A 144179-nucleotide genomic window follows, 5' to 3' on the forward strand; every position below is an offset into this window, starting at 1 on the left:
TTGATTATTTATCTGTGTCAATGCTTTCTTAATTGTTGAATTATTTTTGGAATTCTCTTCTCTTCTCTCACTTTCTCCCTCTTCTTCCACTTTTTCTCCCCTTTCCAACTTCTTCCTTCACTTCTGTTGTTTCTTCCATCTTCTTCCTTCAAGCAAATGAGGTTGGTCCACCTAAGAGAATAGTAATTGTGGTTCTTTTATCAACATTCCTGTCTATACCAGCCTTCATCTTTCTCCTCTGTGGGAATTCTCCTTTGGGCAAATCAATCAGAAATCTCTCTTGCTGTCTCTTGTCTTCTTATCTAGCTTCTTGTGGATTCTACATAGCTTTCAATTTTCTCCTTTGTCTAGCCCTGGCAACAATATTCATTCTTAATGGACTCTACCTAATAATGGATTGGATGAAATAACAATACTAATTTCTTCCTCCAACCTTGTTTCCCAAGCCAGCTTTGCCTGGAACATCTAAGACATGGTTGTCCAACCTTTTGGGTTGCCTGGGCGAACTAAAAGTGAAGAGGGAGAAAGTGAGTGAAGAGGAATTGTCTTGAGCCACATATAAAATATATCACATAAATATATTAAAAATTTATGATCTTTCAGGGCCCCATAACTAGCTGTTCAGGACTGCATGTAGCCCATGGGTCATGGATTGGACACAATTGCTCTAATGTTTTCAGACTGCTAGACTGCTGATTATATCTTCTTCACACTGGTCTCCTTATTTACATCCATACCTCCAGCAGCAATCTTCCTTCTCACAACTTCATTCTCTTTTTTTTTTTTTTGGGGGGGTGTCTTATGAGCATTTTTCTATTAGATTTATGATTTCTAGTCTTCTGCATTCGATCTACCTTTAATTTGCTCTTGTGATATTCTTACAACCAGCAGCCTCTTTTTTAAAACTAGCAAATCTACTAAACTGCTAGGTTTCAGCTTTCATTATTTCATATTCCTTAGCTGCTTCTCCTTTCTAGAAAGGTGCTTATCCATGGGCTACACGGCATCCACCCTTGGTAGGAAAGACCAAGAATAGTTAATGATTTTGTTGAGAGATGTGTAGAGGCTTACAGAACTCTATTTATAGTTAGATTATTTTATTTATTTTTTAAATTCACTTTGTGTTTACATGCTGTAAATATGAGTGAAGGAGTTACCAGGACCATTACTGCTTTCAAACAGTTTCTGGATGCTACTATCTTCAACAGATAGTATTATTTGATCTTATCCAACCAACACATTCCAAACTGGGGAAGTCACAAGGTTGCATCACAGATGCTTCATTGATATATAGTGGAAAACACTAATGTGCAAATTCAGGATAATCATGCAGAACACCTAGCCAAAGCATTGAAGCTTGAAATATAACATGTATGTTCTGTTCCACATTTAAAATAAAAGTTCAGTGCCATCATTTTGAGTATTTTGGATTGTTCTGAGCAGTGTCGCAGTATTTTTATTTCATATTTTCAGGTTTAGATTTTAAAATCTCTCTGTCTCTTTTTTCAATATTCTCAACTTAGATTATATAAACCAATGGTTAGTAAGGAGATGGTTAAGATCTGAAGACATGTTATATGTCCTGCTGTATTGCTGCTAGCTGTAGGCACAAATTCAGTGGCAAAATTTGGGTTAGGGTTAGGTCAGAATCTCAGAACATACAGACCAAGATGGCTGAAGATGGGGTGAATTAACTCTGTGTTCCTTTGTTATTTATCATTTTTATGATGTTTGTCTACAATATGGTTAATCTGAGACATGTTCTTCTTTCATGACCTATTCTTGTTCTCTCTTCCTGGTAGGCTAGCTACATGATAATCTTTCCCTAGCTCCATAAAACATTTCTTATAAATAACTATTCTTTCTGTCACAGTTGTATTGTTTGCTTTGTTAATCTTTGCTCCAATTCCAGCTCTCAGGGAGCATTGATATACACATATAGAATGCTTCAATATCAGCATTCAGTAAATGTACAAGAAGGTTTCATAAATAAAACAGTGGGACTCTCATGAGCAATGAAGAAAAACTTGGAGAAAAAAAGCAAACCAAAAAGGAATCAAGAAATTTTCAGCCTGTTTGGAAGGGGCAAGGATCAAAACCCTCCCTCTGGTCATTCAGAGTGAAAATACTCCTTTGACATTCAAAGTGAAAATACTTTCTAGGAATCACCATTGTGCTAGACAAGGAGAGACGCCCAATTTAGGAATAAAGAGCCTGGGTTGCTGGAAAACACAGAGCAGCTAAGATTATCTGGCAGCGAGTGAAGCCGTTCCTCTGAATTTAAAATATTTAGATCATGCCAAAGAAATTTGGAAAATTTTCTCAGACTTACAGAAAAAAGAATCCACAGTCTCCAAAATGCTTTTCAGAAAGCAATTTGAAACAAGTGTCTGGAGAATATCATTATGTACAATAAATCAAATAATAGATATTGCAAGTCAGCTTAAAAGGAACAAATGCCTCTAATGGGAGGACAGTTGGTTGTCTTCATTTTAAGTTCATTACCATTGCTATGGTACACGTAGTAGATGTGAAATATGAATGTGGGTATTATTTTCATCATAGTAAATCACTTGGAAAACTGTAATATGCATAACTATCATGGGCAAGATGCAGTTCTCAGTCAGGAATCTGGCTGTAAAGCCAAGAAAAAAAGAAAGAGATTAACTTTAGTCCCATGAAAATGGCCAAAGAAGTAGATAGAACAATAAGTATCAGAGCAAATAGACCTAACAAACAGCATCTGTTTTTATCCTGCAACAATTGTTAATTCTGTTAAAGAGAAAAAATGATCTATTGAATTCAGTGAGTGTACATCTTTTTATTTGGCACTCTGGGCAAACAATTACCACAACACAGAGAGGTCTATAACCAGGGGTCTCCAACCTTGGGCACTTTAAGCCTAAAGGACTTCAACTCCCAGAATTCCCCAGCCAGCAAAGCTGGCTGGGGAATTCTGGGAGTTGAAGTCCTTTAGGCTTAAAGTGCCCAAGGTTGGAGACCCCCGGACTATACAATTCCACTCTAGATTAGGCAAACCAGAAAGGGTGTAGTAACTATAATTTGTGTCACTTTTGTTCTGGATTTGGGTCTATCACACAAAAGGCAACAAAAATAGTAAAAAAAAAAAAAATAGCTTGCACTTGTTAAGAAGGTAGTTGGGAGTGGAAAACTCCATAAAGGATTAAAATATTTCTTTTGACTATTTTTAATGCAGGTTGAGTCGCAGTCAGTAGCCATCATAGACAACTTCACCATATCCTTTTGTGGCTTTTTGAAAATGAAAATAAAAGGATCAGGGGGCTTATTCTGAGTTTCAACTGATTCCCATACATGTAACATTTTATAACTTGTAACAAGTTGTTCAATTCTGTACACTGAATTAGCCTTGAGATATAGTCCACCTGGAACGTTCTGATGGGAAATTCCAGGAGGGGGTCTTTTGTTGCACTCTCCAAATAAAATGTTTCCCATTTCGTGGACTTCTAAGCTACAAAGTTTCTTATTTTTATTTTTTTCTTATTATTTTTTTCTTAAACAAGAATAAAACTATAAGAATCCCTTTGAGCAAAATAACTTAGCAAACAATTTGACTTAGTTCTGTAAACATAAAGAGAACGAAATATGAATCTACATAGGTAAACATCCTATTTAAAAGTATCCAATATCTTGACTGTCAATCTTTTAAAGTGTCATAATCAGAGGTGGTATTCAGCAGGTTCTAACCAGTTCTGGAGAACTGGTAGCAAAAATTTTGAGTAGTTCAGAGAACTGGCAAATACCACCTCTGACTGGCCCCGCCCCCATCTATTGTCTGCCTCTCGAGTCTCAGCTGATCAGTTGGGTTTTCTTTTGTTGCCCTGCACAGGAGAATGGAGCTGGAAAGCAGGTTAGTGGGGTGGGGAGGGAATGGGATTTTGCTCTAACCTTTCCCCAGGAGTGGGGAGGGAGTGGAGATTTCACAGTAACCTTTCCCTGCTATGCCCACCAGGCCACGCCCACAGAATCGGTAGTAAAAAAAATTGAATCCCACCACTGGTCATAATCTTTGTCAGCCATTCAGTTGTTTCAACCCTCAGCCACTCTATGGATCAGCACTCTCGTGCCCCTCTGTTTCACGTTGCCTCCTTCAGATCTTCCATAGTCATCCTAGCATCATCTTTTATAGCAGGGGTCCCCAACCGCCTGTCCGCGGACCGATACCGGTCCGCGGAACAACTCTTACCGGGCCGCTGGTTGCTGGCGCCGCCATCTTTTTGGTAAAAAGTGCTTCCGGTGAGCTTTTCCGGGTAGAAAGCTCACCGGAAGCACTTTTTCATCAAAAAGATGGCGGCGTTAGCGCTTCGGTGAGCTTTTCTGGGTAGAAAGCCATTTCTACCCGAAAAAGCTCACCGGAAGCGCTGCGCCGCCATCTTTTTGACGAAAAAGTGCTTCCGGTGAGGTCACCGGAAGCACTTTTCGTCAAAAAGATGGCGGCGCCCAGTTGATGCCGGTACCGGGCGCGCGCCCAGCTGATGCCGGTACCGGGCCGCGGCGTCAAAAAGGTTGGGGATCCCTGTTTTATAGTGTGCAGCCGGTGGGGACTAGGGTGGCACTTCTCTTTTTTCTGCTGATCACTCCCAACAGGATTGACTTTTTGAGTGAGTCAGTTCTCATGACATGACCAAAGTATGACAGCCTCTGTTGGTGATCTTGGTTTCAAATGGTATTTTTGGTGAAAGTCACTCTAGGGCTTATTTGTTATTTTGCAGTCTGTGGCATACTTAATAGTCACCTCTAGTACCACAGTTCAGATGCATCTGCCCTTCTCCTTTCTGTCTTTTCCAGAGCCCAAGTCACGCAGCCATAGGTAGCAATTGGAAAAATTATTGTGTTAACTAATTTGCATTTGGTTGTGAGGTTGATGTCTTTACTTTTCCAGAAGTTATTCATGCTAGAGATGAATCTTGAGGGTGTCAAGGGTGTTAAACTCAAGGCCCACAGACCAGAACCAGCCCACAGGGTGCTTAGATCTGGCCTACAGGGCCACTCTGGAAACAGTGAGGGACAGGCCCACAGTGTCTCTGCCAGTGAAAACAGAGCTTTGTGTTTGCTGGCAGAGGGCTCCAGAAGGCCATCACAGTCTAAAACGGAGCTCAGGAGGGCCACACACAGAGGACTGCAGCAGTGGTGGGATTCAATTTTTTAAACTACCGGTTCTGTGGGCGTGGCTTGGTGGACGTGGCAGGGGAAGGATACTGTAAAATCTCCAGTCAGAGGTGGTATTTGCCGGTTCTCCAAACTACCCAAAATTTCCACTACTGGTTGTCCAGAACCGGTCAGAACCTGCTGAATACCACCTCTGGACTGCAGGAGGGCCACAGCAAGGCCTCCTGCAGCTCTCTGCCAGTGAAGACAGAGCTGCGTGTTCACTGGAAGAGGCGTGCAGGAAGCAGTTGCCATCAAAAATGGAGCTCTCCCTGGTCTTGCCTTCCTCCAGTGGAGACAATGCATCCGTCCAGGCCATCATAGGTGTCCCTGACAAGAGTGATGTTGAGCTAGCCATGCCTACCCTGGCCACATCCACCTGGCCTCCAAGGTCAAACACAACTCTGATGCGGCCCTCAATTAAATTGAATTTGACAACCCTGTTCTACGTGATATATGCCTCCTGATCTCAGGGCTGCAGTCACCACTTTTGTTGATTTTAGAGACCAGAAGATGAATTCCTTCACTGTTTCAATGATCTCGTTGAAACAGCCAGGAGGTCACACTGCTTGGTACCATATCTTTGAACTGATCCATAAAGGTTTTTTTGGGAGGTAAAATGGAGTAGGTCCCAAGTCTTTCTCCAGGACAGAGCTGTGTTGGGCAGTATAATAAGGCTTATACTGTTTACCCACCACCACTACAATGAGGTTCAATTGGACTTTGTGGGGGGGGGGGGGAGCTTTACAATGTAGTCCTATGCATTTCTACTAAAAAGCAATAGGCTTATTCTCAGTTTATTGTGGCACAGGCACAATATTAGTCTCTCTCAGATGTTAAGGGGACAGACTGTACGAATGAAAAAATATCACTTTTCTATGCTGATGATGATCTGCACCTGTTTTCTTTCAAATGCTTGAAGGATAATAAGCATTTTCATGAGTCTGCTTTCCTGTTTTCTAGAACAAGAATGCAACCTTCATGTTCTGCTGAAGATTCCGGCTGCACCAGAGGAGAAAACATTTTTCCATTTCTTCTTCAGTTTCGTCTGAAGAAGAAGTAAACACATTGCTGTCTACGCAATCCAGGCAAGACAAAGGACACAATTTGTAAAAAGGAATTGGATACCAAGGCTTGTGGCCAACTCACTTTCTGCCCAACCCCTACTTTATTGAATAAACAATGTCCAGACTCAGTATTATAGCAGCATTCAAAGACCCAGAATCTTAGAAGCCACGAGTTTAATTGAATTTTTAATGGGGAGTAGGGAGGGGGCAAAAGTGAGGGGGGAGAGAAACAATCTCTTTAAAAGCTTGGGATGGAAAAATCACACCTGTCAAGTATGTCTCTTTTCCTATATGCCTACATATGTGTTTGACTCTTAAGCTCTGCTGATCACATGAACTGTAGCTGTTTTCTCCTCCCTCTGCTTCCACTCCACACTCCTATTTCATTAGCTGCAACTTTTGCAAACTATTCCCAAAGCAGAAGCTCTAATTGCAGACTTTGCTCTTCATCTTGGATTTTACTAGCAAATAACTTTTTCTTTCTTTCTTTCTTTCTTTCTTTCTTTCTTTCTTTCTTTCTTTCTTTCTTTCTTTCTTTCTTTCTTTCTTTCTTTCTTTCTTTCTTTCTTTCTTTCTTTCTTCTTTTTCCTTGCTCACTTGCTTTTATCTTTCTTTTTCACTCTACTTAAATTTAGTCTGGAAAACTGCTACATTGTTTTAGCACAACATAAACATGATGAAAAAGGTTCCCATTTTCAAGAAATCCTTTCTTCAGTTCTACCTTGTCTTTTGTTATTTTGATCTGATACTGCATGGCTTTATCACGTGGGCTCTCCCCATGGAGGACCAGGACTACTACCTACAAGAAATCCTCAATAGGAATCACTATTATTCTTATCCGGATCCCAATGAGGACTTGTCACCTTTCACGGAGCAACCAAGAGAAAAAGACTTGAAACCTTCTGCAGAAATAGAAGAATCTCCAAGATTCAAACCAGGCAAGAAAGAGTACAAATCAAAGAAAGCTATCAAACCAAAAAAGGATAAATCAACTCTGGAAACACCTCCAGGTAACTTTCTTCCTTTGTTTTCAAATTGTAACATTCTAGATGGGTCTCAAGGGAGCTCTGCTTTCCAATATAAACTCATACACAATACAGCCTCTATTGCAAGAAAATTAAACAATTTGCAATTAAAAACAGCTATTACGTTTACAAGGTAGTTTAATCTCAAAACCTAGTAATTCTCTCTACTATTTTAGGAAGACATAGCCTTGCTATCACTCTTTCTTTGGCATTTTCACTTAAATGTTTTCAAAAATGTTTTCTCTGTACCCAGCTTGCTTTTCTCAACTACAGATGACATCTACTTTTCTGTTTAATATAGAGATACATATGAATGAAGTTTTGTTGTTAAATTCATAGAGAAGGAAGGATATGCAATTTCTTTCTAGAACAACATATGGATTTTGTCTTGTCTCATATGAAAGCAGACTGCAATCCAGTTTGGACATTCATCTCTGATTTTAGCAAATATATTATCATCCTCACCATCCTCACTCTTTCTATATAAAGATGTTTAAGATTTTAAATCTTTATGTTGCTACAGAGTACTAAGACAACTGAAATACAATATTATGTTCTGATTTTTTTCAGATTCTGGTTTTATTTTTTTGAAAATATATTTTTATATTAATTTTGTTCTTTGTTTTATTTCTACGGTCCTGTAAATAAAGATGTTAAGTCTTTCTAATGACAAACAATACAATGTCTTTACAAGGCAGTAATAAGAATGTAACATTTGTACTTCATCATGAAAACTGTCATATACATCCACACATGTATCAAATATTAAAAATAATATATTTAAGAAAAATAATTGAATGAATTTCCTCCCATCAAAGTTCTTAAGGCCCCTTGCTTGTAGGCACTAACAATGTGAGTGCAAGTGTTTTACTCCCGTATTACTCCTTACACTTTTCTTTGATTTTGTTCCTGAACAACATGCTTAAATGCTGGACAGTTGGCACAATAGTCTAGCACTGTAGGACTCTTGGAATGTGTTGGCACAACAATTAGATCTTGAAATGGTGTATTGTTGGATTAGTCTCATCTCAGCAAGAGACTTTGCTGCTGGAAGTGGAATGACAAATTACACCTGCCTCCTCAGGTCCATCTCTTTAGATGAAAACCAGACACATTAATATGCTGTTTTAGATAGCAATGTAAAAAAGCATTTATGCTACCCTTAAATGGTACTTCTGTTGGCCTAACTATGCCAGGTAGCCATGAATCTTAGCATAAGCAATGGGAATGCTGCCATTTCTTACTGTACAGCATCTTCAGGAAATACTTACTTTGTGCACAAGTGATGTTTAGAAAAGCTCTTGCGTTGATTGTTTGAATAGATTCCTCTGGACAAAAAAAAATTCAGAACAAATCCAGGGATATTGTTTATATGAAGGCATAAAAGTGGAGAATTATGTAGTTAAGCAACAATTAATCTTAACTGATCCCTTTGGTTCCAGATGTAGAGTTAATGGTCCATTTCTGTAATAAGGTATTTAAGAAAAACAGTAGATTAAAGGCTAAAGAAGATAATTCAAGTGGCAAACATTAAAAATGCCCTCCACTTCTTTTTAGCTTTATGGGGCTAAATGCATGTTGAATTAATTAGGTGTTTGTTGCAGGCAATCAGTTGGGTCTATGCTGGAATGAACCAAAGCCAAGGAATAAGAATTAGGAACATGTGATTTGTCATTTTGTTGACAGCTGTTACTGATCATTAGTTTGCTTTGAATCAGAAGTGAACTAAAATTTATAATAGTCAGAAAGTTACAGTTTCTTCCATGCAATGCTCACTTATGATTAGTGTGTACTCCAATAAAGATGGAAATCTTGAATGCAGCTGTTACAGACATCATGCTCACAGGAAGTGGATAGGTTTTGCTTTAGTTTTATTTCTGTTGACTCGAACAAAAATGTATTGTGATGGGAAATTTAATTTACTCACATTCAAAACAAAGCCAAAAGAGCAGCTTTCTGCTTAACATAGTCACAAAGGGCTGTGATCAGAAATAGCAGCTTTCCCCAAAGTCTATCAACTGTACACTTATCAACTGTAATAAATTTGTTCTGCATCAGAATGGCAAGAAATCTGAACGACCAACTAGTTGGCTGCAGTAATTGGCTGAATATTGCTGAATATGGAATTTGAGGGTTGCCATATTGGTATGAGTGTCATGACCATGACTACCTTTCCAAGTCTTGGAAGCCTCATGACCACATAACTTTGGATACCCTGCCTCCTTTTAATATTTGTAGAAGTCTGAAATTTTTCTTTTTGGAGCCCCATGCTGATAATGGGCAAAGTTAAATAAGAGATCAGCTCTTCTTTCAGCCCTTTCTGTTTCTTTTTCCAAAGTAAGCTGCTAGGGGAGGAAAGTAACAGTCTTGCCAAAGGTTTGACTTGATTACTTTCAGAAGGCTTTTGAAAATAATTTCATGAACCACAGAATCTTTATCTGTGCGTTATGGGATGAGAATTAAAATGAAGATTTGGCAAGCATTTTTAGTGAAGGATATAAAAAGGTTGCAGAATGGAGAAGGGGAAACCTGGATTCTCTTAACACATGGCTGACCAACTTTCAAAAGATTAGGGGCCATTATGCAGTAAGGGTAGGGATAGTTGGTGAAGTTATAGCAAAGACATGATTTCCCATTGTCTTTTACTCTTTTTAATTATTTATTTGTTATGTTTCCCCCTTCTTCTTTGGTGCTGAGAGTTACAAGCAGGAATGCAAGCATCTGAATACAGAACAACAGACTTGGAAGGAATCTTGGAGGTCTTCTAGTCCAATCCTTTGTTCAAGCAGGTGATCCTATACCATTCAGGCCAAGTACCATTCTGGTCCAATCTCTTCTTAAAGCCTCCAGTGATAGAGTACCCACAATTTCTGGAGACAAGTCATTCTATTGATTAATTGTTATATCAGGAAATTTCTCCTTAGTTCTAGGTTGTATCTCTCCTTGATAAATTTCCTCTGTTCTTGTCTTGCCCTCAGGAGCTTTGAAGAGGTTGACCGCTTCTTCTCTATGAAAGGCTCTCAAATATTGAAAGACTGCTATCATGTCACCCCTAACCCAACTTTTCATCAAACTAGACATACCCAGTTCCTGCAACCATTCTTCATATGTTTTAGCCTACAGTCCCCTAATTATCTTTGCTGCTCTTCTCTGCACTCTTTCTAGAGACTCAACATCTTTTTTGTATTGTGGCAACAAAAATTAGGTGCAGTATTCCAAGTGTGGTGTTACAAAACAGTATAAAGTGGCACTAACACTTCATATTAGTGAAGTGTTACTGACACTTCATGTGACACTGATATTATCGCTCTGTTGATGCAGCCCTCTGTAGGACTGCATTGGCTATTTTGGCAGCTGTAACACACTGCTGGTTCTGGATGGATACCTTCTCCATTAACACGTTAAAGAAGCTTCCAACTTCACCAAATGGAGTCTGAATCAAACTGCTGAAATTTGGTGACAAAATGGTATAGTGATGGCACAATTCTAAGCCAATTTGAGGATGGGTGTGGGAGGTTAAGTGTGGAAATGGTAATGAGAGGCCAACATTTATATTTTCACCTGTACTTTTATCATTGTATTGCATGGAAATTTGAGAGTGCAAACTTGGGGTGTTGTGTTGCTGCATATTGGGTGCATCCTATGAGTGGTAGATTGTCCACCTGTCCTAACATATCTAAGGCCCATGAGAAGGACAACTGATGAATGAGATTTACACCAATATGATCCATCAGTATCATTTTTATATACTCCCATCCATACCAACCAGCTTGTACATTCTTTGTCTTTAATCCTCTCACACACGTGCATCCTTCCATGCCCTTAAAAAGAAAAGGTAAATCATTCCTTCTTTTCCTAACACCTTATAAAATAACTATTAGGTATCCCTTAAAAAAGAAAAATAAAGGACTTATTTCTTCCCTCTACTGCTCACCAGAGAACAAATACAATCTTCTTTTTTTAAAAAAAAAATAATTGTTCTCCATGCGTTTTCAACATTTGCTGAATCTGCTGGCTGCCTTCATTTAGGAGGTGGTGCTCCAGAAAGCTGTGAAATGTTTTGGAAAAAGATTTATTTCTTCCTGCTGACTGAAAAATGGAGCAGGGAGGAATGGAACAAGCAGGTTAAAAAATATTTTTCTGGTAGGTCACTAAGAGTGTAGGCCTGATTAACAACTTTGAAAAAACATTACCTGCTAATCAATTCTAGAGATTGAGTGATGTTTTAAAGTAAAATGGAAAAAAATAACTTCACATCTCTATCTTAGTGGCCTGATGCTCAATGTTGTCTTTTTTTTTTAAAAAAAAAAAATCAACTGCCTAAGAGCTAGGCTTTGTATCAAGTTATGAACATATGGAACATATGGTGAGAAATGTGTGCAATGTGTGCATGGATAAATGTCATTTATTGTCTACAAACATAGACCCAATAAGCTTTCAACTGGTGGGTCCATATTAGAAACTGTTCCCACATCCTTTATAAATCAGGCCTATATTTCATAAGTAGGCACACTGGTGCTTCCCAGATATGTTGAATTTCAATTCTCTTCTCATTTAGCATGAAAAGTGCTAGGCAACTGTGGAAGCCTGTAGACCCAAACATCTGGAGAACATCTGCTTGATATGCGTCATAGGATTATGGGAAGGATTATTGAGATGATGGTACATGAAAAGCTTTATACATATTTAGACAATATCTCCTAAATCCTAGTTGCCAGATGCTACATTGCTCAATGGGGAAGAAGTTGATGTTCAACACATCTGGAAACCACCAGGTTGCCTAGGTCTGAAATACATCATTTCTCAGTCTGATTTATACAGGATGTGGGAATAGCTGCTGAGATGGGACCACCAATTAAAAGGTTATTGGGTCTATGTTTACATATAATAAGTGACATACATCTACTGATACATACATTTCACATGATATATTCCTTAGATATACAGCTTAATAGAATGCCCTAGCTTATATTGTTGTGACCATTACCCTTGTTAGCAGAAGATGATGAGAAACATAGTTCAGCAGCTTCTCAAGACTGAAGTTTGTAAAATGTGGCAAGAGGTTTTCCTGTCCTCCATTCTTTACAGCGTTCTGATCAGAGAACTATCCAACCATAACATAATCTCTTTGCCTTTTTTGTAAAGATTTTCTTGGCAGAGAAAGATCGTATAGGATGAATACTATGTTTTCCATCCAAGTAAGCCTAGGACAAAAATATCTAGCTTGCATTGCCAGATGTATTTCATTTAAGGGAACATTCTTTATTCTACAATGCTTCCATGCCAAATGTTTCTTTTCCATACTATTACCTTCCGCGTCCACAAAAGGCATTTCAAATGATGTTCCTAATTTTTTCAGCCCCTTGAAAAGCCAAAAATGCAAATTTTTATAGAGAAATAAACAATAGTTCTTTATATTGTACACATGCCATTATCCCAATTAGGTTGGGTCAATTGGGAATTCTGACAGTTGTTATCTCATCTGCAGGCCACCTGAGAGAAGAAGGATGGTGAATGTCAAGAGACGGTCTTAGGGACTATATATGGAGATCAAATTTAATAGCAACCTTAGTTTTCTCTGTGTTGTGCTGCATGACAACAAAGCCTTTCTATTTCAGAGTTAAACAATGTACACTTTAAAGGACTTTAAATATAGGTAGTCCTTGACTTGCAACCACAGTTGGGACAGGGATTTCAGTCATTAGTTGTTGGGGTCATGGCACCCATATGATTGGATCTGATTTTTTTTTTTGCAGTTTTTCAGTAGTTGTTAAATGAATCACACAGCTCTCCAGAAAATCCATTCTTCTGAATGGGCCTTTTTTGCTGTAAACTGACAAAAAACACTATAAACATCTCAAATCATGTTAACATGACATTGGGATGCTGCAACCAACTATAAATGTGAGCTGATTGCCAAGTGTCTATAAGGCAGTTATGTGACTGTGGTGGGTGGGTGGCTGGGAACACACACAGCCATGGAGAAAATACTCTTTCTGAGGTCATGTAACTTTGAAGTATCATTAAACAACTGTTCACATGTTGAAGCCTCCATAGAAAGGAGCATTACTTAGTGTACAAGATATGCCTCATCCTACTTAGAAAATGCGATCTATTTTGTCTGCCTAGACCAGTAGTTTTCAACCATTTCTTTAGTCCAGACCCCCTTTAAATACCTTTTGTGGCCACGGACCATGGCCACGGACCATCAAGGCTTAACTCAAGATTTAAATCATAACATTTCTTCAAGCCTCTTCAGATCCTCAGTGTTCCACAGGTTGAGAACCACTGACCTAGATGATATTCCCTGGGGAATCTTTTCCACTAAAGGCCCCTTTTCCTCAGAAGGTAATCTGGAGAAAAGGCCAAAATCAGAAGAGATCAGGATACTGTAAGCCTTCTCTCCTGACACACGTTCTTTTGCTTTCTCATACAACATATTTATATAGCGATCCAAATACTAATAAAACCCTCAGTGTTTAAGAAAAGTTAATATATAATATATAAATCAATTAAAAACAATAAATTGAGGCTCTATGTAAAAAAAAACCCAGACCAACAAGATGTACCTACAAACCCAGGCTTTATTAACATTTCGGTTAACAAATCTCTGGAGGGAGGTTGAGATCCACAAGGGAAACATCACGATAGAGAAAGTATGCTTCCTACCATCCACCAGATGACATTACTTCATCGAAGAGAATGGGAGAAGGTCCACTTAGCTGTTAATAGTGGAACAGGTATGTAAAAACCACAGGGGTCAGGGTTATGAGCAGGGGTGGGTTTCTATTGGTTCTGTCCACCTCTGTAAAACCGGTAGCTCTGAAGAGCAGCAGACATAGAACCGGTTCTATGTCTGCTGCTGTTTTGGCGCACCCACCCACCCAGGCTCTTACCTGACCTTTATTTCCTGATTTTTTTTCAACTTCAGCTGCCGTGCAAGGCACAGCGGCAGATAAAAAAGCAGGAAAAAAGGGCTTTTTGAAAGGCTGCTTCTCTGCACGCAGCATGCTGATGACGATTTACAGGCGCGCACCACAGCGTGCAGGGACGCACATCATAAATCACCAAACCTCGTAAGTGACCGAACTGGTAGTTAACCCTATCAGATCCCACCCCTGGTTATGAGTCACAATTCAGATTCAGACTCTGAGTCCGATTCTGACAATGGTGTGCCAACTGAGTCTGTGGATTGTCAGCCTTTGGAAACGTCAAGCCATGATACATTTGAGGAAGCTGAAGAATCCCAAGCATCTCTCCTGATCAGCTGGAGCAGTCAGATGATGAGGCACAAATTCCAAGCCATAGATCTTGATGCATGCAGTGAAAAGCAGAGCTACGCCAGTTCATGAGGCTTCTCACTAGGCAAAGGTCGAGGCCTGAGTAATTGCAGCCAGCTGGCTGCAGTCACATTTATGTAGCTGTTTTGCCTTCAGTTTTTATTGAAAACAATCAATTGGAATTCTAGTTCATGACTCCAATTCTTGTGTTTACACATTCTCCTGGACCCTTGACTATTGGACTGGCTAGCTAACTGACTTGGCACTTTGAATCCTGCATTGAATTTGGACCGTTCTGAACCAACAAGCTTCTAAATACCATTCAAGAACAGCCCCACAGAGACTGCATTGCAATAGTTCATTGCTACCACCTTAGAGTCACTCATCCAGAAAAACGGCCTTAATCAGCAGCCGAGAAGGAAAAGATAAGTAGTTTTACAAACAGCTTAAATAAACTCTCACACAATGATTTTGTAATTAGATAAAAGCCTCTGTGAAATTAGGTTAACAAATGTATCAGATTCTAGGACTACAGGCTAACCATTTCTGTCATACATTTAGATCCAGATTTTTCTGCTCTTTGAAATTGCAAACTAACAACCTTGTTCAAGGTTTGCCTATTTCATGCATCAATTTCTTGCTACAAGTTCCTCCTATAAAAATATGTCCTCCATAGACATATACACTAAAAACAACAACCTGCAGGAACAGTACATGTCTGGAGAAAGAGAGAAATTGCTAATTAGTAAATTTCAAACGAAGAGGGTGCAATGGCTCAGGGATTAAACACACGGAACCTTGTTACCTGAAATGCCGGGTTCAAGACCTGAGCACTGTGCAATGGGATGAGCTCCTGTTACTTGCCCCAGCTCTTGCCCACCTAGTAGTTTGAAAGCGTGAAAATGCAAGTAGAGAAATAGGTACCACTTCAGTGGGAGAGGTAACAGCGTTTCGTGCGCCTTGGTGTACAGTCATGCTTGGCCATAAGATTGTGGAATGATCTTCAAATAATGCTTTCTCTCTTGGCTAAGAAACGGAGATGAGTCAGACACAGCTGGAATAGGGGAAACCTTTACATTTAAATTTAAAACTACAGAAAGGTGTGTATGAATAAAATAGGATTCTATAACTGGATGGATAGATTTCAAGACCTTTTTTAGGAATTCTCTTCATCCTATAATTAAAAATTATGGGAAGCAGCTCCATATATTGCATGGATGATGTCCTTTCACTCATTTGTATATGTCCTGAGTTGGTGGGTAGCAGTGATGGGATTCAATTTTTTTTACTACTGGTTAGGGGTGCGTGGCTTGGTGGGCGTGGTGTAGCTTGGTGGGCATGGCTTGGTGGGCGTGTCAAGGGAAAGATACTGTAAAATCTCCATTCCCACCCCACTCCAGGGGAAGGATACTGCAAAAATCTCAATTCCCCCCTACTCCTGGGGGAAGATTACTGCAAAATACCTATTCCCTCCCCACCCTGGTAACCTGCTTTCCAGATCCGTTCTCCTGTGCAGGGCAACAAAAGAAAACCCAGCCGGATCAACTGGGACTCGGGAGGCAGAAAATAGATGGGGGCAGGGCCAGTCAGAGGTGGTATTTGCTGGTTCTCCAAACTACTCAAAATTTCCACTACTGGTTCTCCAGAACTGATCAGAACCTGCTTAATACCACCTCTGTGGGTAGACATCTGAAAGTCTTTTGCTACGGTAGTTGTTAGAATAATTTATTTATTTATTTATTTGTCAAGTGATTATAAGATAAAAGGTATAAGTATAAACATAGTTATGAATACATGAAATGGATACATATCAGAAAAATAAAAAGAAACAATAGGACAGGGATGGTAGGCACATTGGTGCGCTTATGCACGCCCCCTACAGACCTCTTAGGAAAGGGCGAGGTCAATAGTAGACAGTCTAAGGTTAAAGTTTTTGGGGTTTGGGGAAGAAACCACAGAGTCAGGTAGAGTATTCTAGACATTGACCACTCTGTTGCTGAAATCGTATATACAAACCCACATACTTAAAATTTAATTATAAATTAATTAATAACATAATTAAAATTTAAAATCAACCTTTTAACATTCATGAGTAAACATTTGTCATCAGAAATATGGCTCCCAGTTATGAGGAACAAAAGACACACAACAGGAGGTTCACCTTTCAGTGTGATATTCCTCTCTTTCATGTAATGCAGATGAACATACCTGACAAAAACTCTATTGGCCAACAACATTCTGGAATATTGGGGCATTCCAGAAGACCATGCCAGTGTTGAAGTTACCTGGTCTCTAATTGTTTCTCTTCTATCTCTGTTATTTGCTTGATCAATGTTCCTCCTTCCCTCAAACCCTTTTCTTTATGTGAGAAAAAAAATAAAGATGAAAGTATGTTCAAATAATTTGAAGCCTGTCTGGTTTAAAATCTGGGCTACTTTCTGCCACAAGGAACTCTGCAAATTGGGACTTGTTGCAATGGAAAATGCTAAAACAAGGTAACAGCCACCTATTATGAAATTATGCTGAATAGGCTTTCATATATAGAGATATTATAATATGTTCTATTTGTTTGATTTTTTGTAAGTTTATTCCAGGTGGATGAAATAGAAGTGTTAAGCAAAATAGTAAAAATATTATCCTGAATTCATAAATGATAGAAAATTACTGGGAAGATTGAACTGTAATTATAAATTTATCTTCCCACAAGGTAATTAGCAGAGATGACAAATCTGTTTATTTCCGTCTATATCACATCCATGTATTTTCAGGCTCAAATCTGTTCCGTCTTATTTTCATGTATTTTTTATGTAAATGTGTATTTTTGAATCTTCTCTAGTATAAACATTTTGAATTAATTATTTCTGATATTCTTTCTGAACAACTTTTTCTCATGCAGGTATGATACAGATAATTGTGCTTAATATGCATTTTTGTACATGTTTTTACACACTTGAAAATTTATAGGAATGTGCAATCTGGAAAATTTCTCCCCAGCACCTGGTTTAAGAAATGCAAAATTAGTTCACTTAAAATGCAAGTAGAATGAATTCTCTGCAACAGCCTATCAATTGCTGTATTCCCAAAGGCTTACACCTCCCCACCCGGAATATACCAGTATGCATTTTCTTTTCCTTCTAAACATATCTAGCCCTCATGGGTTGTAATAAATATCTGATCAGAGATCATAAAGCAACATAATTTCCAAGTGCATTCTTGAAACACAGAATAACCATGACCATTCGAGGAAAAGGCTACCAGAAAAATTACTTTTGCTGCATTCCAAGCCATTTTACAAAATATCTTAAGAATGTGACTGGGAATATCCAGGCAGAGTTATTAATGGCAGTCCTTAAAAGGAAGATTAAGGGCCATAAATGAACAACAAAATCCAGAATGAGGGTTCAATATTTAGGATTTAACATGAAATGTCTCACTTTTGTAGCTCTCATGTTAGCCAGTTACTAACATATTTCAAAGAATAGTTCAGTGGTTTTTGGTTACCAGTAATGTATTCCTTGGTCCATCGCACATTTCTGTTTTGCTGTGCTGATGAATCACATGCTTGTTTTGATTCTGGAGATCACTGCCAGATAAATCAAAAGCTCCTATACTTTGTGCTGACTTCAGCAGCACATGTGCTAAAAGCCCATCTAAGTTGCAAAAAAAAAAAAAAATCTAAATTGGCATCTTAAGTACTCTATGTATATGTGAAAGAAACACAGTTTCTTTGTTTGTTGCCCAAAATGTATTTAAACTAAATCTACAGTTTATAGTTTCAAAGACAAATTAGGAGGCCTGCCATGTTGCAAAAGACCAATCCCAGCTTTCAGTTTGTTTGCTTTTGCAATCTTTATTATTGCTGTTACTCAAGACTTAAGTAATCAGTGCTTTCAGATTAAGTTTTGGGATACCCTTATGGGAATAATTTGTCTTATCAACCAGTAGTGGGATTCAATTTTTTTTACCACCAGTTCTGTGGGCATGGCTTGGTAGGCGTGGTCTGTTGGGCGTGGTAGGGAAAGGATGTTCTGCAAAATCCCCATTCCCTCCCCACTCCTGGAAGAAGCTTATTGCAAAATCTCCATTCCCTCCCTACTTTACTAACCTGCTTTCCAGCCCCATTTCCTGTGCAGGGCAACCAAAGAAGACCCAGCTGATCAGCTGGGACTCAATGGGAGGCAGAGAATAGATGGGGTTGGTGGGATTTATCGGTTGAGATTTACCGGTTCTCTGAACTACTCAAAATTTTGGCTACTGGTTCTCCAGAACTGGTCCAAACCAACTGAATACCACCTCTGTTATCAACCCATTAAGAAAAAATATTGTGTGTTGTGTTCAGATAAGTTGTCTCCTGCCAAAACACGTTTTATGTCACAAAACACAAAGCATATTATCACTTACAACAGTTTGTTTAGTGGCCACTCAAAGTTTCAGCAGCACTGAAAAATGTGACTTTTATAACATTCCCATGATCATGTGGTCAAAATTCAGATGCTTGATAGCAGGTTCACATTTATGACTTTTGCCATGTCCCAAGGTCATGTGATCTCACCTTTTGCAACCTTCTCACAAGCAAAGTCAATGGGGAAGTCAGATTCACTTAGCAACCGGGTTACAATGCAGTGGTGGGATTCAATTTTTTTTTACTACCGGTTCTGTGGGCGTGGCTTGGTGGACATGGCAGGGGAAGGATACTGCAAAATCTCCAGTCAGAGGTGGTATTTGCCGGTTCTCTAAACTACTCAAAATTTCTGCTACTAATTCTCCTGAACTGGTCAGAACCTGATGAATACCACCTCTGTTACAATGCAGTGATTCATTTAACAACTTTGGCAAGAAATGTCATAAAATGGGGCAACAAATGTTTCAAAGGTTAAAGACAGACATTTTGAGCTTAATTGAGGTCATAAGTCGAGGATTATCTGTATAAGATCATACCTACAGATGTGATACTGGCAAAATGATGCTTGTGAGGCATGCTTAGACATCTAGTGCTATGTCTGATTCAAGTCAAGAGCCAGATTCTGCAATTTATGGGTTAAGTCCAAGCAACCAAATTAAGAAGTGGTCTTCACTTAACAATCACTTGTTCAGCAACCATTTGGTGACAACAGGGTTGGATAAAGGGCATTTACAACTGGTCCCCAGTGTCATGTGATTGGCATTAGTAACCTTCTCTGCTGGCATCCTATCAGCAATGAATGCAACCAAATAAAGAATGCAAAGAAATTTCATTTTAATGTATGCCAATTAGTGTACATTCAAAGTGATAAGTCTAAGTCTTCTAAAGAAGCTAAGTTCAGATGGAAACAGGTAATGTTGTACTTTATGACCATGTTGCTTAATGATGGAAATTCAAGTCCCAATTGTTGTTATTGAGTGAGGGCCTCCTGTAAGTCTAGTTTATGAGGTAGGTTTTACATTTACTCCATCTGGTATAGACTTAGGTCTTGTACCTTTACTTGCCTGAGTAGTCCCATGTAGGATTATTCATCCAACTTCCTGCTGAAATAAGACATAGATGCACATCTATGCATCCCTTTAAACTTCATCTAAAGCAGGGTGTCCAACCTTGGCAACTTTAAGACTTGTGGACTTCAACTCCCAGCAAAGCTGGCTGAGGAACTCTGGGAGTTGAAGTCCACAAGTCTTAAAGTTGCCAAGGTTGGACACCCCTGATCTAAAGGTTGCCTACTTAACTGTTCTTCAGGGATACTTCTCTCAGAAGGAGCCTTTTGGAAGAGAGAAGGACAAGGGCATTGGCTTCCTTTTACTTAAAAGAACAACTTGTAGGAAATTAAATATTTTTTTAAAAACCCTCAAAAAGCTATTTTTTGCATGACACAACAATAGGATGCATAAATCACAAATTAATGGACCCTGAATAGAGAAGATATGTACTTATAATTTTATTTTGGGGTGCAGTTCTAGGCTTTTTTTTAATCTTAGAGCGCACATTTCTCTTCTCAGGCAAGTATTGCTCAGCATAGCTCCATAGCTATTTTGAGATTCTTCCATTCAAAAGGAAAACATCCTGCAGTTTGCAAGCTTTTTTTCTTGCTAAGATTGCTTTTCAGCTTCTTTATGGTGCTCAGATTTCAATTTTTGCAAAGTTTAATGTTCTGGAAGTTACAATTTACACTGGAAGTGCAAATTTATAAGAGTTATAGTTTCAAGATGAATAAAGGATGCTGCCTTATGGTCTGAATCAAGTTCTGACTCTGTGGCTGCCAGAGCATGGTTTCATCTCCTTAATTTGTTTTACCTAGTAGAAAATAAATATTTGTGATTATTAAATTAAAATGCTTTAATATTGCATTTTAACAATGTAGCAGGTTGATCTTGGTACCCCGTCAAGTATGTCTCTGCCTTTGAAGCACTTGAGACAAAGAAAATTCATATCTAAATAATTCTGACACAAAAATATTGTTTAAAATGTTGAAACTGAAACAAGGAGGGCAGAAGGGAAAAAAGGAAAAAAAGTATAAAAGACAATAAACTGTCTGGGAAGCTAAAATTTAATGGACTGTTTAGTATTATAAATGCATCTAGCATAACAAAAGGAAAGAAAGAAAGATATGATAAGAAGCTAAACCTGAAATCAAAAGAATTTCAACCAAAGCTCACAAAAATTATAACAGTGTATACCTAATTTTAATGACTACTGAACCTTGTGAAAAAAAGAGAGTTAATTGCTTCTCAAACTCAAATAAATGTTGATGAAAAAAAGATATTATACCCTTTAGCATCAGAAGATTCAACTATGGTCAATCCCAAATGCGGTAAACATTGGAACACCATCAAAATACTAAGTTGTTGATGTTAGATCTGGAGGTGTGGGCGCAATAATGGAGACGAGGCATCTATAGTGACTCAACTCAACACTTTAATAGTGACTTCAGAACCGAACAACAAAAAGGGCAGCAGCAGCTCTTTTATAGAGCAAGCTGCTGTCACAACAACCAATGAAATTGAAGTAACCGCTCTAAAAGCGTCCAATCGGCGACGGCCCGTTGTCAGCCAATCAGGTCAGCCAGAATCGGCCAATCACGATTCGCTTATCCGCGGGCCAATCAGAAGTGCAGGCTTACAAGCCAGCTGCTGAAGTAAGCTAGTATAGTTTTTGACGAATGAGTTTATTAGTTTGTAACACCCCTCCCCCCTAGGTTCCGTCTTAGGGGTGGGGTGACGTATTCTCATAAGTAGGCAGGCCGTTTCACTTGTCTATTCGATTTTCGCTGTTCCACCGGTCTCTGCTCTGGCGCTGGCTCTGGTGGGCTGTTTGTAGAACCGAGTGGTGAAAACGGTTCCACTATTCTGCTTGGGGACTCAGGGCTGTCCTCTCTGTTGTCATCCGGGTTCCCTGGACTTGCTTCTATGGCCGGGCTGCTTTGTGGCGAAACAATCACCCGGCTCGGTCCACCTCCGGAAGGTGAGTATTCCATGGTTGGCTGTGCAGACTGCTGGGCGTCAGTTAGTGGGTCGTCTGCTATTTCTATTTCGGCCCCCTCAATTTCCCTTCCCCCCTCAGCTTGCGATTCAGGGGTTGCGATAGGGTTAGGTGCCAATCGGGAACAAAGTTGGTCTATATGGTGCTACCATAATTTCCCATCGCTAGTTTGTAGACGGTAAGATCTGGGGCCCGTAAGTTGAGTTATCGTAGTGGGGACCCACAATGGATCACCCGCGAAGTTTTTCGCGAAGACTAAGTCGCCTACCTTGAGCGCACGACACTTGCTGCTGGAACCGCATGGTTTTTCTGGAGTGTACGTTGGGTGTAGGCGATCGAGGTGTGAGCGAAGTTTCCGGCCCATCAGAAGTTCGGCCGGGGTTCTGTTTGTGATGCTGTGCGGGGTGATGTGTTGGAGGAGAAGCATTTGGGTTACTTTGTCGTCAATGTCCCCATGTTCCATCTTGTGCAGGGTCTTTTTTATAAATTGGACCATGCGCTCAGCCCTGCCATTGGCCGCAGGGTGAGCCGGCGAAGTTAAGGCATGGCGGATGCCCCGGTCGGCTAGGTACTGTTCAAATGCTAGGGCAGTGAATTGGGGACCGTTATCCGAGACTAAAACGTCAGGCAAACCGTGCGTAGCGAATAGTCTATTTAATTTTTTAACAACGGCTTCTGTGGTGGTGCTTTTCATTTTGTGGACTTCGAGCCAGTTGGAATAGGCATCCACAGTTATGAGAAAAGTGTGTCCCTTGGTGGGTCCCGCAAAGTCAATGTGGATGCGGGACCAGGGACCACGAGGTGCGTCCCATTCAGTTGGAGGTGCCTTCGGTGGGGTAGCGCGGATTTCCTGGCATTTGTTGCATGTGGCTACCCAGGCTTCTATCTGTTTATCGATACCTGGCCACTACGCGTAACTTCTTGCCATCGTGCAACAGTTTTAGAACGGTGTGTTGTAATTTTTCTGGAATGACGACTCTGTCTCCCCACAAGATGCAGCCCTTCTGGGAAAACAGTTCCGTCTGTCGATGTTTGAAAGGTGCGAAGGTGTCGTTGGGTTCATTGTCAGGCCAACCTCGTTCCACCCAGCTGAGGACTCGAGCGAATACAGGATCCTTTTTTGTTTCCGCGGCGATGTCTCGTGCAGTCAGGGGTGGTGCAGGGACAGTTTCGATTTGGAGTGCAGTTAAAGTTGGAGCTGGATCGTCTATGGCTTCCGGTAGCGGAGAACGACTCAAGGCGTCAGCGTGGGGAATGGCTTTCCCCGGGCGGTGTTGCAGTTGATAATCGTATGCGGCTAGAAACTCTGACCAACGGGTCATTCTGGGTGATAAGATGTGGGGAGTTGGTTTGTCTCCCGCTAAAATGCCAAGCAATGGCTTGTGATTGGTTATTATGGTAAACGGTCTGCCATATACATATTCATGGAAGCGTTTAATAGTGGATACAATAGCAAGAGCCTCTTTATCGAGTTGGCTGTAGTTTCTTTCAGTCTTCGATAAAGTTCGTGAAAAGAAAGCAATAGGTGCTTCATTTCCGTTTGGTAGGACATGACTTAAGATAGCTCCTACCCCAAATGGTGAAGCGTCGCAGGTGACCGTTAACGGCAAAGTCTTGTTATACTGCATTAATACAGCGTCTGAGGTTAAGAGATCTTTTACTTGCTGGAATGCTCGTTCTTCCCGATGTCCCCAGACCCAGGAAGCCTTCTTGTCGAGTAGTCTATGTAGGGGCTCAGCTACAGTCGCCTTCTGGGGCAAGAAGATGTTATAAAAGTTAATGAGTCCCAGGAAGGCTTGGAGGTCTGTTTTATTCCTGGGTCTGGGGGCGTTTTTTATTGCCGTTACCTTTTTTTCAGTGGGATGGATTCCCTTTTTGTCAAGAAGGTTCCCCAGGAACTCAACCCTCTCCGTACAAAGTTGACACTTGTCCTTTTTTACTTTCAACCCGGCGTTTTTAAATTTCTGAAGAACCGTTCTGAGTCGTTTCTCTAATACGTCTTTAGTGGGGGCAGCTATCAATACGTCATCGAAATAAGGCATGACTCCTTTTATGCCTTGTAGCAGTCTCTCCATCAGGCTTTGGAAAATGCCTGGTGCTACACTCACTCCAAACTGGAGTCTATTACATTTAAATGCACCTCTGTGCGTGACTATAGTCTGGGCCTCAGCAGTTTCTGCATCTACGGGTAGTTGCTGGTATGCCTGGGCGAGGTCCAATTTTGCAAATATTTTTCTGCCACCCAGAGAGTGAAGAAGATGTTGGACCACAGGTATCGGGTAAGCGCTCTGCTGAAGTGCGTGATTTAGGGTGGCCCGGTAATCCCCACAAATTCTTATCGATCCATCAGGCTTTATGGGAGTTACAATCGGGGTTTCCCAACGGGCGTGATCGATCGGTTCTAACACCCCCTGAGCTATTAATTTGTCCAATTGTTCATCAATCTTTGGCTTGAGTGCGAAAGGCACTCAACGAGGCTTAAGGCGGATGGGTGCAACATCGGGGTTGAGGCTAAAGGATATGGGGGATCCCTTGTACTTGCCTAGTTTCTCGGTGAACACGTCCTGAAATTCCTGGACGAGGGCCACTTCCCAATCGCTGTTGCCGGTCTGGTGAATGCCCGCTAGTTCAATTCCCAGTGGAGCGAACCACTGTAACCCCAACAAGCTGGGTCGGTCTCGATCGACGATGGTAATAAGTAGAGTTGCGGTGCGGTCTCTGAAAGACACCTGGACGTGGCAGGAACCGGCAGCGGGAATCCTGTTTCCCTGGTAGTCCCGTAATATGATTTTTTGGGTGCTGAGGTCCTGGCGACGGATGTCAGGGATCAGCTGCTTGAAGGTTTTCCACGAGACCATCGATAGGGACGACCCCGAGTCTACTTCCATTACGCATGGACGATTCTCAATGGCGACCTTCACTCAGATCTTTCTTGCATCCAAGGATGATGCGTGACCAATGGTAATGGTTTGATGCGCCTCTTCTCGCCTAGCTGACGCAGCAGGCGCTCGATTTCTGTAGTGATAGTGGTTCCATTGGTGATTCAGACGGTTCTGATTTACAGGTGGGCTGCTCGTTGTTCTTCGGATTGGGCTTGACGCTCGCTTGCTTCTGCAAACCTTTGCGATGTGGCCCCTCTTTCGACAGGAACGGCAGAGTGTGTCGAAGAATTTGCAGTCCGATCGCAGGTGATTGGCCCCGCAACCGGCGCATTGATGTGCAGGTTTCTGGCTCTTCTGGTCTCGCTGGTCTCGCTCTGACCTGAGTCGGTTGACCTCTTCTTCCTCACTATCAGACGAGGATTCGAGGTATTCATGGTGAGCCGTTGTTGAGTGCCTCTCGGAAAAAGGCGTAGTGTCACTGGCGAGTTGGCGGAGCGGTGCGTTGGTGCAGCGCATTCGAGCGGCCAATTTCCTGGTTGCTTCTGCTGCAGTAGCGTCGGCGATGACATCTGCGAGGTCGATGTCCCCTTTAGCCATGATCTTGCTCTGCGCAGTGTGGTTATCTAATCCCAGAACTATGCGGTCTCTCATGGCTTCCTCGAGGTTTGCGAAACCACAGAGGCCTCCCAGGTTCCGGAGGTCAGCGATGAAGTCCCCAACGCTCTCATTTTTCCGTTGGTCCCTCTGGTAAAATTTGTGCCTTCGGATAAGCATTGGTACCGCGGGTGCATAATGGGCTCGGAGGATCGGTGCGAGAGTATCCCAATCCATTGTTTTAATTTCTGCTGGTTTAGCAAGTGCCTTAGCCATTTTTAAAATGGCAGGCCCGCAATGGGTCAGGAAGATCGCTTGTTTCTTGCCAGGCGCAGCGTCTTTCAGGTTGTTGGTCTCCAGGAACATCTGGAACCTGTCTATATACGAGTCCCAGTCTTCATTAGCCGGGTCAAATGGAGCGGGTGGTACGGCGCCGCTGGCCATCTTGCTGTTGTTGGCACTCTCTTAGCCACGTGCTCTGTTCGGTGCTCAGCGAGTGCTCAGTCAGCTCTATCGTCTCCGTATCCCATCCTCGTCGCCAGTGTTAGATCTGGAGGAGGGCGCAGCGGAGGGCGCATTGAACTCAGCTCAACTCTAATAGTGACTTGGAACCCAGCAACTTAGGGCAGCAGCAGTCTTTTATAGAGCTAGCTGCTGTCACAACAACCAATGAAATTGAAGTAACCGCTCTAAAAGCGCCCAATCGGCGATGGCCCGTTGTCAGCCAATCAGGTCAGCCAGAATCGGCCAATCACGATTCGCTTATCCGCGGGCCAATCAGAAGTGCAGGCTTACAAGCCTGCTGCTGAAGTAAGCTAGTATAGTTTTTGACGAATGAGTTTATTAGTTTGTAACAGTTGATATACCCTGAAACCAAAACTTGTGCCCAATAAATTTGGTTTTCACAAATTATCCCAAACAAAAGGGAATAGCATTTACTGGAACAGAAATTACATTGAGTTCAACTCTTTCAATATCTAATTCCATGAATTACTATAAATTTTGATTAGTAAGGTAGAGCAGATGTCCCCAATCTCTGGGTTGTGGCCCACTAGTGGGCTCTAAGCTATTTGTAACTGGCCACAGAAAAGGAAGGCGAGTACATGCAGTTGCACGCACATCCCCACTTGCACAAGTACTCCATTTGCATGAGAGGCATGCATGCATGCACACCACTCATGCAAATGGACCTTCTCCCACAGAACCAACTCCCCTGCCCCCTCCTCCCCACCGGGCTGGTCTGCAAAGCTGGAAAGGTTGAGGAACTCTGAGGTAGAGTACCTATTTTAAAATTATTTTAAGGCAAGAACAATTGTTAGATTCAAAACAGTGGAAGTGGTAGGTAGCATATTTGAATTCAAGAATTCTGTTTCTTAAAAAATTATGATAGTGTACTATTTGCAAAATATAACCAAGTGTACATCCATTCTCCTCCTCCTCCTCCTCCTCCTCCTCCTCCTCCTCCTCCTCCTCCTCCTCCTCCTCCTCCTCCTCCTCCTCCTCCTCCTCCTCCTCCTCCTCCTCTGCTTCAAACTAGCAACAAATGAGATACTTGGAGGCCAATAAAGTAGGTTGTAACATAGACAATCTACTGATCTTTACAAATGATCACAATGTTAGATCTGGAGGAGTGGGCGCAATAACGGAGACGAGGCATTGATAGGGACTCAGTTCAACTCTTTAATAGTGACTTCAGAACAGAGCAACAATTACGGCAGCAGCAGCTCTTTTATAGAGCTGGCTGCTGTCACAACAACCAATGAAATTGAACTAACCGCTCTAAGAGCGTCCAATCAGAGACGGCCCGTTGTCAGCCAATCAGATCAGCCAGAATTGGCCAATCACAATTCGCTTATCCGCGGGCCAATCCGAAGTGCAGGATTACAAGCCTGCTGCTGAAGTAAGCTAGTATAGTTATTGTCAAATGAGTTTGTTTAGTTCGTAATACACAAGTCCATCCAAAATTTGCAGATGAATAATTTTAGAAACTGAAATCACTGTATCATTTTTCATAAATAAATATTATTAAATCATATTTATGTTGAAGATTGATCATGTTTCCTGCAATATTACTGGTTGGTATAATGATATCTCTTTTACTCAATAGTTAAGTAATTTTTTATAATACTCAGTTAAGAAAACTGGGTGCCAATTATTTTCACTTTCATGTTTTATTGTTACTTTGATTTATTGTAAAGATATTTAGAACTTTCAAAATGGGCATAACATGACTGGTTTATTTGGGAAATTGTTAATATAAACAATAAATATTTTTTTACAAAAGACTGGAAACTATTTATAGATTTCTTTCGTTGAAAATGGACCAAAATCAACTGGTGATTTATGGATTTTCTAATTAAAAAGATTAAATATGGGAAGAAAGGAACTTTATAATGTAATTCTATAGGGGAAGAAATGATAAAATTTGTTCTGGCTGCAAAGAAGATTGAAAACTGAATCTTTTTATTCTTTTTTTTCTCTATTCTTTTTTTCTTTCTTTATGTATGCAATCTCCAGTAACTTTTGCTTTATATTTTTTATTTTCTTTATATAGTCTTTCATATTTCATAGACAGCTCTGCATGGGGCTGCCCTTGAAGAACATCCAGAAACTCCAGTTGGTCCAAATGCAGCAGTCCAAATGGTTTTGTGCAGACCTCAGTGTGCACATGTTTCACCTCTCCTGCAGGAGCTGCATTGGTTGTTGATTTGCTTCTAGGTGCAATTCAAGGTGCTGTGGTTGTCATCTATAATGCCCTTCATGGGTTGGGACCAGGTTATCTGAGGGAACATCTCTTGCTGGTCACATCTACCAGACTCATTAAAGCGGGGAGGCAGGGAATGCTGCGGGTCCCATCCCTGAGGGAGATACACCTGGTGAGATCCAGAAGAAGTGCCTTCTCTGTGGTGGCTCCCTCTCTCTAGAACATCATTTCTCCAGAGATAAGAATGACAAAAATATAAGATAAGAATAAGAATGGCCCCCTCTCTAATACTCTTCCAAGGCACTGAAAACTTGGTTCTGCCAGGGGGCCTGGGGAACCCAGAGTGGGATGGAGCCCATCAAATGGCTCGTGTGATCTGGTCTTATTGAGGTGGGGGTGGGAGTTGGGGGTGATTTATTTATTTTCCAGATTTTGTTCCATTGTACTTTATTAATTTATTTGATTCTTTTTATTAGTTTTTATTGTTTCTTTATTTTAAATATGGTTTTACATCCTGTAAGCCACCTCGAGTTGCCATGGGCGAATAGGCGGCAATATAAATTCAATAAATAAATAAATTATAAATATATAAATAAATAAAAATATTTATCTTATAATTATGCAACAACTTTCATTTAAAAATAATTATACAGTTCATGGGTTTTTCTCAAATGAACATATCCCGTTGTCTTATCTTGAGAGTCGTGGTGGCTTAGTAATTAGAAAGCAGTATTGCAGGCTAATTCTGCTGACTGCCAGCAGTTAAATTCCCACTGGTTCAAGCTTGACTCAGCCTTCCATCCTTCTGAGATTGGTAAGATAAGGACCCAGATTGTTGGGAGGAATATGCTGACTCTGTAAATTGCTTAGAGAAGGCTGTAAAGCAGGGGTGTCCAACCTTGGCAACTTTAAGACTTGTGGACTTCAACTCCCAGAATTCCTCAGCCAGCTTTGCTGGCTGAGGAATTCTGGGAGTTGAAGTCCACAAGTCTTAAAGTTGCCAAGGTTGGACACCCCTGCTGTAAAGCATTATGAAAAGATATATAAGTCTAAGTGCTATTGCTATCACTATCTTGCTTCCATTCTCATACTGAAATTTTGTCTGGATTTCACCTAGGCTAGTTTGGGTGCACCAACTTCTGCAGTCCTGTGGGAGTGATATAAAACATCCCTTTCAGCAGCACTTATGCCCAAATGGAGCTGCCTCTGTTGAATCCCTAGGCCACCTGCTCTTTGCTCTCCAAAAAGGGAATCTTGGAAAATATATATCTATCCAATTTTAAAAAACTACACTGTTGATAACACAGTGCTTAACTGTCACTTCAATCTGACAGGATCTTGACATATCTTTCCAGGTTGCCAGATTTTGTGTCATCTGTCTTATCTATGACTGAAATCACTACCAATTTTGGTGACTGTGATCTGTATTATTGTTACTTTATTAATATATATTTATGTGGTTTTATTGTATTTTATGTTTCCTTTTAGTTTAATTTGTCATTATAGGTGTATGTATTTTTATTGTCATGTTCTCTGGCCTAAAAGCTATAATCAAGGTTTTTGTTTAAAACACATGTCAATAGATCAGGTAAAATGGCCTCTCAAAATGCCAGTGTTAGCCAAAGCAAGAAAGTCTTGCTACATTAGCCAGCATTGTCCTCCCTCCCAACATGACAGGTAACATGGTACTTTGGCATGGCACATCATCAGTAGTTTTGGTTCACCACACTGAATTCTCCTGCTTCAAATAGCCCACCACCATTATTCTGCATGGTATTTACCAGTAGGTTGATCTGAAGTCAAATGTGTACCTACTAGCTAGCAAGTTTGGGGCAAATTATATTAAGCGGGAACTTCCCAGTATAGCTTTTCCTTACAGCAAGAGAGAAGTACTTTTCCTGATATATCCAAAATCTTGTAGTACTTGATTCACTGGGCTTTAGGTGGTGAATGAGAAGTACACTAGGTTCTTCCTGGTCAAGCAAGAGTACAAAGCCTCCTTAACCCACAGATTAAGATTTGATAGATTAATAACTTCCTGTCCTGTTAAAACTGCTCTCTCAGCCTCAACACAATTCTGTGTTAGAAAGAACAATAGGTGGATATTTTCCCATCAGCAGGGGAAACTGCCCTGCTGTCAACTATCAGGACAATCCTACTCACTGGCCTCATTAACAAGGCAGAATAGAACAGGGACTGACTTTGAAGACAGAGGAAATGTATGCTGGCCTCCTTTTTTATGTCATGGGTAGAAAGACAGTACATTAAACCAGCTGTCTGGATGTGTCTTTAGAATGCATACCTTGGAATTGTGGTATTAATATGGCTATTGGCTAACAATGCTTGGAAAATAAGCTATTTCCCCTAAAGCTTGGGAAACAGCTTGGCTTCTTCTGATGTTGGTTTTAATTTAAATCAGACTCAGCTATGCTCCAGATATCACTGAGAGCATAGTAAGCTTTGCGTTCTCTGCCAACACTGTCTCCAGTGAGTGTCTAGTTTCATTCTGTCCATCTTCTAATCCCCACCTGATTTATTGTTTTAGCAGAATACTGAGAGCCCTTAGTGCTGTTTTTGCCACTGGTTTGGCTGTACACCAGAAAAACAGAATAGCAAAAAGAACGTTTTATTTGAAGCACATATTGTGAATGGCCAAGATTTGTACTTCTGAGCTTGGAAATCTTGATCAATGTCATAATAATGACAGTAATAACAATGGTGATCTTTAAAAAAAAAACAGGAGTCTCCCACACATTTATCCGCTTAGCTTCCTCTTTAAAACTTGTGTTGACACAGTAATTCCAGCTTTTTCTCATGTTTCACTTGATTTCCCCATTTAACTGAGATATCTACTATAAATTCACTATCCCATAATTATTCTACATTGTAATAAAATAAAATAAAATAGCCTTTAAATGGAGGGGATAGGGAAGCCAGGAAATAATGATTATCAAATGCCAACTCTGTTGTCTTGCAGAAGATTATGATGGTTCCATCAGTATCCACAAAGAATCAGAGAAATTTCTAGTAAAAAATGGTGAATTGATACTCTACTACACTAATAGCAGGAGACATTACAGCTAAAAGGCAGCTGGATGCTGGATCCAGACTGCCAAAATTCTCTCTGCAGAAAGGAGAGATTTATTTGAGATTGCCCATAAGTACTCCATTCTTTTTTTCTTTTCTTTTTTGTCAGTAGATGTCAGGAACTGACATTTTTGGGCCTCTTGAAAACTGCTGGGAGTTGCGGGATAATCAAGCTCAGAGCCACTAATATAGCCTGCTATGGACTTAATGTTCAACCAAGCCTCACTTTTTTATTCAGCTTCATGTTTACTTTCTTAATATTATTACAGCTTGTTAAAGATTGAAAACTTTCAGAAGGTTCGGTTGTGTTTGTTTTGTGAGTTCTCATTTAGTCCTTTAAAGAAGAAAATTGCAAGCTTTATAGGATTTACAAATGAAACTAGATCATGATTTGATAATTAGAAAAGATGTACAAATATATATATGAAGATGCGATTTTATCCCCAGTGAGGTTTAATGGACTTTTTATTAGGATTGGATGACGATACTTCTAAAATTTTGTTTACCTGAAAATGTTATAAAAGTGTAAAAGGAAAGGTTCAAAGTGGGCTAATTAATGTAACTTGTATAATATATTGTTATTACAGATAATCATTAACATATTTTTACTGATTAAGATGGAGTGAAGTTTTAAAGATTTTATTATAGAGGATGAAATGAGATCTAGGATGAAGTGATTTTTAAGATTATGGTGATAAACTGTTAATGTTGACTATATTTGCTGGGGGGGGGAAAGAGAGTTTTCTTTTTTTTTCTTTTTCCATTTTTTCTTTTTCTGCACTTCTTTATTTTCATTTTTTATTTTCTCTTTCTTTTTTGCATATTTTTATTTAGTGTAGAGCAGGGGTGTCAAATTCATTTCATCATGTCATCGTCATGTGACGTTTTCCCTTTGCTAAACTGGCATGGGCATAGCCAGTGCATGACACATCTGGCCTGCGGGCTGCAAGTTTGACACCTCTGGTGTAGAGTGTTAATTGTATTTGAATAGCATCATCCTTGGTAAACTAATTACCAAAAATTCAGATAGAATCATGGAATAGAAAGGGGGCATTTTTCTAACAGTCAATCATAAAGCAATAGAATGTAATTGCTAAAAGAAAGTTCTACTTCAGTAATATGTTTTTAGTTCAGCCCCCTGTCCAGTGTGGAAAAATGCCAGACCTCTGAAATCAGCATCAACTTCCATTAATGAAGAACCCACCTCTTATTTCAGCCTTTGTTCCCTTCTTAAACTGTTCTTCCAATTAGGAATGTTTTCCTGATGTCCAGTCAAATCTACTTCCTCGTAAGTTAAACTCACCCTTTTTTGTCCTTTCCAACTCTGAACAATTTTGCTATTTTTCTATATTAGGGGTCTCCAATCTTGGCAAACTTGTGGACTTTAACACCTAGAATTGCTGCCTGAGGAATTCTGAGAGATGAAGTCCATAAGCCTTAAAGTTGCCAAGTTTGGAGACTCCTGTTCTATATCACTGTCCTCAGATAATTGAAGATAGCTATCATGTCTCTCTGCAGTTTTCTTTTCTTCAGGCAAACATATCAATCATCTCTCATCATTGTAACTCCTTCCAGGTCCCACAAAATATTGGTTGCTTTTCTCTGGACAGACACTCTCTGAACACCTAAATCCTTTTCGCATGAACTGTTGACTAATAAGGTCCTTTCCATCCCACACTCATGCTGTTTATTTTTCCTATCCAAGTGCAGAATGTTGTATTTTATTTCTGCAAAGATTCATTTTGCTGGTTTTTGAACAATGCTCCATCTTATCAAACCTCTCTAAATGTTGCCACTCTAAATCTAGAAAAGACTGTCCTTTAAAGTGCTGTTTTCTCTTATTCTTGTGCTGTCTGCAGATTTGATAATATTTATTCTAAGCCCTTATCAAAATCATTTATAAATATATTGAATAGCAAAGAGTCTAAAAAATCCCTGTGTTATATGTTGCCCAAATTTCAGTCTTGAAACAGAACCATTCACAAAACTCAATTCTTTACCTACTCTGTATCTGTCTAATAGAAACATAGCCCAGTACATTTTTCATGTTCCCCACTAGAATCTCAAGGTAGATTTCTTGACTGCTTTGCTGAAGAAAGCATTCACTATGCCTACCACATTCTCATGGTTACTTTTATCAAAAAATCAGGTTGGTTTGTTGTGATATGTTTTGTTAAAGTTATGCTGGCTCTTGCCAAGGGATGTAGTATACAATAACCTGAGTCATACGGCTCATCTCATTTGAAGATAGGGACACTTGTTCTTCTCTAGTTCTGTAGCACTAGGCTTATCCCTCAGGATTTTTCAAAAAATCATAGAAATAGGCTTCAAATGACATTGACAAATTCCTTCATGAGTCTCAAAAGTAATTATTCTAGTTCTGGAAATCTGAATCCAGGGGTGGGATTCTACCAGTTCGCACCTATTCGCTAGAACTGGTTGTTAACATTCTAAGTAGTTCGGAGAACCGGTTGTTAGAATAAATTACTGGCCTAATCCTGTAAGGAAGGCAGGAAGGAAACATTCGGGTGTTGCCTCTCCATTAACCCTTATCACATTCTTGGCAGGACTAGACTTCCTGTCTCAGGAACGTCTCTGGAGTTTTTTCCCCCTCCTTTGCTGATACTTTGCTTGTGTGGAGTGACCATTCAAAGTTACAATGGCACTGAAAAAAGTGACTTATGACCATTTTTCACACTTATGACTGTTGCAGCATGAGAGGCCAGACATGAGCCACAGTCATGAGAGGCCAGACGAGGAGATGCGTGCCTTGATGTGAGTGATATTGAGTTGGCCAGACCCAATAACATGACCACCAAGCCATGTCCACCCAGTCATATGACCATAAAGCCATGCCCACCACCTAAGCCACACCCACAGAACCGGTTGTTAAAAATTTGAATCCTACTCCTGTCTGAATCCATTTGTGGTCACCAGGTACTCTGGAATAAAGTCTGCATTTATTTTGGATTGTTTCAACTCCAAATGGTCTGTTCTACTTGGAAATCTGATTCCATTTAAATTCTTCTGGGAATCTACATTTTCATCTTTTTAGATACTAAAAGAGTGCTGTCGTATGATCCAACCCCCATCTAGTTATCTTGTAAACTGTAGATTTAATTTTATTGCTTCAAAAGTAACAAAAAAGTGACATATTTGGGAAATTATGAGATCCCGAAGTTCTTTCTATATGCTTTTAGATTCCATTTCTCCCTGTAGACCTGTGATTACATCCATAAACTATATCTTTCTATATGTGAACCAGATTCTAATATGCAAATCTTCCTTCAAGAAGAAAATATAACAAAGCAGCAGCAGCAACAATGACAACAACAACAACAACAGCAACAACTGGCATGCTTTCTTCACCTGGTGGATAGAACTTAATAACAATGTTATCAATATTTCATCTATTTATTTATGTATTCATTCATTCATTTATAGTCTGCCTTTATTAGTTTGTAAATAAGTCAAGGCAGCAAGCATACTTAATACTCTTTCTATTTTTCCCATAATAACAACCCTGTGAAGTCTGAGATAGAGGGCTGAGGGCTGAGATAGAGTGACTGGTCCAAAGTCACCCAGTCAGCTTTCATGACTAGATGGGACTATACCTCATGGTCTTTCAGTTTCTAACCTAGTAGGTGTCTCTCTCTACCAAACAACAATCTGTTAATGTTACTTGAAATTCCTAATTTCTCTTCAGTGTTGAAGTACCTGTAATACTCTTAAACTTAATAACTTGTTTGTAACAAGTAGAATTCTACAGCAGTGGGAGCAGGATTAAAGTTGGACAGCCTGAGTGGGAAACAACAAGGAGTGATTAGCACTGTAGGTGAATCTGAGAAGTTGAAAAGACTCCCCAAAAGAAGCCAGTGACACAAATATCTACATTGTTGCTAGAAAAATTTACTTTGGCTCAATGAAGTCCTTACCTTTCAGCAAGCTAATCAGTCCTGGAGGATGAAAGTCTATACAGGACCAAAATAATAATTAAAAAACCCCATGGAATTGGTACCACTTTCATTTGGGAAGGAGGGAGTTTTTGTCCTATTTTTCTTGTTTCATTTTGCTTGCTTGGAATGATGTTTTCCACCTCTGGCACTTACATAGTTTAGAGAGTAATTCTGATATACCGGGATAATACAAAAAGAAACTAACCTGAAGATTGTTGAGAAATCACAGAATCCCCAAGGATTCCCTTTGCCTTTTTCTGAAAAGTATCCAATGTTTATCTGTTTTTGAAAACTCAGGGAGACAAATGTGAACTCTTTACTTACTTTTTACTGGGAATTATGGTTCTTTTTTCATTGTGTTCCTTATGTTCCTCTTTCTGTTTGATACTTTATATTTGGGGAGGATTAATATCATGTGTTTCTTTTTTCTGCTGTCAGCTAAAAATGGTAACAAGAAAGGTGAGAAAAACAAGAAGAGCAATGAAAAAACACCAGATGGCGACTATGAAAGGCGAAACACTGATAAAGACAGCAGAGAAAGTAAGTGAGAATGATTAAAGATTTGTTTGCACTTCTTTTTGGGGTGAACCCTTTCTTGGGACAAATTTTAATGAAACGAGAAGCAATCCCAAAAATAAATATTTGATCTTGTGGAATATGGAGATGATTCATTACAGTGGTTCCTTTATAAATAAGAACTTATCAAATTTCTTTGTGAAGTGTAAGAAAAGCACTTTAAGGTTAAAATGGATAAATGTGGGAGAAAGTGAAGCTAACAAGCAAAGGACTTTGAGTGTTTTGCTCTAGATTTATATACTGATTAAATTTCAGAGGAATAAATCAGAATAAGACAGATCTCAAAGGCATCCAGATCAAAAGGAGTCAAAATTCAAACCTTCACAAATGATTGGGCAGTGTTTTTTTAAAAAAAATATATAGACACAGACAATGCTTTTTTAAAGTGGAAAGCTTCTATGGAACACAAAAAGCAGAGAAGATAAGCAGGTGGAGGAGGAAGGGGGAGTAATTTTGCAACTGACAGCTCTAGCTTTTAATTGCAGTATCTGGTTTAAAAGGATCTCCCGATTATAGTGATCTGTGTTGAAGAATGTTGACTGTTGAAGTAATATATTATATATCTACTGTATCAGTATTTCACAATCAGAAAATAGGAATGTGACTATTTCAACCCATCATATTTGGCACACTTATTTTTAGCTGTTCCTCTCTGCCTGTTCCAACATACATTCTATCCCCTAACCCCTAATTAAACAAGATGGTATTAACTGGATGCATTTCCAGGAATCAACCTTTCCTTGCAGAAGTTTCTGATTGCACAATTTAAGTTTAATCCCGGCCCTCCAGCAGGCTACTTGGGGGCGTGCATAAGCGCACCAACGTGCCTACCGTCCCTGTCCTATTGTTTCTCTTATTCTTCTTTTATTTTTCTTATATATACCCATTTCATGTATTCACAACTATGTATACACTTATACTTATTATCTTGTAAACAATTGGCAAATCAAATAAATAAATAAATAAATAAATAAATAAATAAGTTATCAGGACAGTACAGGAACCAGTGTTAAGTCCTGAGTCTGTTGTGCTTCTAGGAATACAGCTCTCAATTACAGCTTGCTGTTCCTTGTTGGTAGATGAGCACAAAGATGTTTCAGGCAATCAATATATGTGCCTTGAGGCTAGGAAGAAGTGCTTCTTCTATCTCTCAGTTTTACGTTGGGTTTAAAAACCCTCCATGTACTCATAATGATGGCAAGCCAACACACCATTTTGTACAGACTTCCTCAGCTAGTCGTATTGTATCATACTGGTTTATACAGGGATTGGGCAAAGATAGGAATAAGGAGTAGGCTCCAGTCCCCTGGTTAAAAACCCTATGCAAGAAAAATTAGCACTGTGCTACTGCCTTGGCCCCAACACTTTCTATTTCTATGCTGAAGAGTCCAATTTGCAGAAAACTTCCTTCCCCATTCTTGCAGCAGGTGGAAGATGGGTCAAGGCATAATAATCAGCATAATTCCCCATATGGAAAAGTGAGGAAAATTGGGGCAAGGAAAGCAAGGGAAGAAAAACTATGGATCTATTATAAATGAATAGAAATCCGGGTAAAACATGGTGAAGATGCACTCAATTTTGATTTATTTATTATTTTAAAATTAGATTTCTATGTCACATGTTGCTGCCAAACATTTTCATATTTGGCACAGTCAAGGGATTTATATGGCCATCCACAAAAGGAAACACATGTGAAAATTCAGTCTTTCATGGTGGGAATCAGAATATTAAAGTGCATTAGCTACTATCAAGTACAGGGAAAAAGGGGGACATAAAAAGAGATTAAAGTTAAAGCACAATAAGTTTTTGGTTAAATCCAGAAAACTGAGTGAGGAGCTAGTTCTCTACTCTTTAAAAAAAAACCTGTAGCATAAGTTGACCTTTACTGTGTATTGGCCTTTTCCATAAATTAGTAGATAGTATGCTTCCAGACAACTGCATATATGTAAACATTCTAAATATTAAGGGTGCTCTCAAGCATAACAGCCATTGCACCAGAAGAGAGAAAATATCTGCTTTTCAAAAACAACAATCACGGAATTTGGTGATTTAAAAAAAAGTTCTTTCTCTCCGTACAGTGGTAGCTTTATTAAGGATGACAGTTCTGCCCAATTCTTGTCACCTTTTGAAAATATTCAAAGTTTCATTATTTTCTGGACATGTGCACAGTAAACTATGCAGATGCTAACATTTTTGCAAAGGGTTGGGATTATTTTATAGTTTATTTGTGTATAATATTTAGGAAATTAATATCAAAACCTGCAGCAGAAGGAAACAAGCAGCTGGGATGACTGGACAGCCAATTATTCCTCCTTTAATCTCCTGGGAGATTAGACTTTATAGATACATTTTGAACTAACTTTGACCCTTGTCTAAAAAGCCAAAGCAACATAAGGCTATGCCAAACATTTATCCTCCTCTCACCTTTTGAGAAAGGAGAGAAAATAGTAAGGAGCAGGAGGAATCTCCTCCCTCCTCTGGTTTTTGAAGAAACCAGAGTAGCAGTGAAGACACTGCTACCAATAAACTGATTCTTGGTTGTATTGTGAGCCATGATGGAATAGTGGTTAGAATGCAGTATTGCCAGCTGACTCTGCTCACTGCCAGAAATTCGATTCTCACTAGCTCAAGGTTGACTCAGCCTTCCATCTTTCCAAGATTGATAAAATGAGGACCCAGATTGTTGGGGGCAATATGCTGACTCTGTAAACCATTTAGAGAGGGCTGTAAAACACTGTGAAGTGGAATATAAGTCTAAGTGTTATAGCTATTGCTATTGTGATAATGGTGTCAAAACATTATTATATCTTGTCTCCAGTTCACTCTATGTTTGTCTTATTGCAATATAAAAGAATGCTGGGTTTGTTTTGATATAGCACAGTATTTACATGCATGCTTTAATTAACAAGATAGCTCAGTCTAATTTTTATGATCTTGTATAAGTATATTTAGATCATAATATTGTATTTTGGAAAACCAGCAAGAAATAAAAATAAACTTATTACTATTCTATCAATTTATATCTATCTATCTATCTATCTATCTATCTATCTATCTATCTATCTATCTATCTATCTATCATCTACTTACCTTCCTACCTACCATATCTATCTAATCTACCTACCTACCTACCTACCTGTCTAGCTCTCTAACTATCTATCATCTATCAGTGTAGGACTAGTATTGGAGAGATTCAAGTTCTAGGACTCCCTTAGGTAAGGAAGTTGGCTGGGTGATAAGGACTCTCTCTCATCTCTAGACCTGGAAGTCCAAAACCATTTATTTACTACCCAACACTAAGCCAACATAGTAGATTATGGTCCATATCCTTAAATGAAGAGATCTTCAGTTTAGTTGATTGCTACAAGTTTTACTGCTCGCAGGAGAACCTCCTCCTTAACTTTTCTTTTACTGATAAAAATGAAAAGTAAATTATCTTTAGGGCTGAATTTCAGAACTGTGATCCACCTACCGTACATGCAACCAAGTTAGAGGCTGATTTAATAATTTGAGAAGTTTGGTGCATTCAGATTTTCATATTAACTTATTCAATGTATTCTTCCTGGATCATTATAGAATATGAAATTGGAAGTTTAGTATTTAAAGTAATCAGAATTCTGCAGTTCAGTTATCTAAATAAAAATACAATTTTTGGATTGCATTCATTTGTAATACAGGAAGGAAGTACAAAGAAGTCAGATACAACAAAGAATTTGAAAAATGAAAAACTACACAACCAGATTTGAAAATGTTAGAACCAACAGGAACCATTGTTTATGAGTAATAGAGTATCTTCGTATGCTAAACTATCCACTGGTTTTCTCCACTATTTTGCTGAAGGAAATTTCTTTTCTCTATAAGTGGAGATTAAAAGTTCACATAATCCTATGATTAGCTGCCTGTTTCTCTTTGAAATAAGAGCAGTGTTCATTAGTTACTAAGATAATAAAACATGGATTTAGACATAATTTATTAAAAGCTTTTTTATTGCATCCTTGAACCTTGGTTATAAGCCGTGGAATAGTCTAGCACCAAGAAAATTGAAAATGCAATCTTATGTATATGTGCCACAAATCTCACTAGATCCTTTGTCTTGACTACAAGTGGGTGTGAAAAAGACTTTGCACCATAATCATCACCATATTTTAAAATATACACAAATCCACTGTAGTTAAAGCTTATTTCACAATCCTATTCTTCCTTATATAATTAAGGTTTTTAATTAATATAGCTAGAAAAACTGAAAAGAACCAAAATAACTCGAGATATTTCAAGCTTGACATTTTAGAAGCTGAACAAAAAAAGATTTCTCTTTTCATCCAGTGTGTTAATAAAATTGAGGTCTGTCTGAACTGAATGTTTGAATATTCATTTTTTGACTTTCTGCTTTAGGAAAATTGTTTTGAAGACTTACTTATGAACATGCTGGCTTATTATCAGGCATAGCTGTTCTAGTAGCTGTGAATGCTTTAGTAATGCTTGACTTAATCCTGCCCAGAATGGCAATTAAAATTTGACTTGCCAATTGCCCAAGCATTTACTTTCCTGTTTTGTGAGATTAGTTATTTGCTAATAAGCTGCTACAGGATAAGTAAATTAAAAACTATATACCTATAGTAATTCCCTAATTCATATATTTATTATTTGTTGCATGCAATGTTGAATGGAGTTGCTGCCCTCCCTCAACTGTAGAGCTTAGATCTGTATAGAGAAAAGTGAAATTGGGGATAAGGAAATTGTGAAAGACACTATAAGAGAGAGAGGGTCATGTTTGCTGAATGAAAACACCTTATTTTTGAGATACACCTTGTTCTTAGTGACATAATGTTGAATCTGGGGCAGAAATCAGATGAACTGGACAAATTTCCTACATATTTGATCCAGTATGCTAGATTTCAATAACATATATGTACCAATAACACATCCCTAAATGCATACATCATCAAGGATAATGTTTAGCATTTCTGGTCTACTCTAAAGCTCTAGGCATTTTCAGTTAAGCTGCAGTAGCATATGTATGCCTTGCAGACATTTCTTTATGATAGGGATTTTAAATAATTTCTTATTGCTTTTAAAATAATAACAAAAAAGGAAAGAAGCAAAAGGAATAAAACACAAGAATACATACATTATCAAAATAATATGTAAGAAGTACTTAAAATAAATGAAAAAATATAACAGAAAAAAGATATAGAGTATAATATATTGTTAAAACAATAGCAGTTGCAATTCTGTATAATTATCTAATACTATATATATAGTGGATTTATTAAAAACAGAATCTTTTATATTCTGGTTAAGTGGTACAGAGAAAATATGGCTGAATTGCTTCCTTGAATTGCCACATATACTGCTGATGCATAGTTTTATAAATCCCCTTTAATTAACTTGTATACTTTATCATTCGTTAGTGTTCAATGAGAATGAGAATAAAATTTTATTCATCGTGCAAAGCTATATTAAGACAATAGGCAGAAATAAGGATTTGCTGGCAAAAAGCAAAGAAAAACAATTTGAAAGAGAGGAATAAACCTTTTTCCCCCAATTGATTTGGATGTAGACTACTATTATTTTCCTATCCATTGTGTATCTTTCTTTCTCCTTTCCCCCTCAGTATGGATTGTGTGTTAAAAATTTGTGACAGCTTCTTCCTTTTCATGAAGACTCTCTGTCACTCATGAAATAAATATCTAGCATTGGTGTGGAAAGGTTTTTTAGTCAGGTATGTTGAAAAGTTAATTGGCCAGAATATATTATGAATGGAATAACAGCTAAAAGCAGGGAAGTGAAAACAAAGTTTGTTTGGAGTATATGGAGCCACAAAGCTTTCTTAATTTTCTGTAATTTCTTAATTTTCTGTAATTCCTTACTCTGTATCACCAAATAAAATTAGATTACTAGCAATGTTAAATTAGGCCAACACTACTAAGTCCTGATCTATAGAGAAAAAAAACACAAAGTCCCCACCAAATCTTCCACCTTCTTGCTGACTATTTTATTTTCCCAAAGATTGTTTGTGACTGTCTACTCTTGATCTGATACTAACCAATACATAGAGAAGAGCTGGCTGAAGACAACACAAAGATAGGAATACAGCAAATATTTCAGAAGACAGTATCAAAGTTTAGGAGGTTCATACAAACTACAACAATATGCAGACACTGGGAAGATGAATTTCAACAAGGACAATTGCAAAGTTCTACAATTGGTTAGGAAAACTCAAAAATATGAATATAGGTTTAATAATGATACTGACTTGCAGGATATTCAAAATGGAACTAGGGTGTATAGTGGAACCCAACTACGTATAAGCCAATAATATGATGCAGCTTCAAAAATATCGATCTAGATCATTGTTCTAGTCCATTCTGCTCCTTGAATATGGCATTCAGATCTGGGCATCTCATTTCAGACAGTCCAGAGGAGAAAAGTCTATATTACATTATTGAGATGATCTCAAGGAGACTTCCAGATCTTTACATTCTATATTTATTATTTATTATTTTCTTAGCATAAAAATAATATTGCCGACAGAGTATGAAAAACATGACAAGTTCAAAAGTACCCAGTTCCTAGGTTATCTTGTTGTATAATATGTGGAGCTAAACTAAATCTCTTGAGCCTTAGTTTGGAAAATAAATCTCATGGAAAAAAGATTTACTGGAAATTCTTGCTTTCAAGTATCTTAGAATAACAGATGCCCAGCATCAATTAAGAAATAAATAAATAAAAGGATTGACTTCCACATTCAGCTGGAATCCAGAAAGCAAAGTGATGTGAACTCATTTGAAGCCCAATGAATAAAGCATTTTTTTTCTAAATATAGTAAACAACATTACTAATTATCTCACTGATGTTGTCATTATGGTTGTTTATAATTACATAAATGGTTGACATAAGCAGAAAGAATGAGTGATCATTTTCTCATATTTTGAAAAAGTACTCCACAAATACTTCCAATACATCAAAGTATTCATTTCTTATGTTATGGGAAACTGCACAATTCAACTCTACTCAAAGTACATAAAAACATAAGGAGTCCTTGCTTAACAATCCTAATTGGGATCAGCCACTCTTGAAAGAGACAAGACTCCTCAGTTTCATATCTTCAGATTTTATATCCTTCCCCCTCCTTTTGTAAAGCTCAAGTACCTGCTTATTGTCTTGTCATTTTGCAAGTAATGTGATCACAGCACAGCCTGAGGGTGAGAGACAGACTATGCAAACAACTTATTCTCTTGAAATCTCTTGAAATTTTTCCACTCTGTGATGGGAATGGAAGACAAAACAAAAAACCAAACCCAACAATTTCTCTGTCTCTTTTGCCTGACCCCCTCCCTGCAGCAGAGGGATCAGAGAGGGATTTCAAGAGAGTAAGCTGTTTGCTCTCTACATATCGAGAACAATGCAACTGCACCTGCAGTGGGAGTCAGGCAAAGGAGAAATTGCCTATAAAAATCTCTTGTGTTCTTTCTCTCCCCCACCTTCGCAGAATGGAGCAATTAGATAAGGGATTTCAAGAGCATATGTAAGCTGTTTGCACAATGTCCCTGCAGCTCTCAGCCCCAGGCTACAGGCATGGTCACATCGCTTTTGATGTGAAGAAGAACAAAATGGCTTACTTTCTTGAAATCTGAGGTCAGTCACAGCTCATTGTGTATTGTAATGATGACATATGACTGAGAAATGTCATGAAGGTCATAAATAGTCATAAGTGAGCCGTAAAGTTAATATTTCAGCTCCATTATAAATTTGAATTATTGATGAATAAATGGTCCATCAATGACGACAACCTGTGTAAAAGCTGTGCTTTTGTTAATAATATCAGCTACTCATAGCTGGTCAAGGTCAAGTAGGCATGAACTACAGAGATTTGGCATCTAATGTTTGGCTGGAAATTCTAAGAATAATGTTAAGCCCATGGTGTACTTAACTCAGGCCTGTGGGCCTGCCCTGGAAATAGCAAAGGACAAGCCTGCGGTGCCTCTGCCAGTGAAAATGTAGCTCAGGAGGGGCACGTGCAGCCCTCCCAAGTTCTGTTTTCACTGGCCGAGGGTTGCAAGAGGCCGTCACAGCCGAAAATGGAGCTCAGGAGCCTGTTTTCACTATCAGAGTACTCCGTCCGCCACAGGCATCCCTGACATGAGTGACATTGAGCTGGCCATGCCCACCCTGGCTATGCCTACCCCAGCCCCCTGAGGTCAAACACAACCTTGATGCAGCTTTCAATGAAATCAAGTTTGACACCCCTGCAGTAGAGATTTCATTAAAGCAGCCACTCTCAGTAACTTCCTTCCACCTTGGGATTAGATCTGCTTCTTTCTTCATTCTTCTTCCAGACTTCCTATAGTTTCTCACAAATAAGTAGCTGAAGATGACATGGAATTTCAGAGAAAGAACTTTCCAATCCTGGTATTTGAAATTAACATCCAGATGGCAGCTGGGAAATATCTGTACATATAGAAAAGACCGATAAATATATTTTTAAAAGAAAGCTTGGTTGATTATTATTTGTGATACATTAGACATTTCCTGAGCATCTTACTATATAAGAGGCTTATAACTATTTTCAATAATCTATATATAACAATTTGGTTCTGTGAGTGTGTATAGGCTTGTTTGAATTCATTTAATTAATTGAAATTGGTTTTCCCAAAGAATTACATCATCTAACATAGAAAAAGAGCATTTTTATAAAGCTTCTTCTCATCAGCTTATTCCAGTTTCCTTCATAAACACAGAGTGTGTGTTTGCTAATTACAGTTATACAGCTGAAAATATAATCGTCTAAAATGTGAGCCTATTTGTAGATTTTATTTAACTGAGCTGTCTTTGCAATTCTCTTTGTCTGCTTTTTTTGTCTTGCAAAAACAAGATAGCTGTCATATATGTACCAAACAATGCATCAGCTTCTTAGGTTGTAACTCTATCCACCTCTGCTAGATGACAGAAAAGTCTGTGGTTGTTTTTGGTAGCTATGATTTCAGTTAATTATGAAAACATAACATGAGTTCTAACACTGAATTTAACAACTCAAGTTGTCATTATGTAAATCGATGGTGAATTTTCCAACTTGTAATATCAGCCAAGGTGGGTTCTGCCTGACTGACTGGAAACTCAAATCACTTTTATGCTGGGAAAATAAGTGATGTACTTTTAAAAAAAGTTTTAGTTCAACCTTCTTGTGATATTTCCATGGGTATTTGTAAAGGAGAAGGCAGAACTGGGAACTTCAATTCAGATGTTCTGTGAAATACATTCTCCATCTGTTTCAACACAGAACATAACTATCATTCTCTTGTTTGTAGGACTGAAATTTTGGTTAAAGATACAGTTTTTCCCCTAAATAACCTTTATTGCCAGTAATATAGAAATGTTACATCATTTCAGCATTTCATCTCTTAAATGCTCCAGAGTCAACATTGCTTACAAGAAAAATTAATGCATCCTTATAAAATAAGGGGAATTGAAGACAGTCAGTAGTCAAAATAACTGGCTTATTATATCAGTCAATGACTGGATAAATCTTCCGTATATGACTGGACATGCCATCAAGATGGCTGATTGTAGCTGTAATTCCTCCTCATTTCCTCCACAATTCTATGCAATTAAAAATAAAACAAACTGCTTCCATTACATCAAATATGTTGTTCTATCTTATCCAACTTCCAGAAGGGCTGTCTGTGGAAATGTTTAACAACACCACAGACCATATTTTCAGCTAAAAAAAAAGTTTTCTGGCAGGAAATAAATTGATTATTGCCTGCTTTACAGACCAAGTCTGGTTAAAAGTATGACACATTTTAAATGGAGAAAGAAGAGCAAAAGGAGGAGATGTTGGTGGTGTACCTGAATACTTTTATGGCACCATCCTTCCTGCAAGCTAATGTCTAATCATCAAGTGAAAGGCCTAAAGGGACAGAACACCTATTATAGAGGATACCTACTCCTGAAGAATACCAGTAACGATTTAATCAGTCATGTATTGCCTCTGTTAGGAATAACAAGGTTACCTAACGTAGTTTGGGTAAAATAATATATATAAACTATGATAGTAAGATAGTAAGTGTGTCACTTTAAACTGCAAAGCATGTAATTTTGGGTGCGGTTGTAAAACCGCCATAAGAGGGAGCAAGAGAACCTGCTGGATTGCTGACTATGCTGGATTGATGGTTTGCTAACTGCGTGTTCCCTGCTGCTGAATTTTTGAACGTCGAAGGAAGAAAGGAGGTTTGACTTCTTTATATCTCTATGGCGAGGAGATATATTACTGGACTGATATTTGTAAGTTTACTAACCTCTTTTTCGACACTGGACTTTGCAATTGAATAATCCCCGAACGGACTGAACTAGTGAATGATATATGGACCGTTTGACTATGCTAAAACTCTTACTGAAATAAACTATTTAACTAGCACAGTGTATCTGTTTTACTGAGTGTAAGCTACAAAAACGTTTATCTCACATATTTGCCTGCCTGCCTGCCTGCCGTGCACATTCTGCTAGGGTGTATCCCTAACGCTGGTTATGGGCCCAGCTGCACAGTCAGACTAACCAGGATATAACAGGCTTATATAAAGTGAGAGTTAGTGTAGTTACACAATACTGTAAACAGACAGCTGTGTTTTATTAATTATAGTTTAATATCCAGAAAAAGATGGCACAAGTCAATTTACCAAGTTTGTCTCTAATATCCAAACTGGATGGAACAAACTATGTTTCATGGTCTATGAAATGCAGCCTACTTCTACGCAGAGAAGGTTTGTGGAGTATAATTCAAAACCCACCAGAGGTAGATGCTTGGGATCCAGAAGATGAGGATGATGCCCAGAAAATACAAGAATATAAACTGAAAAATGAGCAAGCTCTCTGTATAATAGGACTGACACTCTGTGACCAGCAGCTTGTCCATATTCGTGGAGAAGAAACAGCTGCGAAATGTTGGGAGAATTTAAAGAAGTTTTATGTTCGAGACAGTGTAGGAGCACATATAAATCTTACACGGAAGCTGTTCAGAACACATCTTCAAAAGAATAGAGACATGTTGACTCATATAAACACTATGAAGAGGATTTTTCAGGAACTGCATGAAAAAGAACTTATCTTCACAGAACTGCATCAGGTTTATATAATTTTGTCTTCGTTAGATGAGAACTATGATGACTATGTAACTTCACTGGAAGTACTGCCAAAAGATAACCTCACATTAACTGACATTACTGGCAGATTAATTGAAGAAGCCAGGAGAAGACTTGAAAGGGATCAACTGAGAAGGGAACAACCACAAGAAGAGAAAGAATCTCCGACAGCCTATACAATTAGAAAATGTTTTAATTGTGGAGGAAAAGGACATTTGGCTAGATTCTGCAAAAAAGAAAAACGCCACAATGCCAGCCAGAATGCTAAAAGGCATCAAAAGGATAAAAAATGCTTAGAGTTAGCCATGTATAGCAACGAAACTGTGAATAATAATTTATGGGTTGTAGATAGTGAAGCATCGCACTGCATAATGAAAGATAAGAAAAAAATTGTTAAGATGTCTACGAGTTCACAGCAGATATCATTAGCTAATGGCTGGAAAATGAAAGCAAAAGGTGAAGGTATTGCACATTGTTCTTGCATAAAAGAAAATGTAAAAATGTTATATGTACCACAACTTAAGTTTAATTTGCTTTCGGTTAGAGTTTTGGTTAAACTAGGTTATGTAGTTACCTTTAGGGGAGAAAACTGCATAATGGAAAAGGAAGGTAAAAAAGTGACTGCAACTTTAAAAGGTGAATTGTATGTGTTAAATGATAATCAATTAGAGGTGGCTAACACAGTGTATAATAACGTTAAACCTCATGATGAATGCATACATTTGTTACACAGACGTTTAGGGCATATAAATTTTAAAATGCTCAAGCAAACGGTTGAACGGTCTGAAGGTATAAAACTGAAGCCTTGCAGTAAGTATTTGCACTGCAATGCTTGCAGTCAAGAAAAAAGCAAGGTAATACCAGCAAATAGAATAAATGGATTTAAGACTAAGGAACCTCTAGAGGTCGTATTTGCTGATATTATAGGTCCTAAAAAACCAAGTGTGGGAGGTGCTCGTTATATATTAACCATAATGGATCATTATTCTAGATATGGTTTCTGTTATTTAATGAAGAGTAAAACGGAAACATATCATAATTTCTTTAATTGGTTGAAGTTTGCAGAAAGAAAAACTAAAAGGAAACTAGTAACTCTTGTAACTGATAATGGTATGGAATTTATAAATAATAAATTCCAAAATAGACTGAAGATGGCAGGTGTTGAACATAAAAAGTCTGCACCATATAGGCCACAACATAATTCTTTTATAGAAAGACGAGGCCAAACAATACAGGCAATGGCTCGTACTATGTTGTCGGATTCAGGATTACCTGAAACTTTGTGGGGAGAAGCAATAATGTGTGGTAATCATATATTGAATAATGTTGTTAACTCAACAACAGGTGAATTACCATTCACAAGGTGGCATGGTAGAAAACCTGACCTAAGCTACATGCACACATTTGGAGCACCAGCATGGGTGCATATTCCTACACAACTGAGACATAAGGGGCAGCATAGGGCTAAAAGGTTATTCTTTGTAGGTTATGAATCTAATCACAAATCATACAGATTCTGGGGAAAAGGTACATCTAGCGTTTACTGTAGTGCTAGTGCACAATTCCTTGAACATGTAGGATGGGAAAAACTGGAGCAAGATTCAAGTAAGGATGTAATCATAGAAACCTACAAAAGACCAAAACAACATATCAGTAATAAGAAGAGTACAATTAAAGAGGAAGTACAGGAAGAGCAAATAGGACCAGAACAGGAAGAAATAGATGAACAGGAAGAAATAGATAACCAGGAACAGGTAGTACATGAAAGTCCACCTGTAAGCCCTATAATACCTAGACGTTCAACACGTGAAACCAGACCACCTGACAGGTACCAAGCAAGTGTAGTTTGCCAAGTTAGTACCGTGTTTCTCCAACAATACGGCCTCCACCAATAGGAAGCCCCAGCATGATTTATTGGCATAAAATCAAATTAAGCCCCTCCCCCAAATTAAGGCCCATATTAAACATGTGAAATGGGGGAGGGAATGGCGGGGGCTTGCCGTAGGAAGTACTTTGTTGCATGCCCGGATATGGTGCTGCCTGCGTTGGTGGAGCACTTCATATCGGGAGACCTTCCGCCACTGTTAATTTCCCTTCCCCCTTGCTGCCCTAGCTGTTACAGCAATGCCGCGGCGTTTGGCGCAGCCACGTGCAGCCAGTCAGGGCTCCTCCTGCAACCGGAGCCCTGAGGAGACACTTGGCTTCAGGCGCTCCTGTGGTCGCTTCCCTTTGCCTTCGAAGGTAAAGTGAATTATTTTAAAACCTCCGCTCATCCCATCAGGGCCGCGCCGGAGCCGTCAGAGCAGAGCCGCAAAGCGAGCCGCGGGTGTTTCCTGGTTCTGCCCAGCCCGTACGGGCTCTGCCGCGGCCCTGGCGGGATGAGCGGAGGTTTTTAAAATAATTCACTTACCTTCGAAGGCAAAGGGAAGGCGGCCACAGGAGCGCCTGAAGCCAAGTATACCAACAACAAAAGGCAAATCCTCAAGGTGGGCTGGAGGGAGGTGGCTACGTGCCCCCGGCTGCTTCAATGCAAGGTCCTGACTTGCAGCATCCTGCCGTTGCCGCCGCGTCCCTTTCGCGCCGCCTCCTCTCCGACTGCGAAACTCGTGGTGCTTCGCCAACGCTCCGAGCGAGGCGAGCTCTTTCATACATAGAGAGAGAGGGAAAGACGCCGGCGTGCTCAGAGAGGCTGGCTCTTTTCTCTAGCCGAGGCTGACATCGGACTGAATCTCTATCCCGCTCCTTTATCCTCACGACGGGTCGGCAGTGACGCTCTCTGGTGCAGCCACCTCAGCTTGCCAGCCTTGCCCCGCTATGAGACGATACTGTGACAGCCGCTGCTGCCGCATTCCCTTCTCTTTCCTCGCCTCTCCTCCCTTTGCCGGGCAGGAGTGTGCGCGCTGCTGCCACTGCCGCCGCTCCTGAGGCCATCTGGGGCGGGCAGGTGGGAAAGGAAGCAAGGTGGCTGTGCTGTCTCTTCCCTCAGGGAAGCGCCGCCGCTTGCCACCGCCACCTGCGATGGGCGAGGAGGCGGTGGAGGCACCCGAAATGTCACCAAGGCAACGAGTGCCTCCCCGCCGGGCCCTCCGCTCATCCCGCCAGGGCCGTGGCAGAGCTGTGCGGACTGGGCAGAACCAGGAAACACCCGCGCTTGCCTGCCACGGCCCTGGAGGCACTTCCTGTCAGCCTCGGCTAGAGAAGAGCCAGCCTCTCGGAGCACGCCGGCGTCTTTCCCTCTCTCTCTATGTATGAAAGAGCTCGCCTCGCTCGGAGCGTTGGCGAAGCACACGAGTTTCGCAGTCGGAGAGGGAGGCGGCGGCGAAAGGACGCGGCGGCAACGGCAGGATGCTGCAAGTCAGGACCTTGCATTGAAGCAGCCCGGGGCACGTAGCCACCTCCCTCCAGCCCACCTTGAGGATTTGCCTTTGTTGTTAGTAGAGCTTGCTTAGGAGGCGCTCCTGGTTACCTTCCCTTGCCTTCGAAAGTGAATTATTTTAAAAACCTCCGCTCATCCCGCCAGGCCGCGGCAGAGCCGTACGGGCTGGGCAGAACCAGGAAACACCCGCGGCTCGCTTTGCGGCTCTGCTCGCATGGCTCGGCGTGGCCCTGATGGGATGAGCGGAGGTTTTTAAAATAATTCACTTTACCTTCGAAGGCAAAGGGAAGGCGGCCACAGGAGCGCCTGAAGCTGTGCGTCTCCTCAGGGCTCCGGTTGCAGGGAGGAGCCCTGACTGGCTGCACGTGGCTGCGCCAAACGCCACGGCGTTGCTGTAACGCCACGGCAGCAAGGGGGAAGGGAAATTAACGGTGGCGGAAGGTCTCCGAACATCCAAGCTGTCGCCGCCGCCCACCCGAGGATGCAAGGTGGGGGGAATTAAGTCACCCCCAAAAAGACGGCCTAGCCAGTTTTTCTGGGGTCAAAAAAATAAGGCCCGGCCTTATTATGTGAGAAACACGGTAAGTTCCAACTACTGTTGAAGAACTTAGAATGTATCCAGCAAAGGAACAAGAAAATTGGAATAGAGCAATGGAGAAAGAACTAAATTCACTGAAACAAATGGAAGTTTATGAAAATGTTAAATTACCTCCAGGTGAAAAGTCCATTGGCTGTAAATGGATATTTAAATTAAAAGGTAAAAATGGGACTGTTACACATAAGGCTAGGTTGGTAGCTCAAGGATTTAATCAAACTGCATGTGATTATGATGAAGTATTTGCACCGAGTCTAAAAGCAACAACCTTGAGAGCAGCTTTAGTGTGGGCAGCTAAGAAGAACTATATTATAAATCACTTAGATGTAGAAACTGCCTATCTGCATGCACCATTGCAGCACACTATATACCTAAAGAAACCTGTAGGAATTAAGGATGATAAAACAAATAATGACTTTGGAAGCTTAAAAAGAGTCTCTATGGATTAAAACAATCTGGTTACGAATGGAACCAATATATTGTTAAGGAGTTAAACAATATAGGGTTTAAAGCAGGTTTAGCTGATCCATGTGTATTTAAGAAAGAGACAAATGGAACAGTATCATTGTTATTGTTGTTCACTGATGATATTGCCTTAATTACAAAAACTAATAATGAAGCTACTGAAATAATATCATTATTAGGTAAGAGGATAAAATTAAAGCAATTAGGAGAGATAAAACAGTATCTAGGATTAACAATAAATAAAACCAAAGGTGGCTATAAGATATCTCAAGAGGATAAGATTTATCAATTACTAAAAACATACAAGATGGAACTTTGTAAGCCGGCTAAAACTCCAATGAGTCAAGAATTTAGCCACACTGATATTCAAAGTCCAAAGTTTGATAAAACTATCTATCAATCGCTAATTGGTAGTTTATCATACATTAGTAATTGGTCAAGGCCAGATATTGCCTATAGCGTTAATCAATTGGCAAGATTCAACGCTGAACCCACTAAACAACACTGGCAAGCGACAAAACGTATCTTAAGATATCTTAAAAGGACAATGCACTATGCATTGTATTTGGAGCCAAAAGATGATCTGATTTTAAGTGCATATGCTGATGCAAGTTTTGCAACAGACATAAACACTAGGAAATCAACCTCAGGTACGGCTATACTGTTAGGAAAAGCACTGATTGGTTGGAGGTCAATTAGACAGCAACACATAAGTATGTCCACAATGGAAGCAGAATTTTCATGTCTATCTTTATTATGTACTGATTTAATTCTGTATAAACAGTTGTTATTGGATATGGGAATAACTGTTAATGATTCCGTTGTAGTATATGAGGACAATCAAGCAGCCATACGGATGGCTACAAATATTGCTGTGAAAACGAGATCTAAGCATACAGATCTTAGATATCTGAATGTAAGGCAATCTGTAAAAAATGGTTTGATAAGACTGGAATATTGTATGATTGAAGAAAATATTGCTGATCAATTTACGAAAGCCCAAGGTTCAGTCAAACACAAAGAAAGTTGTGATGACTATGAGTTAAGGTTGTAAATAGATATATATATATTATTATTATATTACCCAAAAGGGGAGTATGTTAGGAATAACAAGGTTACCTAACGTAGTTTGGGTAAAATAATATATATAAACTATGATAGTAAGATAGTAAGTGTGTCACTTTAAACTGCAAAGCATGTAATTTTGGGTGCGGTTGTAAAACCGCCATAAGAGGGAGCAAGAGAACCTGCTGGATTGCTGACTATGCTGGATTGATGGTTTGCTAACTGCGTGTTCCCTGCTGCTGAGTTTTTGAACGTTGAAGGAAGAAAGGAGGTTTGACTTCTTTATATCTCTACGGTGAGGAGATATATTACTGGACTGATATTTGTAAGTTTACTAACCTTTTTTTCGACACTGGACTTTGCAACTGAATAATCCCCAAACGGACTGAACTAAATGATATATGGACTGTTTGACTATGCTAAAACTCTTACTGAAATAAACTATTTAACTAGCACAGTGTATCTGTTTTACTGAGTGTAAGCTACAAAAACGTTTATCTCACATATTTGCCTGCCTGCCTGCCTGCCTGCCGTGCACATTCCGCTAGGGTGTATCCCTAACAGCCTCCTACTGGCCAGTAACCAATAACATCTAAAGCCTTCATTAATATATATTTTTTATATGTATACATTTCTTGAACAATAATTATATGGGTATTTTTGTTGACATGGTTCCCCAGTGTTCAGGTGACTCATGTTGAGACCTAGTTAATTGGAATCAAGTGACAACTGGATTTATTTTCTGGAAGGATTTAATAATGTGATTATGTGGTTAGGATCCTGGATAGCAGGTTAGCAAGCCCATGTTGGAGATCCGAGTGCTGCCCTGGGGTAGGATGAACTCCCATCTCGTCCTGCCAGGGACATGAAAGGAGCCTCCAGTTGTGTGACCTCCAGGCAGTGGTGATGTCACCGGCTAACCCTTTTGAACTCAGAAGCACGAGTGTGATGCTATGCGGTTACTGCATTTTCAGGAAACAATGAATATCATATAAATTATTAATGCTACTGCCAAGACACTCAGGTCTCAAAATTTACACAAAACAGTTACAAATGAAAGACAAATCTTTTTTTCACCGACAAGTATTTCCCTCCCTTTTGCATGCTCACAATAGAAGCATATTTAAGCACAGCATCACCAAAGGTGCATATGATTTGTTGACTGCTTTCTCACTTAACAGTTAAATATTTGCTTTTCAGGCTGTCCTCCCTTGGGTCTTGAAACTTTAAAAATTACTGATTTTCAGCTTCATGCTTCTACAGTGAAGAGATATGGTCTGGGAGCTCACAGAGCACGATTAAATATACAGGTAAGATTATCTATCTATCTATCTATCTATCTATCTATCTATCTATCTATCTATCTAATAACACATATATATGTTATTCAGCTTTGTTCAGGTATTTTCCCACGTCATTATAGTTGTGCTTTTAAAGTTGTAGCAACATTTCGGCAGAATCTCATCTGCCATCATCAGGCTTCTGTATTGTGTAAGATTCTGCCGAACTGTTGCTACAACTTTAGAAGCACAACTATAATGACGTGGGAAAATATCCGAACAAAGCTGAATAACATACATGTAAGTACCCGCGAAAACTTAAGAATATCTATATCTATATCTATATCTATATCTATATCTATATCTATATCTATATCTATATCTATATCTATATCTATATCTATATCTATATCTATATCTATATCTATATCTATATCTATATCTATATCTATATCTATCTATCTATCTATCTATCTATCCATCTATCTTTGGTTATTCGGGTTTTCTCCCGCGTAAGATTGGAAGTATCTAGGCAACGTTTCGATGAAGTCTCATTCATCATCTTCAGGCTTGTGTCTTCAGCTCTGTACTTCTCAGTGCACAGAGCTGAAGACACAAGCCTGAAAGATGATGAATGAGACTTCATCAAACGTGCCTAGATGCTTCCAATCTTACGTGGAGAAAACCCGAATAACCAAAGATCCACATACAAATACCCGAGAACCTCAGAAAACATATAGATAGATAGATAGATAGATAGATAGATAGATAGATAGATAGATAGATAGATAGATAGATATGATATAGATATAGATATAGATATAGATATAGATATAGATATAGATATAGATATAGATATAGATATAGATATAGATATAGATATAGATATAGATATAGATATAGATATAGATATAGATATAGATATAGATATAGATAGATAGATAGATAGATAGATAGATAGATAGATAGATAGATAGAATGAATCTTTTGAAAAGCCACTCGTAAATGCCTTTCATTTTTTAACCACCGTAAGAAGTAATACCATTTTAAACTGTACAAAGTTAGCACTCACCTGTCTCCTAGAAGAGTGAAATATTTTGGGAAATATTAAAAAAGGAAGAATATTGTATTTCCCTAAAAGAGAAACATGCTCTTGGAAAGCAGCTCCCACCTTTGTCAATAGCCCTAGCAGAACTGGGCCACCAGCCATCCAGATAGGACAAGACCTTCAGCTCCAGGGTGATGGGATTAACACATGACACTCCAGGACATTATAGGATTATCTAGCAGCAGGGCTCACTGCATTGCAAAATCTAAGGACATTGCATCAGCCCAAGGTTTAACCAAACTTGATTCAGACAGACATGACCCTGCATAGCCCCATGGGAATCTGAAAGCAGCAAATAGAATACATTTTCTTGCACAGGAACAGGAAGCTCAAGTTCAAAGCCCAAAAGAGGTATAAATACCTCTCTCTCTCAACTCCATGTGATCAGCTGCACCAGGACCATGTACTTGTTGGTTCTGCTTCATTAAACCATCTTTCCAATCAGCCTCCATGTTTCCAGTGTCTTTCTCTCTTCTTGGAACTGAACCAGATGAACTTTTGTTCCAACAAACAAAAGGAAATAATACTATGTTGCTTAATAGTGAATACAGCAATATAGAAACCTTAACCCTTTGCTCCCACAAGTTCTCCTTTACCCCATTATTTGTTCAAATGTTGTATATTTAGCTGTCTTGAAAATCACTTCAAGTTCTTAGGGAGCTGGCAGTATAGAAATACAAAGCAATTAATTAGTTTACTCCAAAGCATGATTGTTGGAAGTGGGATCATACTTGTCCTGCAGCTCTAGAGGAAACAATATAACTCCTACTTGGAATAATTTCTTCTGGAACAGATACAATTGTTAATTGGATTACTGTCACAATATCTCTACAAATCCCTCGTTGTCATGTAGATATGGGGAAACAGCATTGATCTAAGCTTGGGAGAGTTCCTGCATGTTGAAAACCTTTCTACAAATATTATATTACAAGCAACTATCAACTCCTAAGTTGCTTCTTTGTCAGATGCATGGAATGAATCATTCCCCCCAAATTTTCTTAAAAGGGTAGAGAAACCACTCTTTAGTTTGATGCTGATCAGAAAGGCTGGCATTAAAATGTACTTTCTTAATTCTTTTTTGCTGATTGTACAGATGCTCATAACAAGAAGTGTCCAATTATGCAGAGTGTTTCTGGAGCAAAACATCTGGCTTGATTAGAAGTTTGGAGCACCTGGAAAACCCAATGTCAAGTCCTTTAATGAACCACTTAGAACGTTCTGAAATAATTATATTTGTGTGCTACCGGAGATTGAGTCCATGCTAAGTAGAGCAGTTTCTTGCATCTGCATCTGCAGATGTTCCAGGATTCATAGGAAAATGTGGCATTGTGGTGAGCCATTTTCAGTGCCATGCTAAGAAATAGGTTAGTTTTTATCTTGTATGGTAAGTTATTTATTGGAACAGATTGTAAGAAAGCTCTGAAAATGATGGAAAGGATGAAACTCAAGGCTACTATGCACTCTAAGAGAATTATAAATATAACATCTTGTTTTGATTACCATGAAAGACATGCTCCTATGCTGCATGATGGGTGATCTGCAGCAAAATATTCTAATTAAAAAAAGCCCAGAAAGATCTATAGATCAAAATCTTTGAATTAAAAAAAAGCCAGAAACTTCCATCAGGTTAAAGGAATAATTATATGCAAGGTAGCAAAAGACATTTAAAGGATCTCCTTTTTCTTTTCAGATGTTCAGAGATGAAACTTAACCTCATGCAACCCTTTTCTGATGGAACTTTTTTGCCTTTTGTTTCTGAGTTTTTGCTTTGCGGTTCAATCCTGCCTTCTGTTTAACCATCTGTTCCTGTTACAGACTTCAGCCTTGACCAGTGCTTTGATACAGATCCAGGTTTAGGGCTTCTAAGAGTCAACAAACAAGCATCTCTGAGCACCAGCTGTGTGTGTGTGTGGGGGGGGGGGAATGGAGGCTAGACTGCGCTATAACTTTACTTGAGCTTACTTTTATCTCTGAACTTATTTCTTTTCAAAAGGCATCTATTCAGGTTTCTAAAGAGAGTTTTGCCTTCTCTTCAGGCAGGTATTAATGAGAATGATTTTTATGACGGTGCATGGTGTGCAGGACGGAATGATCCCTACCAATGGATTGAAGTAGATGCTCGCAGGCTAACAAAGTTCACAGGAGTTATTACACAGGGAAGAAATTCTCTTTGGCTGTAAGTAAATATATCACATAACATATCGTATGCATGCATGCATTTTCTAAGCAAAACCCAGATGTTTCAGCAAAAGTTTTATCATACAAATAACTGTAAAACTACAATACTTTTAAAACATAGTCAAGTTTGGAATTAGCCACATTGGCCCATCTAGTGGGTATTGTCGAAAGGCAGTTTCATTAGGACTAATTCTTCTCATCCAATTATTTCAATGGAGTTTTACTTTGCTAAAATAAATCTTGATCCTTTTTTTTTTTTATCAATTTTCTCCACAATCATAGTTAGCCATTTGGGAGACCTTGAGAACATTCAAAAGAAAAGGCATGTTCTTGATAATTTTCTGCGAAGAGTTCTGTATTTCAAAGCAACACATCCCTACACATTTATAACATTAATTTGAGTACAACAGAATGTAAAAGGTAGTTATCAGTGCAGGGGAGGGGGAATAGTTTAATCCTATTGTAAACCACATCTAATGTATCTTATTTCTGAAATAAATGTGGAAGCTCTAATCAACATATCTTCGTCTTGTTATTGAGCTGTGACTTCACTAGGTAACTTTCCTAATTCAGTTCTAGTTTGGATAGGATTTTGTACCATTCTTTTCGTAGCCTGTGTTTGGGTAATGTGCCCTTGAGGATAAGGTAGCTATTTATTTACTGTTAGGGTAAAACAGGGCTTCAAGTTTCAGGAATATTCTCCAGTTTGGTGCTGATGCTGCTTAATGTCAAATTCAATATTAGCAGCAGAGTTTCACAAATGCTTATGTACTGAGATTAGATATATTATAATTAAGGCAGCCTACTTGAGCATCATGAATGTAATTCTATTGGTAATTTATTCCTTTCTATAAACAAAACGTTGAGCATTCTGATACAAAAAAAACACCCCCATTGTTTCTTGTCTTGACTTTTGGTGTTTTGGTCAAACTTATTTCCCAAGCACCAAAAGGAAAAGATAAGAAACAATGGATGGAAACTAATCAAGGAGAGAAGCAGTCTACAACAAAGGAGAAAATTACCAGTGGTTAGAGCAATCAACCAATGGAACAGTTTGACTTCAGAAGTTGTGGGTGCTCTATCACTGGAGGCTTTCAACAAAAGACTGGACAGTCATTTGTCTGAAATGAAATAGCGTCTCCTGCTTGAGCAAGAGGTTGGACTAGAAGATCTCCAAGGTCCTTTCCAACTCTACTATTTTAGGTTATTGTATTTCACTAGGAAAAGTAAGGTAGATTCCAATGCATCAAACTTTGTGCTAGGTATTAAATCCTTCTAAGCAACCATTTCATATATTATGCACTGATCCTAGTAAATTTCAATATGATTTATTCAGAGTGCCTACGTCTCAGCAGCAGCACATATATCTTAATGACAGATATACAATGTCAGTTAAAACCCCACATTTAAACTCTGTTTAATTGTCAGTTGTCATAGTCTCCTTTTAATAATAGTGAGGTTCCATTCCAAAGCTTTTATGTCTGATAAAATGATGCTTCACATTGTGTAATCTCATTTGATCACTGAAAATTCAAGATAGACCAAGCAAAGCAGCGATCGAAAGCTTCCCACATTAAATGTTAGGCTGTTGCAATGTTGATTAAAAGTACATAATTCCTGGCAGGAAAGGTTGATAGCCAAATAGACACTAGATTTTACCAGCAAAGTCTGGGGTACAACAAAGCAGTCCCATTCAGAAGAACAAAAAACAGAGAGCAGTGTGATAAAAGTAGCAATGGATAGAATTGTATGTAGCTTCAGATTCAGCAGCATGATAGACACAGTCCATGTCTAATCATCTGGCAAGAAAAAAAGCATGGAGAATAATGCAAAGGTGCTTTATTCTTCATTGCTTTTGCAGACCCATAAAAGGCCAAAGATACAAAGCAGCATTTTTAACACTATCTTGCGAATATGGAGGCAACATAAATATAGAACTAAATATCATCATATGGGTAGTAGTCAGTTTTTCTTTCTGAAGCAATCTGAAAATATGTTATAGCCTACCTACCCCCAGACAGTCAGAAAGGAATGCCTTGGGGTGTGCATCTGGGTCATTGTGGTTGTGTGATTATGTTATTTTTCACCTATATGCTTTTGTTACAGCCTTTTTAACTGGCATACATTGAAATACAAAAGGGAATGTGGGGTTCCAGAAAACTGCTAAGAGAAATCAATAGTGGCCATTAGCCAAAACTCTGGAATTTTATTCTAAAGGGGTCAGGAGCAAATTGTTGGTACTGACATAAATCCAATATACCTGTAAGTAAACACAATAAGGATAGAAGTGAGTCTCTCTTTCAACTTCCTGGTGCCATCTTCTTACTTCAGATCTGAAGGTGGTTAGATATTATACTAGATGAAATCAAGATTGCTTTTAAATAGTAACTTTATGAAACAATCCACTAAAAAGCAATGAAATGAAGAGCTGTGATGGGCAAGTGAAACAAAACATATTACACATAGTCCTGGACTTATGACTGCAATTGAGAACAAAATGTATGTTGCTTAATGAAAAAAATTGTTAAGTGAGTTTTGCCCCACTTTACAACCTTTCTTGCCTCAGTTGTTAAGGGAATCACTGCAGTTGTTAAATCAGGAATGCCGTTGTTAAGTGAATTTGGTTTCCCCATTGACTTGGTTTGTCAGAAGGTCACAAAAGGTGATCACGTGACCCCGGGACCCTGCAACCGTCATCAATGTGAACCAGCTGTCAAGCATCCGAATGTAAATCACATGACTGTGGGGATGCAGCAACTGTCATAAGGGTGAAAAATCATCATAAAATCACTTTTTTCAGTGCCATTGTAACTTTGAAGTTCACTAAATGAACTGTTGTAAGACAAGGACCGTCATGCCTCCGTCGGAGCCTGAATCTGCAGGGAGAAGAGAAGCTGGAACTGGAGCTGATAGAGATAGAGAGGGAGGTTTCGTTGGCTTCAGAGGAAAATGGGGAGGAGTAGGGCCAGTCAGGCCAAGGCCTTTCAGGACTAGGACGGCTTGTAGGCAGGAAGGAATAGGGGCAAGATGACCAAGCAATAAGCAATGAACATGAGAGACAGAGCTCAGGACCTCCCTTCCTGATCCTTGAGCACGGAGAGTGGAGAGAAGGCAAGAACAGTGCAGACTGAGCCGACTACTCAGGAGGAGAGCGCCCTGCCCCTCTTCACAAGGCACACCTGGGGACTGAGACTTAATGTCCCCCATGCTGTGGGGAGGGGCATTTGTCGGGAACAAACACAAAATTCCTGGAGTGTTGAATGCCAACTTTTGAACTTTCCTGGATTCCTTGCATTCTTTCTGGATTTCTGGATTACTTGCTATACTCCTTTCTTCCTGGACTCTTCAACTTACCCTGCTGGATGTCTTGCTATGCAGCTGTAGTGTTCACAGCACGGAGCTGGGCTATTTGTAGTCAGAAGCTGCTTGATGTGTGTGTGTGTGTGTGTGTGTGTGTGTGTGTGTGTGTGTGAGAGAGAGAGAGAGAGAGAGAGAGAGAGAGAGAGAGAGAGATCACTTTGCTCTGGGACTTGCTAGAAACATGGAAGCATTTGGGAAAATTTGGAGCAATAAAGGGGCAGTTTGAATTGCCAGCTGCCTGTGTTATCTCTGTGCCATGCCCTGGGTCATCACAAGGACTACTTGTACTTCACTCAAGAAGGACTGTGGTTTAGATGTTGGTTGAGGATGGGGGAAACTCAGATTCAAATCCATTTTCAGGAAGGTCATTGGGTGACTTTGGGTCCAAGGGCTTATTTCAATCCTCTCTACTTTGCTTCCTTTTTGACTGCATCATAATGCATGGTGGAAGAACTTCATTTGGTCAATCATGTGAATACTATCATTTTTTTCTTCGCTAGATGGCACTGGATTTAGCATCTCTGAGAGGAGTGAAGAGATTTTTTTGAGTCAGTTCTGCTTTTAAAGGAGACAATAAGGTTTTTTGTGTCGCTTTTAGACTTTTTAGTCCTTCTTTAACAGGCTGCAAATGTTCAAGACTTGCAATAGAACCCTGAAATAAACTTCCATGCTGGGCTACATATGGTGATTTTCTCATAAAAAGGTCAAGTATTTGAACACCATTAAAAAAAACAAAAAAACAATTGCTACGATGACAAATTTCACAGGCACACGTTTATTTAAATGCTGGCATTCTTTTCCCTTGTCATCTGTCTATGCACAGTAGACAACTTACCAAATTAAACTGTTAGAAAAGTCTAAAATGGCCTAATTATGATTAGATTAAATGGTTTCTTTGCTTTAAGCTTTCAAAAACTTGGGACTCGTAAAAACTTGTTTTTTTCTGGCCATGTTTGTTATGGATTATCTGATTGCAAAATTGGATTTTTACGACAATTAAAAATAATGCCATCTGCAAGAGCTACATTTTTCATATCTTTCCCAATGAATAATGGGAAAGGACATAAAACCTGACAGATAAATTGACCTGCATTTTTGTGACATATTCTTAGTTATTTTAGGGTCTAGAGCTAGACTTGCAAACTTACCTAAGCTACAGAACTATTTTCATCTCTGGAAATTCCAGTGTCATACTCAGAATTTTCAAACACAGATGTTCAAAATGTTCAAAAGCTATTTTGAATGCAGGTGGAGAGGAGAAATGGGATCATAATGTATTTTCAGACACAGGCAGGGGTGGTATTCTACAGGTTCGCACCTATTTGCTAGAACCAGTTGTTAACATTCTAAGCAGTTCGGAAAACCGGTTGTTAGAAGAAACTACTGGCCTAATCCTGTAAGGAAGGCAGGAAGGAAACATTCTGGTGTTGCTTACAGAAACTGCCTCTCCGTTAACCCTTATTACATTCTTGGTAGGACTAGACTTCCTGTCTCAGGAACTTCTCTGGAGTTTTTTCCCCTCCTTTGCTGGTACTTTGCTTCCACAGAACTGGTTGTTAAAACATTTGAATCCCATCCCTGGACACAGGTAATCCTTGGCTTATGACCACAATTGAAACCCAGATTTCTGTTGCAAAGCAAGAAAGTTTTAAATGAATTTTGACCCATTTTATGACCTTTCTTGCCCCAGTTGTTCAATGAATCATTGCAGCTACTATGTTGGTAGCATGGCTGTTAAGTGAATCTGGCTTCCCCATTGATCACAGGACCATTGAACCCTGCAATTGTCGTAAATATGAATCAGTTACCAAGCATCTGAATTTTGATCTGACTATGACTATGTCGATGCTGCAATGGTCATAAGTGTGAAATATGATCCTAAGTCACTTATTAAAGTGCTGTTGTAATTTTGAACAGTCACTAAATGAATGGTTGTAAGTTGAGGAGTAACCTGTTTATCCAGCAGTGTTGTGAGAAGCAAATAGAGGCCCAATTGTAAAAGAAGCATTAGGTTGTGATATTGCATGTACACAACAAAGGGGGTGGGGCTTATATTCCAATGGAGCCCCTTGTATTTGTCATTTTGATGAAGGCAGCAAGATCCTATAGATGCCTGAAATGTCATCTAAAATAAATACATAAGCAATCACAGTCACCCTCTATTGTAACAATTATCTTTTTTTTTTTTTTTTGCATCAGAGACAAATCCTTTTTTCCCTGCAATTAGGAAAGGCTGCACCCCACATATATTCTTAGTTGTGAATTCAGTTCAATTTCCTTTAATTTACTGGAGAAGGAAAAGAGGGGGAAAGGACAAATAGAATCATTAACCTTGTCTTTGAAACAGTGTACAATTCAGTCACGAAAATACAAAGTTGCATATACAAGAGTACAAGGTGCCTATTTCACTGAATGAAAGCATGATCAGTTAATTTGGCTGCCAATCCTATTTATGGTCACATCCAAATGTATAATTGCACTAAACATGTATGAATCACTGCACATTTTTGTAGGACAGGATGACGTAATGTAGACCCAAAGAGACAAGTGGGACTCATTTCTTTATTTGAAACAGAATTTTCTTCAGCCATGTTATTTATAGAATAGACTATATAGAATAGAATATTCTTTATTGGCCAAGTGTGATTGGACACACAAAGAATTTGTTTCTGGTGCATAAGCTCTCAGTGTGTTCTGACCAAGGCTTATGGAGAAACTAACAAACAAACATTAGTCCCACCCACCCCTTTTTTTTATTTCAACGGCTGTTGATTTTAGTCATTCACAGCCCATTACGAGTCTGAAACAGTTTGTAAATAGTCCCATGGAAGTCTGCCAAAGTCCTTCAGGATAAGGCTGATAACCACTCACCTTTATCATCCTTGAAATGCTGCCAATGACTAAATGTCCAATTAGTTATATGGGGCCAAAACGGAACACAAATTCAGCACCGAGCTTTAGGTTTCAAACTGACCAGTATGAACAAAGTTGCTTCCTGCAAAGATTCCTGTCTTTTTGCTCCTCCTTTATGTCTTATGGGAGGACCAATCACCTCCAAGCCTTACTCCTGAGTTGTCTCTTTTGTCTTTAACTTTAACTTTCTTGCTTCTGGCTGCTCTGCACACATGCTCATTGGGAATAGGCTCCCCTTGTTCCTCTGCCTCGCTGCTGTCAGATTCTGGAGGCTTATAACTCCCAGATGGCCCTGGCCCCATCGCTGTATCAGATACAGGACCCTCATCCAGGTCCTGGCCCATACTGGCCCATATTCCTCCCCACTGTCTGACTCTGCTGCCATCTCCACAGGTTGCCGATGGACCACAACACAGTGTACATACAAACAATAAAGTGATAAATCACAGGGTAACAAAAGGAGAATATAAAAGATGACAAGGATTAATAACAATATGAAGGGCTGTTTTCCATTTCTGTGGCTGTTCTTTGCATTGCAATAATCTGTGCTTGAAAGCTAATGGCTTAATGTGGCTAACTTAAAAATGTGCACAGGATTCTCAGGACCTACGCCCTGATTCTGGGACAGCTTTTTATTAGAATTACCATGCCTGAACCGCAAAAATCCAAATGACCATTAGCTGAATACACATTGATATAGATCAGGGTGGGCAATTCATTTTCCCAAGGGGCAACATGAGAAACTGCCTAGGTCTGATATAGAATAGAATAGAATAGAATAGAATAGAATAGAACAGAATAGAATAGAATAACAGAGTTGGAAGGGACCTTGGAGATCTTCTAGTCCAACCCCTTGTTCAGGCAGGAAACCCTATACCTTTTCAGACACATGGTTGTCCAATCTCTTCTTAATAATTTCCAGTGTTGGAGCATTGGCTACTTCTGGAGGCAAGTTGTTCCACTGATTATGTTCTGACCAAGGCTTCCTGAGACAGTAACAATCACATGCTTAGTCCCCCAAACCCCATTTTTATTTCAATGGCTGTGAACTATATTAAATTCACAGCCCGTAATGAGTCCCAAACAATTTGTAAATAGTCCAACAGAAGTCTGCCACAGTCTTTTGGGGATAAGGCTGATAAGCACCACCTTTATCTCCCTTGAAATGCTGCCAATGACTAAATTGGCAATTAGCTGTACAAGGCCAAACGGAGCACAAAGTCAACATGGAGCGTTAGAGTTTAAACCAATCAGCATGAATAAAGTTGCTTCCTGCAAAGGCTCCTGTCCCTTTGCTCCTCCTTCATGTCTTATGGGAAGGGCCAATCATCTCCAAGCCTTACTTCCAAGTCACCCTGTTTGTCTTAACTGTTCTTGCCTTCTAGCAGCTCTACGCAAGCGTGCACTGGGAACAGCCTCCCCCTGTACCTCTGCCTCGCTGATGTCAGATTATGGGGGCTCCGGAGCTAGCACATAACTCTCAGATGGCCCTGGCCCCATCTCTGTGTTGGACACAGATCTCTCATCCGAGTCCTCCCCAGCCTCCAGGACTGGTCCATGTTCCTCCCCACTGTCCAACTCTGCTGCCAGCTCCGCAGGCTTCTGGTGGACCACAACCGATTAATTGTTCTAACTGTCAGGAAACTCCTTCTTAGCTCTAGGTTATGTCTCTCCTTGATTGGTTTCTATCCATTGCTTCTTGTCCTGCCCTTAGGTGCTTTGTGGCAGCTCCTCAAATATTGGAAGGCTGCTATCATGTCCCTTAGTCCTTCTTTTCATTAAATCAGACATACCCAATTCCAGCAACCATTCTTTAAATGTTTTAGCTTCCAGTCCCCTAATCATCTTTGTTGCTCTTCTCTTTGCACTCTTTCTAGATTCTAAACATCTTTTTTTACATTGTGGTGACCAAAACTACATGCAGTATTCCAAGTGTGGCCTTACTATATATTGAACTTATACCGTACCTGTGCATTTGGGGTTTTTTGTCTAAATGTAGAGCCTTACTTTTTTCACCATTGAATATAGAGGATTTTTATACTATTTAGCGACTATCTGGATTTTTTTTTTTAGCCAAGATAGTGCAGCACTATTTTTAAATATTTTATTGATACTAGAGTCTTTATTTTTATTTTTCCCCCAGTACTTGTATACCTCTATATATCACTATAATTTTTACCTCAAGGAGATTCACAACCCAAGTGATAAAACAAATAATTCAGTAATTCAAATCTAAACAGACTACAGAAAAAAAAACTTCCCTGCTTTTGCCCAAAACATATTTCAGATCAGGTCTTATGCCAGAATTGATTACCTTTGCAGATCAGGACTTGACCAGACCATTTTCAGATCTCTGTGTAGTATGTCATTGTACAAATACAGTATAAGTGACAGGGCAAGAAGGAAACGTTTTGATGGTTGTACATTATGTTTCCTACAAAAAGATACTACATACCCCAATACATAAATATATTATCATCCTTCATCATTTTAGCCATTATCTATCCTCTTCCAACCAATACAGTCCTGAGCTTTCTTTTGCCAATTGGGCCCACAAAACTTGCTGATATCATCAATCCATCTTGTTTTAAGTCTCTTTTGTGGATGTGTTTTTTCCAGTGGGATCTCTTTTATAACTGCTTTAGTCCGCATAAACTTATACTCAACTCAATAATTCCATAATTCTTACTCCTGTACAGCAAAATTACTTAACAAAGAAAAAATAGTAATACTTTCAAAAGGAAACATTATTTAAATCATGATACTTTTTCAAACTGTATTTGAAATTACCTCAGAAATTAGTTATACATAATTTAAACATGTTTTCCTTTTAGATTTTCCAGCTTTTCTAATAAATTATTTAAGCTAGGATGAACAAAATGATAGTTATGACAGGACTGCTTTTTTTTTTTTTTGCAAATTTGGACTGCATGTTGAAACACTTAAAAATAACCTTGATAATGAATTCATTACTTTTATGCATATGATTTTTTTCTTCTGTATTTTTGCATATTCATAAATGAAAAAATATATCTAGCATAGCATCTGAGAGACCAGTTTTGAAGAAATGTGGGATTATTTCCAAGTATATTGTTTATTATTTGAATACCAGATTTTTAAAGGACCTTTTTGAACTTAGCGAATGTTCTTTTTAAATATCTTTAAATGTAACACACTGAATCCACACATTCACAAAAACCTGATCATAACTCTAGAGGATAGGGGAAATGTACCCTTTTTTAGTGATACTCAACCAGGGATGGGATTCAACTGGTGTTACTACCGGTTCGGTGACTATGTCTATGCCGTGTAAAGCAGCTGAGGTTGAAAAAGCAGGAAATAAAGGACAGGTAAGGACAGGAAAGGGCGGGTGGGTGGGCCAAACAGCAGCAAACACAGAACAGGTTCAGTGTCTGCTGCTCTTCAGAGCTACCGGTTCTATAGAGCTGGGCACAACCGGTAGCATCCCACCCCTGTACTCAACATTTTAAAACATACAAAAGGAAGGGTAGTCCTTGACTTACAACAGTTCTTTTAGTAACTGTTCAAAGTTACAACAGCACTGAAAAAAGTGACTTAGGATCTGTGATGACCTAGGATGTGGCATGAAAGCAACACAGCCGGAGAACAAGTCTAACTCCCCTTTATTGCTCCAACTTTGCCCCCAAATGTCCCTATGTTTACTATAAGCAAAGCTCTCACATGCACCTTCAGCAGCCTCTGGCTGCGAGTAGTTCTGAAAGCCAGGTTAGCAAAAGGTAACCAGGGCCAGTAGTCCAGCAAGCCAGCTTAGGTAACAGTAACCAGAACAAAAAGTTCAGTGAAGCAGGCAAACTGGGCAAGCCCCACAAAACAGAACACAGTAATCTCCAGGCATCAGCACACGAAGCTCCACAGATTCAATGCTTGATCCCGAAAAATGCCCCTCCCACCAGCACCTCCATACATCTCAGTCACCAGGTGTGCCTTGTGAAAGAGGGGGCACTCTGCTCCCTCATAATTGGCTCCAGCTGGCTATGCTTCTATATCTCCTACTTGATGGATAGGAGGGTTGTCTAGGATACTTGCTTGTCACCTGAGCTCTGTCTCTCCTGCTCCTCCCTGTCTACAAGCCTTTCTAATCCTGATAAGCTCTGCCTGGACTGGCTCTGCCCTTTCCCAGTTTCCTCCAAAGCCAACAGAGACACCCTCTCGATCTCTGTCAGCTCTTGTTCCAGCTCATCATCCCCCACAGATTCAGACTCCGACGACGGGAGCATGACAGGCCCATTTTATGATTATTGTAGCATCTCTATGGTCACATGATCAAAATCCAGATGCTTGGCAACAGGTTCATATTTATGATGGTTGCAGTGCCCTGGGGTTCACATGACCCCAGGACACTGCAACCATCATAAATATGAAACTGTTGCCAAGCAACCAAAGTTGTGTGACCTTCTGATAAGCAAAGTCAATGGAGAAACCAGATTTACTTAACCACTGTGTTACTAATTTAACAACTGCAATGATTTTCTTAACAACTGTAAGTAAAAACATTGTAAAATGGGGCAAAATTCACTAAACAAATGTCTCATTTAACAACATTAATTTGGGTCTCAATTGTGATCATACGTCGAAGACTACCTGTAGTGATATTTATATATACACGCAGGTAGAAAAAGCATGGTGCCCAATGGCTAGAGCTTCATTATGAGGTCATGGACAAAAACCTGTCTAACCATACCTTACAGCTGACTTATAGCCATCCAAATAAAAGTCCAAATAATTTTTTTATTTATGGGATTTATTTACTGCCTCAATTTTCATATATTTTAGGAGGTTAATTTCCATGTTCTGCTTTTAATTAATTAAACCTTCCAATTTAGCTAATTAGGAAGATTAGGAAGATGCAAGGTCTAGAAATAGAAAATATAAATAAATATTTTATCTAATGGGTAATATATAAACTATTTGGGATGGCAGAGTTGGTTTCAACTCTTTCTTTTTCTTTTAGTATTTTTTCCTCCGTTCCATAGTTCATAGTTAGATTTTGCTTTCCTTGGATTTTGGACTGGGTTCACCTGTTAATGTCCTCTTCTCTAATATTGCTGGCTGCAATATTGTAACCTTTCCTGTTTTTGATAAAGGTTTTGGACTCCCACTACTTTCAGCAGGAATGGTTATAGAGCAGTGGTGGTATTCAGCAGGTTCTGACCAGTTCTGGAGAACCAGTAGCGGAAATTTTGAGTAGTTTGGAAAACCGGCAAATACCATTTCTGACTGGAGATTTTACAGCACCCTTGCCCTGCCACGCCCACCATGTCATGACCACAGAACTGGTAGTAAAGAAATTTGAATCCCACCACTGTTATAGAGGAAGGAAAGGATATGTAGTCCAGATGTCTAGTGGTACCAAACTGGTGAAATCTATAATACCACCTTTTAAATAATATCTTTGTAGTGGTCCTACTTTGCAATGTTAATCTTTTGGAGGGGAGTGTTTATAGTAGCATATTCAGGTCATGTTTTACCTTTTAAATTGTGGTTTCCTTTACAACTAAAAGTTGAGATGTGGAACACTGAGTTTTAATTGTAGATGTTTATTAATGTTCTTTTTTTAGAGCTGCGTTGCAACTTTTAGCTGACAATTGATTGGAGAAAATGGTTTTTTTATTTGCATGCAGTTAAGAGATGTGTTATGTGATGAAAAGTTTTAAATTTTTGAATTAAGAAGAGATGAAGAAATTGTTTATTTGTTATAATGAGGGTGGAAAGTTGCTTTGTTCAGGTCAAGAGTTATTCTATTTTTTTTTGAACTTTTTTTTAGAATTATCTTTTACATTTAATTAAAAATGTTAACAAAATTATTATCAAAAAAGGTCTTATCTTTGTAAGATTAGGTAGGACAATAATTTCCAATATTGCAAAAATGGAGGAATGACTTTTCACTGATTTTCTTTGAAATTTTGTAATCACTAGTGGCTTTTTAAATTTATATTGAAAGATCTGATAACTCAATCTTTTTTCCCCTTGAGTGAGCTAATAATTTCATGCAGTCCTTTCTTTGGAATTTTGCACAAATAGGAGATGAATAAAAGGTTTAAGGATATTGGCTATTGTCATTAAAATGTTGCATGATGATTAAATATCTATATGAAAAGCATTCCAGTTTTAAATACAAATTCACAAATTGTTTTTTTCCTTCCAAAGCATAGCATCTATTAATAATAATAGAATAATATTTGTGCCTATTATTCTATTATTTTATTAAATGTTGATTAGGAAGAGGGAAATATCAAATTATTATAATAGTAGAGGGGAAATAAAAATAATCAATAATTATTATCAGGTGAATCTCTAGCCATTTTCTAGGATGAGAATTTGGAACAAGGAGATGGAATATTATGTACTTTTGAATCAGTAGCAAAGGTTCTTAAAATCTTAAAAATATTGCTTACAATAACATAATGTGAGTAGTTCCAAAAAAGTCAACTCGAGTTCCAATGAATTGGAAAATTTAACCATGGAAGGCCTGTCCAGTTAGTATTCCATTTTTATTTGATATTGAATGTGGTGTTATAAAAATCACTATGATTTAAGGAGGTGACTGAGCTTCTGAATTATGGGGGAAAATAATATTGACCTTTATAACCGTATTGTGCTTGAGTGAGGGTTATTAAAGATGATTCATGTTGTGAGGGAAAAAAACCTCTGAATGTACAATCTTGGATTATCAATGTGTACTTCTTTACTGCTTATAAAGTAGCACTTTATTAATGAAGTGGGAAGAATGATCAATATTATTTTCTGTGGTCAAAGGTTCATAGTTTGTTTTAAAATTAGCCTTAATTGACTTACCCGACAGATGAGATACCATATATATTGTTGTTAGTAACCTCCCCCCAATTAAAAGATGCACTCTCAATTTCAGATAAAAAGTAATTTCTTTATGAATAAAAATGTGTTTGTACAAATAGGACTTAAATTGAGTTCGTGCATCCTGACCTTTATATCTGGGATGATGACAGTGTATGAAAACATAAAACAAACATGAAATAAGTCTATAGATTGTACTTATTTCTATTTCCTCAATAGCTAATGACAGACTCAGAAGACAATTTAAATCAAGGAAATGGTGTGTGATTCTCAAAGAAGTTTGTGCAATTTCCTCTACAGAGAAGGTTACTTGGTACCAGTGGTGGGATTCAAATTTTTTTACTACCTGTTCTGTGGGCATGGTTTGGTGAAGCCATGGTAAGGGGAAGGATATTGTAAAATCTCCAGTCAGAGTGGTATTTGCCGGTTCTCTGAACTACTCAAAATTTCAACTACCAGTTTTCCAGAACTGGTCAGAACCTGCTGAATACCATCTCTGCTTGTACTTAATTGCTTTGAAGCTCATCACATTTGGCACTCAATACATTTTGATGCAAAATTTTTGTCCCAGTACTCATTGTTTGTTTGGTATTTCACACACAAGCTAGAACACTGGTGTTGGCTGCCTTGTGCCACACTACATTATTCCTTATGGGAAAAATTTGTTTGGTACTCATCATTTTTGGCACTCATCATGTGTCCCATAACCAATCAACCATAAGTACCAAGGTACCACTGTATTTATTAGAATCTGAGCATTATGTATTCCATTCGTGTTGTATGTTGCTAATTTTGTAGTTCTTTTTTTTCCAAAGTACTAGCAGATGATATATAAATGCTGCCAACAAATATATAAATAGACACATCCTTAAGGAAGCAAGCAATTAAATAACTATAATTGTCCCATCAAACTGAATATAACACACTGCAGAATAAGGTGGGCTTTGATATTCTCTAGAAAGCAGATAAAATGCATTTATAATCACTTAAGAAAACAATCCTCTGTTTTTTTTCTAGGAGTGACTGGGTAACATCTTACAGAGTTATGGTGAGCAATGACAGTCATGAATGGATCACTGTCAAAAATGGTTCTGGAGACATGGTTAGTGTCCCAAGAAATACCCTGTTTATTCCCATTCAGCAGTCATATTTATCAATAAGGTGGCTTAATTTCACCATTCACCTCAGCAAAATTTTAGAGAACCATCAAAAGCTAGCCAGATGAAATGATCAGAAAGCATTTAATTAGCCAGATCTTGGTGAAATTAAGAAGTTCTCTGATAGCAGATGCTGAATTTTGAAATTCACTATTGAAGATCACTGCATACACCTTCCACATACATCAGCTCAAGTAGTCAAAGCTGCTTACAAAATCTTTCGAATCTCAAAAATCTCCATTTCAAAAATACAAGTACATTTGCTAGAAAAGGTTAGGCTGTTCAAAGATTTCTGGATTGCCCATTAAGTCTCGTGCCTCCCACTCTTGTTTGTCAATAGAAACCCAGTTCAAGTAATAACTTTTTATGAACAAGAGTACTGAGCTCTACAAGAGAGATGTGTGTTTTCCCAGTTTCCTTATAAGTTTTATTATGGCTAATGCAATACGCCAGATTTTTCAAAGCCTGTGACAATCTTACAGTTTGCACTATTTGTAAATGGTGAATTTATATTCTTACCCTAGTGCATTTTTAGACACTTCTAGATTAGGACCTTCTTTATTAACTGTATATTCAAGACAGAAAAAGCAATGGAACATTCTAGAAAACAGGGTAATAGGATAGATGTTTGGGCTTCCATCATTCATATGGTATTGGTCATGATGAGCTCACTGCACTATTTGAAATAAGAATAATCATGGCATTCTATATATTTAATTACATTTTTTTCCCAAAGAGAGGCAACTCATACATTGTTCACTGTAACAGAACAAATATTTGTGCCATGAAGTTATCAAAGGGTAGAGTATGAATGCATGCCTATTATAATAATAAGCACAGTAATAGAACTAACATCTAAGAGAAAATGCAATTACTAAGTAGAAGAACCAGTAGTATATAAAGTCAGTAACCTGCAATTGATCTGAATATGTTTTTTTTCCTTCTTCTGACTTATTTTTATGTTAATTTTCCCATAGATGAAATGCAAATAGCAGTCTTGGAAGAGATCTAAAGCACATTTTGCAACCTATAGTTTCAAACTTCATACAGCCTCCTCCAAAGCTGCCTAATGTGACAGAATTAAGAAAGCTGTGGAGTATTTTAAATTTATAACTTTAGATATAATTTGTTTTTTGCTCTAGCTCTGACTCTAGCTATCTAGCTTGACCTACTTTTTCAGCTCAGTAATCTGTACCTTTTCCAACTAACACATTTTATTAAAATACATAATCTTTTGTGAGCCTTTCCTTGCCAGATAGCTCAAGTTAGGCTAAATATGAGTATTAATTAAATATTAAATTACAAAGGATATAGAAGGGAAACTGGGTTCAACATCAGTTTCCCTTCTATATCCTTTGTAATTTAATATTTAATTAATACTCATATTTAGCCTAATATCATCCTTTCTCCAAAACTAGGAGAAAAAGACATTGCACAAGACATTTAATCAATTTTTATATTCCTGTAGTAGATTTATATCCATAAAAGCATCCTCTGAAATATCTAAAATTTATGTGCATTGTTTTCTTGGACAGCTTTTGGGTATCATCTGAAGGTCTGTTATCTAAGACTCAAACAAGGGTTTATGATGGGGTATCAAACTGTGGCATCACATGACGTATCAGGACTCCCCCCCTCGCTAAACTGGGCATGGGTGTGGTCAACACGTGATGCATCCAGCCAACTGGCCGGGAGTTCAACAGCCCTGATTTATACCATCACCATCTCTCTACTTGTGGTCTCTCCTGGTTCTCATTTCACTGATATTGTGTCATCAGTGAAAGGCCAAAATATAGAATACTTTCAAACTGAATTTGCTTGAGAATGTTTAAAAAAAGTTTTATTGGGCTAGTGGCATTCCCTTTGTCTCACTGATATGTAGCCCCAAATATCCCTTTTGAAGGCTATATTCAGCACTCACTCTACCCAAAGAGATTCTTCGCCAGAAGACACATATTTGGTTGGATGAACTTTTTTTTTTTAATTTGTAAAGCAGTCGTATGCTATCTTGCAAATTAATATGAAGACAGGAAGACGAGGAAGGGAAGTTTCTCTCAAACACAGTAATCCATTTTAATTTAGCCTCAAGAAAGGTCCCATTTAAACTAAGGAAAATGGGATAAGGAATAATGTTTTCTTGAATGGTCAATGTAACATCTAATTCTTCTTCTAACTTTTCACTGGTTTCAGTTTTTATTAACTATGCCCATTCTTTTTGTATTTAAATAGCTTTTTGAAGGCAACAGTGAAAAGGAAATTCCAGTCCTTAATGAATTGCCAGTACCCCTTGTTGCACGTTACATACGGATAAACCCTCAGTCCTGGTATGAGGAAGGAAACATATGCATGAGACTTGAGATCCTAGGCTGTCCTCTTCCAGGTAAAACCATGTTTAAGATCAAATTTGGCATAAAGTATTAAAAAAAAATCAAAGGAAAGTTCTGGGTTTATTAAGAGCTGTAGTGGCACAGTGGTTAGAATACAGTATTGTATTTATGCTAATTATGCTGACCGCCAGCAGTTTGACTCAATCGGCTAAAGGTTTACTCAACTTTCCATCCTTCTGAAATCAGTAACATAAGGACCCAGCTTGTTGGGGGGAAATATGCTGACTCTGTAAACTGCCTAGAGAGGGCTGCAAAGCACCATGAAGTGGTATATAAGTCTAAGTACTATTGCTATAATTACAGGGGGTGAAGTTGCTGAATCTCTTTGAATCAGAGGACATAGTTAGAATGTTGAGAACTTATTAGATATGATCTCACAAAATGGTAGATGCAGTATAACAGGGCGAAGTAGAGATTTTTCTCTTTTCCATTTTGTCCAGCTAGCCAAGATATTCATCTTTTATCTTGCCATTTGTCTTTTTGGAATTGGGCACAGATTAAGCACTGGTTAGCAGCTACCAAGTATTCTGAATTTCTGAAAAATCTGATCTATGTGCTGAGTCATTAAAAAAATAGAAGGTAGAATTATTTTCATAAGTTATAAGGAGGATATTTTTTCCCGTGATGGTTTTTAGAGTTAATAATACATGAAGAAACTAAAGAAAGTATATGCATACTAGCTGTTCAAATTCTTTCTTGGTTTTTAAAAATTCTACAAATAGATACAGAATAAGACAGAATCCTGAAATGGAAATTGGTTGATTGATTGATTGATATAAATATATATGCCACCCATCTCACTATTGAAGCAACTCTGGATAATATTTTTCCCACAAAAATGTCCATGAAGATTTTTTCCCTGAGTGTAAGGATCTATACAGATAGTCTTTGACTTACAACAGTTCACTTAGTGACTATTCAAAGTTACAACAGGACTGAAAAAAAGTGACTTATGACCATTTTTCACGCTTATAACCATTTGCAGCATCCCCATGCTTACGTGATTTACAGTTGGATGCTTAGTAGCTGGTTCATATTTATGACTTTTGTAGTGTCCAAGGGTCATGTGATCACATTTTGTGATCTTCTGACAAGCAAAGTCAATGGGGAAGTCAGATTCAATTAACAATCCTGCTATTAATTTAACAATGGCTGTGATTCACTGAACAACTGTGGCAAGAGAAGTCATAAAAATGGGGCAAAACTCTCTTACCACTTTTCTCACTTAGCAACATAAATTTTGGGCTCAGTTGTGGTCGTAAGTGGAGGACTACCTGTATCTGCATTTGATTGATTTTCAGTATTTTCTCAACTTAACTTTCCTTGAAGTTGGAAAGAACCTAAGAAGTAAGTGATTAGTTTTCTAGACTTGTAGAATTCAATTTTTAGCTCGAGTCCTTCATCTATAGTGAAAATTGCTATCATAATTTAATGCAGTTCACTTTTTGAACTAACTTTATATCTAAGGATTGAGTAAACTGCCCAATTAGATTTCTCATTTTGAAATAATCCTCTATGGATTTAAATATGTACAGCAGTTGATATATCTGTATCAGCTACTATGTTATATCTAGTTTATATTGGCATTGCAAAGATATAAAAATATTGAGTGAGAATAAAAATCAGAGAGTTTAAAGTCAACCAGTTATGTAAAGTTGCATCCCTATACCATTGCCGATTATGTAAAAGATCTAACTGATGATTAAATAATGACATATCCCAAGAAGAAGCTAAGTCTATTTTTGTACTTCACAGATCACTGAAAATTTTGTTCATTTTATTTCTGAATACATGACGTATAAACATCCTTGTGCTGGATAAATTTATCTAATATTAGCTTCTGATATATTTTCCTAAACTAAATGTTAATGTGAATCAAATATGTAGATAAGCATACATAAATAACATGATGGGGATTATAACAAAGATCTGGTGGACATCTGAAGAGTAATGTTCTTTGTTCCAAAGCAAAAATAAAATAAAATGAAATATGGGATAGGATGTTGAATTGTCACCTGCAGTCTGATTAGGGATTTTAAATCACCACTTCAACTATTCCAATCAGCTCACTATTACAACATGATCTATATTATTATCATTCAATAACTGTAAATAAATGATCATGGTCAAAAATACTATTCTTTCTTTTTGAAAAATATTTATCTTTTTTTAATTACAGACCCCAACAATTATTATCACAGAAGAAATGAAATGACTACCACAGACAACTTAGATTTCAAGCATCATAATTACAAAGAAATGAGGCAGGTAGGATGCAAAGGAGCAAAAAAAATGTGTATAAAGTTCCTTAAGCAGGAAATAAAGTGGCATTACTAAGAATAGTTACCCTGAAGAAATGTGAGGGGAAAAAAGACAATGCAGAGAATTTAAATAATACTAATGGGCTATTTGGTTATATAGCCTTAGGTTATAACCATTAAGCTCCATTTTAAAATAATTGGATGCGCTTACTGATCGGGTGATTTAAAGCCTGCTTCAGAAAATGGTCAAAAACTTAGTTGCCTGTAATCCACTGGGAACATAATTTAGTCAAGTATTTCTCAAAATAATTCTCCCATGTACTTTATTGCAAATTTTTCAATTTTGAAATGAACACTGTTTTTTCTAGCTCTTTCTCAATAAGGATCTTTTTAAAAACATTCATATTGGAGAATGACACATACCTATTGCCATAGGCTTACTATGAAATCTGGTTCTCCTTATGCTTATACTGAGTAAAAATGTAAGAAAAGCCTTCTTCATGCAGCAATTGTTCATATAATGAAATAGCAGAGTTGGAAGGGACCATAGAGGTCTTCTAGTCCAATCCCTGCTCTGGCAGGAAATCCTATACTGTTTTAGACAAATCGTTGTCCAATCTCTTCTTAAAAACTTCCAGTGTTAGAGTTTTCTCAACTTCTGGAAGCAAGTTGTTCCACTGATTAATTGTTCTGTCAGGAATTTTTTCCTTAGTTTTAGGTTGCTTGATTGGTTTCCATCCATTGCTTCTTGTCCTTCCCTCAGGTGCTTTCTGACTCTTTCTTCTTTATGGCAACCCCTTGAGATATTGGAACACTGCCATCATGTCACCCGCTACTCCTTCTTTTCATTAAACTAGACACACCCTATTCTAGGAACCGTTCTTTCTATGTTTTAGCCTCCAGTCCCCTAATCACCTTTGTTGCTCTTCTCTGCACTCTTTCTAGAGTCTCAGCATCTTTTTTAAAATGCAGTGACCAAACCTGGATGCAGTGTTCCAAGTATGGTTTTACCAAGGCATTATAAGATGGTATGGTTTGCAGGTTTCTTTCCCTGGAATAATTCTGAGAAAGCTCTTGTGAATGTGCAACACCAATTACAGGTAGTCCTCAAGTTACAACAGCAATTGGGACTGGAATTTACATTGTTAAGTGAGGATGTGCAAGGAGTGCCAGTCAGAAGGAAATTTCAAAGACTGGTCACAACCACCATTGAATGCCATCGTAACCTCAACAGTTGCTGAATAAATAGTTGTAAGTTGAGGATTACATGTAGTCAAATGAAAGGTTTTAGAGGCCTAGCCAGAATGAAAGCCACCATGAAGTATTCTGAGTATTTCTGAGTTGTGGTACACATTACCTGTGGCAGTGTATATGGTCTGATCTTAAAGTCATATATATATTTATTCAAAATCATTCTGGCTTCTGTTGTCTTTCTTATAGATGCTCTGTATCCAGAATGCTGGAGAAATCTGAATATTAAGAATTATAGTGAAAACTTAATCAGATGTGGGTAGCTTGGATGAAATTGTGAATTAAATGTAGCCATTCACCAGCCTTCACACTTTTCTGTAACTCAAAAAGTATCAAAATAGGTTTATAAATGTCCATTCTGAGGTAAAATAAGCTTCGGAACTAATTAAAATATATAGTAAAATATTAGATACCTCTTTTATAGATTTGTATATGTCTCTCTGTGTGTGTCTCTGTGTGTGCCAATATATATTAGCAAACTGAGAGCAGTTTGGTCTAGTGGTTAAGACACCAGGTGGAAAACAAAGAGATTGAGTTCTAGTTCTTCCTTAAGAATGAATACCAGTTGGGTCACTTTGGACCAGGCACACTTTCTTAGTGCACAATGTGAGGATTAGGCAACATGCTGTTTAACTAATTCTTGTCTCAACCAATGGGTAAACATTTGGTTTATTCAAAGAAGGAAGGAAGGAAGGAAGGAAGGAAGGAGGGAGGGATAGAGGGAGGGAGGGAGGGAGGGAGTGAAGGAAGGAAGGATATAAGAGACTTGGAGGGTTCCTGTTGATTCAGACTCTAAGTGGTTATTGACTGGCCCTATAATTTTTTAACAATGGTGAGGAACTGGTGGCATTATTTAAAATTTTGGAAACTTTGGAAAAGATATCTTCCTGAAAATGGGAATCAAGCCGGTGATTTTGCTTTTGTGGAAGCCGTTGGCTGTCAGTACTTTAGTCAGGGTGCATAGTTCAGTCTTTATGTGTGTGTAAAATCACTGGCTTGATCCACAAAAACACATTGACACATAATGGAGACCTAGAAAATGAACAGACCTATGGAACAGCTGTCCTGCCCTACATAAGAGGTACTACAGACAAAATCAGTAAGATACTACACAGGCATCACATCAAGACTGCCTTCAAAACAGACAGAAAAATAGCAGCCATCCTCAGAAACCCCAAAGATAAAATTGACCTGGAAAACCAAGGCATATACGAAGTCCCCTGTGCATCATGCCCGGCCACATACATTGGACAGACCAATAGAAGAATAAGTACCCGCCTGGATGAACACAAAAATGCAGTCAAAAAGCTGGAACACACTTCCTCACTAGTCCAACACATGAAAGCCACAGGTCATAGCATCAACTTCAATGGCACCAAAACCCTAGCCACTATAGAAAACCCCAGCCACAGAATTATCAGAGAAGCCATAGAGATTGAAAAAAGACCTGAAAGCATGAACAGAAGAGATGATTCCACTAGACTGTCAATTATTTGGAAGCCTGCACTCACAAACAAAAACATCTCCACACCACTAGCCAGGCAAACACCTGGGCACAAACAGATCCCCCCTGATACCTCCAGCTCAAATACACCCCAACCAGGCACCCAGATGAAACCTAGCTTCCTAACAAATGATAGCCATCCATTTACTCGGAGCCAAGCTGAACTAAAAGCCTCCAATACAGGAACACAATGTTACCAGCCAATCAAGACACAAAAAAGAGCCACAAAACAGACAGAAGATATTAGAAACACCAATCAAGCAGAACACAGCAAACTCCAGGACCAATAAACACAGACCAAGACTCCCAACCAATCAGGATGAAGAAAAAACCATTCTGGCACAGCAGTAGGCTAGCCCCAAATTTAAAACTGAAACAACTGTAAAAGTCTGACTCACAGATGAACACAGTACAGAAGCCTGATGATAGCAGATGAGATTCTGCCGAAACGTTGCTACAACTTTAAAAGCACAACTACAATGACGTGGGAAAATACCCGAACAAAGCTGAATACCATACATGTAAGTACCCGCGAAAACTTAACAAAACATATATATAGATAGAGGGGGGGAATGTGCAGCAGACCAAGGTCTACTCTGCAGCATGTAGAAGTATTTGTGAGAGGCTAAAAAGGAAGTGGGGTGAGGGAGTTCATTTAAATGTAGCCCTGGGCAACCATAGCAATTTTTCTAAGGTACAGTGGAAAATGTTGGATTTGTCAGCTAAGGAGGACATTTGTACTCGTGATGACTCATCAGGGGTTCTAAGAAATAAGAAATAACAATTTCTACAGTCTGAGCAAGTTAAAAAAAACCTAAAGAAGAGGATTTTAGAAAGGCACTTTTTTATGGTCCTATAGATTTGATTCTACTAGATAAATGAATAGTAGACTTCATGCAGAGTGTACGGATAGCATTAGAGGCCACAGAATACAATTTTCATACAAAGGTTCACATAGATGAAAGTCCTTTCCAATTTATGTTTAGATCCACCAAATATAATTATATTCTTCACTTTAGTGCATTGAGTAATATGACTCTTAATTAATATCACCAGCAGTGTAGGTGTAGAATGTGTTAAAGATTTTTTCCCTATCTTGTTCTCCAAATATGTTTAGAAATGAAGTATCTTCACCGTATTTATCCTGGATGAGTCATCCTTCTTCCTTTTTTCTGAACAATTGTGTACTGAGTCACACACAGTTCAGAAGAGATTTCATGGCCTATATTTCCAGCAGACAGATTAGATGAGTAGGAACTCAATTGGCATAATTAGTGTCAAGAACAATAACTTTAAAAGCATTTTAGTGCCTAAGGTTGGTCAGGTGTGTGTGTGTGTGTGTGTGTGTGTGTGTGTGTGTATGGCATTCAGTACAGAAGCCTGATGATGGCAGATGAGATTCTGCCGAAACGTCGCTACAACTTTAAAAGCACAACTACTATGACGTGGGAAAATACCCGAACAAAGCTGAATGCCATACATGTAAGTACCATGAAAACTTAAGAATATATATATATATATATATATATATATATATATATATATATATATATATATATATATATATATATATATAGAAACATTAAAGCGGGGGATTATTTCATCAGCTTTTATATAACAAATAAAAAAGCTGTGATAAAAAAAGGGTTTACAATTGGCCAGTGGAGAGCTAATATCCATGTATGGATTATCTGCTTTAAGAGTTTTCAGAGTGTTCTTGTAATATAGCAGTTTATTTTCATTGTCCCAAAGGTGCTTTTTCAAGAGGCAACTGGACTTACTGGTTTTTGTTCTTTGAAGCTTCTTGGATGAGAAGCGAAACATCTTCAAAGAAAAACTAGAAAGTCCAGTTGTCTCTTGAAAAAGCACCTTTGGGACAACCATGATCTGGATGACTGAAAATCTCCAAAGACATTTATTTTCATTGATAGTGGGGGTTTTCTACATAATCCAAGTATTTCCTTTAAACACTTTAATAAAAGAATTGTGTATATTTGAATGGCCCAAATGTTTGCTTTTCAGGCAAAAAAAAAGAGGAAAAAGGTAATACAAAATTACTAAATTATGTCCTTTAAGTCTAATGTTCAGCCTTCTTAAAATTGTTGTTCCTGCATTCTGCTGATATGGTTTCTTTTGCAGTACCATTCACATCATTTCAATACTGTATTCTTTGCTTGTCTGTACAAGATGCCAAAGTTTAATTTAAACGCTTTTCTTTCTTGAAGACACATGGTTATACAGTAAGGGAGCTGCTGTACAAAAAAACATAATTTAGCTCAGCGCTCTATTTTTTGTACAGAAACAAAGACAGATAGGGTGGAGAGAGGCCAGCAAGAAGCAGATGGGAAGATTCTAGTAGAGTTAATGCATCACAAAGATGATTCTACCACTATTAGAGGGAACATAAAGAGGCTACTGAAACATTTTACTTTTAATATCATTTTAACAGGCATTTCTATGTTTCAGCAGGCGTTTCAAAAGCAGTCAGGAATGTCATTGACAGTAATGAAAGTCAACTGAATTTTTTTTTAAATCAATCAGCTGCATGGATGACCCCTAGTCAGTCAAATCACTAATTGCTTCCACTCTCTGTGGGAAAAGACTTCCAGTCCCTGAAACACTGACAGCACACAAATATGTATACATTCTTGCAGATTATTAAATCTGGATATTTGTAATTGCTGGTCATAAAGATATACCTGTCTCAATCCTAGCATTCTTCTATTGGCAAGACAAATGTATGGCTAAGTTTCCTTGCAAGCCCAACATAGAGTTCCCAAAGTCTAGGAATAATTAGTGTATCTCTCTCTCTCTCTCTCTCTCTCTCTCTCTCTCTCTCTCTCTCTCTCTCTCTCTCTCTCTCTCTCTCTCTCTCTCTCTCTCTCTCTCTCTCTCTCTCTCCCTCTCTCTCTCTCTCTCTCTCTCCTCTATTTCTATCAGCTCTATCAGCATCATATCTATCTCTATTTCTATTTCTATCTCTATCTCTAACTCTATTTCTTTCTCTATCATCTCTCTCTATATCATCTCTATTTCTATCCTCTCTATCATCAACCCCCCCATCGCTATTTGTAATTGAATGTTTTAGTCTAGACACACAGGACTGTACTTGTTGGCCCCTATTCATATTATCTTATGCCTTGTTGACTGGTCCATACTGTCTGAGTATCAGAAGAAAGGATCTAGACATACCTATAACTAATAACCATATGGCCAATGGCTCCTTCTCCCCAGATGGTTGTTTAATTTCAATATTTGAGAGATACACAGAAGGGAACATGACACCAGCTCAGAAATTCAAATAGTAAAAGTAGTCTTTATTATGATCACTGGCCAGAACTCTGATAGTTAACAAAATAAATAAGTCTTCAAGAACAGCTATTGAAAAAGGATTATTATTTGGTTCACATAACTGCCTGGTATAAAAATATAGGGGTTTGACTTCTCAGGAACACATTTTTAGATACGGCAGACAGAACTAATTGGGTTTCCCACACTCTAGCATATTCCTTGAATACAGTAAATGCTTAAAAGGGGGGGGGGGGCAACTATAACCAGCGGTCCTGTTTCTACTTTTGCCAGACCTACCTCGTTCCTAAGTGTGCCTTTGCATTAGCAATGATTCCTAGCAATTGTCTGGACATGTATCTGCATTTTTCTTGGCAAAATTTCAGAAATGTTTTGCCATAGCCTCCTCCTTAGGACTGAGAGAAAGGGACTGGTCCATCATCACCCAGATGACCTTGTGTCTAAGGTGAGACTAGAACTCCTGATCTAATCTTGGCAACTTAACCACGAAACCAAACTAGCTCTCCCTTTTCTAAATACTACATTAGATACTCATATATATATATAGTTATAGGAGCACCTGAAATATAGAGATTAAGAAATTATCAGTCAATCAGAATTAATCTGGGAGGGACCTTGAAGGTCATCTTGTCCAACCCTCTACTCAGGCAGAAGACCCTATATCATTTCAGACAGGCAGCTGTCCAATCTTCTTTTAAAAATGTCCAGTGATGAAGCACCTTCTGAAGGCAAGCTGTTCCATTGGTTAATTGTCCTCACTGTTAGGAAGTTTCTCCTTAATTCCAGGTTGCTTCTCTCCTTGATTAGTTTCCATCCATTGTTTCTTGTCTTGCCTTCTGGTGCTTTGGAAGCTCAGTTGACCTTCTCTTCTTTGTTGCAGCCCCTCAAATACTGGAATGCTGCTATCATGTCATCCCTAGTCCCCCTTTTCTCTAGACTGGCCATATCCAATTCCTGCGACCGTTTAAAAATTAGATTGCACACTTCTCAGAGGGACGGACTACTGAATTATATGTTCCCAGTTGAGCACCAAGCAAATGTTTCATGCTCATCTTAACCAGATAGAGATTTAATATTGCCGAGATATGTTGTGCCTCTCTGATGAAGTGGAAGGATTTCATTGCTTGCTGATGATTTTTTTTTGTCCATTTGAAATTACATAGTTCTGTAGTGTCCATTGCATTTGGTAGAGCTATGAAAAGCAGACACTTAACAAATTCACTTGAACTATCATCTGGCCATTTAGCAGCCAGACTTGGACTCAAGGTTGCTTTGTAAAATTTTAGTCCAGCTAATCTGTGAATGAATGTAGACCTAGTCTTGGAAATGGAGAAGAAATAACCTCTTTAGGAAGGACGGTCTGTAATGACTTTGCAATCTGGTGAGACAGGAAAATGTGAGGAAGAAAAAACCACTTGCATTATTTAAAATGAAGAGAGAAATTCTAATGGACTTTCAAGTGTAATGTCAGTCCTTCAAAGTGGGCAAGGTCAAGAAACAGATGCAGCCAAGATTCCAAAAATGCTCTTCATGGTTGCATAGTAGAATAAAATATTATTAACTTATCTACCTGATAACTGATCGTATCAATTGCCATAAGACACATACACTAGCATACAACTGTTAGTAGTGAATGTCAGTATGTAATATCTGCTGAGTGTGTAATCTTGTTTGGCAACTATATAATTTTTGCTGACATCCACTAATAGGTGGCTGATACACTTGCGGTTGAAATTCTGAAAGGAGGTAAACATTTTATCTGCTTTTCATTTCCTTCCAGTTATATGTTTGATCTTTTCTGCCCGTTGCTTCTGCCACTGCACTCTCAGAATGAATCTTCCTTGAACAAACAAATTTGCATTTTTTTCCATCTCCACTCCATCTTCTCTACTTAGAAAAACAGGGTTTGGCAGGACTTGGTAAACATTTCAGTTAGTGATAAATTATATTTGGAGAATCCTTAGCCATTTAGGTATTACTACCTTACAAAGTTCTGGAGGTATTATTAAATGCATGGTAATTTTGGAGAACATGAGATTTAAGCTTGTATCTTGCTCTTCATTCTGGAAGGTTTGGGCCCTTTCTTTTCTGGGGCCTTAAAGCTGATCTGAAATTTCATTTGAATCATACTTCCTTGTTTGTGCATTGCTCTGAAGTGGTTTGACATGAATTGTGAAAACTGAAAGGGTAATATTTTTTAGATACAAGTCAGAGGTTCATCTGTTTTTCACCTGTTAAACTTTAAAATATCCCCCTTTTTTCCTTGGTCCCTTCATGGGGTTTCCACAATCTGTGCTGCTCTTTTTCTTGGCCAAGTTTAATACATTCCATACCACCACCTTTTTATTCTACAGTATTTTGCTAAGAGATTGAGCCCTTCTCTCCTCTCCCTTTAAAAAAAAGTCCTTTCTTTACAAGTCCGTAATCTCAATTCGAGGTAGAGTCGGAGTTCTTGGATGGAGATCAGCATTTACTGGCCTGATGCCCTTCGTGACACCATGCGGAGTTCACAGCAAATATGCTCTGGCAGCATATATAACAAAATTTAGACAAACAAACCTTTTCTTTTTTTAAAATGGAAATATTGTAAAAAAAATAATTTTTTAGCTTTAAATATTTACAGATAAAAATACTTGTATTTTGGCCTGATAATATCATACAGAATTTTTCAAATCGTAGATTGAACTATTTATTTATTAACTATATTTATTTATCAAATTTATGTAGCTGTCTATCTCATGAGAAGTGACTCTGAACAAGGTACAATACTCAATAGAAAAACCTATATAAATATCTGAACAACCACAAGGTTTCCAATTATTAGAAATACATCCGCTAAAAAAAGAAATTCCCATTACATAAAATACATAATTGCTGAGCTGCATTGTGAAGTTGGATATAGAGATAATAAAGCTTAAATAGTAACACATATTGAACCATAAAGATTATGTTCTCTGTTACAGCATCTGCCTCTGGAATAGCACTAGAAATCTATGTGGCTCCAGTCTTGGTGGCATAAGTCTCTCAGATTCAGGAGTAGAGACATTACTGAGCCAATGACAATATTTTGTGAATTTGTATCCAGACGTGTATCTTCTTCCTATTTTGTTTTGTTATTCTATTTTTTTTTCTATCTCTAGTGTCGGATAAAAATGTTTCTTTTCTTTTTTTTTTTTTCAACTAGCAAAAGAGAAATTTGGTGGGAATAGTCTTCCGGACTTGTGGGATCCAAAACCTTCTCTCAGGGAGTGTTAATTCAACTCAGAGATGCTTCCTGTTCATAAGGGGATGTGTCATCTCTTCATTGCCAATTTACTTGTTAATAATACTTTATGAAACTTGTCTGCCTCCTAACTCTCAATGATTCTGGCTAACTCATATGAATCAAATGAAGAAATTACAATAAAACCAATGAAAGTTTTTTTAAAAAGACAATAAAAGCAATGGCTGGTTATGACTCACACAGAGAAAGAAAGTAAAAGTCTATTTATTCGATAAATAATTCATTTCAGGGTAGCCAATGATTTTCAATTGGGCAGGATTATCAAAATCTGATGTTACTTGATTTCAACGATCATTCTTTATTAGTCTGCCTTAGTATAACATTAAATGTTACAATTTCTTATTGAGATTTTCATGTTTGTTGCTCATTCATTTTTTAAAAACATTACATTATAAGATCTATCAGTGTTAATGTCAATTCTCCAGGAAACAACACAGTTTAGGAATCATGTTCCTGCTACATGTTTAAATAAATCATCATATCAACATCAGAAGCAAGCTGTTGAAGGATGTTTGAATTATGGTTTGCACTCCTAAAGGATCATTTCCAAAATACAGTGGTGCCTTGGTTCTCAATTGTTTTGAAATTTATAAAATTGGGTACTCAATGCATTTTGATGAGAAAATTTTGTCCTGGTACTCAATGCTTGTTTGGTACTCAATGCACAAGCTAGAACTTGTCACTGTTGGTTGCCTCATGACTTGCAACCCTTTCCAGTTGAAACAAAGAATGATGCATTAGTCACATGGTAACTCGCCTTGTGCACATCCCCTTGCAGTCTTGTCTCAGTCTTATCTGTGTTCATTTTGTGTATTTTTGCACTTTTTTTCTCATCAGTACAAGTAAAGTATGCAATGAAATTTCATTTTAATGTATGCCGATTAGTGTACATTCAAAGTTATTCTAAGTCTACGTGAAGTTTTTATTTAATTTAATTTAAGTATACAGTAATTTTTAGGTTTATTTTTCATATAATGATGTACAATCCTATCCTCTTACATATTGCCTTAAAATGTGCATTGTCTTTGGTTTGGGGATGCATCAAATTTATTTATATTATTCCTTCTGGGAAAATCTGTCTGATACTAATCTTTTTTGATACTGATTGTCCCTCTCAGAACCAATTAATAATGGGTACTGAGGTAGCACTGTATTCATCTCAAATTTGTCAGTAGCAAATACTACTGGGATTACAGGAAATACAGATGAAACAAATAAATAGATGGATTGAATTTGGCTGAAGATCCTAAGTCAATCACTGAAAGATAATTCATTATAAGTTGGCTCATAGCACTAGATTCTCCTCAAAAATTGTATCTGGCTTAGATTTGCCAACTTTCTTCTGTAGCCTTTAGTACAATGGTGAGGTACAACTGAATTAAGGTTTGGTCTAATTAATGGTTCCTTTAAGGAACTTATGCAGGAATTTACTTCCAGAATGTTAATAAAATAAATAACTATTATTATGAATTCAATTATTATTAATAATAATATTATAAATTTATAATAGTTGCCTATGATTGAATCAACCTAGATATTGACCTTATAATTGTTCCAGTTGTTAATAGATATGACTACATAGTAAGAGACTATGTTTTTGTAAACACAAACAAAATAGAGTGCTTCATGTACCTATGGTCAGCTTGTATGGCATCTTTCAGAAATAGAAAAAGAACCAAAATGTCTTTTTTAAAAATTCTATAAGGTTTAAAAACCCATAACAATTTATAAGTGAAAAATAATAAATAATCCATTGTTTATTTACCTTTTCTATTAATTTTTTAAAAACATCTCTTAGGCCTAAATGTCAAACAGGTCAACGGATAGTAGTATATAGATCAGGGATGTCAAACTCACAGGCTGCAGGTCGAATGCATCATGTATTGGCCCCGCCCCCATCCGGTTTAGCGAAGGGGAAAAAAGACTGGATGAGTCACATGACACCACCATGATGACATGAGTTTTGACACCCCTGATATAGATTATGACTATGTGAAGCTTTGGTTTGAAAATGTGATTCAAGGGTGAATAAATTAATTCTCCAAATTAAAACAGTTTTTCAAGCCAGGTCAGCAATTTTGACTGAAACACTAAATGCAATGAGATGCCTCCAATCAATTTGGAAAATGGAATTAGCTTGTTTTCCCAACTTGAATTCAATCAAATTAGGTCAATAATCCAAATTGAACTGAGTTTGATTTGGATCAGAATTGATGTGCACTTTTAACAGATAACAACCACAACAACAACAAAAAAGCAAGGGCGAGGTAAAACTTTGAATCCATTTCCTGACCAATTATTATATAAATATCTTATTTTGCTTGTGTGTTTTTTTTAACAGCTGATGAAGGTGGTAAATGAGATGTGTCCAAATATCACAAGAATTTACAATATTGGAAAAAGTCATCAAGGGCTAAAGCTGTATGCTGTTGAAATATCCGACAATCCTGGAGAACACGAAGTTGGTTAGGATTACATTTTTACAAAAATAAATGTGACGGCTTTGGGGATGATGATTTTGGAATGTTTAAAATTTTAAGATTTATGTACGTATAGTTCTTGTGGTTGATGTCTGTTCATTTAGAATACCCAAATCCAACCTGGTGCCCTTTAGATTTTGTAGTTCCTACAGTTCCTAGAATATAAATCTCATAAATAAATAAACAAACCAGTAAATTAATATCAGCCACAATGATTACACTGAATACTAATAGGGTATATAACGCTTTTAGAAAAGAAAACAAATACCTCTTCAGGCCTCTACTAAAAGCAACTATTATAATATAAACATTGCTTTATTAGATATTCCAAAATGCTTCCTACAGCTTAAAAAATACCCTACATCAGCTGAATCATATGACTGATGTCTAAAAATATGCTCTTTTTTAGTTCTTCAGATTGAGTTGAATAAGACCTCCTGAGTTAATCCAGGCCTCTTTGGAGAGATTCTGTACTTCCAAGAGGTGAAATAAGAGAAGCCTGCTAAAATGACTGGAATTAAATCATTCTGAGCAATTTGCTCCTCTTTCCCCAAGTCCCCAAATAATGTTTTGATTTTGTTTCTTCAAGAAGGAAAGGAGAGATGGAGAATGAAGAGGAATGGAATTGAGCTGACTTAATTAAATTGAATGACTAACAAATATATCTTCTAAATGCAGGAAATAGTTCATAAGTCACGTTTCAGATGCAGCGGTTTGGGGTTACTAGTTAGTTACATTTATTACTGAGATGTTTTATGAAACCGCTCATAAAGACCTTTACCTGAATACATATACACACAGACTCTCTGTCTCTGTCTGTCTGTCTGTCTGTCTGTCTCACACATACACACATTTATTGCAGAATTATATTGAAAAACAAACAGGACTATCAGGTTTTTATAATATTATTAAATGTTGGTATCAATTTTATTAAAACTAATCATAGACAATACCAGGATTCATTCTGTCTTTTTCCTTTACTGTGTTTTAGAGCATGACAAGAACATTATTTTTGTTTTCTGCTAGGAGTTATCTTTAAAAAATCAGCAGGATAAATTTTTGCAACAATAGATTATAGATTTAGGGTGATTATAGATTTAGGGTGGGTCTCCCCCACTCCCAGTTCCACAGAGTATATGGATATTGGTTGGAGATTAAAAGACAAAAATGATCTCTTAAGATGAGAAAAAAATGCTTCAACTCTTGAACATAAAAAACAGTTTCTTTTAACTCCTTTAAATCCCTTAATGTAAACAAAAGTCTTGTCACTAAAAAAATGGAAAGGTTAGTGCAGCCAGAACACATGACTGTTCACCCCTGATGTAGAAAATATGGAAAAAAGACACCTGACTACAGCCGGGAACCCAGTTGTCAGTCAAACAAGGGTTGATAAGTAGCCGCATTGCCTTAATCAAAAGAGATATTATTCTGTTGCCTGAAGAATAACTCTGTATAGTTTTTCTCAGAAAAACATTGGCAATGAAAAGAAAATTCCCTTGAAATCCCTTGTTCGAAAATGAAGGCTATGTGGAAAATATAAAAAAAAATAGTTGTTTGGACTATTTCATTTCAAAATATATAGAATGAAGATGAAAATCATATAAAGTGGTTTCCTTTATCTCTCTTTTTCCTTGTTATAAGTTGTGCAGGACCGACAGCAGCATAGGACTCATATTACAGCTTCCTTCTAGTTACATGTCCTTCAATATGTTTTTATGAGTAATATCTCAACATATGACATCATATTTCTCCAAAGATATTCAAGTTGCTGGTTGACAGAGGCAAAAATGTTACTCCACAGAATCTGCAGATGCTACTTCCTTAAAAGGACCCTGATGTCATATCATTCTAAGACATTTTGGAACATTCCACTGGAAAGAAATGTTGAAAGAGCCGTCTGTCACCCTGAGTAGCATGGAATGTCTTAAAATATTTTGAGAGTTAGAAGCAAAATAAAACCCCTTGGGTACCCTCTAAGTTCAGGGGTGTCAAACTCAATTTCATTGAGGGCTGCATCAGGGTTGTGTTTGGGAGGCATGGCAAGGGTGGGCATGGCCAGTTTGACATCATTCATGTTGGTGGGGTCACCTGTGGTGGCCCAAGCACTCTGCCAGCAAAAATGGAGCTCTGTTTTCTCTGGCAGAGGCATCACGGGCCAGTCCTTCGCTGTTTTCGGGGCAGCTCCACAGGCTAGACCTAAGCATCCCATGGCTGGATCTGGCCTGCAGGCCTTAAGTTTGACACCCCGCTCTAAGTGTTTATAGTCATCAAGCTCCTGCATAAATTAGAAATCCAACCTTCACTTTCAGTGTAAGAATAAGTTGCAAAAACAGACCAAAGAAAGACTTATTGCCAACTTTTTTTTTTAATTTTGAATAGGTGAACCTGAATTTCGGTACATGGCAGGGGCTCATGGGAATGAGGTGCTTGGGCGTGAGCTACTACTTTTGTTAATGCAATTTATGTGCCAAGAATATCTTGCTGGGAATCTACGCATTAAGCATCTCATCGAGAGTACCAGAATTCATCTTCTTCCTTCAATCAATCCAGATGGATATGAGAAAGCCTATGAAGGGGTAATGTGGTAAACCATCAATACAAATGCTGTTTTCAAATGTAATAAAATAGAGCTCAACTTCTAGTGGCTACATGAAAAAGCATGTGTACTGGTAGTCCTCAATTTATGACCATAATTAAGCCCAAAAGGTATGTTGCTAAGTGAGACATTTTTTACATGAGTTTTGCCCCAGACTTTTCTTGCCACATTTGTTAAATGAATCACTGCAGTTCTTAAATTGGTAACCAGGTTAAGTGAATCTGGTTTCACCATTGCCTTTGCTTGTCATAAGGTCATAAAAGGGGATCACACAGCCCCAGGACATTGCAGCCATCATAAACATGAATCAGTTGCCAAGCATCTGAATTTTGATCACGTGATCATTGGAATGCTGCAACAATCATGTGTCAAAAAGGTCATAAGTCACTTTTTTCATTGCTATTATAACTTTGAACGGTCAATAAATAAACTGTTGTAAGTCAAGGATTGACTTCCCAATCTAGTTCACAGGACAATATTTTCTGGTAATATTAATACATATTTTCTTCAAGATCTGCTAGGTGCCTGAGCACAGCTCACTTTATGGTAAAGGGGTATTTCTTTTTTCTTTTTAATTGAAAAATGTAGATGGTAAGATGTCACTGCAGTTTTCATGCGCTTCCACCTTAAAATAGTCTGACATTTTCCTGTCCGTGTTTTAGAAACCACAACAAATTAGAGCCTCATCTTTTTCCTGAGGCTTGCTTTAATTTGGATATAACCCAAAATGAGATGCTTTTTTCTAAAGTTTACTTCATTCCCTTAAAGTAATCACTATGGGCATTACTGTATCTGCTGCCAAATGTTGATTTCAAATTGCCAGCCTAGTATTTTGAAATAACATATATATTCCAAGCTTCTAATGTCAAAATAGGAATAGTTTGAACCTTTAAGAGATTTTTGTGGCAGATCTTTTGGGAAGTGATTTGATTAGTCTTTCGTTTCTTCCAGTAATTCACTTAAGTTGACATCTTGGTTCTTTAGTCAACATTTCTTTAGTGGCAAAAATGCCTAAGCAGCATATTGTACAATTAAAGGAAAAAGGTAATGTCAGAAGAAGCAATGAGACAACCTCTTTGTAAAAAGAGGTTTTTGTAAAAAAGGTTCTTAGACAACCTCTTTGTAAAAAGCAATGCTTTTTTAAAAAACCAGATATGCTGTTTGTTTGTTTTTTCTAAAGACAATATTTTATAGGAATATTATTGTGGTCCTGATTTTGTTCTAATCCACAAGTTCTCAATCATAATATTTATTACCAATAGCATTTAGCATTTAAGTTTATATCCTGCCCCATAGTGCTTTACAGTACTCTCTGGGTTGTTTACAATAATTATTTGCACATTGCTCCCAACAATCTAGGTTCTCATTTTACAAACCTTGGAAGGATGGAAGTCAACAGCTGAGTCAACTGTGAGCGCCCATCAGGATCAAACTCCAGGCTGCAGGCAGAGTTGCCTGCAGTACTGCACTTTAATCCTTATGCTACCAGATTATAATATTGAGTACTAGGTAGAAATGTGTTTATAAACATAATAAAGCATGTGTAAAATGTTTTCCTCCCACACTACCCTAGTCCTGTGGAAATCTGAAGAAATGGAACCTGTGTGACAGTTGTGGGGAGGATAAAAAGAGCCTATCTTATAAATGGCAACTTAGTCCAGGTGGCATCTCAAATGCTTCAAGAGAGTATGCCTTAATAATTCAGTATAGATGAGAAATTTATTATAGGAATTTCCAAGATACTGTATTTACTCCAGAATAGCATTAAATGTATTTTACTGAAATCTATATAATTTTTGCTTCCTTGATCTTATGTAGCTATGCTGGGCTTTACCAACTATTACACTGAAGAAAGTATGTATAGAATTGTCTTGCATTTGAAAAGAAGAGGATAGAATCCATTAAACTAGAGTAGGGAAACTTTGGATCTTCAAGTATGGATAACCCACATCTCCCTGAACTCCAGCTAAGAGAACCTAGTTGTGAGGGATACTACAAGCTAAATCCATAACATCTGGAGAGCCACAGCTTCCCCATACTATGTGTATGTGCACATTATGTGTGAAATCTTCTTCAGGCTAACCTGATTTTTTTTGTGAACATGCTTTGTAATTTCTTGGCAATGATACAAAAGGAGCTTTCCCCTTGCCTTCTTTCAGAACATCATTCAACTTCCTAATGTAGCCTATGGCCTTGGAATGTCCCATGGGTCTCCCATCTAAATTCAAGCCATGTTCAACCCTGCTTAGTATTTAAGATTGGTCAAGGTTAGCTAGAAGCTGTCACTATTACTTGCTCCATTTGTATTAAGTTATTAGTATTTGTAACTAAAATAATGTTGACAAAATCCTAACATCACATTTCTGGGAATCAATTATGCCAAAATTCAGTTGTGGCTGCCTCCAGATACAATTACTATTCAGTGCTGGGTTTTTTATTTACAAAGTGGCATTTTATGTTTTGACATAATTCACATTCTTTGCTGCAGCTTTAATGATATACAGACCAGGACATTTGTAATAGCAGGGAAAAGAAAAGAAGGGATCATCATATTCAAAAGTATACTGAGAAAGAAGTCCAACAAAATGTCAAAGTTTTGGGGATAAGGGAATAAATGTGAATTAAATGAGTCATCCTTGCATCCTACTGAACTGTGGATTTAAGTTAGACATGCTGTCCAATTGTTCAAATTATAATGTGGAGAAAAACAAAGAATGGGGTACAAAAGAATGTGGTATTTTAGTCAATCCATTTTCAAAACCAAAATGACTTATTTTGCACAAAGGAGATTAGTTTTATCACTATAAGAAAAGTAGGCGGAGTTGTCATTATATTCCCGCAATAAATTGCAGTTATAAAATAAGCCAAATGATCTGAACATTGCATTATTATTATAGGGTTCTGAATTAGGAGGCTGGTCTTTAGGACGATGGACTCAGGAAGGTATTGATATCAACAATAACTTCCCAGATTTAAATACACTTCTCTGGGAATATGAAGATCGGAGAAGACTTCTGAGAAAGGTCCCAAATCATCAAATTCCGATTCCAGAATGGTATCTGTCTGAAAATGCTACAGTAAGTAGAAATTTTTACAAAGAAAAATGTCAAGTGATTTGGAGTAGTTGAAAATTATCTCAGTTCTGTTCACTACAAAATAGCACAGCACATTCCGATATGTATAATTTATAATTTTATAATTTAATATTATTCAAGTAAGGCTACTGACCTTTCTATAATCTACTTCTAATGTTGTAATCTAAAATATAGATTTCAAGTACTTTATAATGTATAATTTAGCATGCTCTGGGTTGTTGTTGTTTTTACCCATATCATTCTGATAGCTTTGGGCTAAAAATTTTCCAATGGGAGATGAACCAGAAGTTTCCAGAATGATTTTTTTTTAAAAGTCAAATGGTGGCTGTCTATGGAGATTCAGGCATCGAGATCATGGTTGTCCCAAAGGTGCTCTTTCAAGAGGCAATTGGACTTTCTGGTTTTTCTTTAGAGACATTTTGTTTGTCATCCAAGAAGCTTCTTCACCTCTGACTGGATGGTGGGGAACTGATGTATGGCAGTGAAATTCTCTACCATCCAGTCAGAGCTGAAGAAACCTCTTGGATGAGAAGCTGAAGAAGTTTCTTGGATGAGAAGCGATATTCAAAGAAAAACCAGAAAGTCCAATTGCCTCTTGAAAAAGCACCTTCGGGTCAAATGGAAGCTGCAACAGAATTGGAAGCCGTATACCCTCTGTTACATGCTGCGTCTTGACTTTTCTGACTATACCAAACACTCCTGAAGAATTTATCAAAAATATAATCTTCAATAATGCTAATGGAAATGCTACACTGACTTGTGTAAATTGTTATTAATGGAAGATTTTTATTTATTTAATTTATTTATTTTGTCAAAAGCTTACAATACAATAGAAATAGGAACTAATAATTGGAGACAATAGGACAGGGATTGTATGCTTATGCAAGCCCCTTACAGACCTCTTAGGAATGAGGTGAGGTCAATAGAGGTTAGTTTGAAGGTAAAGGAGTGGGGGTTTGAGCAGGTGACAACAGAATAAGGTAGTGCATTCCAGGCATGGACCACTCTGTTGCTGAAATCGTACTTCGTCCAATCAAGTTTGGAATGGTTTACATTTAGTTTATATCTGTTGTGTGCTCTTGTGTTGTTGTGGTCAAAACTGAAATATTAATTAACTGGTAAGATGTTGTAATATATGATTTTTGTACTATGCTTAAGCCCAATCTTAGCTGGCTTAGTTCAAGGTTGTCTAAGCCTAGAATCTCAAGTCTGGTGGTGTAGGGTATTCTGTTGCGAACAGAGGAATGTAGTACTCTTCTGGTAAAATACTTTTGGACTCGCTCAGTTGTATTTATGTCTGATATACAGTGCGGTTTCCAGACAGCAGAGCTGAATTCAAGTATTGGTCTAGCAAAGGTTTTGAATGCCCTAGTTTGCAAATCAGTATTACCAGAGGAGAAGCTTCGTAAAATTAAATTTACAACTCTTAAGGCCTTTTTGGCAATACTGTTGCAGTGGGCTTTGGCGCTTAGGTCATTTGATATGAGAAGATGTAACATAGTTACATTGTTTGTCCTTATCCAAACATTGTTTCTTGCAACTATTACCTCCTAAAAGAGGATTTTTTAAACAGCTTATATTATTGTTAATAAAGAATCAGTGTGGTTCAGTTTTAGTGGAAGCCTTAAAATGAACATAGCCAGTTCTAACAGATTTGGGGCAAGGCTCCTTCCAAATCTGACCTTCACTAAACTCCTTTAGTGACTCCTTATTTTTCTCCATCAGCAAATTGTACACATTTATTTCCAAAGTGATTTGGAAATCAGACATTTTACAACCTGTTTCTGATTTTGATCATACTGGAACATTTATGGTCATTTTAGCAAAGATTGCTAAAACTTCCTTTTATATTTCTTTTATCATTACTTCAGTTCCCTTTGATATTTTTCTTGCATTTGTTGATTGTTCCAGACTCCAAAATTAAAACACCGTGAAGAAGCAAAGACACAGAATTGCCTTTGGATTATAAACTTGCAATTGTGTCCATGTATTCAGAAACTCTCTTGAAAAGCTAGCTTAGAATTCTGTACATTTCATCTTTCCTAGGTAGCTGTGGAAACACGAGCTGTGATAGCCTGGATGGAAAAGAATCCTTTTGTGCTTGGAGGGAATTTACAAGGAGGAGAACTTGTAGTTGCCTATCCCTATGATATGGTCCGGTCAGTCTGGAAGACACAGGAGCACACACCAACTCCAGATGACCATGTCTTTCGATGGCTGGCCTATTCGTATGCCTCTACTCACCGACTAATGACCGATGCTCGGCGAAGAGTATGCCATACAGAGGATTTCCAGAAAGAAGATGGAACAGTAAACGGAGCTTCCTGGCATACTGTGGCAGGAAGTAAGTGGTAGTTCAAAAATAAAAATTTAACAACTTGTCAAACACATGTCAAATATATAAATAGGCCAGGAGCCATGGTGGCACAGTGGTCAGAATGCAGTATTGCAGACTAACTGTGCCCACTGCCAGGGGTTCAGTCCTGACTAACTCAAGGTTGGCTCAACCTTCCGACCTTCTGAAGTCAGTAAAATGAGAACTCAGGTTGTTGGTGGAAATATGCTGACTATGTAAACCACTTAGAGGTGGCTGTAATGCACTATGAAGTGGTATATGCAGTATTTTTCGGTCTTTAAGACACTCCAAAACATAAGACGCACATTAGCTTTAGAGGAGGAAAACAAGAAAGAATATTTTTGCCTCTGCCTCCCAGCATCCATCTGACTAGTGTCCTTGCAGCAAACAGCACATTATCACAGCCCCAGTACATGGCTCGTCAGGGCTCCCCTCCATTGCACCCACCACTGGTCAGCTGAGCAACAGCTGGATTCTGCATTCCCTGCCAGTAGCAAACAGCAATGTTGACAGGTGGTGGTGGTGACAGGCGGCAGTTGAGGACACCGCTGCCACACCAACCCCTTCCCCCTGCCACAATATTTGCTCCATAAGACACACAAATATTTCCACCCACTTTTGGTGGGGGGAGTATGTCCTATAGACCAAAAAATATGGTAAGTCTAAGTGCTATTGCTATTTGTTCTTGTTTTTTTATCCTAACTGTACATTAAATGGCAGTCATCCACTAAACAGCAGGAAAGCAAAACTTTGTAATTATGTCCCAGTATAAGTCAGGTTTTGAGTTTTGAAAGATGTTCCTGGGCTAAGGCAGAAGTTACTGATTTTCCTTTGGCTTTTCACATGAATATTTTTATGGAATAGAGGGTTTAAATGATGTCTGGTTTACATAAATAGAATAGAGGCTATGCAACACAGTTCAAACAATTTTTTAATATGCATCTAAAGGAAGGAAAATGAGATACCGTATTTGCCGGCATATAAGACGACTTTTTTGCCCTGAAAAAGATGCCTCCAATTGGGGGGGTCGTCTTATACGCCGGGTCGTCTTATACGCCGGCAAATAGTAATTGGGAAGCACTGCGGCTGCCCGCGGCTGAGGCACTTTTGCGCACCGTGGAAACGAATCCCGTGAAGCCGAAAGGAGCAGCCAGCCTTCTCCCAGCTCCCAAGGAAACGAGGCTCGCACCGCCCGAGCTCCGCTGAGGTATCCGGCTGGGGCTGTCAGGAGTTGTTACCGCTGGCGCGGCTCCGCGCTGCTCCAGTCCCGCGTTGCCTCGGGAAGGGAAAGGCAAAGCCGCGGCTCTTCCTTTTGCCTTTCCCTTCCCGAGCAACGGGACTGGAGCACTGGAGCCGCGCCAGCGGTAACAACTCCTGACAGCCCCAGCCGGATACTTCAGCGGAGCCCGGCGGTGCGAGCCTCGCTTCCTTGGGAGCTGGGAGAAGGCTGGCTGCTCCTTTCAGCTTCACGGGATTCGCTTCCACGGTAGACAAAAGTGCCTCAAAAAAAAAAAAAAGTGCAAAGTGGAAGGCGTGCGGAAGAGGGGCGAGTATATAACAAACTATATTTTGAGTGGAAATGTTGGGGGGTCGTCTTATACGCCGGGTCGTCTTATACGCCGGCATATATGGTAACTCATTTAGGTATTGCAATAAACAAAGATATATGTGAATAAAAGAATTGCAAAAGCAATAAACAATAAGAAAAGAAGCCATAATTCTTGATTAATCCTGATATACTTTAGGAATTATCATCAACTTTTTAGAGTGATATGTATATCTTAAAAGTTGAGTGTTTTCATGTACAATTTTACCAAAATGGCTGCTGTGGTCGGCATATCCAATTTACTGAATGCAATTCTAAAAATATCAGAAAGATTCGCTGATGACTTTGCTTCATACTATTCCTCTAACTTTCCAAAATTGTCTCGATAAACTCAGCTTATCATTTTTCTGGCCACAATTCTAAACTTGATTGCAATATTTAAATTCTAAGAATTTTTCTGCTTGACCACATTGGACCCAGAAACATAGATGGAAAAACTTAGTACAATCATTAATTAGAAACACACAAAACATCAAAGAGCATAACATAAAGCATACATTCCTAACCCATAGACATCATGCATAATTAAAATCAGAAGAGCTCTACAAATCATTCAATACAATTATAATTAGCTAGAAAAGAAATGTTGAATTCTCAGTGGGGAATGCTATAAGAGGAACAATATAGGAATGTGTTGGCTGATTCCAGCTCTTCTTTCCCATATAGGCATGGTTATCAATTTGAATTTGACTATATCTACTTGCGACCAAAGCTGGTAGGAAGGTCTTAGTAAAAATCTTGTCCACACAAGTGTAAACAAATAAATTAATTTCAAATTAAAAGGTATTCTGTAGCAGTATGCCTTTTCAGCCTAACTCCCAGACTTTAATACCAAGGCACCTGTGTTGAGTATCTTTATGGCATGGCGCCTTAACCTGCTGCTTAATCATTGCCTTAGCTTTATGGAATTCGTGATTGACACAAGTTCTAGCTAAAGACCAGAACTTTTTTTTCTCCAAGAGGTTCCCTAGGTAAACTGGATGCTATTATGTAGAAGTAGTGAGGTCAGACCAAATAAGGAAATGACCCTATTAGTCAAACATAACAAAATAGTTAAAAGATACAAAGCTGAAGCTCCCACATCAGTTACTCTAAACCATGATTATACATGGGATGTTGAATTTAAGACACAGCTTAACAATTGGACTGAATTTTCCCTTTTGTAGAAAGTTATACTTCTTGTAAATAAATTCTAGAATTGAATGGTGGCTTCAGCGTGAAATATTTGGTGGCAAAAATAAATATTGGCCTACTTTTGCCCAATAAGAGCTAAGGATAGCTTTTTTGAGCATTCTTAGCTGCATATTTAGAGTGTGTCTTGACAAATAACATATTTTTAAAACAGCTTTTAATATTTAAAAAGCTTCCTTTTGTGCTTGGAGGGAATTTGCAGGGAGGGAAGCTTGTAGTTGCCTATTCCTGGAAGAGATAGAAATAATGTTAATCTACCATTGATCCTAATGGCCTAACTGATACTGGTAACTTTGAGCATTCTCTACCAGCTTCATCCAGGACATCATATCTAGATATTGCTTATTTAAATGCCATCTATATAATTTGTGCAGAAATATTCTTATCATAGGGAGTGTGATAGCTCAGTGGTTAAAGACTCTGATCTTGTTAGCTGGAGAGCTGACAGCCCAGGTTCAAGACCCAAGCTCCATGCAATGGGTGAGTTCTTACTACTTGCTCCAGCTTCTGTCCACCTAGCAGTTTGCAATGCAAGTAGATTAATAGGCACCACTTTGGTGGGAAAGTAACAGTGTACCAGGCATCTTTGGCATATAACCATGCAGGTCACTTGACCACATAAATATCTTCAGACAATGCTGGCTCCCTTGGCCAAGAAATGGTGATGAGCCCTACAGTTGGACACAACTGATAGAGAAACCTTTATCTTTACTATTCTTATCATGCTTGAGGCCAATGCTATCTTTTGTAATTGTCTGCAGGGAAGGGGCACACGTAAAGGGCAAATTATAACAGGTGCCTGATGATGTAATTACACAAATGACATCACTTATATGTGACTTCATCATGGTTTGTTTTTTTTAGAAAATGATATCACACACATGCCATTAATTTGACAGTAGGTTCTTCTGGTTACCACTGGTATGCTAAGTTCCTATTTTACAAAGATATCACACAATACATTTAATAAAGAATCAGGTAGGACAAGGTATCTAATAACTGTGTAACATATACCAAGGACAAGGTTATCTAATTACTTTCTCACAACATGATTAGATTAGCACAATCAAGAACAATTGCATTTACATTAATGAATAACTAACATTTACATTTGATCTCCTCATGCTGCGGATACATATATAGTCTATAGTCCCTTTAAAAAGAAGGAATTAATGCACTACAATTCTGAAAATATCTGAATGGGGGTTGGACTGAAGTTAAGATGCCATGCAGGGAGAATAATATTTAAGTGAGGAAAGGGCAGTAGATTCATTAATAAGATTTGTATTTTCACTGCATTAAAGGAAGGAAGTATTTAAGGGATTTAAGGATTTGGGGCTTGATGTAGCAAAATATTTTGCCTATGATTGAGTTCTGTAAAGTTGGTGAAGATCTGATTATTGTAGTATTCTGTCTTAGGAAGCAAAATCTTTTGGGCCATCTCTGTAGAACAGGAATGAAAAAAAGACCTCCTTTTTTGCCTTCTGTTTAAAGTTTGTCCACTCTTGTATATTTGTAACACAGCCAAAATTGATATCTCTAGTTCAGTCAAACTATTTATACAACTTAACAACAAAAGAGACTTAATTTCATTCTGATCAGCTGGGAAGACTCTTAGGGATATATTACATTCAATTCTATTTCTGTATGTTGTATGTCAAATGATACTTTAGAAGTGCTCAACCTCTGTCTTGACTCAGTCTGGTCTAGATAGAGATCGATAAACTGAAAATGAATCCTGGTGGCAATTCATAGACCAGGGTAATTGTTTCAGATGACCTTGCATTTTCTTTATAGAACTAGATGCACAATTTAGAGTGCTTCTTAATCTACCATTGACCCTAGAGACCAACTGATACTAGTAACTTTGAGCATTCTCTATCAGCTTCATCCAGAACAGCAGCAATAATATTTGCTATGTGGAAAACAATTTTGCTCTAGGAATATCTGTTTGGCCCACTGTAATTAACATATTTGAGGTCCTGAATAGTTTAATTTTTCAAATTCTGCAGAAATTAAAATTTGAATTTGATTTCGATCTAGATGAAACTATCATATCAATACTTAAGGAATTTCATTGTCTCTCTGGCCTCTAATTCCCTTGGTATAGGAGTGAGATTTATAGTAAAAACTTAAATGGCATGAGGTCCAATTCTATGAGCATTTTTCCCCATCTTGTCCTCTCTCTACAATATGATCTTCTAGGAATTTCTCCTTTATGTAAGCTCGTTGCAAGAAGCGTATTATGTCTTACTGTGGTGGTGCCTTGACTTTGGATGACTTTGCAATTTTTTTGATTGGCATAAATTTGTAGCTATTCACCTCAAATGAAAATGCTCTTTTCAACTGAGCCCTTTAAAATTTTAAATATGCTTTTCCCACCCTTTTGCTTCACTGATTGATTTGTCAATTTTACTATGGTCAGTCTCTGCAGAAACTGGCCTTTATAAAACCATCATCAAAATTTCCTTTAAATTTTATTTCCTGTGAATCTCAATAGCATTAATTTGAGATGAAATGTGCATGTGCACAACCATTTTGTTAGTTCCTGTTATTGTTGAGCATTTTTGGTAAGCCGATTATCTAGAAACTAAAAGCTGTATTATGTTTGCAGTGGATCACATAATATTGCCTTTACTATGATGATCTCATAATCTAAAATACATTTTTCATTTTACTTCTGTATTATACTTTAGAGTTATTTTTAATTATTGCTATTGAATTTCTATAATAAGTCTTGTATCTTTATGCAATATGAATTTCAAAATGCTGATTCCAGTTTCTTATCCTCTCTATGTGTTCTGAAATTCAGCTGTTCTGAAATCATACATCTCTACTAATTCTGGTCTACTGTAAACCCACAATCAAGAATTTAGGTTAGACTGATGATGATGAAAGAAATAATCTTTCATCATAATCTTTTAATCATAATCTTTTAATAAACTAAGTTTCATAATTACCTTTTGAACTTGCTTTTCCTTTGGTCACACAATACAAACTGTAATAAGACAGTTAATTTTTAATATGAAGACAATATAAAAAAATACAAATGTTGATTTAGATCTCCAGTTTACATTTCTATAGGCAGTAGGACCTTATTCTACGTCTTAGAAATATAAACTTTTTCCTTAACATTTCAAAAGAATACAGATAAGCAGATACAATGACTCTGTGCTTTATGTGATATTTCAAGATATTTTAAGAAACTGCTTAAAACGTAGCAGATAATTCATTTTTTGCAAAATATTAATTTCAAATCAGCAAACCTTTGGCATTTAACTGAAAAGGGAGACAATTTTAGCAGAGCTGCATCAGTCATTGCTCTCACATTTTAATCATTTAATCAACCCCCAAATTAACATCTATGTTATATAATCCACCCCCACATACTTTAGGGCTCATTAAGTACCCAAATATTCCTGTATGGTAATGTAAAAATTTTTCGCTTGTAATATATTTGCATTATTTTTACTATTATAAAATAAACGAATCTAAGAATTGTTAAAATGTATAGATGTGAGGGAAGAAGGTAGGAAGACCAGTGAAAGGTTTCAGCAAAGAAAGATCATTATCAAAACTTTATGCAGGGATCCTCAATATCCAGGGCTGAAAAATGAGGAGCAAAAATTTCTTACTGCATATGGATGCAAGATTTAAACCTGGAGTTGACATATAATTATAGCTAAATTCAGGGCTGGGCTTCAAAAATATTAGCAACGGGTTCTCTGCCTAGTTGCTGTCTGGGAGTGGCCATGGTGTGTGTGATCTAGTCAGCCTCCTATACCATGGAAGGCATTTTTTCCCTCCCCAGGCTCCGGAGGCTTTCCTCGAGCCTCCAGGAGGGTGAAAATGGCCTCCCTGGGCTCCGAGGTCTCTCTGGAAGCCAGAAATGGGCCTGTTCCTGGTCTTCCCAAACTTTTGGGAGGCCTGTTTTTCCCTCTCCCTGAGCCTCCACACATGCCCTACACTTACCTGCATCCAAAATGGGCAGCGTGAGGACTCCTGGGAGGGTGGGGTGCAGGGGTGGGATTCTACAGGTTCACACCTATTCGCTAGAACTGGTTGTTAACATTCAAAGCAGTTTCGAGAACTGGTTGTTAGAATAAATTACTGGCCTAATCCTGTAAGGAAGGCAGGAAGGAAACATTCTGGTGTTGCTTACAGAAACTGCCTCTCTGTTACCCCTTATTATATTCTTGGCAGGACTAGACTTCCTGTCTCAGGAACTTCTCTGGAGTTTTTTCCCCTCCTTTGCTGGTACTTTGCTTGTGTGGAGTGACCATTCAAAGTTACAATGGCACTGAAAAAAGTGAGTTATGACCATTTTTCACACTTATGACTGTTGCAGCATCCCCACAGTCATGAGAGGCCAAGTGAGGAGATGCGTGCCTCAATGTGAGTGATATTGAGTTGGCCACGCCCAGCCAATAACATGACCACCAAGCCACTTCCACCCAGACACATGACCACCAAGCCACGCCCACCAACTAAGCCATGCCCACAGAATCGGTTGTTAAAAAATTTGAATCCCACCCCAGTGGGCTTTGCCCACTGCTTGCACTATTAGGAAGAGATTTATTGCCATATTCATTATGAAGATCGTATAATTGGAAAGCAATAAATGGATCTATTTTTTTTCTAAATGCAAGTGTGATACTATGTTGGTCAAATAGCTGCTTAGGAAGTGATCTTAAAGCAGTGTTAGTATGCGACCACATCAGCCATATAGTGCTTATTCACCTACCAATAGACCAGCTTTTTGGAAGAGATTTCATTGCAGTCAAATGCATAGCTGTCAGCTACTGGTGAGAAAATGTAAAATCCATTATTTTTATCCTTATGGAGAAACGATAAAAGGATCTGTTCACCAACCCCAAAAAAGAGAGGCAGAATCTGCAGGTGGGCCACTCAATTCTGCCAGTTTTGAGGGTCCTACAATGAACATTGATTGATTAATTGATTCATTGACTGATTGATATTTTTCAGTCTACTTCTAAACTTATTTTGCTTAAAAAGGACACTTTTATAACAATGAAGTTAGGAATATTCATACGGATCTGTAAAGGGTAAAGGCTACTCTGAAGTATAATGGTTTAATTTAAACATGGGCTACAGAAGAAATGAATGGTGGATGATCTAGAAAGTCTTAAACCGCAACCAGTCATATCAAGTCTGCTGACACTGTGGATTGATTTAAAATACAATAATTCTCACATTAGAAATCACAACTTTCTATATGTATTTGTGAGATTATCCTGAAATTATACAAGCATGTCAGTGTTGGTGGGTATGGATATAAATTGGAAGCAAAACCTACTCTCTGCTAGAACTGATGATGTTATCTAGTTGGGTAATGAAATGACTGCAAGAAAACAAACAAGCTTGAGAGTACTTTTCATTTCAATCCTTTGTCAAATCCCTTTTCCTCACAGAAAGAGATGATAAAATAAATTGCTACCCTGACATCTACATTTCCAAAATATATTTATATTGCAGAAAAAAAAAGACAACTGAATCGCCAGAATAGGATGAAGCAAGAATTCCTACTAAAATGAAGTCAGACCACCCACAAGCTATATGGAATTTCAATGTTGCAAATGGAAACATCATTGCAATAATTTGCAGTAAAAACAGTACATAAAATCCCAGCTGTGTTCTATAATGGAACACAGCCAATGCTGTATACAATCCTGTATATTTTGTGTGTGTGTGTGTGTGTGTGTGTGTGTGTGTGAGAGAGAGAGAGAGAGAGAGAGAGAGAGAGAGAGAGAGAGAGAGAGAGAGAGATCTTAGAAAACAAAATAAAAACCCCTTTATGGAGCTAGGAAGTAATATCTTTGCAACAATGAGAAACTATAAAAAATCTTCTCTGATTGCTAGTCTTGAAACAATAATTTGCCGAAGCTCAGAAACAAGGAATCAAGACATGACAAGAAATTCCATTAACGAGGAATATGATTTCTCATAATGTCTGCAGGGTTTCGGTATTACCAATGGAAATACTCCTTTTTTTTGCCATATTAAAAACACAACATTTGAAATAAGTGAGTTCAGCTTCTGAAGCAAAGATTAGCTTGAGAATACACAGTTCCATAGTTGATTCTGTCCAGGGAAAAGGCATTGTGTAAAAGGGTCAATAATTAAATTAATCCAGACATTAGTTCACAAAGTGTGTGTCAACCCTGAAGCTGGCCTGACCGAAGCCATTTTTTACTGCTTCAGTGTTGCGCACCCTGATAGTGTGTTCTTGTGCTCTTTAATTAACTTGGACATTGATATGACTATTATGTGACATTGACCCTATATTGTTATTCATTAATCTTCATATACTTTGTAGGAGAGAGCTGTTTTTAGACTATGGCAGCCAAAACCCAGGAGATGTCTGGTAGCATTTTTTCAGATTAACAAACTGAATTGAAAAGCATACATTTTTTGAGCTCATTCTGATTCATGAATCTTTGCTGTTAGTCATATCTAGAATCTTAGGGTTAGAACAACTGATTATCAACAGGTACATATAATGAAACATATAGCTACTTTCTCGAGGAAAATAACAGCTTTGAGAAGGTTATAAGGATGAAAAACAATGAGGGAGGGGAGAAATTATCCTTGTCCTTCCTTCAAATTCATCTGGGGAGAGCCAAGTTGAAGTTTAGAAGTTAGGAGAAAAGATTAAGAGTCATCCTTGCTCATAGTCTAACTTCTACACGTCTTGATCAGAGTGTTAGAAAAAGATTTATTACAACTATGTGCATGATGGATAGCTAGCACTCAAAATGCATTTTCTGTTGAAAGCGTTGATCCCTGGCTGGATTTGTGTTATGGCTATTTTAAATCTGAGAGCTTGAGAATTTCTTCTTTTTTAAATTTTTCAAATACTGTTCCTCTAATAATAGCAGCTTAGTTGGAGAAGCTCTTTTTCTGAAGTACTTTTCAACCAGAAGATGGTTTGTTGCATTTTCAATCATTAATTTGTAATATCCTCTGGTTAAGAAAAGATAGCTTTTGAACCTCTGAAGAAAGTGGTAATAAAAAAGAAGTCTGCAGTTTCCTAAAAAATGTTTTATATTAGATTTATGCATATTAGCTTTGAACTTGTTTCAAATTTGGCTCTGAATATGTCCTCATATCTATAAAGGCAAGATGTTTACATGCCAGATCATAGCCATCGTTTTTTGGCTCTAATTTAATGTTCCACTACAAAACCTTTAACGCTGATTTAATATTATGTGACTTCCTTTTAATTAAGTTACTGATATATTTTAAAATACACATTCTAGAAATACCAAATCCATTTGTAACTATTACGATAAATGCTTGATTTTTTTAAAAAAATAACTCTATTTAGTCTCAAAAGAAATGACAGTTTGTTTTTTTGTTCTTTTCATTGCACTTACAGGCATAAATGACTTTAGCTATCTACATACAAATTGTTTTGAATTGTCTATATATGTTGGCTGTGATAAATACCCTCATGAAAGTGAATTACCAGAAGAATGGGAAAATAACCGGGAGTCACTTATTGTTTTCATGGAACAGGTAAGTAGCAAAACAATATGGTTGGTAAAGTTGGATCTGTTTCTAACGTAATTCTTAACAGGAATGGGTGAAATTTGTTGATCATAATTTCTTGCCAAAGGTGTTGTTTCTAGGAAACAGAAAGCAAAGATTTTATTTTAGTTTTCAAACAAGTGGACATTTCAGCCTCTGATGTGAATTAGCATTCTTCACTACTACTCACAAATACATAAATACATAAGAGGGAGGGACTTCCGGTTTGAGCTTCTTCGGCGACAGACCGAAACCTCGTCTCTCCGAGGCTTCGATCCGTGCTCACCACTGGAGCGCCCCGAGCCGGCTGGTTTCAGGGCTAAGCCACCCTGTAGAGGTGGTGAAGAGTGGGGAGACTGCCTGCATCTCTCCTCCCCAGCTGCCCATTACTCCCTTTCCCGAAGGCGGTTGTAGTGGTGGTCAGAAATGGCCACCACAAAGAAGAACTCGACCAGAAAAGAATGTGCAGGAGGAAGATAAGAAGAGAAAGTTTTGGTTGACCGGGTCAAACAGCAAAAGCAACAAATAAGGTACCCTGGAATTTAAACTTAACAACATTGTTCCCAAAGAAGATTTTGAAGCTGCGAAGGAGAGAGAGAAGGGAAAGGATTAGGTTTTTTTTCTTCCCTTCCTTATACTGACAGCTAAGAGACTTAAGCAAGAAACTGAAAAAAAAAATCCACTTTGACATTAATAGGCATCTAAGCTGAAAATAAAAGTCAAAGGGATAAATAAAGATTTCTGGACATTTAAAAGTTTTTAAAAGCTGGAAAGGAGAAAAAAAAAGAATAGAAGGGCAGGATCTGGAAAAATGGAGGAGACTGCCTGGAATTAAGGAATGGAACTGTAATTAAAAGGAACTTACAGTGAAATTTTAACAAGATTCCTCAAAGATACATTTTAATGGAAACTTGGTAACAAAATAATAGAACCCCAGGAAGAGAAAGTGGAAAAAAGAAGCAAGTAGAAACAGCCTTGGATTATTTGGATTACTTGGTGATTTTGGGTTTTTTCATCTAGATGACTAAAATTAACTGGGTGGTTGTTTAAAAGTTTTTAAAATGGTATCACTCTTAGAAGAACTGAAAATGGAACTTAAAAAATGGAAAGAAGATGCACAAGAAGGGAGAAGTTCTTTTGGCTTCGTGTTTCAATTCTTAGAAATGGAGATCTGGAACTATGAGAAGCAACAAGAAACGCTTGCAGAACAAGAAGATTGGGACAAAAAAGAAGCCACCTTTAATGATCAAATAATTTTAAGTGGGGGGGAAAAAAGAAAAGGGGGGAAAGAGTGAAAGGTTTAAGATTAGAAAAAGCAACCAAAAAGTAGAAGAACAATTTGAAAGATAAGTATAATATTAGAAAGCAACAGAAGAGGGGATTACAGATGAGAGAGTTAGAAGTAGAGAGATGAAGGGGTAAAGGGGGGAGGGAGAAGAAGAGGGGGAAGAAGGCAAGGAAAAGAAGTTGTAAAAGACAGAAACAAGAAATGGAGAAACAGGGAAAAGATGTAAGGATTGTAACCATAAGTTTGTTTAGAGATAATGGGTGAAAATTTAATTGTAAAAGGGATTCTGCAAAGGTACATAAGATAGCTTTGTTATATTACAAATAGAAATAACTTTAGAAAATATGATGATGGATAAAATATTTATTGTAATGCAGTGGGATATTTGTTAATAAATAAATGGATTAAAATGATTGAGAGAATTAAAAGGGAACATTTTTAATTATTAGAAATGATTTATAAAAATATAAGTGAGAAATATGGGGAAAAAAAGAATTAACTATGGAAAGTTTATAAGTGTTCCCAAGGAAGTATGATATTCAACTGAAAAGAAATGTTAAAGATGTTAAGATTTTAATGCATATTAATGATAGAATTGAATTGGAATGAAATGTGTTTTATTTACATATATATATAATTTTTTCTTTTTAAGAATATAGTGTGTATTTTAAGAATGTACCAAGCAGAATTCAATTGGAAGTTATGTATTATATTGAATGCTATAATCATAAAGGTATACATTGAAGCTTAAATAAGAGCTTGAATGGATAAAATTAAAGGATATAAAGGTGTCATACTCTAATTGGTAACTACAGGGAAAAAATTGTTTAATAAGAAAAGATAATGTGAAATTGTAACAGGACAGACAAAAGTATAAATATAATGATTTGAATTGAGATAATCAAAACAAAGTTGAGAAAATTAGAAGAGGGGAAAAACTATGTAGAAAATATAAAATGGTAATAAGATATGGAATAGAATATAAAAATGAGCATGAAATTGAGTTTTGTGTCTGTATGAAGAAGATAACCTGGGACCATGCTATTTTCAAAAAAGATGTTTTATTTGTATTTTGTTTTTGTGAAAACCCAAATAAAATTTTCAAAAAAAAAAAAAAAAAACATAAGAGGGAAAATGCTTCCATAACCAGTTCTGCTAGACATCATTATTTTTTTTAAATAGCTCATGGATACCTTATTGTGCATTAAATAAAAAAAGTATTTGGATTTCGGCTATGGATAAACACTTCATGTTTTGAATGATCTGTCATAGAGGACAGTAGGAATTCAAAACAAGCTCTTTGTTCTCTTATTTTTTTCACCCTGGTAAGTATATTATTATTAAGCCCATCTTAATAATAATGCACATTATCCAACCTACACAGAAATGTTGCTAAAGAGCTATTTTTTATGGCATATTTAAAATCCTGCAGGAAGCAAAATTTTAAATAGGCTATTTTCCCCAGTTTGTGGTTATAGCCACAGAAACCTTAACAAAAAGCAATACACAGCTTCATTTTCTTGAACACTTCCCATAAACAATGGCACAAAATCTATATTTTTTCTGGTTGCTGGCTGAAGAACTTTTCCTAACACACTGCACAATGGTTGTATCTGCATTTGATGAGATGTCAGCAATTTTCAACAAATTAAAGCCACATTGCCTTTAGCACACAGCTTGAAAACTATTATTAATAAATAAAAGTGTAGACAATACACACACCACAACCCAACAAAAAAACAATACAGAACCTGTCCTCGTTTGCTCTTTTACCCAGGAATGTAAAAGACCGTTTCTGCACTTTATCATGACATAATAATAGTCTGATGAAGCCAGCCTTCTGTTTTGGTCACATGTCCTACTTCATCTCATCCTCAGTTCATTAGGAAACCAATCCATCAGTCAGAATAGAGTTGGAAGGGATCTTGAAGGCCTTCTAGTCCCGACCCTGGTCAAGCAAGAGCCCTATTTGAGATAAGAGGCTGTCCAGTCTCTTCTTAAAAGCCTCCAGTGATGAAGCACCCACAATTTCTGAAGGCAAACTATCCCACTGTCCTCACTGTTAGAAAGTTTCTCCTTAATTCCAGGTTGCACTCTCCTTGATTAGTTTCCATCCATTGTTTCTTGTCTTGCCTTCTGGTGCTTTGGAAAATAAGTGGACACCCTCATCTTTGTGGCAGCCCGTCAAATACTGGAATACTGCTTTAGTTGGGCTAGTGCCAGCTGGAGAAGGAAATTCATCTATGTGATAATTCACATCAAATAGGCAAATTTTCTTCTTCAGCTGGCACTATCCCACCATAGCTTCAAGGTGTATAAAATAAAAATAAAATAATAGCTTGTCCCTTTGGAGGCAGCATCACCTGGACTTCTGTGAAAATGATTAGAGTTGTCACTAGCCAATTTCCTCCACTGCCATTCCTCTCCTCGCTATTCAGACCAATTAGTGAGGAAAGACTCAGAGATATCAGTAGGAAGCAAACTGAGGTGCTATGTGATTGCAGCCCCCATGGGCTGCACTTCCTGGGACAGGTCTTCATATATACAGCTCTATATAAGTAGTGCTGAACGATTTTATGCTCATTGGTAAGGAACAGAATCACAAGTGTAAACTGCAGCAAATTGTCACAATATAAAACCCTGCTGTTGCAAATCCTCTATTTTTCCAACCTTTACAAGGAATTATTGCTGATTTTTTTCTCATCAGCAATCACGTTGCATTCCATGGCAACTAAGAATCTCAATCATCACTTTTTTGATTTGCTTCTTTTTTTTAAGTTCACACTTCCCTGATGGCTGCATAAGCAATGACAAAATGAAGTATCTTTTGAGCTGAGTCATTCTGCTGATTACGTGGATATCTATGTAGTTTTCTTTGCAGCAGTGGGATGTGATTCGCTCTTATGTGCTTCTGTTATTCCTTTCCTTAATTACCAGTCTAGCTTGCAGCTAGAACTTCATGATCTCCCATTTAAGTGTTAAATAGGTATAACCTAGTTTAGACTGAATATTTGAATCTATTAGCTCCTGGCAGTGAATTATAATAAACAATGGGCTTAAAGTTTAGAGACTAAATGTGAGAAAGAGAAGGGTTTGTTTTTCTTAACCACAACTTGTTCTCTGCTGCTTGCTTGTTCCTCATGTAATCCTTATGATTTTGGAGAGTTATCCGTGTTCTTGTTTGCTTGGTGATGCTTTCCCAGAGAAATGTTAAATATACTCAGTTTGTATTGGCATGAATGAAAAATTTGAGCCTTCAAAAGTAGTATCAAATTATTTTCTTCCCCTCTGTCATCGCCCCACCCCCAGAATGGAGCTATTTTAGTTCAGACAAAAAAAAACCTATTTTCTATAAGTAAATCTAACCAGTACCTTGAAGTGGGTTTAATAGCTTCTTATATCTCTGACCTTGGCAATATTTTTAAGATGATGGTTCAAAGCTGGTACAGAATATACAAACAGCAATTTATCTGCTTATCTATATATATTTAAATCATTATTTTATAGTTCAATCTTTCATAATAAGTTGAACTAGGGAGGAAACTCAGGATCAAATTCTATTAACTCAGTAACAAGTTATTTAATGGCAAATCATTACAGCAGACCTGTAAATGTGAAGTTGAATGACTTACATTATATCCCTATTATGTTCCAAACATAATATAATGCAGGTCATTCTATTATTAATAAGAGTTTGAATGATATATTCAATACGGCTATGCAAATTCACAGTTCAAGGCTACAAAATCTTTGAAACAGTGAATGTTACTTGCAGTCTTTTTAAATGTTTCCCAAATTCCATGTTGCTTCTTACTTCTGAACTTGTTGTTATTATTATTATTAATTGCAGTTGGTCGCATAGCTAGCCAGATGTTTAGACTGGATCTGACAGTTTTGCTTACCTATTGACTCCTTTCCAAGAACATGGGATGGCAAATGGCATTATTATTATTATTGTGCCTTCTAATCCCTGTAGTTTTCATGGCAAGATTTTTTAAAAAAACATTTCCTATTGCATTCTTAGTATTCTGAGACAGGGTATCACTGGCCCAAAATCATCCAAGTGACTTCATGTCCAAGACAAGATTAGAGCCCTCAGCCTCATGGTTTCTAGCCTGGTGCCTTACTCTCTTTAACATTTCAGGTGTCCCATTAAAATAAAGTCAAGATGGATTTGCAAAGATTGAACATGTGACCTTGATGGAAACTTGTGAAGCACATACATCCCATTCTCACAAATCTTCAGCATTATTACCAGGGGTGGGATTCCATCAGATCGCACCTATTCACTAGAACTAGTTGTTAACATTCTAAGCAGTATGGAGAACCGGTTGTTAGAAGAAATTACTGGCCTAATCCTGTAAGGAAGGCAGGAAGGAAACATTCTGGTATTGCTTACAGAAACTACCTCTCCATTAACCCTTATTACATTCTTGGCAGGACTAGACTTCCTGTCTCAGGAACTTCTCTGGAGTTTTTTTCTCCTCCTTTGCTTGTGTGGAGTGACCATTCAAAGTTACAATGGCACTGAAAAAAGTGAGTTATGACCATTTTTCACACTTACGACTGTTGCAGCATCCCCACAGTCATGAGAGGCCGGGCGAGGAGATGAGTGCCTCGATGTGAGTGATATTGAGTTGGCCACACCCAGCCAATAACATGACCACCAAGCCACGCCCACCAACTAAGCCACACCCACAGAACCGGTTGTTAAAAAATGTGAATCCCACCCCTGATTATTACCCCTGCTTTTCTACATATATACTCTCTTTTTCTATGCATCCATAGTTACGTCCTCTGCCTATATTTGCATATGTTACTTTGCATCTCAGCTGCAAAAGAGCACTATTTTTTGCCTAGGTCTGAAATACTTTAGCAGGGGCTGGACTAAATGACATGTGGTGATCTGAATCTATTCTTATAACACTACAAACTTTTCTTGGTAATCCTAAATTAGTATTCCTTATTACAGTTTTGAATGTAGCCCTTATAGAAGATTGTGTATAGAATCCTCAGTTGTAAGTACATATGCAAGTTTAGTGGTAAATGGTACCGTCCCCATGCAGGCTGCATTGCATACCAGACCTATGAGATTCCGCCCCACAAAAACATACAAACTACTGAAAGTTCCCTTGTAAGAAAACATTCACAGCAAGCTGAATTGAATGGGAGTGAAGAGAGAGTAGGATCAATCAGGATCATGTAGCCCAGTAAATCAAATGGTTTCTATCTACCAACCAAATCTCAAAGATAGTATGGCTAGCTTGCTGACCTAACAGGAAGGAACAAATAATAACAAGGCATACAGGTTTGTCTAAAATATTCTAATGTCACACTGTGATTTCCAAGGTGGTTCATCCGTTTGATTTCTCAGCATTTTGTTTTCCTCTAAAATAGGACTAATGTCAAATTTTCTGAAGCTGTTTATTCATTGGGGACCTCCTAAACCTTGAGATGATAATTATGATGATGATGGAGAGGATGTGGGCATTTGTTATAACTGCTCATGCCAAAGACTCTTTTCCTTTTATATAAAGATTAAATGAGGGAAACTTGCTAAATTTGTTTAAAGTCATTAGCCCATAGTAAATTATTCAGCTTTGAAAAACAGTCATCAGCATGTAATTCCTTTTTGTATTGATGCTGATCCTTATTTGTCCTTATTATTTCACCATCAGGTGCATCGTGGAATTAAAGGCATAGTCAGAGATCAACATGGGAAGGGAATTCCAAATGCAATTATTTCCATAGAAGGGGTGAACCATGATGTCCGCACAGGTAAATACACATTTTTGTTATAAAAAGAAAATGAAAAAAGGATAACAAAACAGCCAACATTGATTTACACAGACCAGTTCTCAGGCAGTCCTTGAGTATTGAAGATTTGTCCTGAAATGAATACAAACTCCAGTTCCTTTGTAGTGCAATGATGGTTTATTCATTAGTTCAGCAAACAACAAATACTCTTCTCTGACGAGAAAGGCTAAAAGCCAGGCAAGGCTAGATTTGGATTTGAGTTTGCTCCCTTTCCTTTTATTACCATTATCATGACCCACCACACTCAGGCCTATATACAGTTCTAATCCTGCCAATTATCCCTAAATGCTATTAACCCTATAACATGGCTACATCCCTACCCTATTCTGACCCTCACTAACTGATCCCCACCTGGTGCCACCTTCACCATGTTTTAACCTAAGGCTTAATTACCACCTGTATGTGCCCCAACTGACAATATGCACCACATCAATACATGAAAAGAGCCATTTCCAGCAGCCCTGCAGTTGTTTCAGAATCCATCCTCCATCTCTGCAGTTGTTGTAGAATCCATCTTCAGCTCTGCTGAGTCATTCCAAAGCCAATGGCCATCACACGAGCAGAAATACAGATCCAGCAGCAGCAGAGATAAGGTGACATGGCCAGCTGACTTGCTGCGGTGCATATTCAGAGCTGATGGGCTCCAAGTTCACTCGGGGCCTGACACCAGTTTTATTAAGGGATCATTTAACTAATTGAGGCCAAGGCGGTATAACGGACAATAGCCCAAATGTTTGAACATCAATCTAGTGGCATGCACAAACCTGTCAAGTTAAGTAGCCCTATCCTTGCCAGCCCAACAAGTTAGACCAGTTTATTAAACCAATGCCATATTAGTCAGGACAACTTTTATTGCAACAATTATAGCAACAGAATCTTGAAAGTCTCCTTCCTTTCCTTATCTTATTGTTTTTAGCTAGGAGAGGCTTGTCAGAGATGTTTTCTCACTTTTTTTGGCCCAGACTCAAGTCCCTCTTATCAAATCATTGCCTTAATAGCAGCTCTTCCTCCTACCATCAAGACAATTGTCACTGCTGCCAGACTCCACAAGCTCCAAAGGCTGATAGTCTCTGATAGTCCTGGCCCCATCCCTGCATCAGACACAGGCCCCTTGTCCAGGTCCTCGCCAAGCCTCCCTGACTGGTTCCCTTTCATCCTCGCTGTCAAAGACCACAGCCATCAGCACCTGCTGCCGGTGAACAACAACAAGGACTAATATCTCCTTATGGAAATTCGTGTCATATTGAATATCACTGAGAATTACATGTTTAACATACACAATACTGCTTCTTTTTGTATAGCAAAATTCATGATAGGTAAATGTTGCAAATGGAATCTATTTTTAATCTCACTGTCAAAATAATGCAACCCTCAGAAAAACATGTGTGTATATGTCTATTTGTATTATTATCACATATAAGTTAAAGATCCATAGTACCCAGATAGACATTAGATTTGCATCAATACGTATTCTTGCATATATTGTTTGTATCATAGGTCAATCATAGTTATTAGATTAGAATTTAGCTGCCCATCATGAAATTGCTTAGTATAATATTTCAGATGGAATTTTCAAAAAATTTAATGTCAGTTTCTATTTTAAAACATTTGTAACATCTGAAAACTTAGTAATTCACCTCATTATAGTGGTCCATCAACTGACTTTTTTTCAGGAAACAGAACCGAGAAAGACCACAACTGTATTCAGTCACACATATAGTTTGCAGATGAAACGTCAGGTTAGTTTTTCTGGTGTTGGAAAACTAGGAGCGGGGTATTCTCTGGATAATTTATCGTCACTTTGTATTAGCTCAGTTATGCCATTGGGTTATTACTGTGAAGATAAATTAAAGGAAATTTCATGTAAGATGTCAGAGAACAGGCAGGATAAATATTCATCAAGGAAAAACAACAGGATCATAGCTTGTCCTTTGCAATTGATCTCAAGGTATGTAACTGCTTTGTTTTAGTGCCTAGGATGTCAAATTTGTCACCCTAAAACCCTCTAGTCCAACAAATGGTTCCACTGGGAATGATAATCAAATTCTTTTGCTTCTGCCCAGAATGGGACATTTGTCCCTAGATAACTTGCCCCAGATGACTCACTGTGGACAACCTGCTGCAGAACAACTTACCATGGGAAAATTCAAGGTGGGACAACTCAAGAGAGGGACAACAGGGACTAGTGACTGCATGTTCTGGGTCACCCCAGCCTCAAGGACTTCTAACCGGATAAGATTCAGATCTAAAGCAAGACAAGTCCCAATGCAATTCACATGTTCCTCTCTTGAATTATCCTGCATTTAATTGTCCCTGTCAGGGGAGGCTCCATTCAAAATCCAAAACCTTAGACTCCACTGTTTTAGAGAAAAGGACTTTTACTGAGAATTGATATGGTAGCACCAGGATAATACAAGATCTGAAGCAATAGGCATGAAAATCGCATATAGAAAGTTACCCCAAGTTCCCACACCCAATAATTAAAACTGGCCACCCAATCTGAGATGTGTATAATGTCATGTGGGGCATCTTCAGGTGGTGTTTCAGACATCTGGTATGCCAAGATGGTTGACCTTGGCAGGTAAGGGGTTACATCTGCGCAGTGAGTAAGTAAGCATAGTTAAGAAACATCCCAAACTTTACATTTCATCAACTCAAACCTCCAGCACTCTTCCCCGCACAAAGTCCAATTATTCTTCCCTCACCCCATTTCTATGGCAGCTGGAAAGATAAGCAGAAGAAGGATTCTTGGAAGCTGACAGTCCCATGGTGAGTTGGATGGAGAGTGGTATGGTAGCCTAGAGAGGGAGCTCTCGCCTCACAATCAGGAGCTGTGAGTTTGATCTTAGGTAGAAGCAGATATTTCTCTTTCTGGACACATTGAAAATATATCTGCTGAATATAACTCTGCATTGGTGATAGGAAGAGCATCTGGCCAATAAACATTCAGCTGCATTCAGACTCCACCCCGCAAGGGATTATGTAGTTGTTAAAAGGAGATGATGGTGAGTTGAGGGAAGTGAGTTGACTGCGGTGAGATAGATGGGGTGAGTTGGCCAGAGTGAATCAGCCATGGCGAGTTGTCCTACAACTCCTTCTGACTATAACCTGAGTTGATTTTTATTTCACATGGTGTCTTATCTTCCCTTTCCTTCATGAACAACAGACAAAAATGACCCAGACAAATATGCAGCATGTGTCATTTTGTTCACTGTGCAGGTGATTGCTTTAGGATTTTTCTAGACCGGGGTCCCCAACCCCTGGTCTGTGGACCAGCACTGGGGCGCAACATGCCAGAAACTGGGCTGCTCAAACAAGAGAACCCCCATCTGTGGGATACAGCCAGCATGTGAAACTACGCCCCCACTAATCCATGGGAAAACCTCTCTCCATGGAACTGGTCCCTGGTGCCTAAAAGGTTGGGGGGGTACTGTTCTAGACACAGAATTTTTGACTGTCATCCTTTTAAAAAATAATCATTAAGTCTGCCTTACTATCTAGATATTGACTTCTTATCACTGAAATTGAAATATCCTTGGTAATAAAAGGTAGAAAACAGTTTTAACACTAGGAATTTAATTATTTATAGTTTAGCTCAATCTAGGCTCAGATTAGCTTAGCAAGAAGAAACAGAAGGGAAAAAAATCATCATATTGCAACATGGAGACCGATGCCTCAGCACTTCACATTGTCAGATAGATGGATTATTATAAAGGCATTCAAGGCATGTACACTGATCCTTGTGTGTACAAAATAATTTCTAAAAGCCTCTCATATATTCCCACTAGTTGCAGAAGGGAAAATATGAAACATATAGTTTAATAAAGTTACCTCAATATATATGATTGAGCTGCACACTAAAAGGTTGCTGAAATATTTCCAGGATTAAAAGCAACCCAGCCTGAGAAATAATTAATTCCTATACCAATTCTTAATAGCAATCCTAGAGCGATCATCAAATATTTAAGCAAAAGTAAGCCTTTCGATAAGGGGACGCGGTGGCTCAGTGGCTAAGATGCTGAGCCTGTTGATCAAAGGTCGGCAATTCGGTGGTTTGAATCCCTAGCACCACGTAACAGAGTGAAGTCTGATTACTTGTCCCAGCTTCTGCCAACCTAGCAGTTTGAAAGCATGTAAAAATACAAGTAGAAAAATAGGGACCATCTCGATGGGAAGGTAACAGTGTTCCATGCGCTTTCAGCATTTAGTCATGCCTGCCACATGACCATGGAGATGTCTTCAGACAGTGCTGGCTTTTTGGCTTTGTAACAGAGATGAGCACCGCTCATATCCATTATAAAGGTGGCCCTTTGATTTCCCCTAGAGCCGGAAACAACTAGCCCATATGTGCGAGAGGAACTTTTATTTTTTTACATTTTACCTTTAAGCCTTTAGATATTTTTTTTTTTTTTAAAAAAAAAAACAAGATAGTACTGAAGGCAAATGTATTTCAATATTTCATTCTTCTTTGATTTCTCATCAGCAAACAATGGAGATTATTGGCGGCTTCTAAATCCAGGAGAATATGTGGTCAGCGTAAAATCCGAGGGCTACACCCAGTCTATGAAAAATTGTGCCGTAGGATATGACATAGGTGCAACCCAGTGTGATTTCACAATCAGCAAAACCAACTTGGCCCGAATAAAAGAGATAATGGAGAAATTTGGAAAGCAGCCAATGAGCCTCTCACTTCGACGGCTCAGACAACGAGCAAGGCAGAGACGCCAGCAATATAGACTGCTTTCTGCAATGTAACAAATAATGCTATCAAAACTCTACCTTTAAACTGAAACCCGCTCTTTTAGTAGAATATATAAATATTATATTTATATGGGTAAATATTTTTAATATGCCCTTTTTTATTCAAGTTACTGTTAAGAATTGTATCTTGAAGAATATTTTTGAATGCACCGTTCATTGTTTACATTTGTAAATTCTTGTGAAATTATTGGAATTAAGATACTGTCCTCTAGAAAGATACTATAAACTAAAAGGTATATATATATAGTATCTCTAATCCAAATGGAAAATATATATCACCAAAAGCCGGAAAGCAATCCAGACTGATAAATTAATGGATAATTGGCTTATTATGATTTTAAACAAAAACTTTTATGTAATGATGGTCTAACTTGTTATATTCTGATGAAGATTAAAATTACATCCAATTTACATTCAATCACAAAAAAAATGAAATCACTGCAAGTAGGATATTGATAGTGGACGTGCAACATTGTTGATTTATAACTTTAATTAGCTCTATTACTTTACTAATCTGCTTATGATAGTACACTAAATGCTCTGAATTATTACAGTTGATTTAAGTAAAGCAGTGAATAGCAATCACTGTGTATTTCCTAGTTAGTTGTTGGAATGTTTTTTGAGCTGTAATTACCCATTTTGTTTTTCAATAAATGAAACTTTTGTAATTGGCTAAATCTAATACAGCAGCCATTTTGTAAATACTGTTTGCAAATACCAGTATGTGGTAGCCATTCTATGTAAGGAAAAAATACTGCTCAGATGTGCTAGCATTTCTATCATTTAATATTTTGTTGTGGTCAGTTTGTTACTAGTAGTAGCTTTCCAGGATTTTAGGCTGGGGACTTTCTCGTCATCTACCATTTCCTTATCTTTTTAATTGAAGATCTCAGTTATTGAACCAAAGTCTTTTTTTCTAGGTGCTCCATTAAAACAATGGTGACACTTTTGTGTGGTATGTATAACTGTTGGAAAAAGAAATGACCTCTTTCTACTCTGACAAGGAACCTATCACATTCATGTTTTCAATATAGCTAGCAGTGGACTGAAGTTGGCTGGATTAAATGAGATGGTTATCATTTGAGAACTCCAACATCAGAGTGTGATTCTTTCCTGAAAAATGAACTAGCACATTACCACAGTTTATATGAGCCCTACAAAGACAGATAGATAACAGATGGACAGAGAGATAAGACAGATATGCATAGATTGAATACTTTCACATACAGTGTCTTCTTTATGGAATTTCTACATAGGAAACTACTTAAAATATACCCATTCAAAATATTTAAAATAGTAAAAAAATCCCTGGCTGAATCATTGTAAACAAACATTCTTGGCATCATATAATTTCTTGTATTCAAATATCTTTGCAAAAGGTTAGAATGTAGAATTAAATTGCTTTGTTTTCCTTTAACGTGTCAAGAGAGATTCTAAACAATAAAGCTGTGCCTGAAGGCAGTGAATCCATTATGCTTAATGCAATCGTGCAACCATGCAGATGTGAGTCAAGAATTCTAAGTGTCCAAAGACTTGTTCTCATTCAGGCAGGCTTTATCACCTAAATTCACTATCATTTGTCAGAATTTGTTACTAGTGGATTGCTGCCTTGTTCGGAAGGCATTTATTTAGTGTGGTATGTGAACTTAGATTTTTGTATAGACTGCTTCAATCATTTCTACTCATTCCCCTGACTCCTTTATCAGGTGTTTATCATATTTTATCATGAGGTGTACTGATTTAATGGATCAATGTCTTTATCAGCTCATCTAATGAATTTATCAGCCTTCTTGCTTAAGGAGATGGCTATGCACTGTGGAAATGTATATAAGCTGCAAAATATACTTGCTTTCCTAATTTCACTAATCTCCACTGATCTTACCTCTATAAGTCAAAACAACTGAGATATCTCCCATTGCCCTTATATCAGCCTGGAAGTCTATTGTTTTATCTTTCTGCCCAACTTCCCTTTACTGAAGAATTCATGTGATGTTTTCAATTTTCTCTAAAAATAGTATGTGGAGATAAGAATGTCACCTTTACTTAAGTCCAGTCAACATATTATTATCCCATCCCATCAACTAGGAGTAAAATGCAATGTATTGACATATGCTAAAGATGAGTCACCTATATTTTCTTATATCTTTTGGGCTCTGTATATTAATCCCTGGTTTGTAATTAGTTGTCTGGATAAGATACAAGAGTTAACATTACCAATAAATGAAAAGAAGACAAGAAATTTACAAACCTTCAGATGTGATTATTATTGCAGATGTTATGGTCTATTTAGGTTGCTATGTTGCATTAAATACTTCAATATACTGCTAACCATCATACAAATTCTTAGATGTGAAATAAATGAGTACATTATGTTCATTTTTAAAATTATTTCTTTAAGTATCAATGTTTGTAATATATTGTATGATACTATATATTTCAGTGTCAACATTTTTTACACAGATTTAATGAGAAACAACAAAATTTCTTTTAAGGAATATACCGTATTTGCCGGCGTATAAGACGACTTTTTTTTTGCCCTAAAAACATGCCTCCAAGTGGGGGTCGTCTTATACGCCGGTAAATACATTGTCACCGGGTGCAAGAGCGACGGGCAGAGCCCGCAACTCGCGAAGCCCCTTCAAGCCCAGCCGGAGTCTCTTCCTCCTCCTCCCACCCACCCACCCACCCTCCGCCCGGCTCGGGCGCTGCGGAGGCCAATCTGGAGGTGGGGTGGGGGTGGAGCGGGAGGGTCTCTGGCGGGCCGCTCGCCCAGCCAGCCCCGAGCCGCGTAATGGCCCAGGGAGTGGGGGGAGAAGGTGGTGGGGTGGACTGTGGCGCCCTCCTTCTGGGCAGCGGGGCGGGGGGCAATTTGCTCCTCCGCTTCTCCCTCCCTCTTTGAAAGACCGGGAGGGCTGTGCTTGGGGCGGGGGGATGTCCTCAGGAAGTTCCTGATGGGACCCCGCTGGGCAGGGCCACCCAGCTCCCGAGCTGCTTTCCAGGGTCCCCTTGGGAAGAAAAGGGTCCGGTGGGCGGTGGAAGAAGGCGAGCGCCTCCTCCCGCCCCTGTCCCGTCCCGTCCCTCCTCTTGTCCCCTCCTCCCCTCCCCGCTTAAGAGAGAAAGATCTGCCTCCCCTGCACCGGCCAGCGCGCGCTGCGACTTGGGAACCGGCCAAGCGACTTTAAACCGGCGGAGGCCAGAGATAGCTGGAATTACCCTCCACACCACACACACACACACACACACACACACACACACACACAGAGAGAGAGAGAGAGAGAGAGAGAGAGAGAGAGAGAGAGTGAGTTGGCAGCTGTCCATCCCCCACCCTTGGAGTCCCGATGGCACGCACGCGGGCTGTCACAAAGAAAGGGAGAGGAATTGAGTGCCAGCCTGAGAAAGGCGAAGCTGCCTCTCTAAAGCATTTTGGTGGCTTTGTAAGTTTGGGGGAAGGGGTTGGGGGTGTCAATCAAGAATTATATCCAGAATACCCCAAGTGTTACAACTTACCGTATTTGCCGGCATATGAGACGACTTTTTTGCCTTGAAAAGCATGCCTCCAAGTGGGGGGTCGTCTTATACGGCGAGTATATAACAAAAACTATATTTTGAGTGGAAATGTTGGGGCTCGTCTTATACGCCCAGTCGTCTTATACGCCGGCAAATACGGTACTTATTCAAATACACATGAACCCCAAAGTGAAATCTGATGAAAGTACTGATAATTCCTTCAAATTACACATATTTAGGATTATAAATGAATCTTTATAGTTAGCAGTAACAATATCCCTTGTGTGGCTCTTTTGAATAAAATTGTGTGACCGAGGTTATTAAGTTCAGTTCTTATATAAGTATCTTAAATACCTGGAAATGTAGACTAACATAGAAAAGAAGTATTGCTGAAGTAGTGTTTTGAGGATAACTACTTTAAAATATGATTGAGATTTAAAAAGGCACAGCTGTCTTTTTTCAGTAGAAATCACATTTATTTATTTATTTATTTATTTATTTATTTACCAATTGTTTACAAGATAATAAGTATAAGTGTATACATAGTTGTGAATACATGAAATGGGTACATATAAGAAAAATAAAAGAATAAGAGAAACAATAGGACAGGGACGGTAGGCACGATGGTGCGCTTATGCACGCCCCCTACATTATAGTATAGCTTGTCTTTTGGCCTAAACAAGATACTGAACATTAAAACCACATTGAAAACAAAATTATTTATATCTCATGAAGTGAAATCAAACCATTTTGTTTTGTTCATTTGTTCAATCATTTCTTGCTCTTTGTGGACTAGTGGATCTAATTTCACCAGAAATTTCAGCATCCTGTCTCCTGCCAGCCTCTCTCTTTTATTGCCTTCCATTTTCCAAGCATTACAGCATTTTCCAATTATTACATATATAAAATATTTTATATTCCAATAAGAAATCTGGTTTTATTTCACCTAGTATTCACTTTTTTACCCTGCCCACCTAATCCTAGGAATCTTCAACAATTTTCTCCAGTGTCAGTGAATTTTTGAGCTTAGGAAGAAAAAGTTTGTTATTGTTTTGACTTCTCCATCAATTTGCCATAAATTGTTAGCTGTATATGTACAAGTGTCTGTCTGTCTGTGTGTGTGCATATGTGTGCATATTTTAATATTGAGCAGCCTAATGGATTTTACAATATTTTGTATCCACAACAAAACAGCCCTTTTCTTGCTTACATTTACCGTATTGGTATCATTAGCACATTTGAAAATTTTAAACAGAAACATATCTGCCCACTGAGAAAATGCTCATCAATGCATGATATAACTAAAAAGAATTAGCAACATCAAGAATTAGCAGACTGAAAAGAATGAGCAACTTCCTAAAATATTGAATGGATACTTTTAAAAAGTCTTTTTTTAAAGCCTCTTTCTAAAATAAATTTTAGGGATTTCTTTTTTCATAGAATAAAATCAGGGGCGAAACTACTGATTATAATATGAGAAACATTTTCTTAGAAGACAAAATGATTGAACATCAAATAAATATAGATGTTACTTATTCTATTCTCCCACTGGGGAAAAATAAACCTCTACCACCAAACAAGCAAAGAATTCAAGAAAAAATAAAATATGGCATGTAAAATAACAAACACAAACACCAATGGGGAGAAATAAATTGCATATCAGTATGTCCTTGATGTTACTAATCATTGCTATTATTGAAATAATTAGTGACATTTTGGTCATTAATTTTAACAATATATACATTTCCATATGTTAGATTCTCAGTACAACATCTGTTTATTCATATTTATTGTGGCCTGCAGAAGCATTCTTTCACAGAAAGAAGAGAGATATTATTAATGATAGCCGAAAATAGTATTGAAAATAAAATGACGCCATATGCTTTATACTGATTATTAAACATTTTAGATCTGAGTTATTAATTATAGCAATCCCCTTGGAAGTCTGTCATTTAAAGCCAAAGCTTGAGTGTATTCTTTCATGGTGCTTAAGCAGAAATTCAACAAAAGCAGCCTCATAAATTTAAGTTTCAATGTTCACTTTTTAGATCTGCTCCATTTCATTGGTTTGCTATATATACCATTTTGCTAGTCCCCTTTGTATTCTGTTCAATATCATGAGATTTCAATAAATATATTAACTGGGCATAAATTTTACCAAAGTAAAAGGAAAGAGCTCCTCTCTGAAGGAGATGGGCAGTTTAAAAATGGGAAAACAAACAATTTATTCTTTATCACTTAAAATTTTTAATCGGAAGAGAATCAAACTACTATGTAACACAATAAATGCAAGAATATGTTGATATAAATGGATTTATATTGACTGCAAACCTGGGACAAGATACAATGCTAAATGTTATTGCTAAAGTGCTTGTGAAGGTAATGTGCTGATCATGATATTCTTAGACAATGTATTTATTTATTGGGAAGGGATGTATATAACGTACAAGGATACATGACAGTTTGGCTTATTATGTTCATGATATCTTCAGTAAAATAGCCAATGAGCTGCCATGGGAAGCCTGTAATAAATCAAGCTTCTCTAGGCTGAATGGATAGGGAGACTTCAGATGGCAAAACATGAAAAAGTGTAGTATTAAAGTGGAGCAAAGAAATGCACGCCAAGGTCATTTGAAGGTAAGTGGGGGATTAATAGAGAGTTGTAAATCCAAATATCTGTCCATTCTGGCATCAGGATGAGTACTGCAGAAAAGATCACTTGAGCCAATCTGTTAGCTGACTTCTTGTAGCTTATTAGTTTACTATTCTTGATCCTGCTTGATCTTTCAATGGTTTCAACATTGTCTAGCACTTTATTCTCTTCAATCCTCTGTGTGAGTTTGGGATTGGAGGCTCCTATTATAATAGTTCCACTCCCAGGAGCAGGGAAACTCAGAGAACGATGCTTCTCCATGCCAGGGCAAAGCCAGTGTCAGAAATGATTATTTTGTTGGGCAATGCCCATGTCAGAATTGATTCAGAAGTGCTTTGGACCTTAACTAAAAAGAAGCACATTTCTCTACTATTCATTAGTGCAGCCTGACTGTTTTTCCCCTCAGGAATTAACTAATAACTTTCACTTTAAAAAAAAAACTTTATCTACTTTATATTCCTTACCTTACTTTGTTCAGGAGTGCCCCTGTCTTTTTCCTGCTCCTTTTGTGAGTCATACTGCTTTGTTTTCTTCCTGGTAATCTCTCCATATGGCTAACAAATGTATGCGTGGTTGGGATATTGGATCATTGTGTCAGCTTTTGTACACCTATTGACCACATATGTATATGCAATGAATCTAAATGCACCATCATCACTGAAATGATGAAATGAATTCCATACCAACTGGAGTTCTGGAACAGGCAGCCTGCAGAAATACCAACCTACTTGTGTGCAGCATGAAGAATATTAAATGTCCCCTTTCTCTGTGTATGCATACTCATGTATGAATGCATGCATATACATAAGGACAAAACATCATGTACGCTAAATATTAAAAGTCATAAAGTAGAAGGTTGCCCAGTCACAATTTCCAGAATCCTTCATCATTAACCTTGTTATATGGGACTCAGGAGCTAACATTTAGCAAAAATTGATGATTGCTCTTCCTTTTGTCATTTATTTTTCTGCAATGTTAAGAAGATATAGGGATCTATGACTATTGTAAAATGAAACAGTCCAGAGACCCTTTTTAATCTTGTTATCAAAAATAGCATTTTTGAGAGTTGATTCTCAATAAGTGATAGAAGAGAGTTTTCATATACATGGAATGTATGTATTTATAAGTATAGTATATGTATATGCATATACCTGTGTGTGTGTGTGTGTCTGTGTTTATGTATATGAGTAAATAAATAGGGTAGAATAAAAGGAATGTAGTAAAATTGGAAGGATTTTGGGTTAGCTGTCATAGAATTCCTCCCTTGAAAATTTGTGTAAACTTCTCCTAGGTTACTGCAGTGCTTTCCTGTTCATTCACTGGTGTAGCATCTACAGTGGCACCTGACAAGGTGAAATGATTGTACTTGTGTAACTTGAAGTCATCTATTTGTCCTTTGTTACTCTCTAGCCATTGGCATTCTAAATAAATTATTATCTTTATTTTCCTGTTGTCCAAATTTGTTCTATTCTATTCTATTCTATTCTATTCTATTCTATTCTATTCTATTCTATTCTATTCTATTCTATTCTATTCTATTCTTCTTTCAATATCATCCACTGTTCTGTTTCCTTTTGCTTGCTTTTAGTTCGAGGCATGCAATTATCATACGCCCACTCTCTTTCCTCTCTCCTGGTCCTTTATATGGCATGCTTAATTCTTTGTGAAGGTTGATGTTTCCAGCTAGCTTAAAACCTGCAATTATTTGAAGACACCTAATGAGATCAACAGTGATATTCCATGCTAGGCAGAGAAAAGGTTTTTTTTTCTCCTCCCCTAATGGAATAAACAAGGAGAGATGACAGCTAAAGCACTGAAAGCAAATCTTCATATTAGACAACTGGAAGGAAAGGTCAGTCTTCTAAAAATGAGCATGCAATCAATTATTGTGCAGTTGACTCCTTCCAAGGATTTTTAACCAGGCTATTTTTATTTGTACCTTTCAAAACCTAATTGGAAGATCTTGGTAGACTTTAAGCTGTAATTACAGGTGATGTTAATGCTGCATTTTAAAACCTTTCAGTTCCTGCCCTACGTTCAAAACAAAATAAGGTAACACCGTGTCAAAGTTAATAATAGCTTCTACTTCAAACATACAGGCCATCTGGGTTTGTAAATGAACTGAAGGAAAACTGCTGTTGATTTTTAAGATGCAAAGTGTAAAGTGAAAGCCAATGACTACTCTAATAACTCTAACCGTATACAATTTGACAATCTGGAAATCCCGATAAAACAAAGATAATTTATTCTGGGAATAATTCTTTCCATTTCAGATGTGGAGGCAAATGTCAAAGCTTCTGCATTGTTCAAGCATAAGATTCAGGGGGAAAAATTATAACATGAAAGAATCATGGGATTATGATTTAGTGGGGAGCAGAGGTGGTATTCAGCAGGTTCTGACCAGTTCTGGATAACCAGTAGCAGAATTTTTGAGTAGTTTGGAGAACCGGCAAATACCACCTCTGACTGGAGATTTTACAGTATTCTTCCCCTGCCACACCCACCAAGCCACACCCACAGAACTGCTAGTAAAAAAATTTGAATCCCACCACTGGTGGGGTGGGAGATATACTGTATATTGGGTTAGATGGAAGCAAAATAGAATAGACTATTCTATGGGATTCAAATTTTTTTACTAGCAGTTCTGTGGGCATGGCTTGGTGGGCGTGGCATGGGAAGGATACTGCAAAGTCTCCTTCTTTCCCCACTCCTTGGTGAGGTTTATTGCAAAATCCCATTCCCTCCCCATCACACTAACCTACTTTCCAGCTCCATTCTCCTGTACAGGGCAACAAAAGAAGACCCAACTGATCAGCTGAGACTCGGGAGGCAGAGAATAGATGGGGGCGGGGCCAGTCAGAGGTGGTATTTGCTGGTTCTCCAAACTACGAAAATTTCTGCTACCAGTTCTCCAGACCTGGTCAGAACCTGCTGAATACCACCTCTGCTTTAAGGTATAATCTGTGATACACCTGTGAAATTTTCTTTTCTATATGAATAGAGAAAGACAAGGACCATGTTTATTCTGTATTTGGCCACCTTACTGTATATTGAGCACTAAATTTGTTTTTGGTGCAGATCCTTCTTCAATATTTCAAAATTTAGAATTGTGGGTACCATCTACAGTTAGATATCCTGTGCCATATAATATAATGTTAGAGCAGAGGTGGTATTCAGCAAGTTCTGACCAGTTCTGGAGAACCAGTAGTGGAAATTTTGAGTAGTTCGGAGAACCGGCAAATATCACCTCTGACTGGAGATTTTACAGTATCCTTTCCCTGCCACACCCACCAAGCCACGCCCACAGAACCAGTAGTAAAAATGTTTGAATCCCACCATTGTGTTAGAGATTCTATGCAACACGTAAATGCATGGAGCTTTTCTGATGTATGTGGACTGTGTCAGAAGTTGTAATAATATGTGGCAAAGATCTTGGATATGGAGTGAAGAGATGCTGCCTAGAGAACAATCAGGTGAGAGACAGCATGGCCTGTAATTCCATAGTGGTAGAACAAGAGGCTAACAACAGATTACCCCTCTTCCCTGGTTCTCAGACTGTAAAGAAGACAGTGGGAGAATTGTACTTTCAGGCTTGCAATATTCTGTTAATGTGTCCCAAAAGTGTTTTTTCGAAAAGTAACTGAATTTTCCTTTTTTCCCCCCTTGAAAATAGATGAATTTATATTCTTTGTGATCATTTTTCTTTGAAAATGGAAAAAATGGAAGGATTAAAATGTTTCATTTCCTACTAGCCAATTAGAACTGAAGAAGCTTCTTCAATGAGAAACAAAATGTTTTCAAGGAAGGAATCAAGAAAATCCAGTTGCCTTTTGGAAAAATACCTTTGGGACAAGCATGACTGGGATGATTGAGACTCTCCATAGACATTCTGTTAGTGAAGCTTTACAATAAAATAGCACTGAAGATGTTACCTAGTTTGGGTAATGGAATGTCTGCAAGAAAACAACAAAACTGAGAGAACACCAAGGACCCCTCAGACTTAATTTAGCTGGTTGTTCTCTGTCTTGTCTACATGTTGAGGCTAACAGAAGTTAAAAGACATGACCCATACTAACTACGAAAACTTTTTGAGGCGATCAATCACATATGGACAAAATTACAATATCTTCAGTAATGTTGGGCCAAAGTCCAAAGATGACACAATGAAATTCGATCAAGTCCTATCCTTTATTTGCTTATACATAATGGACAGAATCTTGCCAAACTAAAGCTATAACCTTCTACCTTAGCATATATATCTTGAAAGATTTCAGAGTATGGTTACCCTGAACCTCCTTTCCTTCCCCTCAAGACTATGCAGTCTCTTGATTTGGGCTTTTCTCTGATAGATGTGTATCTTCCTCCTTGGGCAAGCTTTGTGTTCCCAAAACTCCTCTCCCTGCTTTGCTAGGTGCACATTCCATATATTTACTATGTTTAGTTTTATTGGATTGCTTATGTTATTTATAAATTTATACAGTATAAGCAAAGCAAGGTTAATGGCATACATAGTTTCTGCAAGGCAACAGATCATTATTCCATTTCAATGTCCTCATTTCCCAGGATTATTTCAAGATGATTTGCTGACAATGACGTGAAGCTCTCTCTATCTGTCTCCCTCCCTCCCTCCCCGCTCTCTCTTCTTTTAAAACAATATATATGGAATACTATTTCAAAACATAATTTTTGGGTGGATCCCAATTCAGGGATTAGGATTCACTCATAACATCCATAACAATTCCTAAAACATTAACAAAGTTTGGCAACATTCTTGATTAGAGTAAATAATTGCTTATAGGCAAAATTAAGTCATATCCATTCACCATATATAATAATGTGCATATACTGTATTTTACATCCTATCTTTATTACATTTGTATGCCACCATATCACCAGTGGCAGCTATATTAATTCACATTTGCAACAAGAATCAGACATATCACAGATACCACTGCTATCATGGAAATATGATAATATCACAGGACTATATAACTAGTCATATCTGGCTACATGGTCACACTACAGTGATCCAAATTAAGAATGCTTTTAGTTCTTAATAGGTATGGGCTTTATAGAAACAAATGGACAACTTATGATCGATTGAGTCATCTTTTCAGATATATTTCTTTATTTAAACAGGGAAACAGAATAACCATGGGCAGATTGCTATTGTTTTGCTTTTAAAAGAAGATAACATTTTATTAAAGAAGAAAGATACATAGCAAGATAAATATATATTTTTTATATTTTTTGATGACAACCTTTGTAGTTCATCTGCCATTCTTTAAGAATAATGAATCATTTTCACTTCTTTTCCCTCAGCTCAAAGCAATATTCAGCTGATCATGCTGAAATACTGGTTTTTCCATATAAATCAGTACATTCTTCATGATTTATCCTTGGGTTTTATGTACAGTGAGAGCACTGTATTCAGAACTGTGCACAGTGAAGAGGGACATCTTTACCTTCTGATAAATTGAGTGTAATTCTTGAATCTACCAATGTTTATCTTTACTATAACAAAATTGTTTTGGGATTCTTCCACAATCATCTGTGTTCCATTGCAAAGTCTTGAAAAATCCAAGTTCCTCAATAAAATGATGGTAGATACTGCCTTCAATCTATCTATCTAGCAAAGTTACTATCTTTGCTAAATCACAAAACATTGTTATTTTCCATTCTCTAACAAAATAAGAACTAAGAAATCCCTTAGGCACTGATTTGAGAAACTACCGCACAATCTTACATCTTGTCTATCTGACATATACTTTCCTGGGGATTTGTCACTAATACCAAGTGTCTTCTAAAAATTATATTACTAGTAATTGTGAAAAAATGGGCTTTCACCAAGTAAAATGACAAATTGTTTTATTTTGTAATCTTAACTGGCTTTTCAGCCTTTCCTAGTTTGTAGTTTAGAACTTCAGTGTAACTGGAAAACAAGCTGAAACTGCTACTCTGTTAGGGGATTATACACACACACACACACACACACCAGAGGGAAGGGAAATAACAGTCTTTGAAGTTGCAAAATCCCTTCCCTCTTAAAGATGTCTTCATAAAAGAAAGAAGGAGTTATTTCCAGTAAGCACAGTAGGAATGTTGTTGATCATACAGAATAAAAGCAGTACTTCCTTTCCACTTTTCTTCTCTGAACAGTATAAACAAGAAGAAAGTCAGCAGGAATTGGTGATTTCTCCACAGAATAGGAATACACAACAGTGAGGAACACACAACTTTGGCTATGGCACTAAAAGTGGCAGAAGTATTACATTGGACAAATTGTGCATTTTGCCTCGCTCTTTCTCTATTGAACTCTTCTTGTTGAAGGTGGGTATTGTCATATTGAGAAATGCACTCAGTAATTAGTGGCCATATATTCTTGAGTTGTTCTTCCTTTTCCCTTTCTTCTTTCAATTCTCACTAAGCCATAGAAAAGAAAGTTGTGCCATCCACATGTTTTGAGCTACCATCAGCCCAATGAACCTGGTCAGTAGTGACTGAGTATAATTGGAGTTTTAGCACAAAAAATGAAAGGCACCAAAATTTATCACTTGATATGAAAGGAAATCTAAATTGTATAATCTAAACCTTATCTAAATTGCAGTTTCTTTTTCTTTTGTCAATCTAAAATTTGGTTCCGATATCGAGTGTTTCTCATTTTTGTTCATGTATACTGGATTGATAGAATTTGTTCAAAATATCAAGAGGACAACATCAAAATTCACTGCAATGCTTCTGAAATCATACTGCTTTATCCTGAAAATCTTGCCATTGTGTATTTGTGTCTCAACATCTAATTTAAATAGGAAATCATGGCATTTGTATGTTATGATCTTTTTGTCATGGGATTTCCTACCTTACATTTGCACCTTGCTTGTGCCTACAAACACTAATCAGCATCAAACTAGGAAAGATATATAAAGTTTGTTTGCTGATATAACAATAAACCTTATGCAGAACATTTCTGCTTCTGTTCTGACTCTTGTCAAACCAAAAAATCACATTAAATTTTTTGTCTCCTGTGTTTTATTTGGGGTTGTTGGAAGGAAAACCCATCTGATTCAGTTCCAAGCTGGGAGAAAGACGTTGGAAACAACATGGAGGCTGATTGGAGAGAAAGTTTATTGATGAACAGAACCGCACACAAAGGCAGCATGCAGTTCTGGGTCAGTTGATCAACCAGCTGAGTGAGAGGTTTTTGATACGTGTTTTTGAAGTTTGGGATTTGTGCAATGTGGGCTTTGTGTTATTGTGAGAAGGTGTTAGGCAATTCCATTATGGTTGATGGCTTATGTCCTTTGCTGGATTTTGGGTGAGAAGCTGTTTGTATTAATCCTATTACTCAGCTGTTGTTAGCTGTCAAACTTTGCTGTGAGGGGTTTTGAAATACCCTGTCATGAATGGACTTCGGCTGGCAGTATTTGCTTTGCTGATGAATGGAGCCATCTGGATAGTTGGCTTCCTCTTTCAATATACTCATTATCCCCTTAAGTGTTGGAATCTGCTATGGGATATTAAGAAAGAATGGGGGCTACTTTCTGCCTGTAAGAACATGTTTGTCCATTTCTCCTTTAGGGAAATACAATATTCTGCCCCAAAATATTTCCTTCTTCTAGGAGTGGGGGGAGCCTTTCCACAGGGTACAGCAATCATAGCCCCATTTCACATTGGATTTTTTTTGGCTGATCCAAATTTCTCCTTGCTGAACTTTCTAGGAATATGGTATTGCATGATTGCTATCATTATTATAAGGTTCTGGGTTAGATTGCATGGTCTATAGCCAGTTTGGTCTAGTGGTTAAGGCACCAGGCTAGAAAGCAGGGGACTGTGAGTTCAAGTCCCATATGTTCAAGTTCTGCTTTAGTCATGGAAGCCAGCTGAGTAACCTTGGACCAATCATTTTGTGTCAACCCAACCCCATCTCACAGGATTGTTATTGTGAGAAAAATAGGAGGAGGAAGATGTGTTGGATATGTTCACTGCCTTGGGGTTTGCAAAAAATAATAAAAGGCAGATAATAAATAAATAAACAAACAAACAAACAAATAAATAAATAAACACCCCCACCCCCACACACCCCCACACACCCCCACATACAAACATACTGCTTATGACCATTAAATGGTGCTGTCCTGTCCCACTCTACCTTCACTACAGCTTTTAGAATGTTTTCCCTTTTGTAACTGCTTCCTCTTACGCACTGTAGACAAATCTGGTTTTATTTTTGGTTTTTTTTTGTATCTGGCAGTAGATTAATAAAGTTCATATACTGGATATTTTCTTTACAAAATATTGCAGCTGGCGGTCACATTGACACGTAACAACAATTTTCCCTTCTTTCTATAAAAAAGCATGGACCTATTTTAAGGACTTTGGCTATCGAGGGCTATTCTTCCAATTATCTTTTGATTTAGCTATTCAACTGATGAATTAGAGGTTGAAATGAAAACAGTATAAACAATTTTGTCTGTATTGAAAGTGCATAAACAATTCTTGGCAAAGCAGGGATTCGGATGCTTATCTCTGCTGTGAAAGAAGTAATAATGGAAACATTAGCAGGAGTAAAATTATGTAGGTGTTACAGATTCAAGAAGAAGAAGAAAAGGGCAGAATAAGTGACTCAAGGCTCCCTCTATGAATTCCTTCTAAGAGTCAGTAGGAAAACATGGCTCACCCGAAGAGAAAACATGTTCTGCAATCTCAGTCTGTCTCAGCTTGGTCATTCAGAAAGAAAGAGCCTTCAACTGCATGCATAGTGAAAGGAATAACTTTACTAAAGCCAAGTGGTTACAAGATAGGAAAAGTCAGATCTGAAGTTTGAGTGCGAAAGCTGCCTACTTACTTTTCCCTTTCCCAGGTCCTCCCTTCCCCCACACCTATCCCCTGTGTGTCCAATTCAATTCAGACAAATTGTTTTGGTAACAGTCCTGAGGTTTGACAGGGATTGGTGATTATCCACATTCCATTCCCATGGTTGTGACCTTGGGGTCACTGGCCAATGTCTCGGGCAGGCACTCAAAGTAGTTTCAGTTTCTTTGACCTTCCATCCTGCTTGCTAGCTCCCTCCTCTCGTCAACCCAGGGATTCATGGCAGTGTTGTATCAGCGAAGCAGCAATGGGGATGAAGGAAGATGGCAGTGCTGACACAGCCTATTTTGGCCCAAATGCCATTGTTTTAGTACATTAGTCACACATTAGATGCACTCTGCTTTTGTTTAACTCAATCCTTAAAACTTCTTCATTCCCATTACTTTTTAACTTGTATTCTGTTGACCTTTTTGTGTCAATAGTTTGTGTAAGCTCTGAGACTTTAAGTCTTGCAATGCTTTACAACTATGTGTGATGTTATGCGATTTTACATTGATTTTACATAGACTTTACAACTATGTATGCGCCTGCGATTTTAGCAAAACTGTGATTTAGCAGTTAGTGCTGAAGGGAACAATTCAATGGACAGTGGAAGTAAAATAATGTGAACAAATGAGATTTGAATTCAGCAGGAACCCTTCTCAGAGGATGTGTGATTCTAAGCATCTGCCAGACGGCTAAAATAAGACAGAGGAATTATATAGTAGAAAGTCCATTAAGAAGAAAAATGCTCCAAATAATTGCTTTGCCTGCAGAGTATATGCTTAGCCTGTCTGTCAATGAATGTTAAGACATTTATTGTATTTGAAGAAAAACTAGATTTATTAAGAAATATCTAAAGCAGAGAAACCTTCCCTTTCAGCTATGTCTTATAGTGAGTGAAAGAGTTTCCTCTTCTCTCTTAAACATAGGGACCCATTTTCCTTTTTCTTTTCTTTTTTTAAAGAAAATTTTATTGAACAAAACAATTAAAAACATTGAACATAGTGGAACCGGTTTGACATACCTTTTGGTCAATATCACATAAATATATATCTTCCTATATACAATTATTCAAATATATGCATATATACATTTGTTCATACATATATTGCATTTTCCAGATTCATTGGTCTTATTTTCATCTCATGCACTCATTTACCCTCTCAACAATTCTTTTCTTAAGACCTTCCTTTCTACCCCCACCAATGGTAAAAACTATTCCAAATTGCGTAATAGTCCGACTCGTATTTGTTTTTCATCTCTAAAGTTAGCTTGTCCATTTCAGCACATATCAGAATTTTGTTTTTTACTTCGTCTTCACTCAGTATGTCTTTCTCTTTCCAGTTCTGGGCAAATGCTATTCTTGCCATAGTAATAACATGTATAATCAAATCAGAGGAGGTATTCAACCGGTTCGCACTGATTCAGGTGAACTGGTGGCAGTGATTTGGCATGGGTCGCCAAACCGGTGGTGACCCCTGGCTGGCCATGCCTCTGACCTGGTCACCCATTCGCCCAGTTGCCTACTTGCCCCGGTTGCTCTCATAGCTTTCCCTACCACGTGGTGGCTGTGGCGCAGCTTGGACGGATCCCAGGACTGCACATGCACACTGTGTGTGCAGCCACTACACATGCAGTGTGCATGTGCAGCAGCCCTGGGACATCTGCCCGCCTGCCTGCCCTCCTGGGGCACATTTTCTTCCTTCTCATGGCGGATGCACCTCTTCCATCCCGGCCCAGACTGGCCCAGCCAGCAGGTGGGTGGGGGGATATCCCAGGGCTTCTCGTCCCTCTTGTCATGAGATGTCTGCAGCTGCTGCATGCTTTTTTCGGTGCGGCTGCAGTCCAGAAGCCACACTGAAAAAAGCATGCCCTGTTCTATGTGGCCCAGCAAGTCCAAGCAGCCAGCCTATAGAACAGGGCAGTGCCGGACTATTGGAGAAGGAGAGCAGAGCCGGAGATCAGTAGCCACTTCTTTCACAACACAGAAATCCTCCCTGAATCAGCCGGCTGGTCTCCTCTTTCTCTGCCTGTTTGTTTTGTATGGCCGAGGAGGAGGAGATCAGCTGGCCAAAGGGGCAGCTGCTGGAAGGGACTCTTTTTCAATCTCCATCCACCTTTTCAGCACAGAAATCCTCCCCAAATCGACCGGCTAATCTCCTCCTCCTCAGCCATACAAAACGAACAGGCAGAGAAAGAGGAGACCAGCTGGGCAATTCAGGAAGGATTTCTGTGCTGCGAAAGAGGCAGCTACTGACCTCCGGCTCTGCTCTGCTTCTCCAATGGTCTGGCACCACCCTACTCTATGTGCCGGCTACTCGGACTTGCCGGGCCCGGCACATAGAACAGGACGTGCTTTTTTTGATGCAGCTGCTGGACTGCAGCCACACTGAAAAAAGCATGCAGCAGCTGCAGGCATCTTGTGACAAGGGGGAGAGAAGCCCCAGGACATGTGGTCACCTGCTGGCTGGCCAGGGTGGACTGGAAGAGGCACGTCTGCCAGGAGAAGGAAGAAAGTGTACTCTGGGAGGGTGGATGCCGCGCAAGTGGGCAGATATTCAGGGACCTCTTAAAAGTCAACTTTAAGAGCAGTCCCATGGAAGAAGCCAAGAACCAAGAGCAGACTTAGTGGCAGCTGGAGTGACAGGAGTGTGTGTCCCTCCGCAAGGAGTGTGAAGGGAGGTAGACATCACGCCTCTGAGGAAAAGAGGAGATGCTGAAGCCCTGGCTGTCACCCAGGAGGGTATTGCAGAGGGACCCATCACATGCTCCTGTTGCCCCCCCCCCACCACTGCTACTTTTGCTCTCGTTCTCGGCTTCTTCCATGGGGGCTCTCTTAAAGTCGATCTTTAAGAGCTGGAAGACATTTTGTTAGATTACCACCAACTCATCATTGGGAGAGGTGTAGCCCCTGAATTCACGCGAAGTCTTGGGCAAAGTTCTCTAACTTTTAAAATGCATCCATGCGGTATCTGCCTCCCTTCATGCTCCTTGTGCATACCAGGAATGCCTAACCGGAGCGAGAAAGAGCAAAGTTGACTGCTATGATGCGAGTGCCTTGGCTTCCCCTCTTGCTCCTCACAGTTGCCCTGAGCCATTGTGATTCTTTACTTGGGCAGCCAGACAGCCACAGCAGTGCCTGCAGCAGCAACAGGCAGAGCCGCAACAACGAGGTACAGTAAGATTTGCTGGTGCAAATTTACCTCCGAGGGGCTTCTGGCAAAAAATAAAACAAGCCACCCCAAAACAAAACCCATTTGGCAGGCAGACTCAGCAGGCAGTAGTGATCTTTAATTGGGCTTTTCTTTTGTCAGCCCAAGGGCGGAGGAGGGGGGGAAGGTACGTAGGAAATCACCCTGTCTCTGAAGCATTGGTCATGTGACAAAGGGGGCATGGCCAATTCGACATCACTCATAGCAAGATGCCACATCATCTTGCCGAGCTGGCCATGCCCACCCAGTCACATGACCACCAAACTATGCCCACCAAACAAGCCACGCCCACAGAACTCGTAATAAAAAAAAATTGAATCCCACTTGTGATGACCCAGAGTATATCAGAAATATAACAAAACCCAAAACGTAACTAAAAGTCCTTTAATGCCTTCAACTTGGCCTCACTGTTTAATTGTTCACAGTGGAGGAGTAAACTATTTTCAAAATAACATTTCAAAGGAAAGAAACACAGTTCAAATTCAAAGAGCCAATAACAAAGCAAAAACCAAAAACAAACCACATTGAATAAAGTTCCACGACAGACCAGGATAGATAATTGCCAACTTCAGGAAGATAACCAGGGACAGTCCGTTGGAAGAATGCCAACCAAGATAAACCTTCTTTAGGAATAAAACACTAATTTGTCTCCAGCATCTGTTAGTAGGCAGGTCCAACCTTTTATGCAGACCTCACACCTGCAACCCATGAAGAGAATCATGGCCCTCTCCTCCTGAGTAGACCACGTTTTACTCTGATCCTCTCCTCCCTGCGTGCCTTAGGATGGATAGGGGATGGGCCTTGGTCCTCCTCTGACTGCTCAGCCGGCCTCTGCCCTTCCCCAGCCTCCTCCACCACCTCTTGGAGCCACACTTCCACTCCCTGTTGGCTGTTCCTCCTCTTCCTCAGTGTCAGTCTCCACCAGGGGCATGACATCACCACTGAATCAAATATATTTCCTCCTTATTATATTTTTTGATATGATTCCTAATAAAAAAAAACATTCTGGTACATGATCTAATTTAAGACCCATTTTTCGAATAGCCTAATAAGTGAAACAGGGACAACATTTGAAGACTGGTCCTTTTACATATCTGTGTCTCAACATTTACTCTAGTAGTCAAAACAGCCCATAGGTACAAAGAGATTATGTAATCTCCCAAAGATAATCACCAAGTTGTGGACCTGCTGAATTAGACCGAAGAGGGGGAAAATATCTACTAAGCTCCCTAGAGATCCTTCTATTTCCAGCTAACTTGGTTGCGTTAGATTAGAATGGTTTTATAAACCTCCATGGTTTTATAAAAGGAATATGTTTTAAAAAGAGAAAGCTCGGTTTGTAATTAGTGTTAACTCTGCCATTCTAGAGAATAGTTAAATATAACTACATTAGAACAAGTGGGGGGAAAAGTGATTGACTTCATAATAAGATTTTGAGGTGAAGGTTGGAATCGGTCACCTGGGATGCAAGCAAGTAAATGGTAAGTGACTCACCACTAGCTATAATGAAATGATAATTGATGCTAAATAATTACATCTCTTTTAATAAAACAAAGCAGTATAATCCCTGAAACCAACCTAAGGAATATGATGAAAAGTGCTTTCATATGTTGCCTAGATGAAGTGTGTATATGGTTATCAGACTGTACCCAGAAGTAGATTAATATTAATTACAAAATTTCAAATGAAAATACACAACCTAAGATAGATTCAATGTACATTCTTCTCTTCTATATCCACTTATTTTGATTCTTGTGATTTATCAGTAATGTTTGCTAGATATTTCAAATGAGGTCCAAAACTGTAGGCAAACTTGATTGACTCAGAAAGCATCTCTCTCGCTCCCCCTCCCTCCCTCCCCCCCTTCCTAATCACTGCTTCATTGATGTAACTGGTAATCAAATATATCATAACTGTTTAATGTAATTCTGCATTTTTGTTTACTCCCTGAAGCAGTGCCTCTCAACCTTGGCAACTTCAGTGTGGACTTAAACTCTCGGAATTTTAGAATTGAAGTCCACATATCTTGAAGTTACCAGGATTGAGTGACACTGCCCTAAAGAGTAAATGTCCCAGTACTTTTTAATTTCCAGCAATAGCCTTCTTTTAAATTCAATCTTCCACAGCTTTTAGAAAAATGATTCATCTTGGGATAAGGCCTGAACCTGGAATAAATTGAAAAAAGTTTTTTCTCCAAGTCTTAGATTTTAATTTTGGATTTTTCCAGAATCCTAGATGTTATTTATTGGTTATTTTTACCTTAGTGTCTAAGCTTTCAAAGAACTATGTTTATTTTTAATGCTCTGCTATTAATATTTTAATGCCAATACCAGTTGGTTTAGTTTGGTGGCTTAATTTAGTTGTCAAGAAAAATGGTTTCCTCACCTTTTTATAGCAACTTAGTAATATGAACTCTATAGGTTCAAGGCAGCCTGTGAGTATGGCAGGCCAGGAACCTTTATCTACATTATCTCTTCCGATAATAGATAAAGTCACTATTAAACATACAGGCTTTTGCAATATAGTATCTTCTAGATGTATTCAAATCCCATAATTTCTGGATTGCAGCCCATTATATCTAGATAGCACCTATATACCTTAGGTTTGACAAATCATTTTTCCTTGAAGCCTCAGGTGCTGTACCAAGTGATTCAAAAGTTGTTACAAAATTATAATTTGTAATGTGGCAGGAGACAAATATGTTGAAGACAATAGATAAAGACTATAAACATTAACTGCCTATAAATGTAATTAAATGTAAATGAAATCAAAATTTCTCTGTATTTTGAACAATTTATTGGAACATAGCTAACATATACTACTCAAAGGCCAAGAGTGACCATGGGTGCAGCAAAATGAAGTCCACCCTTAACTTAAATTTTGAATGTCTCCTGAAAATATCTCTCTGCCTAGCTATAGGTTGATGAAGTTATTTTCACTACTGTATTTCTCTTTTGTGTCAGGAGATCCATATCTTGAATGAGAAATACTGACTCAGAAAATAGTGATATAGGCTGACCCATGCTCAATGTATTGGATTATGTATTTAGCAGTTAAACTTGTTCTTTGTATAGGATTTTAAGAGACTGTGGGAAGTGAGAATAATACAGATTGAACCTCTGCTATTTCATATACCTATGTAACTGTGAGGCTGAACATTTGCTATAAATTAACTTAATCTTTCAAAAGACTGAAGGTCCCTTAATATTACTAAAGCTGTGTTCACTGTTTACCACACTAAATGAAAAGAAGGAATTGCTACACCCACAGCAATTCACAGCATTTAAATGTCAGGAATATATTTTCTACTTGGGTGGCATGTGGCCTAACCGAACATTAAAGGAATTAGTCTCTTCATACTAAAGTAATAAAGAAATTTTGATTCAATGCACTTATACATATTGCTAGTCATTTTGATCCAGTTAGGAGAAAATATATTTGTAGGAAGAGTTGATCCAGTTAGGAGAAAATATATTTGTAGGAAGAGTTGAATCAGATTTTCATTAAATTAACCAAACTTTATAAAGTTATTGGGTTTCTTTTTTTTTTTTTTTTTTTTGCATTGTCCTGAAATTAAAGCTAAGTATTAAGGAATAATGAATAAATAAACAATGGAAGAAAATAGGAGTTTGATAGGTAGAAAATATTCCTGGACATGATAGAAGACATTCTTGGTTATCCAGATCATGGTTGTCCCAAAGATGCTTATTTTTAAAAGGAACTGGACTTTCTTTGTTTTCTTTGAAGATGATTTGCTTCTTATCCAAGAAGGTTCAGTCAGAACTGAGGAATTCTGGGAGCTGAAGTTCAAACATCTTAAAGTTGCTGAGCATGAGAAATGCTACTATATACATTTCATTTGCAATGGCAAGTCAAAACTGAAGAAGGTTCTTGGATGGGAAGCAAAATGTCTTCAAGGAAAATAAAGAAAATCCAGGTGACTTTTAGAAATCAGCACCTTTGGGACAACTATGATTTAGTTGACAGTATTTTCATAGACATCTAGGACAGAGAAGCAACAGTTACTTTACCTTTGGAGGTATAAAAACCAACAGATACTTGATCTGCCTTTAACACTTATCAGAATTTGTGGGTCCATTGTAAAGCAGAAAAGAAGATTGAAAACAGTAGTATGTACTACAACAGCTGGAAAGTAACTTTGGATATATCATAGCCATATTATAATATAACATAATTTAAGGATATTATATTATAACCATCGGGACCCAAGGTGGCACAGTGGTTAGAATGCAGGATGGCAGGATAAATATGTCCACAGCTGGGAGTTCGATCATGACCGACTTAAGGTTGACTCAGCCTTTCATCCTTATGAGGTCAGTAAAATGAGGACCCAGATTGAAATATGCTGACTCTGTAAACCACTTGGAGAGAGCTGTAAAACACTATGAAGCAGAGTATACGTGCTATTGCTGTTATTTATTTGTGAAAATATTTCCTCTACTTTCTTTTGTTCTCCATATAAATAATTGTACCAATATATTGCACCCCTGAATTGCTTACATTTTTCTTCACCACATTTATTTATTTATTAGAAAATTTAGATTGCCACCTATTTGTACATGGCAACTTAAGGCTTACGGGGATATAAAACATCATATATATAAAATAAAACTAATAAAATAAAATAATAACATAATAACATAATATTATAGCTCCCCATCCTTACCCTGGTGACAACATATTCCACAAGCCATTTAATGGGCTCCATCCCACTCTGGGTTTCCCAGGCCCACTGGAACCAGGTCTTCAGTGCCTTCCAGATGAGTGTTAGAATGGGGGCCATTCTAATTTCTGGGGGAAATTATGTTCCAGAGAGAGGGAGCCACCATGGAGAAGGCCCTTCTTCTGCGTCCCACCAGGTGTATCTCCTTAGGGGAGGACACCCGTAACATTCCTTGCCTCCCTGCTCTAGTAGGTCTGATAGATGTGACTGGCAACAGACAGTCTCTCAGATAACCTGGTCCCAAGCCATGAAGACTTTAAGGGTGACAACCAGCACCTTGAATTGTACCCAGAAGCAAATTGGCAACCAATGCAGCTCCCACAGAAGAGGTGATACATATGTACACCGAGGTCTGCTTAAAACTATGTGGGCTGCTGCATTTTGCATAAACTTGAGTCCCCAGATGCTCTTCAAGGGTATCCCCATGTAGAACATGTTGCAATAGTCAAAATGGGAAGGTACTAGGGCATGAGTGACTGTGTGTGACATTGCCAGGAAACAAGGTTGCATCTAGTGGCTATAATTGGACAACCTATGTCATGTTTCAGAAATTGTAATGTCTTTGCTTGACGATACAGTTTGAACGTACTGTAGGTCTGGTCTATATGGTTCCTTGATATTTGCCACTGCAATTGAAGTGCATAAGGCAGTGCTTCTAAGCTTCAGCAACTTTAAAATGTTTGGATTTCAGCTTCCAGAATTCCACAGTCAGCCCTAAGAAATGTTGATAGATTTCTCCTTGCTGAATCACAAGGGTGTGTAGGCAGGGCAATCAATCAAATTATCTAATATAAATTTAAGAGTATAAACTTGGATGAAATTATTACAGGTATATTTTACTAGTCATATTCAAAGCTCCCCACATTGTGAAATTAATTCCAAGAAGTGCAATAAAAAATACAATGAATAATTTGCCTGCAGATTCTTTAATCTAACCTGACTTTATACCTTCCCATCCATCCATTCTGGATAAAGAGAAATGTTTAAAGGCAAAAAGATATACATTTTAAAAGCATTATTCTACCATTCTTGTAGCATTTGAACTGAGGTTTAATTCAAATCGATGAAGATTTTCATTGCTTTCATTATAGCTGAATTATTTCAGCTGAGATTCTGATCTGCTATGAAAATCAAGAGATGGAATCTTTAGCACTTGAATAGAAATTAAGTATTATACAGAAAGAAAATCAGGGATATTTCATTCAAGAGCAGAGAAATTGAAGAATAATATGCCATAGCAGTTTTAATTAGAAAGTAGTAGGATCCATCAAAAGTAAATATACTGCATGCAAATGGAATGTTAAAAAATAAAAATAAAATGTGCAGAATTCATTTGCAGCTATTTAACTAGACCTTACTGAAGACAGTATGACTGTTCATCAGGAAATCTTTTGTCAGAATTTAAATTAATATAAGGGATAGAAAATTCAGTGACAGTAATGCTTTTTTCTAGGAAAGATTAAAAACAATACCATGGGATGAAAGTAGTTATGATCTCTCTGTCAATCAATAGACAAGGAATTAACAGGGCAATTAGATGAAATGTAATCAAAATGAATTCCAAAAGATTTAAAGTCTTCTGATCACAATTGACAATGTACATGTAACAATTCTTGATATAGGTGGTTTCAGGCTTCATTGCTACATTACACTTCGGACCTAGGATTTTTGTTCTGTTCATCTACAATTATGAATCTAGACACAGTCTTTCAAATGGGTGGCAGCATCTACATTACGTAGTAGAAATTTTCATAGCTGCAATATAGCAGCATGATAGACATGCTTACATTTACCGAAGAATAAGATTAATTGAATTCAGAAAACCACATGTGTGTGTAATAGCAATAGCACTTAGACCTATATACCGCTTTACAGTGCTTTACAGCACTAAGCAGTTTACAGAGTGGCATATATTTGGATCCTCACTTGGATCCTCATTTTACCCACCTCCAAAGGATGAAAGGCTGAGTCAACCTTGAGCCTGGTGAAATTTGAACTGCCAAATTGCAGACAGTCGGCAGACAGCAAAAGTAGCCAGCAGTACTGCACTCTAACCACTGAGCCATTTTGGCTCATAATGAGCAATAAAGGACATATATTGGATCAGCCTGCACAGTTCACTGACTCCTATATAAGACTTCGGGTAGGTGTTGAATTAAAGAGCTCCTTTATTGCTTATTTTAAAAATGCCAGAAGTGCACTCTTCTAGGTGAGGTGGGCCAAGAAAGTATACATTACCAATAGTAAAAGCAAAAAATATTTTATCCAGATGGCCATATTTGGAATATCCCCACTTTTGACATCAGAATGTATTTGGTTGTACACAGTTAACCATTGCCATTTACTGTATTCTGGGACAACAGGTAGAGAGGATTTCATTCCCCATTCAGTGTGATTGTTGGTCTGTTGTATAGTCTTGGTAAAGTTCTTGGTCACATTGTAGCATTTTTAATCTGTTATGGTAGTTATTTATTTGTTTTATTTTATATATCACACAATCTAATTTTCAATTGTGAAGTAACAAAGTGGCAACAGTATATGATGATGGTTAAGTTATGTGGAAGATGAGTAATGGATTCATTCTGTTTTTATCACTTGATTGAACGCAAAGATATGGGTCCCAGGATAATGTTTCAGGTTCCAATCTGAGTCGGTCACCAAAATCCAAGGTTTATTCTTCCAAACTTTCAGGCTCATGCTGGAGCCCATCGTCATTCTGGACACATTCAGACATATTCTGGAGAAAGAGGATGGGCTCCAGCATGAGCTCAAAAAGCTTGGAAGAATAAACCTTTGGTCCTGGTGACTCAGATTGGATCCTGCAACATTGCTTGAAGTTTAAAATAATGTAGCCTAACCTGTGAGCAGAAAGAAAGCCCAAATGTTTAATCATTCTCAAATACAAAATCCTCTTTGGACAACACTATTAAGTGGCCAGATTTCCTAATGCAGGGGTCTCTCCAGCTTTGCTGGCTGGGGAATTCTGGGAATTGAAGTCCACCAGGCTGAAAGTTGCCAAGGTTGGAGATCCCTGTCCTAATGCATTCAGCTGGTTCCTTTGAATTATGTAAAAATATTTTTAAAAATGCCTATCTGTACAATATCTATGAGATCAAAGGTGGAAGTTCTTTTTTCCAAAGTCCTTTCTGGCAGTATCTTCAGATGTCATGTGTCAA

At 38.1% G+C, this 144179-nt stretch overlaps 1 protein-coding gene across 2 annotated transcripts; it reads left to right on the forward strand.

Moving 5' to 3' along the window:
• Nucleotides 1-6628: 6628 nt before the first annotated feature.
• Nucleotides 6629-119121, forward strand: CPXM2 (carboxypeptidase X, M14 family member 2). 2 transcript variants are annotated; one of them, XM_087964356.1, is made up of 15 exons: nucleotides 6629-7264; nucleotides 35671-35772; nucleotides 53648-53757; nucleotides 56872-57011; nucleotides 71159-71243; nucleotides 73528-73678; nucleotides 75865-75953; nucleotides 87635-87758; nucleotides 90153-90349; nucleotides 93267-93446; nucleotides 95511-95808; nucleotides 106017-106156; nucleotides 113135-113234; nucleotides 115995-116042; nucleotides 117757-117836. In XM_087964356.1, the coding sequence occupies exons 1-14, from the start codon at nucleotides 6928-6930 to the stop codon at nucleotides 116030-116032; spliced, it is 2091 nt and encodes a 696-aa protein (XP_087820482.1). In that variant the 5' UTR covers nucleotides 6629-6927; the 3' UTR covers nucleotides 116033-116042; nucleotides 117757-117836. The 2 variants fall into 2 exon arrangements, with proteins under 2 accessions (XP_087820482.1, XP_026524920.1); XM_026669135.2 differs by lacking the exon at nucleotides 115995-116042 and having other exon boundaries at nucleotides 117757-119121.
• Nucleotides 119122-144179: the final 25058 nt, after the last annotated feature.

This window comes from Notechis scutatus, chromosome 4 (genome assembly GCF_049901735.1).
Source record: "Notechis scutatus isolate UNSWTSFEM ecotype Mainland chromosome 4, rNotScu1.2, whole genome shotgun sequence".
In the NCBI taxonomy this organism is placed as follows: domain Eukaryota; kingdom Metazoa; phylum Chordata; class Lepidosauria; order Squamata; family Elapidae; genus Notechis; species Notechis scutatus.

What these genes read in the sequence shown, in the direction of transcription:
- CPXM2 (XM_026669135.2), top strand. Translation starts at nt 6,928, where the DNA reads ATGATGAAAAAGGTTCCCATTTTCAAGAAATCCTTTCTTCAGTTCTAC. An exon ending in AAAATGGTTCTGGAGACATG is followed by an intron (nt 71,244 to 73,527) that starts GTTAGTGTCCCA and finishes GTATTTAAATAG; the next exon opens with CTTTTTGAAGGCAACAGTGA. An exon ending in CTGGCATACTGTGGCAGGAA is followed by an intron (nt 95,809 to 106,016) that starts GTAAGTGGTAGT and finishes TTGCACTTACAG; the next exon opens with GCATAAATGACTTTAGCTAT.